At 39.1% G+C, this 144179-nt stretch overlaps 1 protein-coding gene across 2 annotated transcripts; it reads left to right on the top strand.

Annotated features, from left to right (window-relative positions):
• The first annotated feature begins 38971 nt into the window (after window positions 1-38971).
• On the top strand, window positions 38972-113329 carry TLE1 (TLE family member 1, transcriptional corepressor). Of its 2 annotated transcripts, none has more exons than XM_032097577.1 (20): window positions 38972-39093; window positions 39680-39780; window positions 41376-41439; window positions 41534-41578; window positions 60596-60658; window positions 61553-61657; window positions 80624-80828; window positions 81571-81587; window positions 89595-89711; window positions 92805-92858; window positions 94433-94585; window positions 95421-95565; window positions 96271-96461; window positions 97897-97973; window positions 105628-105877; window positions 107041-107288; window positions 108991-109138; window positions 109514-109664; window positions 110081-110157; window positions 110322-113329. In XM_032097577.1, exons 1-20 carry the CDS (start codon window positions 39070-39072, stop codon window positions 110427-110429), a joined length of 2343 nt encoding a protein of 780 aa, XP_031953468.1. In that variant the 5' UTR covers window positions 38972-39069; the 3' UTR covers window positions 110430-113329. The 2 variants fall into 2 exon arrangements, with proteins under 2 accessions (XP_031953468.1, XP_031953469.1); XM_032097578.1 differs by having other exon boundaries at window positions 61553-61627.
• Window positions 113330-144179: the final 30850 nt, after the last annotated feature.

Below are 144179 nucleotides of genomic sequence, written 5' to 3' on the forward strand. Positions count from 1 at the left end.
ATTAGGCAGGTAGCAACAGCACACAGACCGGCATGGTATTTTAACTTCCCATTGCAGGTGGCTAACAGTGAATGGATGAGCAGATGGGATGCCTTGATGCTGACAGGAGAATCAAGGTTACTTTTTTGAAATTCAAGAGCAGTAGCGTCTCCAAAATGGATCCTGTGTGAGATTTGTTTAGCCCTTACACCTTTTCATGTCACAGTCCTCCAGACAAATAGAGTTTTACTTCTACTTTCCATGTGCCAAAAGGACAATCACATAGCCATTAACATTTGGGCTAACTCTAAACAGAAGAACCTGAGTTGGAAGAGACCGACAAGGATCGTTGAGTCCAGCTCTGGGCCCTGCACAGCACTATCCCCAGGAGTCACACCACATGCCTGAGAGCATTGTCCAAAAGCCTCTTGAACTCTGTCAGGCTGGTGCTGTGACCACTGCCCTCAGGAGCCTGTTCCAGTGCCCAACCACCCTCTGGGTGAAGAACCTCAACCTCCCATGACACAATTTCAGGCCATTCACTCAGATCATGTCACTGGTCACCACAGAGACGAGATCAGTGCCTGCCCCTTTTCTTTGCCTCACGAATAAGTTGTAACTGAGATGAGATCTCCTCTCAGTCTCCTCTTCTCCTGGCTGAGCAGACTAAGGGGAGTCTTCCCCTCAAGGCTCTTCATCTTTGTTGCCCTCCTTTGGACACTCTCTAATAGTTTAATGTCTTTCTTACATTGTGGTACCCAAAACTGCCCCCAGTGCTCGAGGTGAGGCTGCCCCAGTGCAGAGCAGAGTGGGACAATCCCCTCCCTTGCCCAGCTGGCGATGCTGTGCCTGATGCACCCCAGGACAGGGTTGGCCCTCCTGGCTGCCAGGGCACTGCTGACTCAGGTTCAGCTTGCCAGGACCCCCAGGTCCTTTTCCATGGCACTGCTTGCCAGCATCTTGTTCCCCAGTCTGTCCATAAATCCAGGGTTGCCCTGTCCCAGGTGCAGAATCTGGCACTTTCCCTTGTTGAACTTCACATGGTTGGTGATTGCCCAGCCCTGTGGTTTGTTGTGGTCTCTCTGCCCTCCAAGGTGTCAACAGCTCCTCCCAGTTTTGTATCATCTGTGAACTGGCTCAGAATCCCTTCCAGTCCTGTTGTGCTGGCTGTGACTGATGACTGTGTTGTCTTTCAGCATATCCAATATTTCCAAGAATAATCTTCTCCATAACTTCAACAGGCACTGAAGTGAGACTAACAGGCCTGTAGTTTCTGGGGTCTTCCTTCTTGCCCTTCTTGAAAACTGGGACAACATTCCCCAGCTTCTAGTCAGCTGGGACCTCTCCAGATTCCCAGGACTGCTCAAAAATTATTGAGAGAGGTTTTGTGATGACACCAGCTACCTTTTTGAGGATGCTTGGATGAATCCCATCATGCCCCATAGATCTGTAGGGATTCAGCTCAAACAGTGAAAAAGATCATTAGTCAGACATGGGAACCATGCCTTTTAGACCCGTGAAGAAGTCCTTAAAAAATCTGGCAGTTTTGCTGTACAGCCAGCTCATGTGGCCAATGCCTTTGGTATTCCACTGGGCAAGCTTAACATTTATCCAACGCCTCAAAATTAAGTTCACTAAGTCCTTTTACACAGTTGCGAAGACTCCTACACAGTAAACAAAAGGTATTAACAATGCAAACGTACAGATCAAATTAGATTCACCTGAAATATATGTAAACCTATATGTAAACCTGATTTCAACAGTTTTGTTTGTTTTAAGGACACATGGAAGGTGTTTCACAATTAGTTTTTCTGCCAACATATTTATCAAAATATATCAAAACCTGGGTTTGTAATAAAGGTGCTAAATAGTACCAATTTTAAATGTAGCTATTAATTTCATGATTTCTTTTGAATGCAGTTATCTACTGTCAGAAAGTTCCTTGCTGGATTTCTTAACACTTCAGGTTACTCTACAGTATGGCTATAAATGAGAATGGATGTCTAACCAAAGTATCTCATATTGCTTAGATCTTAGATCAATTAGAAATTCTAAAATTATTGAAACTGCAGCTCATTTTCAGCTAACATATTTGAAATTCAATTTTAAAATTCAAATATAGTTATGATCTTCAAATACAATTCAATTATTCTCTTACTTTATAAAGTATCTTACTTATAAAGACTACTCAAAGTATCTCCATAAAGGATTTAAGGTTAATTGCAAATTCTTCTATCTGTAGTTCAATCTAGAAGCATTAAGGAATGTTTGAAGGCTGCATATGTCTAGCTGAGTTCATCTGAATCTTTCAAATTATAGCAATAAATGGAAAAATCTCCTGTATCTCTTTGATACATATGGAATTGCTTGCCTCCTATGAACAATTCTTTTTGTCTGGTTAATATCATGGGGCTACCGTTTAAGGGGCATTTAACTTCTCTTTCTTGGTCAGTAGTAATCACCAGCCACTAGAGACTTCTTTACTCTGTATTCACTCAACTTTCATATTAAGCAGTGATGATGGCAAAGTTATGGACAACTTTGGTGAGAGTTATGATGTGTGGATCATTTGAAAACCAATCACAGTAATTCAAAAATATTGTGGGCTAATCGTGGATGATTTCTGGAAAAAAGTCCAAGGAAGAAATGCCCAGCATACCTTCTTAAATTAATTTAGATGGAAATATTTTCCTAGCAATGAAACAATATATAAAATTGATATACTACGCAGGTGCTCCAATAGGGGGACTAATTTCATTGCTATTGTGCTTGGAGTTCACTGGGATTTAATGTTGATTTATACCATTTACTCCTAAAAATTTTCCAGAAATGCTGTTTCATTTGGCAACTGGATTTTTCAAAATTCAGCAATTAACAGGGCTGACTTGTGTACGTGACCATATGAGAACCACTTTTCACCATCCCTCTTCATCCAAATAACCACAAAAAGGCCACTAAATTTGGGAAATAATTCTGGAAAATATTGTTGTATGACTGACAGTTTGAGGCTTTCATGACACTGGCTTAACATTTTCCAACAAAACAGTTTTTTCAGAACACTTTTGATTGAGGCTTTATTGTGTCACAGGAAGCACTAAAGTTAATTTTAATGAACTTCTAATGTAATAGTCAGCATTTCTTCTCTTGCCATCACAACTTTTGTGGTTCTTTAAAGCCTAAACCCCAACAAGTTTGGGTAGCATACCTGTTGTACCATTTTCCCCTAAGGTGCTGGATTGTGGTTCTATAGACAGCTCAATTTGTGAACCTTGTAGTATTGTGAAACCAGAGCCTGGAAACCTGAGAAAGGCCAGCAGCTCAATAGGAATCTTGGAGACCTCAAGAATGAAACCTTGAATTGTTGTTCACATTACTTCCATGCTTCCTTACAGAACTGAACTGCAAACCTCTTTTGTGTTTACATTTTCTATATAAAATATTTTGACTAATTCAGAAATAGTATAACTTTATGGATTATTTTCCCATCCATGTTTTGGGTTTTGGTTTTTTATTTTTTAAAAAATTAGCCCATCTATTTTACATTTCAGAAATTGAACTCTGTGTGGTCGTTTTCAGGGTTAGCTTTTATTTCTCAAAAATTCTGGGGATTTTTAACACTATGTTTGTAGCAGTTTGATGCAGCATGACTGCATGGTTATGTCACTTTTATGTTTTTCAGAATCATAGTAATCAGATCTTTTTTGATATTCCCATGAAGGACAATAATGGGAATGGATGCTTGCCTGTAGCTGGTTTCCCTCTTAGCTTACTGCAGATGGGATGAAGGAAGATCCAGAATTTTGCCTTAGTGTGAGAGCCAAATATTACTTGGAGCATTACACTCCAAAATTATACCAAGGTTAAAAATATCTGTCTATGGGTAAATCTGCGTACTTAGCTGCACAAGCTGACATAAAGATAACAAACACACTCTACTCATAAAGCTGATTTTTCAGAGAATGTGGAGAAAGGATAAATGTTTAGACCTTTATCATGTTCATTTCACGGTCTCTCTGTATCTAAGAGAAACATGCCACAATAAAGACCATGACTGACAGCCAGTGTTCTGAAACAAAACAACTTTAAACCCTATTAGTCATTACAGAAATCTGCTTTGTATAAAGTAGTGTAAGAGTAGGAAAGGAAACTAAAGGTCTTCACAATTTTTACCATTTCCTGTTCCTGCTTCCAAGACCAGGTGTTTTGATTGCACTTTCATATGGGTACATTAAAAATAAATAGAACCCTAACAAAACCAAAGAATGCATTTTTCATATAGGATGAAGGCTAAGAGAAAACCACAGATAGTAGATATCAGTCGTAGTTGTTTAAGGACCAGCTGAAGGCAATATCTAAGGATGAAAAAGGTATGAGAAATAAGTGCAGAAGTGTTAGGTATTTATCCAACTGTACTGACTTTATCCAGAAGGTTTCTGTCCTTCACCTATGGCTGCACACCAGTTTTTTGCAATGGATAGGACAAATCATGAACTGCAGGTATGAAGCAGTGACATGCAGCAATATTACAGCTGGAACTGAATTGATGCAGTGCCGTCATTCCTTACAGCACAGCCTGTCAATAAGCAGGTTATCTTGTGAGACACCATATTGTGCTGTGTTGGCACAACGCACCTTTGATGGCATGGGTTGTCGTTGCATAGCTTACTATCTCTCCATATGAAAGTAATAGGGTATAAAACCCAGTAATATTTCATGTTCTATATCAATAAAAATACATTTTTTATAACGTAAATTATCATGAAATCAGACTTTCTTCAAAACAGAACACCAGGCTTCTTGGTCAATTGTTTTAGTTTTAAAAATATAACACTGGAACTGTAAGATACCTCCTCCTTTCAAGGTCACCACATAGGTACTTTCAAAGAACATACATGGTAATTATGCAATGAGTAACTAAAACCTAAATTCAAAGAAGCAACTCTGCTCGTATCAGAAATGATAGTGAATTGTACTTAGGACTTAGCTCTGAGTATTTGAGAAAACCATGAACTATGCCACTATTTTTCAAATCTTTTTCTCCAGGCCAGGCTAGGACACTCTGAGTACTATGTTATGTTAGTTTATATTTTCATTTTTTATTAACTGTATTCCACTACTGACATCAATGAGCTCCAATATTCTCAACTGGGGCATTAACCTGTTAGTAAGTCCCAGCTTCTTTAGTCTTCAAAAGGACAAAAGTCACAGTACTTGGGTGTTAGTCTAATGCCTGTTTAGTTGTCTAAGCAAACTCCTTGGGAGTTGGAGGCCAGATCTTTTAAAAGGTGTCTAGATGCCTAAAAATATGGTAGAAATAATATCCTACAGGGATCCTGTAGTGATGGATTTACTCTGTCCAACATGTCTACAGATAGGTTAGTTTCCTGTGCTTTCCATATAGACAGCACAGAAAGGCAACTCTAGGTTGTCATTCCTTTCACTCTAAGGCATTTTTTTGGCAATAATTCAGATGACTCCTATTTTAAAAGTTCCAACTTCACTCCATTGTCCCTCAGAGGTTCCCAGATAAGACTCAGACACTTGCACAGTAAGCCACCTAGGGTGAACTGCGTCTTGATCTTGATGCTTGCTTGCATCACTTTGTGTAAAAGAAAATCTACAAATCATCCCACTGTGTTTACACACTCCCAAATTCCAAGTCTTCACACACCAGGCAAAAATTGTTGCTACTCTGCAGTGTCCCCAGTTAGAGTACTCTCAAAGTTCAAAACTTATTACAACAACAAGTAAACACATTCTTGACATCAAATACTGCAAAAAAGCCTTCGTTCCTTGCAGGCTGCTGCTATTCATATGTAAAAGGGCATACTGTGTTAATAAAAAAAATGCTTCCCAAATGAAAGCCACAAATTGGAAAAGAAGACTTTAAAATAAAAGTGCACACATTTTGTTTGTTTTTGAAATATTGCCAGACAAAGTCATTAAGTGTGGATCTTGTTGCACAAAGTCTGCAGAATTCAACCACGAAGCCACCACACCAAGGCTGTTGTGCCAAACAAAACACAGCAAACTAGTTATGGTCAATAAAATCTCTAAATCAAATAAATGTTCTTCGTGCTTAGAACAGTTCCTGATGTCAGGGAAAATACATATGAGTTTTCTTAGCTAGGGTGAAATGTTCTGGTGTCAATTTATTAGTTAAAAAAACCAACCAAACAAACAAACAAAAAAAGGTCACAATTCAAGATTGAAAAACAGAAAGGCCAGGTAATCCTCTATCCAGCCTCATGGATTTTTAGTGGATAAGTTTGCATCAATCGAGGTACTCACAGGATTAAGGGTTTTTGTTGTAGGCCCGGAATCTTCTTCTTTTCTGATGAAACTACGAGGCAGGGATGTAAGAATTATGAGCAGCGTGACTAAATAGTTTGTTTGAAGATACGTTCATTTGTTTGTGTGAGTGAGGTTTGGGAAGAAGGCACATAGGCTCAAACTTGAGAAAGGAATCAGGTAGTCTTCATGTGCTATGACTCGTATCAGAAGTATGTCGCATGTTTTCAAAAGACAAGCATTTGCTATTTCTCCAATAAAAACACAAGCCACTGAGAGTGCAAGAAAATGATTTTGCAGGTATAACTCTGTGTTGGTCTGTCCCTGGCAGGCAGCAAAGCACCCACATGTGCTCACTGGTCCTTGCCCAGCAGGCCAAGGGAGACAGCACAAAGACCAAAATCAAGAAAACTCATGGGTTGAGGAAAAAACAGTTTAATAAATGAAGGAAAGATTAAAAAAAAGTGATGCAAAGGTGATCACCACCTCCCACAAGCAGACTGATGCACAGCCACTCTCTGAGCAGCAGTTATCCCAGAAAACATAAAACCCCCCAACAGCACATCTGCTACACCCGCTTTATTGCTGAGCATGACAATACATGGTATGTGTCATAGGTTAGCAAGCATAGTCCCGGAAGGGACGTCCTTGCTAAGGGGTGCTTACAGTTTCCTCTGGGAACTGATTGAACCTATCAGCTGGCCAGTTTGAATATGGACAAGTCTCTAAGCCACTTAAAGTTGTGATCACCTCTGTGATCCACATTTAAGAATAGGCAAACTCCCCCTCCAAGCTCTCTCTCGTTTCCGGCACTGGGACAGGTGGCTGCGGGCCCCGAGTGGGGGCCAGCGGGCCTGGCCAGGCCCTGCTTGGGCCAGGCCGGGCCGGGCCACGACCATCCTGAAGCCATGGACCTGTTCCAGCCGTGGAACCCCCCCCACTGCCTTGCCGTGGGCAGCCGGAGCGGCTCGGCTCTCCCCCCTCTCCACTGCGATAAGAAAAATTCAACATTCCAGCTGCAAAGCTGCAAGGCCGAGGTGAGAGTAACCCTTTTATTGCTGTGAAGAGCTGAAAACCTGAGGGAAGAGAGAGAGGAGATGCTTAAAGCTGAAATTCTGTTGTGAAGCTATGATATATCAGAGTATCCTGTTGTAATTTCATGAAGATATGGGGGGTGGAGTGTTCAACTCGTAAGCAAAAGCACCTGCACTGAGATAGGCAGATGCTGACGCAGCTGTAATTTCATGAGAAGTTTGGACAGGGAGAGATGAACCAGATGAGGACTTTTGCTCCAAACGGGAAAGGAGAAAACCTCAGTCCGTAGAGATGAACCAGATGAGGACTTTTGCTCCAAACAGGAAAGGAGAAAACCTCAGTTCCTAGAGATGCTCCCAGAGATAGTCCTAAAGATGAAGATGATGAAGACCCTTTGCTCCCAGGGAAGGAGAAGGGCCTCTGTTTTTGTTTCTGAACGGCTCAACCTTAAAATTGTACCCCAAAAAACTTCAAGAGTGGACCCTCGAAAGCAGTTGCGGGAAAAGCTGCAAGTCGGGGGGAAAGGACTCACACGCAGGCAGAGAGACTCCTCTTCCTAAATGGACTGAACAATATTTGGAAGTGGGCGGCTGTCTCGTTGTGATAATGTTTTCATAGCATGAGCAAGAAGAGACTTCTCTTTCTAAATGGACTGAACAAGGTTATTATGGAAGTGGTAAACAGACTGAACATCTTAAGGGTTGTCTTTTCACATTGTCAGTGGGAGAAGGGAGGAAGGTGGGGGGAGGAGGAGAGTTCTGAAGGTGGTATAATTTTTTTTTCCTTTCTTTTAGGTCTGTTAATAAACTTCTTCATATTCTTTCAAGTTTGGTGCCTGTTTTGCATTTCTCCTAATTCTTATCTCACAGCAGATAAACAGTAATGAGTATTTTGGACCAAACCACTACAGTATGGAATACCCCTTTGGCCAGTTTGGGTCAGATGGTCTGACTGTGACCATTTCTAATTTCTTGCTTGACCTCAGCCTACTCACTGTGGAGTAAGAGAAAGAAAAAAAAGAGAAAGCCTTTACGTTGTGCAAGGACTATGTTGTAATAGACAAAAGATTGCTGTGTCATCAAGAGTGTTTTAATCATAAACCCAAAATACAGCACCATAATGCTTGCTAACAAGAAAGTTAACTCCATCCCAGACCTATACAAATTGAAGCAGTTACATGGCATACTGTGCAATGCATTCAAATAATTTCTCTCTATAATAACTGTATCCAGTTGCATTGCTTTTATCAGCAATTGTAACTATATGTCATACAATACGTCACTCAAAAGGGCTCTGGTTTTCTTCAGTGCAGTGATACTAGAAAAAACTTCTTCAACATACTGCTTTGCAATACATAAGCCTTTATCAGTCTGGTTAAAGGATTGCTGCCAGTTACCCAAACTGTAATGATTAAAAGACTATATCACATTAAATACTGTATCTGTCTTTCCATGGTCAGCTTCAGGAGCACATTAAGACAATAACATTGTCCTAATTTGGAAAGGAAACAGATCTCAATTCACCTCTTTGTAAAATTCCTATTCCTGGCAGTCAGAAAGCTGACCTTCCTACCTAAGCAAGATATTAAAATGGTTAACAAATTTGTTGAAAGCGGCTGGTAACAGAAAGCCTACAATTAAGATGATCTTCTTCAGAAACCTATTTGCTATTCTAGCCACAGTAATCAAGGTTGTCATGTCAAATCAAGTTCTTGATTATCCTTGTATAATTTTATGCATCATCGCAGGTCCAAAACCAAATGGATGATAAAAGAGTTTTGTTAAGCAAAATTAATTTTATTGGATAATTCATGCCTCTAGCCCCACCTCCCTCCCCAACCCTGACACAGAGGTGCTGCCTTTTTCTATACTGACTTAACAGTTTAGAAATCACAGACTTCGTGGGTGATTATATTTTCATCTTAGGAAAGAAATAATCAAAGACTGACTGTACTTTTGAAATTATTGTACTTTATTCTATAACCAGCATTTTTAAACTTCTTCTCAAAGGAGCACTCTTACAGAAGCAAATAAGCTTTCACCGGCAGGAATTTGGAGGACCAGGCTTTACTAGATGAATAGTTTTCATATGCATGGTACAAAGATCAATTAGCATTTCTTAAAAATCTTCAAAGAGTTAGTGACCAAAACAGATTTTTACAAGCATTTATGAAATAAAGACTACTTTATTTTAGGATTTTAAGGATTTTTAAGGATGAAACTGCTGACAAGCAGGGAGATCGAGCTGTTTTACTCAAGCTAAATTTAATCATACAGCAGTGATCCTTTTATCGACCTCAGGTAGATTATTATGGAAAAAGGCTGGTATAGCATTCTTGAGTATGAAAACATGAAAAAATGTAATAGCCAATCTTAGAACATCTACTTTTTAAGAAAAGTGATGAAAATGCTTGTGAAAAATAGTATAATTTCTGCATGGTGCTGGGAAGATAATTCCCACAAGAATTTTAAAGTTTTCACTTCTTTTTGCCTTCATCTTGGAATGAAAAATAGAAATTATGTAAACATTTATGACCTAAAAATCTGAAGAAAAAAAAACATTAGTGTCTGGTCTGCAAAATATTCAAATTAGGCTCTGTTCCTCTGGTTATCCATCCATCTGTTATGTGTGGTGTCTTTACAATGGTTTCTACTGAATGGTCATTTCGACCTGAAAATAAGGATATTTCTGAGGAAATCTGTCATCAAATTTCGATGAAAAATCTTTAGATTCAAAATGAAAATGATACAGAGAGGAGGAAAAACCCTCTACTTTAATGCCAATCCAATTTTATCCATCAGAGATTTGCAATGGACATTACATTAATGGCATGATAAAGGCCACTATATTTCAACTGCACCTCCTTGCAAGAAATTACCTTGTGTGAGCATATATTATAAAAGTTCTTCAGAGGTTAGTAAAATTCATATAGTTTTAAGCATATCTTGTACCTGCAAACCCTAAAACCAAAACCTGTTCTTTTGTGACAGTTTCTGTATTCATAAACTTAGTCATACACATAGTTTGCAAAAGACACACAGAGCCTTTATACAAGCTAATGCAGCATATTTTAAAAATAATTTCAAATACATTTTGTTTTAAAATAGTTTGTGTAATAACTTCTGTTAACTGTACATATAATGTACAGTTAACTGATGAAGTAAATGAGAGAATTTTTCAAGGAAGACTCATTAGAAAAACTGAGGATCGTGAATCCCTTTTTCCAACACCTTACCAAACCACAATCTTCTGTAACTAGCTACTAATTCTATCTATTTTAGATCATCCATGTCAAATGCTGATGTGCTATAATCTGGAGAAAACATCACAGCTAGAGCTAAGGTTTTATCTTCCAATTACCCTTTCGAGAAAAAAAAATCAGAAAGCAATGAGTACTAATGTTTTTACTAAAAGCCTAAATAAATATTCTGTCATCTTAAGCTTGTCCTTACCTCTATTCAAATTGTACCAGAGGAAAAAAAAATGTGGTTTGGAAAAGTTATTTCATTTGCTGCTTTGCAAAAATCAGGAAAGGTGAAGAAGTATTAGTAATTAACTTTTCCTGCAGTATGTTCATGCATTTAGTGGGTCATAAACTTCTAGACAACTAGAACTGCAGTGGAATCTCCTGGATCTGTTGTAATCTCCCTTTTGTATGTGGAGGGGAAATAATTCAAATTACTTTCAGTAGGATGAATTGCTTGGACATTTTTCTGCAAACTTCCATCACTCTGTCTGAGGTGGTATTGTGATCAAATTCATCATCTGGTCATAACTTCAGCATCTCTTGGCACCATATTCTAAACTTTAAGTGACTCCAATATTTTTTTTGATTCCTGAGTGAAGGGAATTATGTGTAAATCAGCCCTCTAAGGAATCCATAGCTATTACAGAAGTTTTTTCTCCCATTATTCCAATGCAATAACTTCCCTGCTGTTACTTTAAACATTGTAAATAATTTTAGTTCTTTTACAGTAATTGGAAACTTATGCAATTTTGTGGCTTAATATTGCATATGTAAATATAGGCTAATTGAAAGTGCCAACTAATAAATGTTCCTAATATAATATTCATAAACCCAGGATATTTCATACAAATATTTGGCTGCATATGAGATATCTGAATTAAATTTTGCTTTGAATTAAAAAAAAATCCTTCATTTTATTGAATTAAGCTTAAAATGTCATACTAGACATTGGAAAAATGAATGAATTCACACAGAAAGATTAAGATAACTATAATATCAGAAGACGCATAATCATATTGCTCTTTCTCAGTCTTATTAACAACTTATACTATAAAAATTTACCTCTGTGTAAGAAACTGCAATGATTGGTGGTGGCAATCATATTTTTCATGCCAAAGTTTCTAATTCTGTCTCTGTTTCATGGCTATCTCTTGCATCCTCAGCTTGCCCATGGTATATTGCTGCACACAGCTTCTGAAAGGCAGCAGGTATGGCATGGGACCAGTAAATTCGCTAGTCAAAATAAGAATTATTTGAAAGTAGGAACATAACCTCATGAAAACGCAAGTCCACTGCACTCTTTTGTGTACTGTATGCTTAGGAAGAAATGCTGTTTCATGGCAACTATCAGGCAGCTTTATCGATAAGCAGAAAAAGCCACTAACACACTAACAAGTGTGCCATATGGCTTAAGACAGCCTTTCCACCACTGCCCACAGGTGACTGCAGGTGTCTTCTCCACACTGACTGCCCCAGGTGACAGAGATCAGGCAGACTTTCTGCAGAAGTACTAGCTGAAATACCTGGGTGAATAAGACATTAACCAGCCAGCTGAAATGGTGAACGGGATGGTGGAGGAACTAAAATGAGTGTAAAGTGGAGTCATATTTGTGTCAATACTGTTAACTCTTAAGCAAAATGACAACTGTGACATAGCTTTATACATTGTTTCCCTGTTGTTTCTCATGTCAAAGTAGCCTGCTGATGTGTTGAAGGGTGATACAGATCCTACAGTATTAACGTAATTATGAAAAAATTAAAGAGACCTGCTAGTGATCTGGAAAGCACACCTGTGAACCAAGAACATATGGTTTTATAGAAACTCTCCGTACTCTCTAAATGGGTTACAGTATTTGGTGGGTAGGTACTTCTAGTGAACCAGTTGTTGACATCTCACTGGGAGGTGCAACATGCCTGGCTGTGAGTTTGCAATGGCACAATGCTTCTGGTCATACACCCACTGGTGTTTCTTCCCCATAGCCATCAAAAAAGTGGTGAAGAATGATTTCTCTTTTCTCTGAGACAGTTTCTATGACTGAATTCTGTCAATTGGATCAGTTGCTGGCTCTCAGGCCACAGAAAAAATTAGACTTACATCTGTACAGACATGAGGGTTGTGTCTGTGTACAAACCTTTTTCACATCCTTCTTCCCAAATAGCCTGACTTTTTTCTCCTTAATGCATATGGCTTTGAGATGCCAGCTATCTGCGAAAAGCTGAAGACTTGCACAAGCCGACTTTGGCTAGCAAATTAGTCAGCATGTGTTTCTACTATGTATGCTATTGGCTTAATTAGGTTTAATTAACAAGTGCTTATGTCTGTTGTAGGGGGCAATGGCTATCTAGCAAAGGCTTATTTATTGGCAACATATGGTATTTTGGTGAATGATTCTCAGAACAACTATAATGAAACAACTTGTTCAGTTCAGACTTGGAACACTGAAAATGCACAGTTCTTATTTCTTTGAAAATGGGCCTGGTGCTTCTTTCAGCATGTTATGACCTAAGGAGATGGGAGGTGGGAGGAAACTGTCATAATATTACATGATTTAAGCAAAAAACTTACATGTAAAACAGCAGAGGTACCTGAAAGCATAATGGTTTTATTTTAAAATAGCATCATTTTAAAAACGTACTAAAATTCCTTCTTTGTATCCTAACGCAGTAATTATGTCCTAGACTATACAGTGATAACCAAATAAGTAGGATCTACATTAGACACAGAAATTTAGCATCAACTTTAAGTAACTTGTAAAGCAGGATACAAATAGAAATGTGTACTCATGGACTCTATACAAGCACAGATATTGACACTAGTTAAAAAGATTTGCCACAAAAAAAAAAAATAGGCAAATCCCATGTAATAAAAGATGCTGGTCTAAGCAAACAAGGACTTTGTAATATAATGCTTTTTAATAGGATTGGCCAGTAAAAGCACAAATTCAGAACAATAGTTTGCCATTAAAGTTAATCTTCTGATCCAAGGTCAATGCTGACAGTATTTCTGCCTGGATTTTAGCTAGGAGCTCATTGGCAGTTTAACTGCCTCTGAATAAAAATCTTTATTCTTTCATGGAATTATCTTGAATTTTGCTGGAAACAAAGCTCTTTTCTTTTATTACATCTTTGAATTCCTGCTTTCAGGCCTGTACTTGCAAACCAACAATGGAAAAAAGAGCCACGCCAGTTCTGGCATCCCTTTGGCATAAAGAGGCATGCAAACGAAATTTACAGGCTTCTGAGGAGGTTGCCTTTATAAATGGAAATTTCCAGGAGCAAATTTTCATTCTGAATTAGTGTTCTCACCATCAGTCCCACCTCTAACATTACTGAAGGGACTCTACACCATACCCTTCATCACCCCTCAGATAAAGAATGATAGATCTCTTGTTGGTAGGCAGCTTTCATAGCTCCTCTCTCCCTGGAGGAGTCAGGACTGGGAGGTTATTCTATACTACCCCGTGTTATTGCCAAGGATGGGGGGAAGGGAATCTTTTCCAGGGAGAAGTGTCCCTCTGGTTGAGTAAGTGTGGCAAAGGGAGCATTGGGGGACCCCGGTTCCAAGCAATTACATGTGAATTTTTTGCCTATCCTGTAGATTTCATGACTGATTGTGTTGCCGTTACTGCTCCCTGTCTTATCTCATTGCTGTTTCCAGTAAATTGCTCTTATCTCAACCCGTGATCTTTGCCTTTCGTGTCTCCAGTTCTCCTCTTCAGCATGCCACAGGGGGAAGGGGGAAAATAGAGGGGGAGAGAGATCAGCAACACATGATTTCAGTGGGAATGCCATTCCTAAACCATTACAGAGACAAATAAGATCTATGAATTGTAAGGGACTGCATGGTTCATGGTTACAATAGGACAAATACTCAGCCAGTCTAAAGTTGAAGTGTGGAAAAATACAAGCCATGGGATCAGAAATCCTGTGTGATTACTTCTGTGGAAGAATTTTATCAGTATATAATTAATAAAGAAATGTCAAAAGGCCTCTAAATCATTAATATTTTACCAGGACTGGTGGAACCAGATGGCATTTCAGCTTCTTGTTCAAAGAAAATATTATTAAATAATTAGAGTGTGTAAAATCTCACAAAATTAAGTTTTATAATGCTGGCAATATGCTTTCAAGAGGAAAAAGGAGGAACTATTTTTGACTAATTGAAATTATATTACTTAAATGTAGTTTGTAGGAAAAAGCTGATTTAAAACAATCCACAGTCCTTCGGTGCCTTAATGATTTACATGAAGTTTGCATAGTCAGGGCAAATGCAGCCCCAGTACAACCCCATAGGAATCAGTGATATTATACCTCTTACACTAGATTTGATTTCAGTATGTACTTCCTTGTTTTAACAAGCAGACCTACTGCTTGGTTCATACTGCAGTCATGAAAAATATAAACAAGCACATTTAGAAAGTTGAACAATGTTTTTTGGAAGAGAGTATTTCCATCATTACCTTTGTAACTGGACCTCCATAGTTACTGTTGGTGAAATCCTGGAAGATCTGAAGCACTAGTTTCTAGCCAGAAGATGTGGATATTAGACAGGATTTCTCATCAAAGTTTTATGAGTAGGCTTATAACAAAACACAGTCTCTAAAAGTGTGCTAATAATACCGTAGATATGAACAGCTCACCAGCTCTGATACAACAGTTTGTTTGTTGGCCAGAACCTATGTGAACAGTCTGGTGAAATATATTCTTATTTGTGGAAGGGTAAGACGCGTCTTCTGAGAAATGCTGCTGTGGTTATGAAATAGTATTTCATCAGAAAATGCAGAAATACTTATAGAAGTTGAAATGTAGCTAGGATCTTTTTTAATCCACTCCAACAATGGCAAGGTAGACTGAAATATGTATAAGAACTATACTTGAAAGCAACATTACAGCAACATTAGAGTGGAAATTCTGTTTGTCCAAAGAAGTAAAGAAGATCCAAGTCAAGCTTCTCACTGAAAGCATGACGGTGTCCCTCATTACTTCTGAAGCACATGACTGTTTTAATTATTTATAATTGCCCGATATACACACTGAGTGGCGTCTCATAACTTGATGATTGAAAAGGAAAAAAGTTGTTCCTTCCCTACAACCTGTGAACATTGTAGCACACAGCCTTTTTACATATGCTGGAGCAAAGGAAAAAATAAAGTATACTTACATGAGAATAGATTTGAAATTCTGATGACTGGTGCTCAACTGAAACAGTGCTCTGCTGGAAAAACAGGGAATGAAATTCTGCTCTTTCTGTCTGCCCTCTATTCCTCCAATGCACTTAAGAGACTCTGGCTTTCCCAGCTGCCTAAGGAAAAGGCTAGTGTCCTGAGCTATGGATGTAGATGCTCCTTGTGAGAAATACATCCCCTCAATCCCAAACCTAAGCAGAAGACTGAGATAGAAACTAAGATATCAACTGTCCTGAAATTTCCCTATGTCCAGGATCAGGCAGCTCTGTTTTCTCTCTAGGGTTCTCCATGGGCCTTACTCTTCACTTTCGTTGTACCACTAGCTGGAATGCTAACACCAAACTGCATATTCACCAAGTGCTTAAGCCCAAGTGTTGCCAAAAGTCCCAAATCCCCACATGAACCATGGCCTCAGTTCAGGGCCTGGCCATATCCCTACACAATTCAACAAGGGATCGCAGTGCAGTATGAGTAAGGCTTCAACTTCACTTGAAATGGTGGAAGGTGTAACTGAAAACTCTTGGAACAATTTTTAAACTCAGAAGGCCCTTTAAATTATCCTCTTTCCTACATTCTTCAAAATCCCTGTAACTGTGGCCTTCATCTTAGCACCATGCACTACATTGCACAGAGCCAAGATTAGCCTTGTCATAGTGAAAAATAACCATCTGGCAGTCCTGGTACAGTGTAACAGTGTTCTACTCAGAAAAGAAGCAGTGCATTTTAACTATGGACGGCTAGGGTCATATCTAATACTGTTACTGTGTTTAAAAGTAACTTTAATTATTGTCACTTTCCCTAGGAGGATCAACAACATTTTCCATGAGAAAGTGGGTGGTGACAAAATTGAAGAGGTGTGTGCAATGACATTTAAATTTTGTCCCTCTATTCAAAAGTCTCCTTGCCTGCAAAAAATTATAAAAAATATCTATATTTTTTATAGCATCTGCCAGAAATTCATTCCCAGGTGTCATCTTTCTGATTCAGAGCAGTATTTCTATTTGCCACTCCTCTTCTGAACATGTCATACAGTAAGAAAAGCACTGTTGCTGACATGACCCTGATAGGCTGACATACAAGCAGAAATGAAAATTATGATGTTCAGTCTCCCGCTCATTGCCAGAATGCCCTTACAATGACACCACTCAGACTGTTTACTACGGAAAGGAAACAAAGGAGTTTGCTCTGTATGCCTTCCATGAGACATTTTCTCTAACATAAAGTGACTTTCAGAAGTTTTTTTAAACGGGATGAAAATTAGGAAACTACTTTCCTTCTATGCACTGAGACAAATCAAAACTACACAAGAAAAAAATCTCTTTAACATTCTTAAGCTAGTTCTTGTAGGCCAAACAATGAAAAACATTCGTGTGCATATAAAAAGGAATTATGGAAAGAGACATTTATTATATTATTCATCAGACAGTATACTATTCAAAAGATGTTTGACTCCATAGGCCTTTAATTTCCAACACAGCACCTACTGCAGGAAAAGCTGGTGTTAAAAAGCAATGACTTTTAGTTGGGCAGAGCTTTAGGCTCCATGCAGTAGATGACCAACTAATGAAAAATCATCAAAAGGCAAAGTCAGAATAGACATAAGAATAACTCAGAATTTCTTTTCCTCTCCTACTTCTTTCCCATTTTAAAATAATTGCACTACTGCTAAAATCTTTTAAAGATAACATCCTAATTACATAGTAGCTATACACTTTATGTTTTGCCACTGGATTTCATAATAATGGTTGATCTAGATGTCAACAGTGTTGTCAATTCAAGTAGAGTTTACCCAGTATTTCTTCATTATGTGCATTGCTGAATTGTCCATGACAGCACGATACGGAATTTTGCCATGCATTTGGTTTGTGCAGTTCATGGAAAAACTCTTAGGACAATAGTACCTTTCCCTTTTCTTTCCCTACCTTGCATCTTTCACACTGATCAGATTTTATTTATTTGTTAGAAGAGAAAAGAAGAGAAATATTCTAGATGAATATAAGTCTAATTTCAGATCATGAATCTCTGAGGCAGAAAGTGTCTTGGTTTTTCTTTGTGGTGTTGTGTTTATCATAAAGGAATGGATCCCAAGCCTCACCTCAGTTCAGTACAAAAAGGAAACATTAATGACTTTCTGTGAAAGGCGCATAGAAGCACAATTATATGAGCACAGATTTTGCAGCATAAAATGTCAATTATCCACGTAAGAATCTATTATTTTTACAGCATTAAACAATTGCTATTTTTAGAGAACAACAAGAGAAGCCAATGGTAAGGAAAGTTGTAATGCCTGCATAATTTTCACAACCTCATGAATTAAAATGTGAAAGTATAAATTAATATAGGCAATCTCAAATCCATGAAAAATGGGTTCCATGCAATTGAAATAAGCAAACAAGATTCTTTTAGTAATTATTTCCAAATGGAATCCAAAACTGAGTCGCAATATTTAAAAGTATTTTTAAAAGTATGATTAGGAAAAATATCTAAGGTAAATACAAGGTTCATAAGAAATCTTTAATTTATTAAATTTTTATTATAAATTGAAGGATCTTCCACTCTCAAAGACTTCCTTTTTCTTTAAGTAAATTGAACTAACTTTAAGTATCAATCAAAACTCTACTGTAATATACCATAATGAAGTCCCATGCTGTAACAGTGATACTCAGAACTTAAAGTTGTACATGGGCAGTTTGTTTAACTATTAAGTACAGAATTCTCAAGACAGACAATTTAATCTTATTATTCATGTAAGGTACTTCTAGTGTGTGGTATAAATGGAAGCAGGGGACTCGTTGATCCAGGCAGTCCCTTTCTACCATCTTTTCTCATTTCCCTGAGCACCACCAAAGTTTCTTATTCCTGCTCCTCTCCCTCTCCCTCTCCCTCTCCCTCTCCTCCCCTCCCCTCCCCTCCCCTCCCCTCCCCTCCCCTCCCCTCCCCTCCCCTCCTGTCTTCTCCTCTCTCCTCACCATCTCACAACAAATATAAACAGATATTATTGCTAATAAAAAGCTTTGAGCAGCAAGTAAGTTAATTCTTTTTGTATAAAGGCTGCGTTTTTTAAAAACTGTGTTTACTCATAGAAGCTGATTGCTGGAAATGAGAGACAGGTAATTGTTTCTCTCAGTGGTAAACATGAATTACTACTTTGTTTCCAAAGGAGTTTCACACACCCTCTAAAAGCTGAATGGCATGTAAGGTGAAATGCAAGATTGAAAAGATAGAACAGCTCTTTGTTGATTTTAAGCTTAGTTGGGAAGACAAAGAGAAAACAGAACCATGGGTTGGCATCAGACATGCATGATTCAGGAACATTAGTCATGTAAACAAGGCAACTTGAAAGGATTAATAAGATAAATTATACCCTAGTAATCACCATCCGAAAATCTGAAAGAAAATATTCTATTTAAACATCAAATCACATGTTCCACAAACAAGGGATAAAAGTTGACAATCTAGACAATAAAACAGATTCTTATAGACATGCTACTGGTTTAAAAGGAATTGAATCCATGCTCCAGGTTTTGCAGTAGCAAACAACTGCCTGTTTGCCTACTTGCGGACTTTTCTCTTTTAATTGAGAAATAATTATTTTCCTTGCACTAACCAACAGTTTAGGCCAGAAATGTCGGCACAAAACCTCCAAATAAGTGATTTTGCATAGTCATAAGACTTGTGCTCCAGACCCTTCATCAGCTCTATTGCCCTTTTGTGGACACTCTCTAGTTCCTCAATGTCTCTTGTCATGAGGGGCCCAGAACTGAACACAGGATTCAAGGTGTGGCCTCGCCAGTGCAGAGTGCAGGGGGGTGAACCCTTACCTAGTCCTGGTGGCCACACTATGTCAGATGCAAGCTAGGAACCTCATATAATTGGCCTCAGCCCATGGGTCTATTCTATCCTAGAGCCTTCCTGCCTCCAGCAAATCAACATTTCTGCCTGACTTGGTGTCATCCACAAACTGAATGAGAGGCCACTTAATCACCTTGGTCAGTAGTTCCAATCTGACAGATCTACCACAAGAAACGAAGGCTGTTTTTTTGCCAGCCACGTGCCTGAGTATGTACTGCTCTTAAATATCCCCCAGCACTATGAGAAATTCATCAATTACTTTTTATTTTGATGATAGACATGAAATTTTCCTGTTGTATTTCCACTTTTTGAGGCCTGCCTACACAATCTCCAATTTGTCTTTTGGTCTTGCCTGCCCTCTCTGCACAAACTCTTCTAAGTCTTCTTAAGAGATGTTTCCACCTAACAGGCAAGGCCTAAAGGCACATGCCTCACCTTGCCCATTCAGCCACCAACTGTCTATGGATTTTGGGAATGCTTCTTATTTTTCATAGACTTCTTTCTTGGCAGCCACTGCTTTGAAATTTTCACAGAGATCTGCCCCCTAGGGGACTGGGAAGCACGCTTGTGACCAAGGAGAAGAACCGGGCACTATGCTTTGTTGAGCCTCATACCACTGGCCTTGGCTGTTCAGATCCTCTGCAGAGCCTTCTGACCCTCTGGCAGATCAACACTCTCTTCCCGTTTGGTGCGATCTGCAAATTGACTGAGGGTGCCCTTGATCCCCTTGTTCAGGTCATCAATAATGATATTAAACAGAACTGGCTTCAACAGTGAGCCCTGGGGAGCCCCACTAGTGACCAGCTGTCAGATGGATGTAACTCCATTCACTAACACTCTGGGCCCAGCCATCCATCCAGTTCTTATCCAGCAAAGGGTGCACTCATCCAAGACATGGGCTGCCTGTTCTCCAGGAGAATACTGTGGAACACAGGACCGAAGGCTTGACTGAAGTCCAGGTAGACTACATCCAGAGCTTTTCCCTCATTTACTAGGCAGGAATACAGCATGCTACAAAAGAAATGTGGTGTGCTTTCTCAGAAATACCTTACTTTACTCTTTTGTTGCTTTTTAATGCTTCCTTCCTCTCATAATAAGAACAAAGAAAAAAAGAGAGACCTTTTCTTTCAAGTTTAAAGCAATCTTTTCAACTGGATCTTTTCAACAGGAAACCTTGAACAATGGCAAAGAAGTCTTCAAGAATATATGGAAGCTATAGAAGACCATTTGTTGACCAATCTACTATTTCCAGTTGACACTACTATAAAAAGTCTCAGTCCTTAGGAAACATCATATGTGATTGACAGAGGGGGTTTTTCTGCGCACTAAAAAGAATCAGACTTTCTTAGGGACAGACTAGGTCTTCGCTTTTTCTCAGTACACTGCATTTCAGGTGTTAGAATCTAGATGAAGAAGGAAACCTGGTAGATGCTCAAAAGAACATCTGGTAAATAGAGTATTGTAGAAGTGAAAGATAACTTAGTCTGACTTCTACCAGCAACTTACAGCCACTGGGTTTTGTTCTTTGTAGGTGATGCCCAGCCCCTGCCCTGGAGGGATGTCTGCTGAGATAAGGAGATTGCTCAGTCTCCCAGCAGGACTCCCTGGGAAGGCAGCTAACTTTTCACTTATGGCGAGAAAAGACAGACCCAGAATCCTCTGGGAGACCCTCTGCAGATCCTTTGTAACCCATTGGCCTTTACCCTCTGGCACCCACCCCCTGTATCCCTATAAAAGTTAGCCCTCTGCCCCTGCGAGACAGAGAGCCTTCGTCCCTGGCTTTCCCCTTCGACGGAGTACGGACCAACAATAAAGCTACCTTCTGTGCGGAACCAGCCGCACGAGCCTCTCGTCTCTCCCTGGTCTGGCCTGGAGGCTGCCCTGCAGAGCTGAACTGAAATCACGAGCTGATAATCATTAAAGAGCTGACAGCTTTTGCATGGGCCCTCCTAGCCAGCAGCTGAGGGAAGACACCGGACCTCGGGAAGGCAATTCCTTTCAGGACCATCTCCCCGGACTGGTCACCTCTTCCTCGGTCAGAGCTACTGACCCATCACCAGCTGCAATAGTTCTTATTTAAGAAAAGCTTATTAATTCTCACTAAGATACATCACAGGTCTGAGAAACCTGAGTCAATATTTATAAAATGGATAATATTAAAAAAAAAAAAAAAATCCAGAAGTTGCTTTTATAAATAATGTAGGACCTGAACTACAGCATGAAGAGAATCACATTAAATGAGTTTTATTATTTCAAACATACATATAAACATGTAGAAATGCCTGGGACTTGCTGCTTATGAGAAAGCTCAACATATATTTGATTTTAAATGTAGATTGATTGACTTTTTCATACTTTCCATAGTTTTTATCACTTAAGTATAGATAAAACAGAGCTTTAGTATACATAAACCAAACCATGCATGCTGTAGAGAAATGTCTGCTTATATTCCCCAAACTGCTATCACTTCCAGCAGAAGATTGTTTTAAAGTTGTTTTTGGCTAAAGATTAGGAGAAACTCCACCAGAAAAAAGACAGGGCTTATGACCACACATTATCAATGTAGCCTGTGGTGGCTAGCATAAAATCTGTTTGTCTGTGGATGCGGCTCCTTCCTTTGGAGTTACTGCAGCTCTATTAGATCTAGATGTATAAGAGCACAAAGCTGTGATTCATGTTGCTTGGAGTTCTTTCTTCTCATATTAGCTTAGTTGCTAAATCTCTGGGTACACCAAATGCCTCTTACTATTTTTTCAGTTGCACCTCTTTTCTGTCATGAATTTCTGACTAAAATCTTAATATTTGACAAAACCAAATAAATAAAAGGTATCTTCATGGTCACATCTGACTACACACCCCAAATTTTTCATGAAGTAGAGGAAATTGGGGCAGTGCAGGGGAGCCTACACAGAACTGTTCCACGTCAAAAGCACCGTTATGCAGTTACCAGGTGAAAGTATCTGATAATAGCACCCCCCTTGACACAAGGAGAATGGAACCACTGGCAGTGTTTCTTTAAGAGGAATGTCGACACCACTCTCTTCTGAAAAAGCAGGCTTCTCCTCTTGATGTACCCATTGGCTATCCCTATATTTTGTGGAGAGCTAAGATAGTGTTCCCAATGGCTGCTGTTGGTCCTCTCTCATAATATGCCAATATGTTGGCATATTATCCTGCTGTGCTAGTGCCATTTTAGCAGTTTGCATTGATCAATAAAGTATGGTTGCTATTCCTGTATTTCAGCAGTTGCAAACGACAAATTAAAAATTCAACTAAATGAAAAATTCAATGTTTTGAAAAGGCATCATTTTGACAGTTGCTTTTTTCCAGTGGAGGTCTGAGTGTGCTCTTTGAAAATTATTTTAATATAACATTAGCGCCCAATCATATTTCTTCAGTTCTTCAAGGTTGTTTTGTGGTTATTACAGCAACTTCCCCATTGCAATGGGTTGAACTACTTCACCCTTACTCCAGAAGGGAAGTCAGTGTACTGAAAAATTACAAGCAATTACAGAATATTTCTTCCTTGTAGAAGCACTTCAAGTACCAGTTTCCACCAAAATACCCAGCACATGGTTGATAACAAGCTCTAAAAGAGATAGCATGGACACTGAAAGTGACCTAGCTGGACCACTAATTGCAAAGCAGGTCAGTGCCCCTTTACTGTATTTTGGCATGCTTCCAATTCTATCTTAAAATTTTTCCACAACTGATATGAGCATAGACCCAAATATTTTGAAAAAGAATCTTAAATAGGGTTTGTGGAGAACAGTTTGGTCACATGAATCTTTGTTTCTGCCCCTTAAAAGCACATCTTTGATGACATGAAAGAAAAATATAAATATCTTCCTACAAATATTGCACAATAATCAAGTAATTGAAGCTAAAACCTAGGCATTTTGCAAAATACTCCAAAGCAGTTATTTAAAAAGTACTTTAAAAGAAGTACTCAGGGTTTTTTAGCCAACGTTTTTATTGTATTCTAGTTGAAACCGATAAAGCCCTAAAATGAAATTCTATGAAGTTTCTTTAAGCAGAAAAAGAAAAACCAAAAGGTATAAACTCCAACCTTGTTATTGTGACTGCTTCCCTCTAATAACCTTCAACACCTATGGAACCGTGATACTTAACTTACATATTACAGATTTCTTCCTTTTGAACCAAAAGGAGAGGTCTTTCAGCAGTGAGCTGTAGCTGGATCTTTAAGCTCTTACTGAACTGGAAAGAATCACTAGACACATAACCAGCCCCATCCTCAGTGACAGAACTCCCTTAATCCTTCAGATACCCATGGATAAAAGCTTGGGTTTACAAATATCAGAGAAATGAGTGGGCCCAACCTACTTGCAACAAAATAATAACTCCACTTTACTAAATTCTTTTTCTTAAAATATCCCTGACACATGAATATTCAGCAGATTTATGAAAATATTAGTTTTAAGTGATAACACAACAACAGACACTTTGATCTAGACTGACTAAAACAAGATTTTGAATTAGAATATTTTTAATATAATGGAAAAAGTTATTTGACTAATTTATTCTCTGCTTCACAGAAACATTCTGACTTCCCTTTAAAGTAAATGGGATAGACACCAAGCCAAACTTTTTTTTCCAATCTGGAATTACAAGACTGGATGAAACAGGGTTTCATATTTGTGGCTGTTTTTATCCTGAAACCTGAGGGTGTTACTTGGTATGTTAAAAAAAAAAAAAAAGCCAACCAGTGATTATTTTGTGGGACCAAACCAACACCACTATACACATGAAGTGGTGTAGGAATATCTGAATTGATTGGCTCCAGTGCTCTTTCATAAAACCTGAGGACTACATCACAGCGGAAGCTTTTGGATTCCCCTAGTGAACCACTGACTCTTTCATTTTGTTGTGCAGCAGCTGAAGAGCAAGATGTAACTTCTGACTATGTCCTGCCATGATTTTCTGCAGCCTTGAAAGACACATATTTTCCCCCTCTCACCAGTAAGTAGGCAGTGGGGGTAATTCAAATGGGAAAAGAGAGAATGGTGTGTGGAAAAGAGTATAATGTATTCTAAAAACAGTGTTGGAGAGTTTTGAATTAAAATAGAAAATACAGACATATCACCATCCTATATGAGCTCCAATACATCATTCTTCACTATACAAAAATCTCAGTCTGGTACTGAGTACAGCTTTGCTCTGGGTGACCAGATCCAGACTGAACCACACGTAAGGTATCTACATGGTCTCACAGTTTACCCTTTGTACATAGACAAAGGGTATGTCTATTCTCATGCTCTCCTTTAACCAGACTCAAGGATGAAGATAAATTCACAGCTTGTTTGCTTCCTATCTATAAATGTAAAACATCATGTCAGCCTCCCATCCAATAAGCTAAGGGACCAAGTACACCTATCAACTAGAAAACCCTTTTCACCAACACACAACCAAAATACTTTTATAATTTCTTCTATTCTGCATAAATTGATCACAAATCCCAGCAGCTTTGCATCTCCATAGTCATGAAGCATCATTTTACTTGTGATGTATTTTTTTGTGTGAATGTATGTGAGTGTGCAGACTTGTGTATACAGAGGAAGAGAAGCTTGGGACAACAGAGTCTCATATTTAAAAACATGGGTGTTAGAACCCATCTGAATGAGTCATACAGCCCCAGAAATGGACAGAGTGACTTTTAAGCAAAAAATCCACAAAATGTCTAAAGCACAACTTTGAATCAGTTAATATGGTGTTACTTTTACATCTTAGTTTGCATTTAATAAAATCAGACTGTTTAATAAAAGGAGGAATTACATTTTGCCTTGCATTTGTGTAAAACTTTGGAAAAACAAAAATAACAGGAACTCAATCTGCAAGAAGAATGTTCCACCATTTTCTTATCATATGATAAAAGGCCAAGGTGTTTTGGACTCTTGATTACAGAATTATCTTCAGAAGCTTTTTTCCTCCTAAGATATCAGCAGATATTTATGATTTAATTTAAATTATTCTCCATGTATTTATTTTGTGGTAAAATCTATATTAATATGCCTGTTTTCACAGATATACACATTTGCAAACAGATGATCTAATTGAAGGTGATATTCCTTTGGGCAGGCTGTTTGCATTTTTCAATGTCACGCCAATACTTTCAGTGCATTTTAACACTATTTTTCAGGTGCCAGTAGCAGTTTGCCATTTATATTGAAGAACAGAAGATCTAAAATGCTGACAGCAAAGACAGCAGCATTCCCTGGCATTTGATGCTCTTAAGAGGGACACTTTTAACCAGACCGTATGCATTTTGCATAATCATTTCGAATGGGAAAAGGGGAAAAAAAAAAAGTAAGGATACTTTGGTTTGACTTCAATGAATCATGGCATAAACTGAAAGTTTAACACTTCTGGATCAGGTTCTCTTCACAACCCTTCATGTTCGCTGAATGCCTTGCCTGGGAATTAAACTGATCAGTTCTTACCTCATGGTGTTGTATATGTACATGTCTACATTTACATGAATGTAATCACATGTATGTGTGTGTATATATATATATATATATATATATACACATGCATAAACAACTTTCTGATTTACCAAGGAACAGTAAATTGTTTTTTGAAAACAATCAAGAAACAAAATTATACCCTGTATCATACAATATTTTGTGTCTTATCCATAATTTTGTATATATCACACTTAGTGATCTAAACAGTACCTGTGAGTTTCCCTTTTTGCTCATCCGATGCAAGAGAAATCTGGGAATAACATTTATACATTTTACTATTATTTCATATGTTCAGGATACTTATAAAATATACTTTTCCAGAAAATTTGGGAAAGCATTAATATTCGCTTTTTCATTCAAGTAACACATTGATATATCTCATTCATAAATGGGCAACTAATAGTCACATACTAGATAGAAGATGGAGTTCAATCAGAGGCTTAAGGCAGTACAATCTGCCTTCTATAGAGGAAAAATCTTCCTGAGTCGGGCCAGATGCTAGTAGTCCAATTTTCTGTAATAATCTCCCACTCATTAAGAAAATATCTAACTAGGCCCAAGACATCATGTAATGATTCCTCAAATATTTTCAATGAAAAAAAAAATCTAACAAAGCAAATGTCTAAAGCCGCACTTAAAGACAAATTAAACTCTATTTTCCACTCTCTCATGCTTTTCAAATACTTATTATGCCAATAAATGTTTTCTTCATTTTTACTGGAGATTTAGTATAGATGACTTGCAATGATATAAAAAAAGTTGAGGGCACTATCAATATAATCAGCTGATGGATATGAAGATGTCTGTTTTTAAAGTTCTCCTACATTCCCACTAGAAGTTAAAAACTCTGTGGAATAAAAAAATCCAAACCACTGAATAAGAAACCAAATGAAACCAAACCAAACCAAAACCCCCAAAAAACCCCAAATAAAAGTAAGTGACAGAAGGATAACTTGAGAAATAATTTTTTTTTTCTGAACTCAACAGCTGCTTATAAATATTTTCTAGTTGTCTTGGTTGAAAGACAGGTGTCTGCTAAGGAAGGCAGGAGCCTCCCTCTGAACAGAAAATGTAATCCCCCTTCCCTCTGAATTATTATACTTTTGAAATTAAGGGGCTTTCAGGGAAAGATATGAGAAATAGGAATAAAAGCTCTTTACTAATATATATATATATGCATGTATGTATGTATAGCAAGTCAAACAAAACAACAACAACTATGGCAGTAACAGCAATCACAAACCCAGTGCCAGCCTTCTCGGCTGTCGGGCCCTTTCCCCTCGGGTGCAGTTCCGCTCGCAGCCGGCAGGGGCGCTGGCGGCTCCCGGTGAGCAGGGCAGGTGCGATGGTTCCCCCGCGGCTGCAGGGGGCGCTCCGGAGCGAGCTCGGGGAGCACGCGGCACCGGTGCCCTGGGATCCCGGGAGGGATGGGACAAAGGCTTCGCAAAGCCCTGGGCAGCCGATCTCAGTGCCCCAGCAAGACCTCTGGGAACAGCAAACTGGAACGGCAGGAATGAGCACAAAAAATCCTGGGTGGCAGGCGAGATGCACCAAACTCCGGAGCTGCAGCGGAACCCCCCGGGACATCTGGCCAGGCAGGGCATGCGGAGCTGAGTGTAGCGAAGGCTCGGACCAGCAGCAAAAGAACGGCAGGGGCATGGCAGCGGCGGCCTGGCCTCTGGCAGAGCAGGGAAAGGCGGCCTTGGCATCCCGGGGTCCCCTGAGGCACCTGAGCAGATGGTGAAAAGGTCCCTCTTTTAGTGAGGTAGGGTGTTAAATAGGATCCCAGTGCAACAGCCGCTCCAGTGAGCAAGCTCCAGTCACAGTAGAAGGAAGGCAGCAAAGGGCAGAACCCCGCAGTGGTGATGAATTCTCCCCACAGCGACTGAAGCCTCTCCTGCCTCCAAACGCAGAGAGAACAAGAGCCCTAGGCGCACCACCCAGCCCCTTTTTCCCAGTCCAAAACTCTCGGCATCCCGGCCCTACACAAGAAAACCCCAGGTAAGAGTGGCCAGCTAGACCCCTCTGTAGCTGTAGCCCGATCTTTTGTCTCTCTTAAGTATCCAGTTGTTGTTGTCTCCTAGCAACATGTATGGGGAAAATTCTTTAAGAGAAAAAAAAAACAAAAGGAGAACTCCTAAAACCCCAACACTAGTACTGTATTCCAGATAAAGTCTATTCTAGCACTTCTTTGTGCAAGTAAACCAGTCCCACGTTCTTCATAGGCAAAAGAAGATATTAATGCAGAGCAGCAAAATTATGAAAGACCTTAAAATAAAAAGAGTGGGCAAAGAGGGACAAATCTTCCCTATAGTGAAATTCTACACCCAGAAATATTTCCACAATTGCCCAGGTTTCTTGAAAAGAAAGCTTTGCTTGACAATTAGGGTAACATAGGTGATTCTGGATGGTTGATTTTCTCCCTGAGAAAAAGGAAAACTCTCAATGTATCTTAGGGCATTCAGTATAGTTTACTAAACTATATGAAATCCTGCCTCATCTGAAGTGAATGGGACCTCTTGAATGCATAGAACCCTATAGTTAGCTCTGTACCTCATTCTTTGAGGTCTCTCATGCTTTTATGACTGAGGGGATGGGGGCACACATCAGCTTGACTTATCCTATTAAACAAGGTAGGATAATGTGTGAGGCAGAGAAAAAGAGATGAGGTTTATGTCCCACATTCAAGGGAAACCATTAGAAGATGACCATCCCTGTGCAATACTCCGTAAATGACCTGTTGCACTTCATGGACTTTCTGTGAGGTGTCCAACAACTTGGGATAGAAGTAAATTGGTATAGAAGTAAACATGCTTCTCTTTCCTATTGTTTTCAAACACAGGGGCAAAATATGCCAGGCTTTGTTGAGCAATTTGCTCGTGGGGAGTTTTGCTCAATTGTGAGTTCAGAAGTTGTCTTGTGGTTTGGCTGGCTAGTTCAGAGAGAAACAACAAATACTCAAAACTTATTTAAAGACATGTGGGACCTTGTCTGCACCATCTGACCAGTTCAGCAGGAGCCCTATGTGAACCACTTAAAGAAAAATCCTTTAGAACACAGTCTTTTCTCTTCCCATAGTATCTCAGACTAAGACAGACCTAAAGGTCAACAATCATCTGTGATTTTTTCTCTCCCTACATTTATTTGCTCTATTTTTCCTGCCAATGAAACTGATAGTTTAATAAAAGAAAGTGTACAACCCTCATGTTCAAACTAGGTGTGATTTCAAAATAAAAAATCTACTTTCTTAAATGGAGACTTGAGATAGGCATCCAGGTGTCTATATACATTCAGACACATCAGAATTTTTAAGAAACAGAGGCAAAATTAAGCTCCTAATAAAATCATGTAAATAAAACCAAAAGGGACAAAGCTTTGCCACATTAATTAAATGAATTAAGTACCTCTGCTCTTTTAAAGGAGTTGCATTGAAGTAACTGCTCTTCACTGCAGTTAGTACATTTCTCTTGAAAATTAAATGCCACGTTCTGAATTGATCTGCAACACTGTACAAAATGCATGTAGGAAATATCCCTAGATGTCCATCCACATCGTTCTTTTGTTAGAGAAATGTTTCTCAGCTTCGTTGAGCTAAAGAAAAACATAGAGGAAAGAAAAGAAAGGAGGAGAGGAGAGGAGAGGAGAGGAGAGGAGAGGAGAGGAGAGGAGAGGAGAGGAGAGGAGAGGAGAGGAGAGGAGAGGAGAGGAGAGGAGAGGAGAGGAGAGGAGAGGAGAGGAGAGGAGAGGAGAGGAGAGGAGAGGAGAGGAGAGGAGAGGAGAGGAGAGGAGAGGAGAGGAGAGGAGAGGAGAGGAGAGGAGAGGAGAGGAGAGGAGAGGAGAGGAGAGGAGAGGAGAGGAGAGGAGAGGAGAGGAGGTACTTCACTTGCAGATGTGAAAAGAACTGATAACAGTGGTCTTGTATTGTCCCACCTTCAGAAGACTAATCATGTATCTCTTTCATTTAAGTGAAACACCTTAATCAAAAACTAAATATGGGCAATATAAGAATATTTACTTCAATGTATAATAATGCTAAATGATGCATGTGCACCTCTTTTCCTGTATGTCTTGTGTTGCTTACTCTCTGCTTTTTGGGGTTTACATGGGTGAGATTTGCAAACTATTTTTTTGCAAAATTAATGAAGATATAATGGTTTCACTTATGAGATTCAGTCTGTTCCCAAAGTATAATCTATTGCCAGTTTTAGGGCATAGACATTCTCCTAAGCTATGCTCTAGGGTCATGCTGCATTGAGATTTTCTTCTGCACGGATGCTACTTAACTCAGACAGCTGAGCACCTGAGGATGCATAAGCACATTAACAGTAAAACTACAGCAGAAAATGTGAGAGGCTTGGTAGAAAATGTCTTGCTACCAACTGTTGAATTTATAATAGTAAATTATGAATATGTGCATAGTTTTCATTTGCTTTTGAGCTCAGGTGGATAGATGGAAAATCATTCTTGTGCAAAAGACACATCCAAACTCAACCAAACAGCAACAAAAAACCGAGACCTGAAACAACGTAACATAACCCCTCCTTGCCCCCACCATCCCCTCCACACCAAAGCAGTGTTCAACATCCCAACTATACTGTACTTATTAGCTCTCTTGTTTTCACAAAAGATATCCTTTCAGTGACTTTGGCTGCTCTCTTCTCAACAAGCACTATTATTATTAACTCTTCATCATGCTTTCTTACTGCTAAATATTCAGATATTTGGACTACTAACCACAGTTACTCTACTGTCTATGTAATCATGATGTGATTTTCTGCAGTAGAAAGCATATTGGTATTTTAGAGGCAGTAATATATAAATGGAATTAAAGAGGATGGATCTATTTTTCCTTTCCTTACCAGTTTTCTACTGGGTGATGCCAATGATTATGAGCATATTCTGAGTGTATCAAAATAGATGGACATAGATGGACATACAATAGATGGACAGGCAAGACATGCCTTTTGATTGGATGCTTCATGTGGACATTCACTTGAGGACTGAGTAGATGATACATATTAGTGACAATTCTATGTGTATGTCAAATGGTGGAATTTATTATTTCATATTTTGGAAAATGGATGTACTCTATTAGTAATCACAGTTGTCATTACATGTTAGCCCCTCAGGATATAAACTGAGAGACCTGCATTGAATGTAGTAGAAGGGTTGTGTAAGTAGAAAAACAGAGAGGTGGACAGTGCTAGATGACTCAGATAGTTAATTATTTTCTTTTTATCCTGTGAGTAACTGTTACTGTTTACAATCTTGCCTGAAGTTCAATGGTGTTTTACTAAGGAAATTTCCACATTTGTTAAGAATTGCATCATGCTGGTACTGAAATGTTTGGTCCCTGTTTAATTCCTCTCCCCATTTCTCCTCCTCATCACTACCCTTGTGCAGCAACTTCTTTCACATAATTCCTCGACTTCTCATTGGGTCCTAAAAGACATATTTGTTAATTCCATTCCCGCAAGAATATGGGAGACCAGAGTTTTTAGGGATGGGGAAATCTGGAAGCAGACTTAATGCCTTTTTGCCACCAGTGCTGGAAGAGCAACTCCACATATGTTGCAGCTGCAGCATGCCAGCACATTACAGCATCTGCATTACAAAGAGACAGCAGGACAGGACAATCTGCTTTCATCTAGACTTTACCAGACTGAAATCTGAGGTCTGGAGTAGAAGGCTGGTATAAGAGCAGCTCATATGATGTTTAAAACCTCAGTAGGCAAGAACCTCTTCTGAAGGACTGAGAGGCAGAAATATTACAGGCAACAGCTGCCAAACTCTACCCAACTTTCAGTTTAATCTGCTTCCTATTGGCTGACAGAGAGCCATGGCTCCACACACAATATTTCTGTATCACATCTGTACTTTAAAGATTCCTAAAGGCTGCTGCTTTCATACATGGAGAACAGATACTAGGATAAAAGATAGGGCTTCATGTACCTTAGCAGCAGCAAGCAAGTTGCTGTTCCTAATCCTGAAATGCTAGTGCACTTGGAGCCATCTCTCCCTTTCAGATAATCCCTTTCTTTGCACAATGAAACTTCCTTCAGCCATTTCAACAAATGTTTTGAAAGCATCATTTCCACAAGACCATTTGTCTCAATGCTATTTCCCCAGTGGTTTTAAGTCTAAGGGTCTTTGGTGATCTGCAGACTCTTTCTAATGTTATTGACAGCTTAAGGGAAAAAAAAAACTTCTATTAATCTTGTCAAAAGACTATATATATATGGAACTAAAATGGGATGGAAAAGTTTCAGTATTTTGCCAGGCAAGGAAAAACAGTATCCCACAACTAGTCCACTGCAGTGACTAGTAATTAATGTACCTTTGAGGAAACCTTCCTTTTTAGGTAGTTCCTGAAGAGGGGGATAAAACTTCTACACTTCCATGGCGTCATTGATAAAAACACATGTGTTTTGCATAGGTATGTCACACACAACCTATTCTGTATACTATTTTGTATGCACAGCCCTGATCTGGTGAAGTCTGACACAAAGGTACCTTTTTTCAAGTAAGTATTGTCATGGACTTCAAAGGGACTATTTCCAGGAGTAAAACTTAGTCATGTGTGTGATGACAGGATCAGGGAGTTGGTATGATCATGCGCTCTCATTTACTGTACAAAATATACACACATTGCTCCTTTAGCTGTCACTTCCTGCGATGGGGGCCTCATTCTGCTACAGGCTGAAGTGTGATACACTGGCAAGTGGTCTTTATTAGAAACGTCATTGACACTGTCAAGCATCCTTTAGAAGGTGACATTGCACCTAGAAGGTTATCAGGCCAGAGCCATGAAGTCTACAACAATTTCTGTGTCAATATTGTAAACAGGTAATACATCTGACCTCTTTTTGGACTTAACAAAACACAGATGATTAAAGTTCTTCTGCGCCTCTTTCACCCCTCTGTCATCCATGTATACACTTTCCCCAAGCTTTGTCTTGAAGTACCCTGCAGAAGTAGTGAAGTTGAGAAAGAGCTACTTTAATTATAAGTACTACAGTAATGAATTCAAGTACACTCATTTATCATAAAGGGCTTCCCCATCTGTCTCTAAAGTATGCTCAAAAATGCTGTGTATTTGATAACATGAATGTTGAGAATTTAACACATTTTAGTTTTAAGCACTCCATTTTGGCTAGCTTTTTGTAAGATTGTACAACTGAATTTTGACTAAAGGAGCAGATTGGGGGTGGGGGGAGTGTGTGTGTGGGGAGTGTGCGTGTGTGCACGCACGCACGTGCGCGTGTGTGGTCTCTTCCTAATTTATTTGCACTTCAACCCACTGGGATCAAGCTGCAATCCCTGTAGGCAAAAGAAGATTAGGGAAAGCGACTGACTGTTTTTTCCCAGACACAGAAGGGAAAGCAACTTCTCAAGTACCGCAAGTTTTTCTGGCCACTGTACAAATTGTTCCTTAGTATGGAGAGTTTCCAAAAGACCTAATTAGCAACTCGCTACAAACATTTCTTTGCATTAGCTAATGATCCGGCTACACTTGTAAGCAAACAGTACCAACATATCTAATCAATGCAGAAAACCAACAGAATGCCTATTAAACATCTGGATGTAATTTTCTAGTTAGACTTAGAACAAAATGAAAACATATGCAGGTTTCTTTGATCTATGCCTCAACAAAGAAATGGTCGATAAAAAAACACACTGGCCAGTCAATGTGTCATTTTCATAAAGCCCAGTCATTTCTTTTCAAATGTTCCCAGTTTAATTTTTTTGGTTTCCTGCAATCTCTAATTTTACCATATTGTGTGAAACCCAAAAGGGATTCTTTGGATCTGATTCTATTTGAGGTTTTACTGCTACACGATCTGCTACTGACTTGTTTTTTTCAAATTCAACTCAGGGATTTTTTAAGGGTGAAGGAATGGGGGAAGTGAATACAGTCATGATGGTAAAATGACATAGTGCAACTTTTTGAACATTCTTGCCTACAAGGAAAGCTACTAATTAAAAAGAAATCAAATTATAAAGAGGGTATGCAATGGATATTAGCCAAAAGATAGCAAATAATTAAAAATGTAATTGCTTTACCCTATTCACACCATTTGCACTTCATAAATAAATGAATATTTAAAAAGTGATATTGTTTTGCATATACAATAATTATTATTCTTTCAACTGTATTGACAGTCACTACTGTACCACATGTACTGTATGATTCAGGTACTTTTTTTTTCTCTTTCATCTGCACCACACTGGCATTAAAAAAACCAAACCAAACCCTAAAACAAGCAAAACCAAATAGAACAACCCCCCTGCCCATGAGCATGTTTCTCTTTCAGTTGAAAATCCAGTGATCCATCTAAAACTTTGAAAGCATAAACTCTATTGAATTTTAGAATTGCTTCCTCCATAGACTTGCTCTCACTATATAGAAAGTAGAAGAGTGGGACAAATCACACATTTGCTAAATTGTTTACCGCCCACCTGCAGCTAACTCCTAGTGATTAACATTATCAACATTTTTGTTTTATGTGCCAGTTTGTGCAAAGTTAAAAAATATTGCCTGTAAACAGTACTGTGAACAGTGAAAGAAAAAAAATAATAAACAGTGCATTAAACAGAACATCATACAATACATTTTTTCCCTAAGAAATGGATACTACATCTGAAACCCTCTCAGTATGTTTAACCTACATTTTGGACCCAATAGTGGTTTTTTTTTCACTCAAAGCTTCAACTGCTTCCAGTGTGAGTTTTCAGTACATAGCCAGTTTAGGATTAGGCCCTTTGCTGTATGAGGTAGGAAGACTACACTAAAACTCTTACAGTAAAAAACAACTGATTTCAAACAACAGAGTCAAATGGATGACTAGGCAGCATGGTTGGGGGGGTTAATACTGAAGGAAATATTTTAATTTTACTTTTAAAACTTGAGACAGAGATTTAAAAACAATTATTTTTAATCCCGTTGGAGAATTTTGTAGAGTATGTACAACATTGTGTAATGATGGAATAATGATCTGGTATAAAATGCTACCTACTGGAATACAGCATGCTTAGCCATACTTTGCTGCCTTTCTGTGGTGTAAATAGTGAATATTGCCACGGAATGAGAATGTTCAGTTTCCTGGAATTAATCCAGATTTATACCCATCCAACAAAAAGATTTTTTTTTAATGTTCTAATGAGCCAATGATGATGCATTATAAATTAGTTAAATATCAGACTGTGTTGGTTATTACTCCTGCTATGTAATGTCAGTGGCTCTCATTTGAAAAAAAGCCATCACATTTGATTCTGCTCCTGCTTGTACAGCTCTTCTATTTCAAATATAATGGATAAGATTCAAAATGCCCTTAAGTGTCTGATTACAGAAGCTAAGTAGGTTAAAAGCACTTGCTAATAAAAACCAAGAAAACAGAGCTTTTCTCTTTCTGTTAAAACATGCCTTGGACGTTTTAATGTTGACAAATACAGGTAACAAGACATTTCAACTTTCATGTAGGTGAGCAATTTAAAAAAACCAAATCCTTTTTGTTTATGTTCCAAAACACAGTGTTGTTTTAATATCATATCTGTCAATATCTCATTAACAACTTGTGCCAGCAGGTTAAGCAAAGTACAACAAAAGTTAGGTAAGTTACATTATTATAGACTCCATAGCTACTAGGTACACACACAAAGTGCATAATCATAGTTTGCATTTTTATGGCACCTTTCATCTGAAGATCTAAGTACTTTAATAAGCATTAAGTAATTAAGCTTTCCATTGCTATGAACAGAGTAGAGAGTTGGCTTGTCCAAGAGAACAAGAGAAGAGCTGGGAACAGAATGCAAGATTTTTAGCTTTGCTTATGCAGGTGGAACACCAGAGAAGTTTACACTCCCGTCCTGGAAACCACAGTCTATCAAAGCTCACTATCAAGGGTATTTTGCCTCATGTCTTAAAAACCATTAAAAGCCCACGTATTTATTCATGTGTTCCCCAGGATGCACATATGCACCCTATACATAAACAGAAACACACATATATTTGTACACCTGTAGGTACAGACACCATTACATGTACATATATACATGTACACAGACAAGCACGAAGACACAGATGTATCAGTGCTCACTGACAAAACTCCGCAGTCCTGGAACGAAGTCCAAACTTTTCACTGCGGAAGACTGAGACAGTTTCATTTCCTTTTGTGTTGGTTATGTTTAAGTAAAAGTGGGAACACAGAATATTCTGGGAATAATAATGGGAAGTTATCACTCTCGAATGAGTAGAGCTTTACCTTGATATTGCAAAACATCAAATTTCCTATCCTATTTTAAACACATACTGCTTTCTTTAGGATACAAGATGAACCACAACCCAGTTCTAAGGAAGTAATCTGTATCTAGTAAACATTAGTGAGGAATTGTAAGAAAATGCAGAGTATAACATCACCCTTACCGTGTTTAAATGATTCGATTCAACATGCTAAGACCTCTTGTTAGGTAGCACACAGGTATATACTAACAGCACAAGTGTGTCTTAAGGCACCCTTTTAAGTCCAAAGGTATTTCACACTTCATTGTGGAATTCTGCTATGAATAAGGTGCTTGCTAATAGAGGATATGTTTTGAAGTTTACTCCCCACTGCAAGCTATGTCACCATTTGTCATCTCCTCAGCAAGCACACACAGTCTGTGGAATTTGTTTGACCCTAATCTATCTCAAGTGGGCCTATAAACTAAAATTCTTGACAGCTTTCCTCTATCAGGCCCCTCTTAAAAATAAGCCGGTTTTCCCCAAACTACAACTTCCGTCTGATCAGAGGGCCATTCCAACCCACACAGCAGTTGGCGTGCCCTGAGCCGCGCAAGCACGCGGGAGGGTTTATCCTTGCTTTTGGCGTTCTCCGTGGCGCACTGTCAGCAGGTGCCACGGCCCCGCCGCTGCCGCTTGGCGAACGAGGCGGGGCCGCGCGCCCGACCCGCCCGTCGCAGTGTCAGCGCGGGTCGCCGTGCGGGGCCCGCTGTGCCGGGGCCCGCTGTGCCGGGGCCGCTGTGCCGGGGCCGCTGTCCGGGCCCGCTGTGCCGGGGCCCGCTGTGCCGGGGCCCGCTGTGCCGGGGCCCGCTGTGCCGGGGCCGCTGTGCCGGGGCCCGCTGTGCCGGGGCCGCTGTGCCGAGGCCCGCTGTGCCGAGGCCCGCTGTGCCGAGGCCGCTGTCCGGGGCCCGCTGTGCCGGGGCCGCTGTCCGGCCCCGCTATGCCGGGGCGGGCTCTGCCGGGCCCCGCTATGCCGGGCCTTCTGTCCGGGGCCGGCCCCGCACCCGCGGCTCCGGCAGAGGAGGAGCGCGCGCAGGCGCCGCGCGCACGCCGCTGCAGCCCCGCCCGCGCGGGAGCCCCACGTTACTTTGATGGACAGCTCGGCCTCCCCGCTCTCCTTCCCGCCGACCTTCCCCGCCCCCCCGCGGCGCCGCGCGCCCCGCGCCCGCCCATTGGCCAGCTCGGAGCGCTCCCGCCGCTCCGCCGCAAAACGCTTCCCAGGGAAAGCCGAAAGGCGGCGCGACTCCGGCTCTCGCCATTGGCCCGTGGGCTGAGGCGCGTCACGGACCCACGTTGGCGGCTGGGCCGGCGATTGGGCGGCCGTCCCCCCGCGCGGCGGCGTGGGCGGGGCCGCGCGGCTGGTTAGCCGGCGGAGTGTGAAACCGCGTGCTAATGTAAGCGGCGCGGGCGAACTCAGCGTGTCCAGCTCGGCCACGGCCTCGCTCCGGTCCCGCCGAGCGCCGCCCGCCAGGCTGCCGCCTCGGCTTCCCCTTGCTGTTGGCCGGCGCGGAGGGAACGGGGAAAAGGAAGCCAGTGGTGTTCCCGTACGCTCGAGTTCGGATTTTTCAATAGGGGAGAACTTTATCCCGGGTTGACGAGGAGCGGCGGGCGACCGCGGAGAAGAGCGAGGATGAGGATGATGCTGCTGCTGATGTCGCCGCGATGTATCGCGCTCGGGGGGCTCTGGTGAGACGCACAGCTCCCAGATACGCGCCCGCCTGGAAAAGGCTGTAGTGGTGCCGTTGCTCGAAGGAGCCTCCCGTCTGATTTAAACCTCAAACGGACGCTTGCCTTTTTTTTTTTTTTTTTTTTTTTTTCTTCCCCGAATCTTCCCCAACGGGGCTGGTTGCTTGGACGCTAAGGCCAGCGAGCATCTTGAGGGGTTTGCTTTCCTTTTGTCCTAGGGACTTCTTTGCAACTAACGGAAGAGTCTCTGCTGCGTGTGTGGTACCCTTTCCTCTGTCCTCCAGTGTTTCGTGCATGTGCTATTGGAGCTGCTCCGATCGGGGACGGCTGTGCAAGAGCTCCCGCCCGCCTCCTTCCTCCTCCTCCTGCCTTTCTCCCTTGTTCATCGCTCTGTGTCTTGCTGGTGGTTTGACCCCTCCGCCGACGCCTGGGAGCAGCGCGTCCCTCCCTGGACACTTTCTTTCGGCCCCTCGGCTTGCGACCGTCCTGTCGCTGACACTACGTCCCGCTTTCTCAGGCTGGATTTTCCCCTTTTGACAAGGGGCAGAAGTGGAGAGAGGAGTCGCCTCCGCTCGGGGTTTCCGGCCTTACAATCGCATCGACGACTTGCGAGTCCGTGAAGGGGATTATTCACTCCCGCTGAGGGGCGGCTGTTGCCTGCCCTCCTGCGCCCCGTCGGGTCCCGTCCCGCCGCGCCCGGGCGTTGCGGGCGCCGCCCGCCGGTCGACGCGCCGCCGAAGGAGCGCGGAGCGGTGGTGACCGTCCCAAGCGCGGCCCGTCCGCCTTTCCCGGCCACCTTCAGCCCACCTCGGAACGACAGCAACAAAAGACGCCGCGCTTGGGGGATGTCCCCGCGGCGGGGGCACTGAGCCGCGCCTCGCCCCGCTCCTGCCCGCGGCGGCGGAGGGAAGGCGGTCGGCGGGTGCCGCCGCTCCTGTCCCCTTGGCGCACCCAGTGTGAAGCCGGGGCAGGGCGGGGAGTCTCGCCGCGAGAACCGCGCTGCCAGGGAGACCCGCCGCGGCCGGAGCCATGTTCCCCCAGAGCCGGCACCCTGTAAGTACGACTGGGGCCGCCGTTCCGCGGGTGAGGGGCGCGGGGCGAGGGCCGGGCGGTCCGGAGCGTACCTTTGGCTCGCTTACTCGGCTAGAGCTGGGGGGAGGGAGAGGAAGGCGCCCTCACAAGTTCGTTCCCTCCGCAGTGTAGCGGCTCCATCCTGCCTGCCGGAGCGGCCCTCTCTACTTTTTATTGCGTGGGCAACTTATTTGCCTTGGGAATGATGGCGGGGGGTCGCCGCCGGGCCGGGCAACATCCGGCGAACAGAGCGCTCGGAATGGGCCTGGCTGTGCCTCCGCGGCGGGGGTCGGCGGGGAGGAGCCGGCACGCCCCGCTTTCGTGTAGACGGCGGCGGCAGGAGCGGGTGGGTCGGAGCCGGAGTGCGGGTAACCTCGGCCCCACCGCAGATGAGGGACGGGAAGGTGGGTAACAAGTGCGCAGCGCCCCGGGGCGGGGGCGGACCGCGCCGGACGCTCTCTCCATCCCTCCGGCCCGGCCGCGATGGGCAGCGCCGCCTCCTCTTCCCCGCTGGGCGGCCGCGCTATGTCTGAACGTGCATCTCTCTCCCGTGCCGCCACCGCGCCAGACCCCGCACCAGGCTGCGGGTCAGCCTTTCAAATTCACCATCCCGGAGTCGCTGGACCGCATCAAAGAAGAGTTCCAGTTCCTTCAGGCGCAGTACCACAGGTGAGCGCCGGCGGGCCGCCCCGGAACAGAGACTACCGCCCGGTCCTCGGCCGGACGCGGGGGGCTGCAGCGAACGGCCGCGTCCAGGCGGTGGCGTGCGGCGGCGCGGCAGAGCCCCGCCGAGAGACCCCGACGGGCCGATGAGGGGAGCGTGGACAGCCCCGGTCCGCGGTGGGGGCGGGGGCTGCCGGGTGGACGGGGCACGAACGGGGACACAGCCCTGCCCTGGGCGGGCCCGTGCTCCCCGGGCAGCTGCGAAACGGTGGTGGCGTCGAAGCTGGACAGTTCGGCACCTCTGTGCACTCGAAAAATATATATAGTATGTCTTGGGAACCTGTATGTGGAGGGGTCATTTCAGTATATCAAGGGAAGACCTCCTCAAATTCTGTGGCACAGCGCGTTAAAGAGGATACTTCTCTTGTTTGCTTATTTGTGTGTGGTGTTAATGCAAAAATTAGTAAAACGCCAGCGTCCTGTGGTTAAGAGCCAGGGAGGACGGTTAAAGCACACAAGTACTTGGAGTAGTAACAAAAAGTTTGCCAGAATCCATGGAAGCCGTGGGATGCGCTCGTCGTTGCTGTGCTGCTCTTCACCTTTGTGGTGTGTGTGTGCTTGCTGCTGACGTCCTTTCAGAGATTTAGTGTACAGGTCCTTTTGACCCTGGGCAACTGGTGTTAAGGAGCATTAATCTTCCTTAATTTTATACTTACGTGCACCTGGAATAATTGGAGAGAAGTAAAAGCTTTATGGGTTTCCCACTTGAGAATTGCTTGCTTTTAGTTACGATTCCTCTTCCTTTACCTATGATAGTGTGGTCTTATCAAAAATCATTAACTTGTTTAAGCTATTTATTCCTTAAGAAATACAGTGTAAACTCTAAACATCCAGTATTGTAATTTAAAGTGAAAAATACTGCTTGCACACTAACTGTTCCATAGGATGCTCACAAGTATCATTTAAAAAAAAAATCAGTTTGGTAGAAAACAAAGGGAATGTTGAGGCTCTCAGTGAAAGTAGTCAGAATTATACCACTGTTTGTCATGAGATGTGCAAGTGCCAAATGCAACTTACTTTTGTTTATGAAAACAAAAATGGAAAGGAAACTTGCCAGTAAATGATAGTCAGAGTTACCAGTTTTCAAGCACTGGGCAAGGTAGCATTTGCTAGAGTGTATTTAAGTTAAGAATTATACTCAAGCTGTAACTGTAAATGGGAGTGATGTTTCTTCGCAGTAATTTACTAAATACTGTGTAGAAAGAAATGCCTCTATTTTATCTATTTTACTCCTGAGAAGTACTTCAGAGAAATTAATATCCTATTCTAACTTGTAAGTTGTAGCACTTAATAGCAGCTCTTTGTCAAATTATGAAGGTGGATATGTTTAGATTCTGGAGATAGTTCAGGCCTCATAGAGCACCCATGAAAAGTTCTTTACGTTTCCTCTTCAGACTTTTTATTTGAAGTATGAATTAAGTCTTTCTACATTGTAAGTTAGTTTGAGGTTTTTTTAATTAGCAGCTTCTGTCAAAATACAAATAGAGTGGGTAGATGTCAAAAAAATGACATGTTACATTAAAGCATGATCTATTTTGTAGCCTTAAATTGGAATGTGAGAAGCTGGCAAGCGAAAAGACGGAAATGCAGAGGCATTATGTGATGGTAAGTATATTTGGCTCTATCTTTATTTCAGTAAATATCTCCTAATGCAACGTTCATCAGCATAAGAAAATAATGTATGCTCATTTATTTGCAGTACTATGAAATGTCGTATGGATTAAACATTGAAATGCACAAACAGGTAAGACATTTTGTTTTTTTAAGCCACAAAATCTGCAGTCTGTCTGGTGTATTTAAATGTAGCTCTGCTGTTTATGCTCAGATGACTGTATCGTGTCTGAATCAATAGCCTGATTTGTAGCCTGATTAGTAGACCTTTGCCTACCTCCTGTCAGATGAGGTGTAGATTAGGTTAAATGCCTTTTTGGTATTGGTCCTGAGAAACTTTGGCATAAATAGGGAAGGTCTGTGGTTTTAAAAATGCAGTTCGGTACTTTACAAGTTTGGGTTTTTTTGGGTTGGGTTTTTTTGTTTGTTTTGTTAGCGGTAGAGGCTGTGATGTGTAGAACTGATCTTATGTCTGTGTAGCATATGTAGTCATAGTTACGCAAATCCTTGCCTTATAAAGGTATGAAGAGATTAGTGACTTGGAAAGCTCTAGTTATGACTATGAGTTTGCAAGTTCCCATAAAATTCACACTTATGGCAACTATAATGGCGAATAAAAAGAGTATTGAACTGGAACAAGACACTAAGGACCTCATAAGAGAAGAAAAGCTAAATGATTGCACAGCTCAGAGGACCCTCAATTGAGTAGTCATTGTCTGCCAAATAAAGCATTAATGGCAGGGTGTAAGTATTCCGTAGATATGCTGACATTCACTTTTTCATCAAGATGCTAGTACAATAAGTCTTTCAGAAATCGATGGCCTCTTAAAAAAATTATCATTAGATGAAGTTGCACAGTTGGACACATTTCAAAGTGCAACAATACAATTCTTTCTTGATGTGTATGTGCTATTTCATCTAAAACTCTTGTTTCATTAAATTAAAGAGCATGGCTGACCGGCTAGGGCACAGCGAAGAAATTGATTAGTTCAGGCTTCAGATCTTCAGTATATTCAAAGACATTCATTAAGCAAGTGAATTACGGAGTTGAATTTTGCTTTTATAACTCTGAACTCTTTGATTTTTTTTTTGTTATTTGCTTTGTTTTTCCCTAAGAATATTATATTTGGTAAGGTGGCATTGTAATTCCATGATAGTTTTCTATCTGCAAATCTGGGTAGGTGTTCTTTTGGGTTTTGGCGATATGCTTGTTTCAATTCAAAATGTCATTAAAAGAAGTAGTATCATGACAACCTCTTTTTTTTTTTTTTTTTTTTTTTTTAATAGTGTACCACATAACCAGATGGAACAGTAAGCTTAGTGTTTGACTTGGTTATGTAGTGTAGCTTAACTAATTTTCTTGTGGCTTGTGTTTTAGAATAATGTCAGTTTTCCTTTGAGGTGACTTTTCATAGCTTTGTGTTTCTGAGATTTTTTTTTCTTACATTTTTTCTCTTCAACAACTTCTTGGCATACTGTAACCTGTGAGGAAGCCAGTATCTGTATAGGAAGCTCATTTGCTGCAAAATGGATGTTATTTTCAGGAGATCTTTGAAGAGAATATGTGATTTCAGTTTGTGTACTAGGAATTAACTTCAGATAAAATCATTTAAACCATTTAAACCCACAGAATTAAGTTGTGTGAGAGCTAAGGTTTCCACTTTGACCTTAACATATGTGTAAAGGTTTAATGTTCTGTATGTATGGCAATTAGAATTATGTACCCTGTAGGCAGTGATACTTTGCAAGTGTTTAAGATTTATGACCGAGCATTATATATCTGTGTTAGTTGCAGCTGGGGAGAATAGTGCACACTTGCTTTGTGTGTGCTGTTAAGAATAGGTTTTTGAAGGCATAAACACATTTCTCTGGATGTGAGTCTCAGATACTATGCTTTTACATGTTAAGTAATTCTAATTTCTAGTAAAAGTAGCACCTTCATGTTAAAGGCTATTGATTTAGATGCCTGCAGTGAGGATGCCAAATGGTGTTGCAGTACAGTATGTAGGTGGCCTTAGATTACAGGAAGCAAAAAAAAAAAAAAAAGCCAAACAATGACATTCTTCTGAATTTCCACTGCTAACGATAAGTTCTGAGGAGGCTTTTGACAGATAGTAATCATAATTCTTATTAACTGGTGACGTCCACCCCCATGGGTGTAGCCAGGCTCAAATTGATGCTTTTTGCTGGCTGATCACCAGCATGGCCTAAGTGCTCATTATGTTGTAGAAAGGGCCTTTGGAGCTCTCATTACGTTTGACAGGAATTCTCTCTAGGGGGAAACTGGGCATTAGCTAGACTCCTGACAGGCTGAAATTATTCCTGCTTTATGGCTTATAACCAAATGCTAGCAAGGCATCATCAGGGGACACAAAAAATTGTCATTTCTGACAACATCTTTGTTACTGGAAAATGCAGTGATGGGGAAACTTTCCAGTGAACAAACGTTAACATTTTTAAGGTCTTCCTCCTGTTTGGATGCTGTACTTGCTCTGTGTGAAACTCTTCAGACTGCTTGGGCTGCTGTTTGAAAAATAAAATTACGCTGCAGCAGAGCTTATTTATGGAGTCTGGTGTGTACATCACCGTTAAGGTACAGTCACTTAGATAAAATGAAGTACTTGCAGTTAGCCTGCATGTAAATGAATTTGAGTTCTTGTACTGATGGATTTGTGTCAGCAGTTCTGTCTTCATTTAATTCAGTAATCTATTATAATTTAACTAAAATAAAGTTAGTCAAGACTTGAATGTTGTTATAAACGGACTTAACTGAGGTGAACTTTGCATGCACAAACAGCTCTACTGGCAGAGCCTTCCAGTTGAATATGTTGCATTTAAATCCAGAAATGGCCATGGTAAGGCTTCCCTCACAAATCTACCTTTGGCACTTCGCGGTGTTTAACTGCATGATGTGTGCTTAAATCAAGGTGCTGCTGCATTTCAATCTGCTGGCTGAACAGTGGTCAGGAAATAATCTCTTTGACACATTTGTGCCTGGTTTAGATTTGGGTTTGTTTTGTTTCCTTCTTTTTCTGTGTAGGTTTTTAAACTTCTTTAGTTAAAGAATTTAAAAGATTTTTCTTAAGAGCATGTTTTATGTAGACACTTACGCGGTGTTCTTAGAAATTATTTTAAGGTGAATAGTTACTGACCAAGTTTGGCATTCCTGAAACAGAAACAACCACCTGAGGATTTGTTTAGGTAGATGTAGGTTGATTTAGGTGTTGGTTTTATATGTGTCAAGACAGAATGAATAAGAACATTGTGTGGTCTTAAGTTTCTTTTCTGTATTATATTGTCCAAGTGAGATTTTCCCCAATGTGACATCTGTGGCTGGCAAAGCAGATGAACCAACTGCTAGGGCCCAGATGAAGAGCCGGTTGGGTGTTAAAAATCCTGCTGTACTTAGAGTTGCTGCCCTGGGCTCCTAGGGCAGTGTGTCTTTATTTTCCCCAGCTCTGCTTGTCATCTTCTGTCATAAGTCAGAAGATAAGGTTTCCTGTGCATTTAATGTCTAGATTGGTTAGGTGCAAGATTATCTTTTGTTCATTGGCAGGCAGCCAAAGGAAAAAAAATTCATCAGTGCTGAACCAGGTGCTAGACTTATAAACTACTACAGTGTCTGGGTTTCTGCTATCCCAACAGTTATGGCAAGGTTTCCTTCTCTTTGGGTGGGTCTTTTTGATCTCTGTGACCTGCCTGGAGGCAGACCTGTCATTCAGTAGCTTGCCTGTTGTAGAAAAGTACACAAACTCCAAACCTGCATTGCATTAACCAGTTGTACAAGAGTCACACATCCGTTTTATCCTGGACTGTTCCATGGAATCATTTCTAAGGCTTTACAGCAAAGGACAAAGTCGTCTAATGATATCTCATTAGAGCATCAGTCTTCAGGAGTGGGTTAAACAGAAGGGAATTAAGGAGCTTAGTTAGCTCTCTACAGCTCCTGAGAAGGATGGCTTTGCTGTTGAAAGGGATTTAAAGATAAATTAATTTTTTTCTTTTTTCCTACATTTTAATTACTGGATTGAAAAACTCCTTAAGGTTTTGGTGGTGTGCAGTGAATGTTTCAAGAGCATTTTACAGTTGGCACAGCCAAAAAAGACATGCAAAAATTGTTGTTATTTAAAAGAGAAAATGGTAGGATTGTGACAGTATTTTTCTCTCTAAAAATTGTACTTATTCTACAAATATTTGGTTTCTAAATGAACACAGTTGTGTCAGCAGCCTAGCCATTTCAACCACAAATAGAGTTGCTAGTTTGAAAGAAGAAACTGGAATAATTACTTCAACTTACATGACTTTTGAACCATGTTTCAAGCTCGAGGCCAGCATTATTGTGAAGGAATTATCTGACAGATTCAGGGCACTGTGAAGTACATCTCCATGTGGCTTTCACATAACCATGTTGTCAGATACCATCTATTATGTCAGTTCCATATAGAACTGAATTCAAAAGTGTGTCACAGTGTAAACACTGTACATATGTTACATAGTGCCTGATCGTCTCTCATTTTAGACTTAGTCTACCAGATTTCAGGTTCCTCACAGAGCTGGAGAGAGGAACACTATTTCTACCAGCTACATTGTTAGACTTCCCTTGCGTTGCTGGAGCTTGCATTGCCACATGTCTGTTGATGTACTTTGTGTATCTGCTCAGTTGGAGGAAAGGGAAAAAAAGTCCTGGTAACTTTCGGGGTAAGGTGAAGAGTGAGAGGGAGATGCTTTGTGAATGTGCAATATCCTTTTGTCACAAGAGATTCCGTGGGGAAAGCTTAATGGTTTTTCTCTGTCTGCTGGTTGTTATACCAAATCAAGCTGAGCATTTGAATTGCCTTTCTTCTCTCTCTACTTAAATGTTTGTAGCAAAGTGCTAAAATTGCAGTGTCTCCTGTGCAGAATGGAAAATTAGGATCCTTTAGGCTTGATAGATCACCACTGGCATACAGTAAAAGCCTTTAGAGCAAATTTTGGGTCTACTGGCACTTATCAGAAAACTGCACCTACTTTCAAAATGATAACAGCTTTGAATGGAACAAATGAAATTACTTTTCCACTTGGGGTAAGATTTAGGGATATCTAATGGCAATTATGTCAAACACTACTATTGTCACCTTCTTCATCACACTTCTTAATTGGACTCTTTCGTGTAGGTATTTGAACAATAGTTGCTCACATAGTTCCTCTCAGGGGAAAAACAAAGGCGGGGAGAATTCATAATTTTGTCAGCATTTAATTGTCAAACCATCTAGTTTAACAGATTAGTCCTTGTGATTACATATAGGCTATGGCTTTTAAAGTTCTTGCAAGTTGGTCCCATAGTCAAGCTGAATTTGCAACCCGTGTTCTTCTAAGTATCAAATTTCTACTTGAAATAGCTTTCTGGAGGTAATATTGCGTGACATGTCAGGACAACGCTTACTAGTGTTTGACCTGCCCTTATGCTGAAGAATTTTATCCTTGCCAACTGGGAGTTTGCCTTTCCGCACTGGTAATCACTGTGTGCCTTTTGTTCTTCTATTGTGCACGTCTAAGAAGGAGCTGACATAGTCCTCTCTATAATCACTTCTTTGTCAGTAATGAGGTCTTGTTACTCTGCTTCATCTTGAAGCTGATCAAATCTATTTTCTCCTTGGTATGATGTATGCTCTGATTGCCTGATCACCTTATTGGTGACACTTAGAGACTTACTCCAGTTTAGCAACATCTTCCTTCTTGCCAGACAGGGGGAACAGAAAGGGGAATTGTTTCAACCAGCCAGTTGATTACAGTCATTATACTGTGTCCTCATATGAGGTGTGGCCTTCATCAGCACATGAGTGTGGGCCTGATGCATATTCAGCTTGTTCTCCAGAGCCCTCCTCTGCAAAACTGCTTTCTAGTGTGTTTCCACCATTGCTGTGCTGTGTTGTGGAGAAGGTTGTTCCTGCTTTAGGACAACTCCCAACCTTTGTTTGCTTTGAACCTGGTTTCCACTGTCTTTATTTGATGGCTGCTGCTTTTCAGGACAGAAGCTGTTGATGCCTAGCTGCAGTTGCAATGGAGTCAATATGTTAACACCTCTTGCAGCCCATCTGTGTTGACTCCTTTTCAGGCTGGGAAGTCCCAGCTTAAACAGTTGTGTAGCTTTCTTTGATCACTTTCCTTGCTTTTCACTCAACCTTTCTAATTTTTAACTTAGGCTTTTGAAATAAGGAAACTAGAACTCTATGCAGTTCTCAGGATGCTGGTGAACCAGAGATTTGTATTACCACCTTCTTCTGTTTCCTGGATGCTTTTTGTTTGTTTTCTTAATTTTTATTTCTTCTTTGGTTAAGTTTCCAAGTTTTTGCTTCTGACTGCCATGAAATGCTGAACTGCTGGAGATTCCTTTCACATTTGAGTTCTTGCTCATGAATGGTAATTGTAATCTCAGGAACCATCATTTTACATGGCTAGGGATGTCTACTCCTAGTGTGTGTAAATTTTGTTTATGTACAATTGTTTCCATTGCCCATTTACTCTAGTAAGGTCTCTTTGCAATTCTTTAGCCATTGCTTTTACTTTCCCATGGAATAAAATAATGTATTTCTACTTCCTTGAAGCCTTTGTATTTACTTTCTTTCTAATTCTTTTATGGAGCAAGTTTTCTTCCCCACCGCTTTCTGTCTTTTCCAGGCTCTGCTGCTGATCATATTAGTAAAACAGATTGCAGCAAAAGCCCCTGTGAAACTCTACCAGTGAACTGTTTCTGGCATTGTGCTGGAGGTGATTGAAAAGTAGATTAGAGCTTGCTGAAATTGAGTTTAATCTTAACCGAACTCTAGTTAAATCAGGTTAGACTTAAAAATCAGTTATTTCCTGAGGTTGTCTCTTTTAAAAAAGAAGCCCTAGTGCTGCACAAACAAACAAAAAACTGCAACAAAACAAAACCTTAAAATACTACAACCCCGTGAAATAATGCTATAAGCTTTTTTCCATTCTAATTTCACCTGAAAGTATTATGATTATATTTCCAAGTTAGAGATTTCAGTATTGTTTCCATAGCTTTACATGAACCTTGAAAGCATCAGGGTGGGCTGTTTGGGTTTTTTTGGTTTTGAGTGTTGAGTATTATTTCAGTTGTTAGCAAGCCTAGTTATAAAATACACTTTCTAGTACGGGGAAATCAGTTCAGGAAATTAATGTGTTTGGTGAGTGTCCCTGAACATTTTTATGATGTTAATATTCTGTGTCTAATGAGAAATTGCAGAGTGTTTAAGAAGACTCTAGTCACTAATTGGTGATTGGCTAAGTTGCTCCCACCTTTTCTTTATGTTCTTCAGAACATTTGTTCTTTGTGAACAAATTAGCCCTGATGATTAAATTACAGATTAAAGTTCTTTGAGGGGTAGGTAAGCTTTGTGTCAGGGCTGCCTATCTGAAAGTATTTTGTACTTCTTACATGATCTGAAGAGCTAACTAGCCTTTTTGGCTATGTGATAACAAAACAGAAAACTGACGTTAATTTGTGTTTTGGTTTAAGACTTCTTAGTTGGTTTGGGTTTTTGGATTTATTTTTTTTTTTGTCCCTCTCCCTCAGCAGCATGCATGTTCTTTTTTTTTGTTTGGTCTTTTTTTCTTCCTCTTGAAGCTTTTTGATGTTTGTGTAAATAGTTGGTCAAAGCAACTTACTTGTAAGGTGACCAGTCAGTGTATTGACAAGAACAGACACAATAGAAAACTGCATTAGGAGGCAAGCCGGTGGGATTTGCAGTAAATATATTACAGAACACAAGTGCATTGCCGATACTGCTTGTTTAGCAGTTTGCAAGGGCAATGGTAGTATGGATTTTTGAATTAGAAGGGAAGGACTGATCTTTCTGTGTGCTGGAACATCTAGTTGATGGCTGAGGAAAAAATTGATTTAGAGAACAAAATGCTGCCATCTCTATTTGTGCCATTTTAAAGGCTTCTATGGATTAGCAAGGAAAAACAAAGGATACCTTTCATTTTGGAGAAGGGGAGCAAGAATGGGTGTGCTTGTTCAGCTGCATTTTGATTAGGTATTAAGTCTATGAGAACCTGCTTTTGTTAGCTCAAGAAAAAGAAAGGACATCTGAAACAGGGGGGGTTTTATGATATGTGAAAATCTGCCTATTTATGAATTTGTTTAAGTGTTCTAAAACCCTTGAAATGCCATGCCTTCTGCTTCAAGACATGATGATCGCAGCTTTAAGTACAGAGGTTTGAATTAAGCTGGGAAGAAGGAATGAAAACCCTAAACTTTCTTGGGAAAAATGACTTACAGAAAGATCTTTCTTTTGTACTTTTGCCCCAACAGTTTATATTTACAACAAAGTTTTTTGTTTTGTTAAAAAAAAGTAAAACATTTATCTTTAAGATGCAAGGACATAAGGTAATTCTGAGTTTCAATTGTTGTGACTGGTTATAAGATTTCCAGCCATTACTTTTCAGACAGTAAACTAGACTAGCTGTCTGTGGCCTCAAATGCTGACTATAAATTGTCAGTTAAACAAATGCAAAATTTTCAACAAAACCTATGGAAAGCTTTTAGGTTGTTTCTTCAAACTGAAATATGAACTGTAGAATCAGATCACTAGCAGGGACCTAATGCCTCCCTGTGTCGTCCTAGGAGGATCAGCTATACCAGTGTCATTGCTGATAGGGTGCTTGTTCTATCTGTTAGCAAAGACATCAACAGTAGTGGCAATGCTCACGCTCTTCAGGTAACAGATAGCTTTTATGTCCTTGCTGTTGAAGTGCTTCTTCAGTTACAGTTTCAGTCTTCTCTGTTGCAGCTTCAGCTCTTTACTGTGCATTTTCTTCACCCTGAAGAAGGAGAGCAAATCATTCCCCTGCCATCCAGAGCCATGCTGCATAGCTCTAAAGTCGAGTGTTCATTCTCTGAATGGTGTTGCCCCGTTGAAGTACAGTGCCGTACTGCGGGGGAGGAAATGCCGTGCTGAGTAGCACAGAAGGTTTACTTAGTATACAGCTTACTGGGGTGGCGGCCTTTTTTGCAACAGCATGCCATTGACTTATGTTCAACTTCTGATCCTCTGTGACCGGGAGATTCATTCCTAAGGCCCATTATTTCCTTTCCTTTATGTTCCTGTCTAGGCATGCTATGCGCCTTTATCCCTGTCCTTCTTTTTACTTTTCAGTCCATTTTTCCATTCACTGTAAAGTGAGTTCTGAAGCTATTCTCCAGCATATTCTGTCTTTCTCAGCTTGAAACTCACTGCAAATTGAGGATTAGGGTAAATGAAGAGATCTTTATGCTTGTTAGTAGGAAATACTAAAAAATACTGGGCTGATCATGAATGCAGAACTCCTTAGTTTCAAAAAAAAAAAAAATTATCCATACATGGTTTAATAATCAAGCAGTTTTGTTCCCATGAAGTTTTCGCTGTGCTGCTAGTGTTGCTCCTAATAACGTTATGACTGTCAGATTCTTAGCAAAGATGTTAACATCATCTGCCTCTCTTATCTGTAATTATTCTTCCTTTTTGGACTTTGTGTAATTCTTATGTTTTCTGCTGAAAAATATTCCTGAACTGTGGTTTAAATCTGTTTCACTTAAATTTTTATGCATAAGAGGCTTTTTAATGCCTAAATTTGAGTAATGAGCTAGAGTGTCTTTGCTCTTTCATTTACTGTGTTTTGTTAGGCACTGTCCTTTCATAGTTTCCTATCCATTTGACTTTTGAGGTTCTGCAAGGTGTCCACTAGCTGCTCAGTATTCACTAATGTGCTTTTGGTATTTTATCAGACCTAGTCAATATGAAGATATTTTACTTGGAGTCCTCTCATGTTTCTTTGCTGTTTAAGCTGCAGTGTTGACCGTACATAACTAGTAATTTATAATAAATGATTTGTAATGATTCTGATATAGTTAAGATACATGCAAAAAGTATGGACTTTCTGGCCTTCTTGCTGTCCTTGACCATATCTTTCTTTTTCTAAATGAGGGGATCAAACCTTACTATTCCAATCTGAAAGCAGAAGCTTTACTTTAGCTGTTTCTTACTACTGGCATATATGCTTTTGTGCTGTATATGTTTACACTGCCTTGCTGGATTTAGTTTCCACTTCATGTATGCTTTCCTGTTTGTGTGAAGTCAGTGAAGAATCTGGGATTTAGTCTCTTGGCACGATTCCATCCTTTCTGTTTTTCTTCTCTCCCTTCTGCCTCCATGTGTGCCACCCTATGTCCTAATGTTGTTTCAAAAAGAAAATGTCCTCTCTCCTTAATGCTGTTTTATCTCCCTCATCAGTAGCAGGTCCTATAAAGCTGACCTTACCAGTTGGCATATGCTTTTCTGAACTTTTACTTGGTTTTCATTTCCTTCCTTTCCCAATCATTATAAATCCTGCAGTGATTGCAGGCTTAATAGAATTTGTTTCTGTTTGGGCAGTTTCAGTCAGCTCTTGTCTATTAGAATGCAATCTAGATGGTCTCTTTACTATTGTTTCTATTCTGTAAGCAACAGAATACATATAAAAAATAATAAAATGGGTGAGGAATTTAGTGTCATGTTCCCAAAGTTTTGCTGAAAGATTTGCGAACCTTTTCCCCCACGCAGTGAAAATATCCGTTATTTTCACCTTCCTTGCAAATTCTATGTGGTGGGTAGTTCCTTCCTTGCAAATCCTATGTGGTGGGTAGTTCTGCTCGTTAATATCAAAGGAGTTGTCAATCCTCTTAACTTGTTATTCATTAGTGAGTCACCTGATGGCACCTGAAGCATTGATATGAATAAGTGTTTAAATTGTTTTTCTGACTTGATAGATTTTTAAAACTGAGCTGTGAATATACTAAGTATTTTAAAATGATGAAACTATATTTAAGGTAGAATAGTACATGTGACTTATTTGGTAAGCTTAATTTGGTAGTTCTTTCTAAAGTCTGGTTGTAGCATAATAATTATTTCCCCCCCACCCCCCCATAATTCAGACCCTTGTCTTAAAGTGTCTCTTTTGTTGGATGGCATGCTTATCATTCTAGTAAGGTCTAGGTTCTACTGCTGTTACAGTCTTACTTGAATGTTGATAAGGACAGAATCCTGACTGGGAGTTTTGTTATTGACTTGAATACTGTAAACATATGTGCTTGGTTTGAGGAACTTTATGCTCTAAATTTTAGAAACTCTGTTATTCCAGTTACTTCTCCAGCTGCGTAAGAATTCTGACTTTCTACTGCCATCCCAATCAAGTGGCTCAATGTGACAAGTACTGAAAAGATATTTGCAGAAATTCCAATGTGGTTTATGGCAGTGAGAGCAAAATAGGAAGTAGTTTTGAAATAACATCCTAAACTAAATGAGTCACTGGGGCTCTTTCTTGGTAGGAGTGTAGCAGTTACAGAAAGATAAAAGTGCATAAAAACCATAAAAAATTTTTCTGTTCTCTTTGTCTCCTTCTTGTTACTGTGTAATGCAGTGTTGCTCAGTTGTCCAGAGTAAATCAAGTTCTTAATGACCTTAAAGGTAATACTGCAAAGCGTTCTGGATAATTTTGGAGACCATGCTGCTTCTAGAGCACCATAACAGCTCATTAGAGTGTAGTCAGATGAGAAGAGGGGAATTCGTTGATAGCTTACGTTTCTCACAAAAATCTCTGCTCCCATCTTGGTTCTCCTGATACTTTGGGCTGTTCTCCAACCGGATGGATGCCTCCTGTGAGTTTATTTAGCTCCCTGACATAGTGGTCTACCAAGCTGGCCCCTTCCCATTTTGTATTATAGTAATGTTTTCTGCCTGACTAGTTGTTGAGGTGTTTGGCAGGTCGCTAGATGTCTCCAGTATGGTTCAAAGAAATTGTGTCCCTGGAGGCAAAGGTGACAAAGACCTCTTCTGGATTGGAGTCAGCCTTTGATTTGCTCAGCATCTCTTGGAATCTAAATTAAAGTGGGAACTCTGTGTCCTGGAAAACAGCTTGAAAGTAAAACAAAGCTGTGTGCTCACTTCAGAGATTTAAATACTTCTGTGTGTATTTAAGGTTAGCTTAGGCTTGGAAACTAAACAATGGAACTAAAATTTAGATAAACACACCTTTTGTAGTTGTAAGTGCTTAAGCAAGATGGGCTGAAGTTAGATTAAAGGAGAAATGTGGTAACTGCCCTCTAGCCAAGTTTAAGAAGAGTCTTGACATAGTGAAGATATGTGAAAGGAGCACTTCGACATCCTGAGAAAAGATTCTTTGTTGCCAGTTGGCTTTGTTTCAACAGGATTTACAGCTGTAAATGGGGTGGGCAGTTGTGTACAGTGGTTCATTGAGAGTTGCACGCAGCCTCTCTCTATTATTATAAAACATCGAAATTAGACATCTGAAATATATCCAGTCACTTTATACTTGAATGGGATCCAAATCTGTAGTAGATATTTGGCAAGTGTAGCTGTTGTCTTGTGTATCATATGTAGTTTATGTTTAAATTAATGTGACCTTTCTGTAATTTTAATGAACATCTAAGAGAAATCAGGTAAAAGTAGTTTAGGTACTGAATTAAAGCCCTCTAATTTCACTTTGGAAACTATTTACCATTCTGTGGCTTTATAATTTTAAGTTTTTATTCTGTTAACATTTCTGCTACTTCCTTTCCCCACTCCCACTTACGATATGGTAGTGTTTTGGTTTTTTTCATTGCTAAAGATTTTTCATCCCAGTCTTCTGGGATTTTAATATCATCATCTTGTGGGTGACTGATCTCACAATTAAAATGAGTAGTACCTATGTGGGGCAGAGGGAAAACTGTATTTATTAGTGATGTGTCATACGAAACTGAAGTTTATGCCCAAAATACAGTTTATTCCTGTTGTTGAAATGAATGCTACCCATTGCTGCTTGACAGTTTGAATATCAAGTATCTGTTGAGAATAAACCTTCCCATTCCTTCCTATTGGTGAGAGTATTAGTGATGACAGTGTTTATAATTTAAAATACAGTTGGAAGGCCGACTTCCACAGTTTGTCACAGGTTGGTTAATATAGCAGTAAAGGGGAGATGGATGTGGCTACTTGTGCAAGTCTATTACTCAGGAGGCCTGTAAATTTGATTGGCTGCTGCAGTTCTTCCAGAATCATTGGATTTGAGAGCAATAGAAAGATAAGATATCCAATTACCCAAATGATTTGCAGGGTTAGCCAACGTTGTCATGGAAACGCAAGTCGGAACAAATTAAATTTTAAGCAGTAAAATAATCTTAAAGCACGTCTGGGAACAAGAAAATTTGGCAGTGGCACTTACCTGAATTGAATCTTTGCTTGACACGCTGTTGTTTGACATTGATATACTATGGGGGTCTAAACTTTTAAATGGCATGTTGCCTTTATTTTTGTTTTTTTTATTTTTATTTTGCAGCCATTGCCAAAATGGAATGTAGTGTATTAATTTTAAATAAAAGGGCATTCATAATATATGCATATCTCTGTGCTCAACCTGGATTCAATAACTCATGAACAGCAAAGTTCACAGAATGCTAGCCTTAATCATTTGAAGCTTTTGAGTGTTTAAGTTTTGAAATTTAATTATATCTCCAACATCCCCTGATCCCCTGAATTCTTAGCAACAAATTTTTGGAGGTGCTAGAGTCTTGCTAGCAAGTACTAACAAAGCATGCAGAAAGCTAAGCACAGTGAAATACTTCTTTTTCTGCAATTGCTCTGTGAATGTGTGTGCTTTCTATTGTTTTTGATGATCTTGATCACAAAAAGAATAAAAGCTTTGTCATTTTAGTGCACTGCTTGTTTGAATGATTCCGTTGGAAAAATTAAAATATTAAATGGATACTAAACTTCAGCACAAGACTAAAAGATAGTTTCTTACTGCATTTCACAAGTCTTTGGGTATTTGAATGAGGTCTGGCTTGCAGCAGGGATTAAAAAAAATGGTAAAGCATGTCCCATAAAGAGGGCTTTTATTCACATGCCTTATAGACAGATGGAGATGAAAATTGGGCTGAGGTCAAGCCATTTGCAGCATTCTCATAGGCTTCGATTTTCTTCTCATCCCCACCACAGATAATCTCAAATGATTCAGTAATGACCGAAAGTGCAACATTGACCTTTATTTCCCAGTGGATTACTGTGTTACATGCTGTAAACGCATGCTGTAAATGGCAGGAAGTCCATTTTGTCCTTACAGGAGGAGTTCAGTGTTGTACTTGGCTTTCTAAGTCTTCAAAGTGTAAGTGGAGGCAGAGTGCTTAAGAGTGCTCACCTGGTAAAGCTTTTATGAATGTGTTTTAACAGCATATTCCTTTCTGTGCATTAAAGGCTGATTCTCTGATTCTTTTGCTTGAAGGGAATGAATTAGGACATGCTTCTTTGGTATTATCAGAACTTTTGGGTTTTTTTGCTTTACTTTTAATCACGTTGTTCCTAAGATGTATTTTTCTGAATTTAATTACAAATTTGATTTTCAAAATTGGATCAAAATAATGGCATAAATGTAATAAATAAGGATACATAAGCCCATCCTTCAGAACTGGTGATAGAGTGCTTTCGGATCTGATCTAACTTTGTGTTACTGGAAGTTCAGTGCAAGAAAGAATAACAAGCTTCCGACAAAAAATGGACGTTTTTAGCTAAGCACGCCTTTGAAAAAGTCTGGACAGCTTTGCGGAGTCTCAGCAATAATAATAGAGCAGCTGTTGCAGCACAAGTGGTTGTTAAAACTAATGTGTTTTAAGATTTAATTTTTGCCTTAAATCACCATGGATTCTATAGCTAAAATTACTGCTGGGGTATTGGTAGACACTGGTTGGAGCAAACCCAAAATTATTCCTGTTGAAACCTCTGAAGCTGAAAGGAGATTAACTAATTCTCCTCAGAGGAAGTCTGTGTTCTTCATTCAGAAGTTAAAATGCTGGTTCCCATAAGCTAGGGCTTCTTACATTAGAACTAAAATACACTTGGGTGTTTGTTATGCTGTGAAATAGAATTTGGATACTTGTATTATAATTCCTTTCCATTTCATTGCAAAAATCCGTTGTTTTCAAGAAATCATGGTGATTTAAGTATGATACCTTACGTGGAACTTTGGAAAGTACATTCTATCAAAATGCAAAATTACGTGGAATAGCCTATTGTAAAGGAAACAGGTCAATACTTTTTTTAACAATGCAGAAGGAAAAATAAGTTCAATTATACAAACAAGCTTAAGTCCTTAGTAAAATGCATTGTTTAAATGAGTATTATATTTAGTAACTAGTCTGGCTGCTTTGTTCTTTGTCATTATGTTAAGAATTCACTTTTAACAAGTGAGCAAGACAAACTTAAGTACAAACACTTGAGTTTGTCAATGGTTAGGTCAAAACATTTAGGTCCTTACCTAAATGGAACAGAGGCAAAAAAATTACAGAAGTGAAAGGAAAAAAAATCCATCAGCTCAACTTAATTTTACAAAATGCGGCTGAATTCCTTCATGTTAATTTTTAATGATACTTCAGAAAGGAGGGTAGCACTTCAGTCAGGGGTCTGACAAGCTAGTCATTTGCAAATAAATCAAAAGACAATCATTACAGCAGCAAGAACCAGTGAATGATGTAGTTTTGTTATTCTTTGATGGGCCTCACACTCAAGTTCTCTATTAAAAATGAATGTATTCAAGAGGCTCTGCATTAAGAACACAAACAGTTAAGGGCACTTCAGATGCTTTGCTAAGAGCTGTCATAGAGCTCAGAGGACTTTCATGAGAGATGCAGGCTTCTGTAGTCTGCTTTACCAAGGAGCCACAGAACATGGGCAATTAGTCGTGTTTGTCTATGTTTGAGCAGCTTTCTGCAAAGTTTCCATTGTTTATTCATCCTTAGGACCTCTCTATATATCTCAAGATCAGCAGTTAGGTAATAGTTATGTTATATTCGAAGGCCTCTATAAAGAGGAGATAAGTACTTTTATTTTAAGACTTTCAAATTCACGAGCCCCAGGTCTGGGGGTGTACTCTAATGACACCAGTTACTGATACCTAGTCTTGGTTAACAGAACTGTCCTTGACTCCTTCAGAAAGGGGTTTTGCTTTCCAGAGTGAATGTGTATACACTCACAGGCACTCGGGTATGTACTCAAGGGTGTTTCACCTTAACAAGCAAACGTACACTGTCTATTGAGCAGTTGCATTTATATTTAAAGTAACAAATGTCCCTTTTTCTCAACTCTGAAAACAACCCCTTGCAACTCTTGATCAGCAAAATTGCATGAATTGTGCATTAAAACCTAACTTTCACTACTTCCTAGACAACAAAAATATTTTTTAATGTGTTTGTGAATAAAAATATTTTTTACTTAATATTTGAGGGCAGTGAACAGGAGGTGTGTGAAATAGCATAGTAGATACATAATTTTAAGTACTTTAAATGGTGTGAAATAACTCTATTAGGCAAACTGCCTTTTAAATGCAAGCAGACTTTTTATGATTAATAGAATAGGCATTTTAGTTTTCCGTGTAGATATCTCTTATCTGGCATTTGTAACAACAGCAAGAAATCTCAAAATAAACTTATTTCATAGCACGTACATTTAAGTTTACCTAGCACTGTTGCTGAATTAAGGTTGCTGTTCATATATGGTCATCAATGATGCCAGCTTTGGTAAAGACAAACTAAGAGGAATACACTTTTTTTTTTCTGTTCCGATATTAAGTCAGGTGTGATAGTACTGAGACAATAATTTTAATGGAAGATTACTGTGGAAAGCAGGAAAGTTGGTTATGCCCTCTTTTTTAGAAAATAAATTAAAGAAAACATCTAACTGACCTTCATTGGAAGGTAATTATAACGTGATGCTCATGATGTTGCATTCTTTTATCTTACCATATGATGTCGTGTATGCTGTGTTATTACAGCGTAGCTCAGATATTTGGGACTTGGGGTAGAAAAATCCAATAATATGGACAATTTCCATGTTTTACAGACCTTACTGAAAATAGGTGTGTGTTTTGTTTCCTTATAGCAACAGTAAGGACACTTACCTCAGAATAGGGAGACTTTTGTATAGGCCGTACAGGCCAAAGAACTTTTCAGTAGACACCAAGTGAGTTTCTTACTTTACTCTTTCTCTATCCCCTCTTGTCACCTGCTATGATTCATACTGGTTTCTGTCCTGAAAAACAAAGTTAATCTCATTGGTCTAGAGCAATTAACTCCTTGAATTCTAAACATCTTAGCTAAACATCAGCCAAACAGATTGCTGTGTAACAGACTACCTTTCCACAGCTGATGTACCCTGCTTTCTGGAGAGATGTACTAGGTATGTGGAAAAGTGCCCTTTAGTACACATGTTTGGTTTTTTTTCTTTTAACAGAGAAATACAAACAGATTTGGTAATAGTTAAGTCTGATAACCAGTAATAGTTAAGTCTGATAACCAGTAACAGTTAAGCTGGTAACTTCCAAATATTAACTTTGCTATTACGTATATAGTACTAGTACTAAAGGCTAAACATGGAATTATGGATATTTTATGGTTGTGGCCCAAACAGAATTGAAAAGACCACTGTGGTACTCTGTGAAATTATAACTGTTTCAGTTGAGAATAGAGATATGTTCACCTTGTTACAGGGGGTACAAATTTCCTGTAAAGCAACTGTGACTTCATTGCCCTTAGTTAAGGGAAACCTTCTTATCCTTAGGAAGAAACCATCCCAGAATTCTTTGGAAGCTTCTGCAAAACTTTATAGAGTGGATGTATCAAATATCAAGATTTGGTCAGGTGGAGTGCATCATGTCAGAGAGATGAGGTATTTTACAAGCCAAGATGCTATCATGTATTTTGTCTGTGTCTGTCAGAGATTGGGAAAGAGGTGTTAAAGCTTGCTAATTATATTTAGATTCCAAATCACCTGTCTGCTAAGATAAAACTACAGGGTGGATTTTGTATCCTAATTATTGTGTGACTGATGTATAAGGATCAACATATCACAATGTCTACTTAAAAAAACCTCAGAATTATGGGAAGGTAGAGGAAAAGACTTGGTTTAACAGTTAACAGTTTTAGTCTGATTTAAGTGAGTTTATCTTTGCTCAGTTTTAATACGTTGCATAGAAGGCCTAATGGTTCACAGTAGTGACCTCTTGTTTCTTCTGTCTTAAAATATAAAAAAGCCCCCCAGCTAACCAAGAAAAAAATCTTTATGGGTTAATTGTATGACAGAGATTGACCGGAGCTGTCATAGGCTGTGTTCTTGACTGGATGCTGATTTTGGTTTTGTGCAACTGTGCTACAGTGACTGAAATAGCTATTTTTAAGGAAAGCTGAGGAAGCTGTATAGGTACCCTGAGGGTTAATTATAATAGTGGTTCTGAATTATGGGCAGATGTATAGGTCTGAAAATCTGTGAACACAGGTAATACTGAATTATGAGAGAAAAAGATCCCTTTACCCCACCAGGAATCCAGTGTTTAAGCTGACATGCCAAAATGGGAGATACGATGTACAAGATACATAAAGCTGCTGAAAAGTGGGACTCAAGCTCTCTGTCCTGCTGTAATCTCTGTTGATTTCACTGAAGGATTGTTCTGTTCTTTACTGGTTCCTAACTTTGTTCTCTTGCTGGTCATGGTTTCACAAATTTGCTGTTATAGACCGTTACATTTTCTGATCTTTCTTTTCCTTGTGTGCATTATTTTAATTCTCTTTCATTATAGATTTTAAAAGTCTGTGCTCTTTGTATCCATTCTTCCTCACTTCTGTTTTAGTATTTCTTTTGTATTCCCGATGGTATATTCCTGACAGTAAAACTAGTTTTACCTTCTAATAGGCAGATAAAATTGATCATGAAAAAAGCATTTTTCTTCTACGCCTGTTGCCTTCATGTTATGCTGCTTGATAATTTCAGTAATAATAAACCTACCTTTTAAAAGGCTTTATCATGGACTTAATGGATTTCAAAAACGCTCTGCTTGTTAATGAACTATATACAAGGACCAGACTTGTGCCTAAATGTGTATACAGATTAGGTGCTTTAGACATGGCAGATGTCCTAGACTAGCTAACGAAATCTCTTTCCTTGTGTGGGCTTACATATTTAGTATTTATGTTTGCAGTAGTATGAAAAACGGGTAATTTTTTTGCTACTTTCTTCATTGTCTGAACTTAATACAATCCTGTATATAGTTAATATGTCAAACCCCCTAAAATGCAGTTTTTAATCAAAATACTTTTCCTCTGTAGACAGAAATCGCCAAGAGATTGAATACAATTTGTGCACAAGTCATCCCATTTTTGTCTCAGGAAGTAAGTAAAACTGTTCAGCTGTTAAAGTGCAATTATGTTGTTTTTCTGTTTGCAAATTAGCTAGTTTTAAGATGTTAATTTTATCACAATACACAAGTGTAAGGAACATCTGTTATAGCTGAAGTGTGCAGACCCCCTGCTAATTTGGTCTAACAAATCTGAGTTCAAACTAGTGACAATGGCTCAGCCTCAGTCATTGCCTGAGGAGAGTGGGAGTCTGTAAAATAGTAGCAATACACGAAAGTGCTTTCATTCCTAATCATGGTGATTGCTTATTAGATATTCAGTTGTCAAATGTAGATCTAGTGAAATAAGCATGCTTATGTTCTCTACATAATTTGTTTCAAAGGTGAGTATTTAGCTCATATGGAAAACACTGTTTAAGGTTGTAAACCTACATTTGGTCTGAATGACTGTGATTTTAACATGTTGTAGGCAGCTGCTGTTACATTTTGAAGCTTGTTATTTTCAAACTATTTTTTTACCAAGAGTATTTGTAATTCTTGATTTCAGTGAATCAGTTTTCCCTATTTGAAATTTCAGTCGGTTTTGCTATGTGGGCACAGAGTCTATAAACGTTAAAATTGACACTAATGTAAAGTTGACATTATTGTCCTGTCAACTCAATTAAAAATTATTATTCATCTGCCAGAAAACTAATAATGAAGTGGTGTGGGGTGAGAGATAAGCTGGCTGCCTTGAGGTTTCTTCTTTCCTTTTGAACAGCTGAAAAATAGGGCATTGTTACCTTTTACCTGCATGCGATGTCTTGCAATGGGTAGTGTGGGCTTCTGCAGACAAACTGGTTATTCAAGTATTTGTGATCCTGGTTTGATATGGTGTGGTTAATACTTTAACCCAAATTCCTCCCTATACCCCTTCTTCTTTCAACAGCATCAGCAACAAGTGGCCCAAGCTGTAGAACGTGCCAAACAAGTGACCATGGCTGAATTGAATGCCATCATCGGGGTACGTGGCCTTCCAGGTCTACCTCCTACAGTGTGTATAACTTGCTTTCATATCTTACTGCTTTGCTGTTTTTAAAATAAACTTAATGTTTTGATAGCTAACACTGTTTTGATGCCCAGTGTTGCTGAAGTGTTCTTGCTTAATACAGATTTTAGCAGAGCTAAAGGTAATAGTTTACTTTGTCAGAACATAATTTTGTCCAGCAGTGCTGCATATAACAAAATGTTTTCTGCAAGAAATATAATTTTATAATTTTAGGAGAGCTGCTTGTTTATTTATGGAGATTGTATGTCAGTTGAGCTAGATACTTTTTCCTCATGCTTTTTGTGACACTTGAGTTCTTGGAGCTTATACAACTATTCATTCTTCTTTCTTTCCCTTTCTTGTGAATCTTTCATGAATTTTAAATTAGCAAGCTACTGAATAGAAACTTCACTTGCTTTTGAAGTAGTATTAATTGTCTGACACAGTGTTCTAATAGCCTTTCACCAAGAATGTGCTTTTAAATATGCTAAAAAAGTTAATACTACTTGCTTGTGACTGGTTGTCAATCACAAGTCATTTGCTTTGTATTAATGAACTTTTTGAACCATACATTCCTTCCACTGTATGAGTTCATTTCCCCCGCCACTAAGTCTGGAATATTTCTCATGTTTTCTGCCCTTCCGACTAAGTGAAAGAAGTAGCCGAAACAAGAACCTGTCCTTTCTGATTTTATTCATATGTGAGTGCCTTGAGCGGATTCAAATTACTCATTTATCAATTTATGTTAATTGCTTGTGAGAAGATGCCCTGCTGGTCTTTATAGTTCCCTGAGACACTTTGTAATGATAATTAGACATGCTGCTGTACGGATTAACAGTGCCATAGTCCAATGACGTCTACAGACAATGGAACCAGTTAATCCATCTGTGCTTAAAATTACATCCCAACTGGAGATGGAAAAAAAAAAAAATAGGAGTGAGGGAGGATTAAAAGAATGAGCCTCAGCTTGAAAATGCTCCTTTCATCAGTTTCTCAATTGCAGATCTGCAGTCGGTTTGCCTGTGGTAAGCTATTGGCAGTCAATTAGGTGAAATAAACTGGGAGGGTGACCTTCATTTCCTTTTAATAGCTTTTCCTCCCTGAAATGGGGAACTTCAGTGGATTTTCAGCTTAAATTTTATTCAAGCTGCTTTATTACACTTGACAGATTAGCTTTGCATAAACATACCCCCCCTTCAAATCTGTGCTGTTTTTCCTTCGTATCAAATTTTGACTGTTACTTAGTTGATTTGCTAATCACATCTTAGAAACCCACACAATTACATCTGTATTTGTCAGAATCTCCTCTATGCTTTGCTTGTGTAATGAGTTCGTTTATGAATACCTGACTTGATCTTTGAAATACACAACATGTACATTTGTGGTATTCGATTAGCAAAGATTAGAGAACTGTACTTTCTTGCATTTTTTTAAAACAAATTACTTCTTAAGGATGAAAATGGAATGGAAAATCCTTCATTAAGAACAAATTTTAAAGAAGAGTTTAAGCAGTAAAAGGAAACATATTAAAATATATTTTTAAAGATTCTTTCTCGCCTTAAAATAGTGCTACTTAGACAAACCAAATTTTGCTATCTCAAGCATGTAATTTAATTCTTTTTAAAGTCTGCACAATACAGTCTTTTAAAAGCCATAGGATCTAGAAGTACCACATGCCATTAAGAACTTCTGGATTTTTTTTTTGGTGGGGGGGTGGGGAAGGGAAGCTCTTCGGAAGCAGGAATAGCAGCCTCTACCATTTTTGCTTTCTAATTATCCTAAAGTCACCTGAAGAAATACTTTCCTATGTCTTATGAAAGACTTCTGAATGATGCCATACAAATCCAAAGCTGTGAGTGAGGAAATTAACATGCTGGGCACAAAATTTATTTGATCATGTAGATGCATGCACTTACATAATGCCAAAATTAGATGTATGTCCCAGTGATCTTTTACAGTCTTATTAATCAATAGTTACCTTGTGCCACACAATGAGTTTCATGCTCTGACATATGCTTGGTTTTGTTTGAAAGGGACGGTGTATGTCCTGGAAAATCTGAATAGCATAAAATCAGGCTGACAATTCAGTGGACCTTTGCTCCCCCTCACTGAGCACTCAGGGTGTCAAGCCCTTTCCCCAGAGGGGAGGACACATCAGAAGCCTGTCTGTTGCTACAAGCAGCAGCTGCACTGAGGGTGAGCACGGCACAGTTTGATAGCAGCTGTCAGTATTGTTCAGGGACCCGACTTAGTGTAAAGAACAATGGAAGGGCCATGCTGCTAAAGTGCAGTGTCTTTCAAGATAAGAAAAGATATAGTAATTTAACAGTTTAGACACCTATTATGAGCATGAAAGATCATCAAACTTCTTTTCAGAGTGCAAATCTGCTGGACCAGTCTGTAACAGTAGAAGATGCAATCGAGTGGCCTCTGGTGTCACACTACCTAAAATACATGTATAAATCTTGAGGATAGGAGGGAAATTTCATTTTCCTAGCTGGTATTAACTTGCCTGGTTTCTCTTGACTGCATAAAATTCTGCATTTTTGCCAGGATTTGCCTTTTTTCCTCCCCTTCCTTTCTGTCCTTAAGGGTCATTATTTCCTGGCACCAGATGATTTAAGAGTTTCCCAATTGGCTTCCTTCAGCTAGAGCAATTCCTGTTACTCCTGCACGATGTGTGAATTCTGGAAGGGTACAAAGACTTTTTTAATTACTGGGAATAATGTTTTGAAATACAAAATGATTTTCAACTATATTTATTTTATACTTTTTATTTCCAGTTGAAAAGAAGGAAGCCTATTAGAGAACGGACTATGAGGATAGAGACTTACAGTCTCAAAGGACTGGGATTTTTCAGAGAATTTGCCTACAAAATCAAAAGCCAGGCTTTGGAATAGGTGTATAGCACATACAAAACAGAATGAATAAATTGACACTTTTTTAAAAAAAAAAGTAATGTAGTTGGCCTCAGTGAGCTTGCAAGCAGTGCTAATCCCCTGTGTTGATTAAAAATTCTTACTTCAGGAAAAAACCCTGGATGATGTTTGGTTATTAATAGTCGTACTTCTGGCCTTACACTTATCCTACATGTTCTTGAAGGCTTTAACTTTCAGCCATGGGGTAGAAGTGTGGCTAAACAATCTCTCTTCAATTTTTTTAAAAATAGCACCATTTAATATTTATTATATTAGAGTGGAATGAAGTAGCAATTTTGCTAGATAAATGATGAACGAAGGAGAAACCTTTAACTAAAAGATAAGTGCCCCCATTAACTCCTTGGCATTTCTGCAGCTGCAGGCTGTGTCCATTTCTGGGGTTAAGGAATAATCTAGATCATGGTATGAAAGAATTAGGTAGAATATTATGGTTTAACTTGAAGGGTTGTTTTGACTTCTTTGTGGGTGGTTTGAGGGTTTTTTTGTGTTTTGTTTCATTGTTTGCTTGTTTTTTTGTGGGGTTGTTTTCTTGAGATATGTCTAGAAAATAACAGGTTCATGCTAGGAAGTATGAGTGACAGTTAAATTGGTATGTCTAGGTGTGAACAATACAAGATTAGATTTATTTTCTAATCAATAAACTAGTTTTATGTGTAGAATATGCAAATGTCTGAATGAGAAACACAAGCAGCAAACTGGAAACTTTCTTCAGCACTGTATTTTTGATGCATGATTTTAGCATACAACTGAGAAGCCAGGTATGTCTTATTTTGCCTTTTGAGGTGTGTTGCTAATGATTCTGTGAGATATGTATCTTTTGGACTGACAGTGCTCCTGAGACAGATTGAGTTGTTGGCCTCTGAGAGGCCTCTCCACTGTTGCATGAGTTGATTGGCTAAAGGATTAGCAAAATGTGGGATTATTTTTTCTCTCTTGGCTGTGGTTGCCAGCTATCTCTGGGATTGTAGTGTGTGAAGCTTAAGAGGATGAGGTTAACCTCTTGAGGGTTTATTCTTATGAGTGTGTAGTTAATCCTTAGAAAGCCTATAAATAACTAGGCTGTATGTTTCATTATAAAATAGAAATACAGACTAGAGCAGAAATGAATGCAGAATTTAGTGCAAGGGAAGAGCTAAGCAGCTGTAGCATTACTTTAGATCCTTCTCAGCCATGATCTGCATTATGTGCTGAGGGAGGGGAAATTGCCTAGTTCTTTTAAATTAAATAAAATGAGATCTAGTGAACACAAGACACTCTCCTCACTTTTAACATGAACTCCCTAACCACAAGTCCAAATTACTGAACTGTGGCAGTAGGAGCTCTATTGTGCAGCACATCCTGGGTGTATTTTAGAATACATAGAAACCTTAGTTTTATCCTAGGATTCTGTCATGGTGACTGCTTTTAGAATACAAAGGCTTCTGACTTAGTTTACAAGTTTAAAATAGAAAGCAAGGGGGGAAGTTATTTGTCAGCATGGTAATCAGTATTCTCGAAATACCAGCCCCCAAGCAATGGTCAGATTTCTACTGTTAGTGCTACTAAGCTTGGAGGAAAAGTAACAAAGTGGTATTGATGTGTATTGGTAACTTGACCTACTCAAAAGAGAAAATCTGGGAGAAAGTGTAAAATATGAAAGAATGGTGTTAACCAAACTTGGTTTCCTCTTGACACCCTACTCCCACACCCACACTCTCTGTAGGACTGATGGGGAAATGAAGAATCTTGGAGCAGCAATACAGAGGAAGGTAGTATCTAAACAAGACAATTTTCTGCAGAAGAAGGTATTAAGTCATTCTGGAGAGGGCAAATTTGCATCCAAAAGTCAAATGGAATTGAATTGCAGGCCAGACCTCCTTTGTTGTGCGAGGCTTCACGTGGGGTGGATGGAAAAATCTTCACCTTGGATCTTGCCCAAAAACAAAACCAAAAGAACTTCAGGTGGCTCTCATCTAGATCTAATATCTAAACTACAAGTCAAAGGTGAGGCCAAGCATACAGTTGCAAATTTGTGAAGCCTAAGAGCTTTCAGGAAGGAGTGTAAGGATGACAGTTGAACAGAAATATTGTTAACTACTGCTAGAAGCTGATGGATATGCAGCTGCAACTGTGAATGCAGAGAGAAGGTAGATTCTTACGAGATAACGTGTGAGGTACCAAATGTGAATTGGTACCACTTGCTAGATTCCTTTTTACTGAGTGGATGTTGGGGATATGGCATGTATATATTGAATGGTGTAGGGCTCAAAACTGGTTTGTTTTGCAGCAGGGGTGAATGGTAAGTTTGGAAAAATGTGTGGTAATAATGAACGAAAGAGTCTCAGTGGAACATGTGGCTTCAGGAAGGCTTAGATAGAAGGATTTGATATTGAAGTGTTGATTAATTAATTTTGTGAACTTGTCTCCAAATGATTCTGTTAGACTGGCTTGGAAAGAATGGTTTTGGTGCAATGTAAGGGACTGAAGTTGGATAAAAATGCTGAAATACCACAATTGAAAGCAAGAATTTGCAGAATGTGGTTGGAGCAGTATGTGTTTGTATTCATATATGTAATTGGCACAGAGGGTAAGTTATTTAATCCTAGAGGAAAGGATTACTTCCTCTAGAAAGTGATTCAATTCACCTCTCTTGATTCAAGTATATAGGCAGAATAGCTTACCATGTTTGAAGATAGTGATGAAGTGGATAATATTCATAGAAACAAAGTTATTAAGTAAAAGGAGACAAAATGAAGAGATGGACATAATTTTCCTCTTACAAATGTCTGCTTTCTGTTTATATTTAGTGAGATATGTGAGGGAATTGGAGTAGATAAAGAGCCAGTAGGCTGTGATAAAATACGATGTAACCTTCAGTACTTGTCTGGAAAGTAGTTGGAAATACGGAAGGTTTGGAGGAGGAAGGAGTTGGGTGGGAGAGGTGAATTTGTTGGTCCAAACAAAAGAAAAATTCAGCTTGGTCTGCATATGAGGAGAAATTAAATGCAAAGAAGTTAGTGGAGTAGGGGTGAAGGATGGTTATGTTCACGGAGTTGGCCCATCCCAGCGTGGGTAGGAGTAGAGAAAGTTGTTGGGAGTTAGCATGTTGAATGATGTAGAGCTCTAAGTTGGCCCGCTTTGCAGTAAAAGCGGTGCAGAGAATGAGCCATATGGATTTTGAGAAGGAAACACTGATAAACTGAGGAGAAATAGTAGCCACTGCATGGATGGGAGTGATGTGGACTGCAGAGGCAAAATACACCTTGAACTAGGTGCCAATGTCAACGATGGAGTCACTGAGAGTAGGACCCTGCAGAGGAAGATGCAGGTGGAAGAAGGTACAGGGGGACACAAGTGCTGTAAATATTAAATATTGGAAATGTGCAAGAAAACAGCAGCCTGCTTGCTGTGTTTATCATGGGTGAAGAGCATGACAGACTGTTGAGATAGGGAGTGTGTGGGAGAACAAGACAAGAAGCTTGCTTTCCTTTTTCTTGCATAGAGAGAGGCTAGCAGAGGCAGTTAGGGTAACTTTAGGAAATAGTAAAGGCAGAACAAAGACACAGTTTTCACAGCATTTTGCTGTAACTCTTCAAGATGCATAAGAGTTTGTTTCAATTGCAGAATTTCTGTTATCTATCTACTGCATTCTTTTTGAACTTATTAGAGTACTTGCTGAACTACCAAGATTGCTATCTTGTATAATAGTTAATTGCCTGGAAGTAATGCAGAGCTACCTGAAACAGTATCTAGTACTGTTTATAATGTTGCTGGCTAACTGGCTCTGCAAATCGAATACTTACAAGCAGCAGTAGTGAGGAAGTAAAAGCACGAATTAGCAAAAGTGCTTAAGTGCATGTTCAGAAATGATTGTTGTTTGGTGTGTCAAAGTCGTTACGGAATGTAGACAAAACATACAAGAGTCTGGTCTTGGCTTGGAACAGTAAATAAAGATTGGTGTAATGCTTTTCTTATAACTGTCATATTTTTCTTTTTTTGATGTCTCTGAAATGTTTTTATAGTTAGTAGTTGATGGGACAAAAGGGTGTTGAGTATAATTTTAATCCTCTATTTAACTTCTGCATTTTAATTTACCAAAAAGCTTTGCTACTTAATCATTTCTGCCATGTTCGGCAAGAGTTAAATTTCTGGAGATTAAGAGAGCCTGGAAGGAAAAGAAATACTTTTTTAGATAATCATACATCAGTAATAAAACCCTCTAGAGTAATATCTGTAAGTCATTTCCAAATTGGTGCATGCTTGAACTAGTTGTTTTTGGCAGCTGTGCAGCAGGAGCATGCTTTTGAAGTGTTGTTGGATGGTGGTGGTATGCTAACAGTAGCTAAAAAGGCAAATACACAGATTTGAGGTTAGAAGGTGAGTAATAGCAGGAATTTATGGTTGCCGCAGAAATGAAATGTGCTGGCAGTTTCTGCAGACCAGAAGCAGTGTGCACTGACAGCTTCATTCTAGAGACTTCAGGCTTGCATCTGAGTCTTCAGGGAAGGCAATATGTACTTGTCTAAAATTAAAGAAAAGCTTTGTTCTTCAACTGACTTAGACTGACAGTGATAGAGGAATGCAAATGGTTTCAGAAAGCCAGCCTTTGTCTTGCCTGGACCAGGAGATAAGGTCATCTTCTGTGACTTTTAGACTGTGGTTCTGAATTTGTTACTTTCATTTAGAGTCTGGGAAGTCCTTTGGTGGAGACATGTTTTCCCGAGCAAGGATCATTTTTTCTGTGGCAACTGCCTCTACGCCTCCTGTCCTGTGGCATCTGTTTGTTACAAAGGCTTGTCTGGCTCCTCCATTGGTGCAGTCTTCTTCTCCTGTTTGCCTTCAGCTTTGCTGTTTATCCCTTATTTCTTCAGAATTTAGCCTAAGAAAAGAAAAAACCAATGTAATTTTATCTAAGTTAAATAGCAAGGCAAATAACATAATTATTATAAGGGCCCTTAAAAGCATGGTCTTCTGATTAATTTCTATTTAATTTTGGGTTTTTCGCTATGAAGTATTTGAGACAGGAACTGTTCTTAAGCCAGTCCTGGAATATTCATTTTTAGAAGAATAACTGTATATACAAACACACCAAAGATCTATATTTTTACATAGAAGTATAAACAGTCAATATATATGTAACATATACAGAACAGTATGTAAAATATATAGTATATGTCATGTGTAACAACGTATTAGTGATATGTTAAGATGTAAAATATTGTGTATGTATCATATAAAATGTGGTGTGTTTGTACATACATAAAAGGTTATACTAGCAAAAGGGCTTCTTTAGTTTGTGGGCTGCTTGTTGTGTTGCCATTATAGCTGCTGATACAAGCTCTGCTCATGCTTCAGTGGGTCTGCACGTGGTACAACTATGGAGTTTTAGGTTGACTTGCAGTGCGTAAAAGCACAGAGGAAGGAAGAAAACCCTTTTCTATCGGCAAAAGCCTTTGTGTGAGTGCAGCTATACCAGCGGAGTGTTAATGCATCTTGGGGAGAAGATGTCACTGAACTGGAAGAATTCCATCTGCTGGTGATGCCCCACATCCTCGCTGCAGGGCTCTGTCTGCATGGGGTAGGATGATCCACAGCATAGAGAGGTTGCTAGTGCAGACCTACTCCAGTGAAAACACGAGTCGTGCTGGCAGTGCCATATAATTATTCCCTCTATGTTAATAGGGTGTTAGAAATCCTGCCATTTAAGAATTATCGCTAAAAGTTTGTTAAATAGTTAATTGCTGATCACTTTAGTGGAAAAACAGCTGATGGGCTTATTCACTGGGTGCGGTGGCAAATCATTTGGGTGGGGTCACCCACATTTCTCATTTACTGTTTACAAAAGTGATCTGAAGTGCATTATCTCTTATCTTTCTAATTCTGGTGCCTGGGCTTGCCCTCGAAGATGCCAAAAGGAAAGGCAGTGAAACCTAGCTGTTTATGGAAAGACAGGGAGGTGCAGCAAAGATAAGAGTTGCTGCTCAGATTCATGCTAAGGGAAAGATAAGAGTCCTTTCTCCCTCGCAATGTATAGTGGTAATGTAGAAACTAATTAATGGTTGGTTAATAACCTACCCTTGAATATTAATTTTTAAATGCTTTTTGAATCATATTGGGAAGCATTAAGGACCTGTTTCTCAGTTCTGTAGGTGTAAAGGTAACTACAGTATTAAAATTTTAAAATGTGATCTTGTGATTCAGCAAAAGTACTGGTATTGGCCATGTAATTAACAGCAGCCCAAGCCTTTCTGTGTTGGAAGACCTTTTTGTTCTCTTCTCATTGAAAAAACTTAAAATTTCTCATAAAAATATAAAGTATTTTAGAATACAAGCCAAAAAATACATGTATCAGAATCAAAGAATGGATAAGGTTGGAAGGGACCGCTGGGGACATCTGGTCCAACCTCCCTGCTCAACCCAGGTCATCCCAGAGTACATGGCACAGGATTGTGTCCAGATGGTTCTTGAATATCTCCCTTGAGGGAGATTCCAAAATCTTTCTGGATGACCCATGCCAATGCTTGATCACCCACACAGTAAAGAAGTTCTTCCTCATGTTCAGGTGGAACTTCCTGTACATCAGTTTCTGCCCATTGCCTCTTGTCCTATTGCTCGGCACCACCGAGCAGAGCCCGGGTTCATCCTCTTGACACCCACCCTTCAAATACTCACAGACATTGATCAGGTCCCCTCTGTAATCTCTTCTTGAGACTGAACAGGCCCAGCTCTCTCAGTCTTTCCTCATACCACAGGTGCTCCATTTCCAAAATCACCTTAATAATTTCACTAGGTGAAGGCTTCACTAGGGCTGAGTAGAGGGACAGGATCACCTCCCCTGACCTGCTGTCAATGCTTTTCCTAATGCACCCCAGTACCCCATTGGCCTTCTTGGCCCCCAGTACACACTGCTGGCTCATGGACAGCTTGTTGTGCACCAGGACCCCCAGGTCCTTCTCCACAGAGCTGCTTCCCAGCAGATCAGACCCCAGCCTGTGCTGGTGCCTGGGGTTATTTCTCCACAGTGCAGGACCCTGCATTTGCCTTTGTTGGATTTCAGACAGGACTCTGCCCATCTCTCCACCCTGTCAAGGCCTTTCTGAATGGCTACACTCTGGGGTGCTGGCCACTGCTCCCAGCTTTGTGCCATCAGCAACCTGCTGAGGAGGCACCTGTCCCTTTGTCCGAGTCACTGACGAAAATGTTAAACAATACTTATTTTGAACCTTTGAGTACACCGTTAGTGACAGGCTTCCAACTAGGCTTCGTGTTGTTTTGAAGTAGCATCATGGATTACTTTGAGCATGTTGCTGGGTCTCCTGTATCTGATTTATTTTCTTTTCATAGTTAAAGTGACACAAGGGTGTAGTGTACTTAAAATCACTGTATCAGCGGAGCACTGAAATAAAACTTCTCTGCCTTATTTCAGTTACCTTAGAGCTGAAATTAATTTGTGAAAAAAGGACTGTTTGGGGAATGTGTGTGGCAAGCTGCCTTTATCCCAGTATAGCATCAGTTTTCTGTTTTATGAGAGGCAACTTATGCAACCCTTTACTGCTTAAAAGAAGTTATTATGCAATTGATACTTGTTAGTGTGGTTTGTGTTGTCTGAACAAGCAAGAATAGGAAATGGGAAAAAACTTTGAAGAGCTTTTTGTTCAGAAATATAACAAAATTTATTTAACTTATATCTTCTTTCTGACTTGGATATTTGCTTTCTGACTTAAATTCCCTTCCCCGTAAAATTGTGGGATTTTGTTTGCTTTTTTTGTGGGAGTGGAAAATCAGTGTGAAGACCCCAGGACGCTACCCTATACATCTTAGTTAATAAAGCATGAGAAAGGAACAGGAGTTTACCCATGAGACAGTTGGGCCTTTAAATAATCATGCCACTGCCACACAACTTCTGTATGTGTGAAATATACAGCTTTGAATAGCTTTTGCCAATGTTGTCCTTTTATGGACTTAAATTTCTGTAGGACAATGACATTTCATGTGGTTTATAGATGGAAGAGACTTGCTGAAGACACTTTGTTTCTGAAGGGACATTCTCTTCCCTCGTTAGGCACTGTGGCTTGTGCACATAAGGATAGTTTTCAAACAACTTCTACAAACCCACATGCTTGGTTCATTAGCTAGACATGCTGTGGTGGGCACTTCAAAGTTTGTTTACTGTGGTATAGTGTGGCTTTCTTTCTGACAGGATTTAGAAGATGAGGAAGCAAGGAAACCAAACTGACCAAAGTAAACAGATATTTCAAAGGAATTAAGAAATTATATAGTACCAGACTCATTTTTCCAAAACTTGTTTAAATATGGAGACAACAGTATGCAGTAAGAATTGGCACAGAGTCTATTGGCGGGCCTGTCACTAGCCTACAAAGATGATTAAGGAACTGCAGCATCTCGCTTATGAGGAAAGGCTTACAGACTTGGGCCTGTTCAGCCTCGAGAAGAGATGACTGAGAGGGGTCCTCATCAATGTTTATCAGTATCTGATGGGAGGGTGTCAAGAGGATGGATCCAGGCTCTGTTCAGTGGTGCCGAGCAATAGGACAAGAGGCAATGGGCACAAACGGATGCACAGGAGGTTCCATTTTAATATGAAGAAGAACTTCTTCACTATTGTGAGTGACTCAGCACTGGAACACATTGTCCAGAGAGGTTGTGGAGTCTCCCTCACTGGCGATATTCAAGAAATGTCTGGACACAATCCTGTGCCATGTGCTCTGGGATGACCTGGCTTGAGCAGGGAGGTTGGACCAGATGTGCCCCTGTAGTTCCTTGAAGCCTCAGGCATTCTGTGATTCTGCAGTCCAAGAATCATGGAAGTGGTAAGGTTGAAAGGGACCACTGGAGCTCATCTGATCTACTTGTCCCTGCTCAAACAAACTACCTAGATCCAGTTATGCAGGACTGTGTCCATACGGCTTTTGTGTTCAAGGGTGGAAACTCCAAAGCTCCCTAGGCTTTGCCTGTGCAAGGGGCTCGGTCAAAAATGAATCTCTCCTAATGTTCAGGATGAAACTCCTATGTTTCAGTGTGTACCCATTGCCTCTTGTGCAGTGATGGGTTGCAAAGATAAGGGACTGGGCTATGTCGTATGAGGAGGAGCTGAGAGACCTGGGACTATTTAGCCATCTCTAGGCATATTGTTGGATGCTCTCCATTTTGTCCATGTCTCTTGAAAGGTGAAATCCAGAACAGGACATAGCAATCCAGCTGTAGTTTCAACAGTGATAAGCAGAGAAGGATCCCCTCTCTAGACCTGCTGGTAATACTTTGTCTAATGCAGCCCAGGATGCATTCACCTGCTTTTCCACAAGGGAACATTGCTGCTGGCTCATGCACAACTTGATACAGAAGGACCTTTTCTGCAAAGCTGTTTTCTAGCTATATGGACCCCAACATTTATCAGTCTATGGGATTGTTTCTCCTGGTGTAAGATATTGCACTTGCCCTTGTTGAACTTCATGAGATTCCTGTGAGTCCATTTTTCCAGCCTGTTGAGCTCTCTTTGAATGTTAACACAGCTGTCTGGTGTATCAGCCACTCTTCTCAGTTGTGTAGTGTCAGTGAAAGAAGGCAAACTTGGACCTTAGTTTTGTAAATTGCTGCAGTGGTACTGAAGATTAGGGTTGAAATAGGTCAAAAGGAAGTGTCTTGTGGGGACTATCAATACATTTTGTGTGGTGATATTATCAAGGAAGAAGAAACATCTAGAAGCACTGAGAAGGAAACATGACAGCTGCTGCCAATGCGAAATTGGGAAATGAAGCAGTAAGCAGTGCATATTTGGTATTTCATAAATAAATCTGTTCACCTCTGATAGAAAGGTTTGTCTTGGAAGAAACCTTCAAAGATCAAGCCTAAACCCTCTGCCATGGGTAGGGACACCTTCCACTAGACCAGGCTGCTCAAAATCCTGTCCAGCCTAACTTGGAACACTTCCAGGGATGGGGCATCCAGTGTCTCACCCCCCCCAACCATAAAAAGTTTTGTCATTATGTCCAATCTAAACTCCATCTTTCAGTGTAAAACCACAACCTCTTGTTCTGTAGCTACAAGCCCTGGTAAAAAGTCTCTTTCCAGTTTTTTACAGACCCACATTGTATATAAAGATCACAGTAAGGTGTCCCTGGAGCCTTCAGGGTGAGCAACCCCATCTTTGTCTTTTTTTCTTAGGCAAGGTGTTCCAGCCCTCTGAGATCATTTTTGTGGGCCTTCTCTGAACCTGCTCTAGCAGGTTAATGTCCTTCTTGTACTGTGAACCCCAGAGCAGGGCATGGTACCCCAGTAGGCATCTCATGATGTAGAGGGAAGAAGAGGGACAGAATCAATTCCTTTGACCTGCTGGCCAAATTCTTTTGATGCAGCCCAGGACACAGTTGGCGTTCTGGGCTGCAGATGCAATGATCCAATGATTTATCTTCTAGCACCTCCCAGTCCTGAATTTTTAGCGGGGCCATTCCCAAACCCTTTGTCCCCCAGTCTAGGAATTGCCACAGCTCAGGTGCCAGACATTGCATTTGGCCTTGTTGAACCTCATGTGTTTCACATGGGCCCACTTCTCAGGCTGTCAAAGTCCATCTCGATGTGACCAATTCCCTTAAACGAATCAGTTGCACTGCAAAGCTTGGTGTCATCTGCAGACTTGCAGAGGTTGCAGTCAGTCCCATTACCTGTGTCATTGATGAAGATGTTGAGTAGTGTTAGTCGCATTTTGGACTCCTGAGGGGCACCACTAGTTATTGGTTTCCACAGAAGTATGAAGCCATTGATTCTTTGGGTTGAGTTTCATTGACTCTTCAGATGCAGTCATCCAGCAAGTTCCTCATCCATGTAATAATCCATCCCTCAATGCCCTATTTCTTTGAGTGGCAAGAATTTTGTGGGGGACCATATCAAAGACATTCCAGAAGTCTTAAATAGATAGTATCTGTTACTCTTCCCATGTCCATGGATACAGTCACTTTTTCAGAAGAATGTGAATATAATCTTCTGAGAGATTGATTGTTGTCCTGCAATATGTCCTCCCATATAGCTGAAATACTCTTTGGAAAGTACTTACAGAAATTTAAATGCAAGTATTAATTAATGGCTTAGACCGTCTAATGAGTTTCCTCCTGCCAGATTTGACTGCTGGTACTGTAGGTTGTGCATGCAGGGTTTTTTTAGGATGAGGGGAAAAACTGGATGTGACAAGAGTATAGTCTTGAGTTACTTCCTTTTTTGAAAGGTTATATTTGCAATATTGGTTTTAAGAGTATTTCTAAACAGTGAGGGAAAAGGTTATTCCTTGATCAACTACCTGTATGTGCTCAGACAGTGGCTCTCTTGTGTTTGTTGGCCACAGACATTTGATGCAGGTTCTCACTTCCTTGTGAAATTCAAGGAAGCACATGAAAAACCGGAAGATGTCCCTTTGGAAAGGAAGTGAATATGATAATGAAACTGAACTCAGTAATACATGTTTTTCTCTCACGTCTTTCTGCCTGCTTGAGTTGAATAAAATCACATTTCTTCTGTTTTACAAAAGTTGATATGACATAGTGTCTTTTTAGGTCTCTAAATGACTTATGTATTTTCCAGATATTTTTCAGAACACCTCTATGGAACTTGGGGGTATCTGTTGATAGTATTACTGATGCTAGTGCTGATAAGATTTTCGAATTTTTTTTCTGTGTTTATTTTTCAAGTGTTTATTTAGAAGAGCACAAGAGAAGACAGTTATTGCAGTTTGGGACTAGGCATAACCTTTTTTCTACTGTTCATTTACAATCACATCTGAATTTTTAATTCAGTGCTTTTCAAGAGATACAGAAGAGTACATCAGACATCTGTTCTGTTTAAGAACAGAAGAATGCTCTGTTTAATGATAGGAATTTAAAAACAGATATTTAAGTTTAAAAAGTGTTTAATTAAAATATGGTGTTTGAGACTTCAACAGAGCTGCTTAAAGGTGAGGAGTGGGATTGTAGGAGCTTGTGTTCTATCTTTATGAGCAAGAAGCCTAAAGGAGACCTGTCACGTTTTAATTATAGGAACTCTATTTCACAAAGACATACTAACTGTCTCTGGAAGTCTTTGTCAGAGATTAAAAATATAATTCCACATTTTAAGTCCTGATTAAAGATCTCTTTATAGCTGGACTTTACCTAAAATGTGGGAGGTAAAAAGCTGTACTACCTTTAAAATTGTTAGGGAGTGCTCACTCAGAGACACAAATGCTGTTTTTTGTATGCTGAGTTTTGGGACTTTATGGTTTGGTTATGGAGGTGCTGGGAAATAAAAATCTGAGGCAATAAAACCTACATCTAAACAGTACAGTAATATGGGTTTGTAATTCCTTTTCTCCCATTGCAAATAGGAAGAACTTCTGGGTTTGCAACAAAATGGTGGGTGAACTACCAATGTTTTTAAAATCACTGCTGCAGCTAATTATCTTGGTGCAGTCACTTAAGTATGCATCATTGCACTCTTCTCTACCTTCCCACTTTCCTCTGAAAGTGGACACAGCCTTTGCTCTGCAAGTAAAGATAATAATTGGTACTAAAACGGACCTGTTACTCATCCTTTTTTGAGCACATTTCTTGTGGCAGATGTCTAGTTTTTAATTAACTGCTAATGAACATGCCTAGTAGACCATGATACTGCTGCCAACCTACTCCATTTTATATCTCACTGCTGCTAAGCTCTTAAAAGGTTACAGAGCAGGCATTAGTATCTTTGAAGTGATGGGAAAGTGATTATATGCATAACATAATTGTTTGTAGGATCTACTATGGCAAATGTTTAGTTAATAAATGCATCTGGTAAACATTGCTGTTATCCCTCTCCCTGGTCTTTCATTTCTTACTTTGTGTGCAGCACATATTCTTTTTATCCCTTCTACAAAGATAATACAATGTGCTTTTAAAAATCAAAGTTTTTTAAATAGAAAGAATATGAACTTCTGGAAAGGATCATCTTTGTGGGTGATTCCTCATCTCTTAGGGAGAACTTTAAACCTATTATGAATAAATCTTATATAAGCAATAAATAAGTATGCTGAAGTCCTAAACAGCAGTGAACTTCAGATAATAAACATGAAATCATGGTATGACTTGGGTGGCTTAAAAGATCGTGATCAGTATTTCAGTCTTAAGTCAGTTTCATATAGTGCCATTGTCCCGGTTTGAGACAAATTTATGGATCTTTGTGTACCATGCCCCTTAGTAGCCATTTGCAAATCTACAGAGAGGTGCAGAGCAGCTTTGCAATGCACTTTCAGCTCTCATAGCACACCTTGCCCATTTCTCCCCACTATCCGTGTGCAATACCACCAGAGAACACAGGACACAACCCTCCCACTCTCAGCTTCAGAACCTTTTATAGAGCATTAATCTGTTCCTCCTTTCTCAGACTTTCAAAATGAATGGTGTGTAGGCTACAACCAGAGCCAGGGAAATGGTAGGTAACGTGCTCTTAACATTTCTTAAAACGTTAACCTATGCTTCCTGAAATCAAGTAGATTAACTTGTTTGCTAATTAAACCAAGCAGAAGAGAGATGAATAAGGGTTACCTTCATACACTTGCTGAAGAGTAGAGACAAGAATGGGAACAGTTTAACTCCTGTTCCTTGTTTTGACCTTCCCATGGTCACACTGCAAAAGAAGCTAATTTGAGCTTACTGTTGGAGAAGGGAGGAGGCTTTTCTCTGTGAAACTGCTTTGGAAGGAGTAAATCACTTTTTTTCCAAACTGGTTTGGAAGGAGTAAATGCACTTAGGCAGTTGCACACCAAAACTAGGTAATGCTGGGTGATAGTGCAGCTGGGGACAAGTAAGACCAATGCCAACAATGCTGCACAGCACTGCTGATTCATGCTGTCTCAGAGCTAGGGTGCAGATGACTGACCTGGCTGAAGCGGTCAATGAGGAAGGAGGTGGCTAAATTACCATCTCTGAGAGAGGCTGCCAAAATATCAGGTTATCTCCTGTTTTGAGGAAATGTGCTAGAAACTACTAAGTATTGTTAAAGTCTGGGAGAAGAGGGATGTCTTCTTGTTCTTTAGAGACTGGATCCAAAAAAACAAACCAAACCCCTGCAATCCTGTCAGAATTTACAGTGCTTCTTACTGATAGTTCTTCAGTTAAGTGAAGCTTCACTAGCAATAACTGATTGATATTTTAGAAAGTGGTCTATTGTGTTAACTACTTAAAATAAAAATGATTCTTAATGCTTCCTTCAAAGTGTTACCTTTTGTGTTGTTGTAAACACATTGAATGAGAAGACTAAGAAGTACCTCACTTCTACCTTGCTTTCTAAACATACTAAAGAGGGTGGTGATCAGATGTATGTATTGAAGTTTAGACTAGCAAGGCTGTTTATGCGGCATTTGAAAATAAATTCCTGATACATGGTGTGAGAGATTTGGTAAATGTGTGGCTTTAAAAAATTGACTAAATGGATTGTGGTAAATTTAAAGATTTTCCTGTATATCAAAGTAAGTAAATGCTGCATGGGAGTTGGGACAGCAGGAAAGTGAAAAATTATCAAGTCCAGTCTAGAGTTCTTAAATGTCAGCCCCTGTGTCTGCATAATTTTATAAACAGCTCAAGGCATGTCTTGGGATGGGGTTAGGAGAAGTAAAAGTGTAGGAGTGCAGTAGTTATATATATAAATAGTAATAAATAAATTCATTTATATGCCAGTAGATGTTATACAGGTATTGCTGACAGTTTGTCTTGAAAAGTCTTCACACCTGTGGAAACACATAAAATATTTCTGCATTATTTTGAGTTGAGGATTTTTTTGGAATAATGGGTGAAATATTGTAAGCTGCAGTCTAGGTATTATTTCAGTAGCTGCCAGCAGTACTGTAACAATTTTACTTGCTCTTACAGGACTACTAACATTCACCTGGTCAAACTTGAGTTCATCCTGTTCAGACGTGTTTATCTGTCTCCTTTTCGATCCCATGAATTGGATCGTACTGTAGCTGTATCTGCCTTGAGCAGAGGGATAGTGGAGAGTGGCCAAGGTGGAGAGGATTGTTCTGTCTTCTATTCATATGCCCAGACACAAGGAAGCAGGAGAGAGCAGAAGAAAATCTGTTAAACTTAAGCAGATTATGGGAGCTATGACTAAGCTAAAGATGGTTTTGAAGCTTCATTTTCTAAAAAAAAAAAACCTGTGCTGAGCATTTTGAACAAATTAAATGGATAGCTGAACTTGGTAAACATTAATAAAACCATGAAAGTTTTAACTAGAAAATATCTTAAAATTTAAACTATGGGGAAGACATTCTATTGTAAAAACTCTGTTTCTAAAATTGTTTACAGGTTATTTTAGCACATTGGTTACAGGGTTGTATGTCTGTGATTTTGATCTTGCAAGCTCCTTTTAAAACAGGGGAAGGTATTCATTAATAGAGAATTCCATGCTATCTGGAATACCTGGATTTTAAGCTCAAAGCTGGTTCCTAAACAGGGTGTTACATCATTAATAATTCCCCCTCTTTCCCCTAAAAACCTTAGCTAGAATAAAATGCAAATTAAACTTTACTAAATATGAAATTCAGCATATCTTTTACATTTTTTAATATTCAGAATAGAAATGTACTTGTTTCCAAACTGGGGGAAGAGAGGGATGTGAGTTTAAATCAATCTTGCCACTGAAACTTTTTTTTCCCAGAGCAGTGATAAGCTTTTCTATAGAAAGAAAAAGGTGTTTGAGTCTTCTGCTGCTGTTCTTTGTTGCCAGAGATGCTGTGGTAGGCAGTAACTGCCCAAAACAACCTATACTTGTTGAACTTATTAGTCAGGCTGCAAAATAAGTATCCAGCTAGCCTTTTTTGGGTAATGGGACGTGAGCAGAGTTGTCCACAGACAGCATGATATAACGCAGTGTATATAGCGTGGTGGGTTAAAGGGGAGAGGCTAGATGAAGAGGAAACAAATAAATATCAAAATCCACTATTGATTCTCAATAATTAACCAAACTTCTACCTTATCCTTCCCAAACTGTGTGCTATACGTTTTTCTTCTGGGGATGATGATACCGCTGGGAGCAGCAGCAGCAGTTGCAGGCTCAGCATCTCTCCCATGGCCATGGACCTCCAGTGCCTCTAACGCCGCATCCGTCAGGACTTCAGCCTCCAGGAATCCCTCCACTTGGAAGCAGTGCTGGCCTTCTTGCCCTCTCTAGTGCTTTGGGTGGGCAGTCTCACTTGGCAATAAAAGATGACAAGAAACATCATGATGCAGACCACCACAGAGGTGAGAGGCATGGCAGGCCTGATTAGGACATTCTCAAATTTGTGCATTGCTGCAAATTGTGTGCATCTCTAAAGAATTCAAATTATATAGAATGAGAAAAAACTGTTGGCAAACTAAAATGTCTGCATATATACCACTGAAGCAAAATTCAGCTTGGAATTTTTTTATATTTTAAAGGGGATCACTAGGTGTCACCTGCTCTGTACTTTGCAGGGCCTTTTGACATCCTGGTAAATGCTTAGTTGTAATAGCAGTAGCCTGCACCATATTGTGGAAAATTGTTAAACTGCATAATGGTGATTTATTTCAAAGAAAGTAATGTTGTTGAATGGGTTGGGGGGAAGGTAGGAGAAATAAGAAGTTAAATTTTGAAGTGAATGCGTTCAAAAAAAGATTTAGATAATTGCATCTGTTACTTTAGTTTCATAAGCTTAAATTCTAGTACTCAGTTAAATATTGGGCAAAATTGCGCTTGACTAATTTTTGAAAAGAGAATAATTTATTCTGTCATGAAATAAAACTAGGCTTTGTGTATGGTTAAACTGTAAATCATGTTTACAAAATACTGTAATTTTCAGGAAATCACTGTATTAGGAATGTGCAATGAGTTATATAAATAAAAGCCATTTTAAAACTGTTTGTGGCTTGTGTTCTAATTTTTTTTCCCCCCTTTTTTATTTCTGTTCTTGCCTCTGTGTCCGAACGGGCATGTCTGTCCATTTCTTGGTTACTGCGGGAGCAGACAGAGAGCCAGGCACAGTAAGTACCAACATTCCTGCTAACGTTTCCATTTCCAATAATGCAATAATCATATGTTGTGCTGTTTGTTTGTTTTGTCTTCTTTTTAGTCATTTTTATGATAAAAGGTGTATGTGTTTTCTGTTAATGTATGTCTTGGTTTATGCAGAACACCAGATCATTTGTTTGATGGACTGTGTGAAAGAGTTTTGTTTCTGAGCAGAATGCTTTTAGGCAAACTTGAGCTTGAGTTTGCTTATTGGTGGCAGAAAGAGGGCATGAAGCTGCAAATCAAAAAGATCACTGGAAATACGTAATTTTTAGTCCAGAGTAAAGTGTTTAGTCTCTAGGATTTTGAAGACTTAGAGTTGGAGAACAGGTGAGAAATTTAAATATGATAATTTTAAATGTGTCATGATGGTGTTTGGCCCTAGGAGGTTTTTTTAACTGCATCTGTTTAAGCGATACTAATGTCATTACTGCTTAATTTGTGCTTCAGGTGTAACTTCTACAGCGATACTTTTTTCCCTGTAGACATAAGATGTAATAGAATTGGTCTTATCTGAAAAGCCCTCTAAAGAACTACTTTGTTACAGCTTTTCATACTGTTTTGTTTTGAGTGATATTGCTGTATTAATCTGTTAGAGATGGTCATGTGCAATTTAATGTCAATTCAAGTAACAAAGCTAATTCTCTTTGTTTATGTCATAGGCGAATTTGGGCTCTATTTTACTCCTTTTCTCAATTAGAAAAGACAAGAACTAGGAAAAGTTATTTGACAGCTTTACAGCACTAAACTTCTGATTTTTATTGCTGCTTATTTAAGATATACATATACAAGACTTGCTTGACATTTATTTACTGGAAACTATCTGCATATCTTTTGCAGCAGTCTTTTAGTGTTAGATTGCTAAGCAAAAAGCATTCATTTCAGCTTGCTTAATGTTATTAATGACAGTATAACTGCAGAAATAATTTTAAGCTGGGTTTTTATGAAGTCTCTGACTTACCAAGGACTTTTTCCTCTGTGTGGGACATACTTCTTTGAGTGCTGCTAGTTGACTGCAGGAATCTCAATAACTTTCCTTAAGGGCTAAGGAAGGAAGTCTGCAGAGTGTGTCTGTGTGCACACATACATGCACATGTGGTAGTGATGGCTCTGTGTTTTGATTTGGTTATGTTTCCTGTCCTTGCCCTGGTCCCAGCTTCCCCTGCCCATCATGCAATTTGGTCAAGGGCTGGGTTTAAAATCAGATGCTTAGCATTGTGAAATTTGGACTCTGAATTCATCTTGTAGCTGAGAATAGTCCTTGCCTATGGAAGGAGAACTGTCAAAAATTAAGCCTGTCTTTTGTGTTGTGGGAGAGTTGCTGATCAGTTGCTTAGTTTACTGTAGATGTAAATTTTACTTAAACTATAAAGTTGTTGCTGTAGATGCTTCTGTCTCCATATGTCTAACCCGATGATTGCTTGGTTATTACCTGAAGCAGACTGGTTTATGCTGGGTTTGTCACTAATTAGCTCTTAAATAATCTGAGGCTTTATATCATAAAGGAATTTTGCCATGTGGATATATTGAGTTCTGGATACTACACTATGGTCATTCTAGTTTCTTTTTGGTCTCAGTGTAGGATAATACTTCATAGCTGACTTTAATAGCTGAATACAGGTGAACTTGAACTTAAAATTGTTTAAATACAGTGTTACATCAAAATCTTGACTTAACAGTAAATTATATCTTCAAACAAAGAATCATAATTTAAGAGATAGTTAAGTTCAACTCTGTGGCTAAAATGATCAGCTGGGAATTATGGGCTGTTCAAACTTCTCTAATTCTCTTGTATTTTTTATGGAATTTTTAAAATATAAAATATATTTTTAAGGATAATATGAAATGGATCTCAAGTACACAAGGCATAGCAGCAGGTCTGTTTGGTTATTATGTGTGGTTGAAATCATTTTATGACATCTGGGTCATCAAGGTAAAATCAATTTGATTTTCAGAGTAGCATTTTAAAAGTAATGGTGCTGCCAAAAAAATACTGTGCAGTTCTACAGTATGATTTCCATCAAATATGTCTAGCATGACCTTCGAGCACTATCAGTAGAAGCTAACAGCTTAAAATGTGGAAGTTTGAAAAATTAAAATTTATTGCTTGTCTATGGGGTTTTAAATTGAGTTTCTGGGACATAACTTTGGGTTAAAGCATATTGTGACAGACTGGAGCGTATTCATTTTTAAATTAGATTTGGTTTATTTTTTTAAAGTCTCCTTAGATAAATAAGCAGTCACAAGCTTTTATGTATTGTATGTTTTGAAATACAACAAAAGTAGTGAAATTCTTGTATTTACAAGTTAATATAAAGACATGGTTTCATTATTTTTTTATTTTGACCAGTTTAACTACTTTTGTTATAACTAAATAGCAAGGGCTGCATTTTTCTTTTATATACTAGCTTAAGTTCCAGAAGGCAAAATGAAAAAATGTTTTTTGGTAAATGCGTGTTTGTGTAATATATAACATTTAAGTTATTAATAATAGTATACTTCCTACATGAATGCTAAAATTATTTTGTCAAATTTAAATTGTGTGACTACATGAATAATGGCTGGTGGGTTTTGGCTGATGTATCTCTAACTGTCCCAAACTGGGTCATGTTATTGTGCAAATGCAGGTATCCCTTCTAATGTGGCAAATTCTGTCTGCAGGTAGCGAAGCCAGGCAAAGGAAGCAAGTTTTGCAACTGAAACTGAAAGCTTTGAGAGACAGCAATACAAAAGAACTTTGATGTCCACACTTTTTTCTTTGGGAAACATCCGGGCAACCTTTTTTAAACTCGTTATAGGTGTTCATTTATCACTTGTTTTCCCACTATTCTAGTATCCTGTTTGGACAGCACAGAAATGCAAATGTTTTGATGCACTCTGTTGTAACAGTAGTAATTTGTAGACAGTGAAATCTTACTTCACTGTGTTCTTAGGATTTACATTAGCTGATGTTTATCTTTTGTCCTCATGAAAAACACTGAGCTTATTTTCTAAGACCTAGAAAGCATTCATAAATTTTCCCAGACATTTTTTTGCCTTCATTGTTAAGCCTAAATGTTGCTATTGTTTTGTAAAGAAAATGCTCTTTTCCTACAGTAGAAAAATATTCTGTGCCCTGAGCTCTCTATCCTATTCTTCGCCTCCCAGTCTTGGAGAAATGGGGCGTGAACAATTGAGTGCTACTTTTTGAGTGATATTATGTGCAAGCTGTTTTTGTGTTGTGTTTTAAGTCTTTTAAAGGGGGGAGAAAAATCATAAAAGTTGTTATATGGAAGTATAGTGTACTGATAAGCATAGCACAAGTATGTTTCTTGGACTTTGTGAAGAAAGAATGGCTTCAGACTACAAATTATCTTCAGCAGAGGTTGCTCATGTAAGAGCTGTGTGTTGCTGTGTTGCAGTTTAGTTTGTAGGTGACAGAAGGCAGCATGACAGTAGAAGATAGAAGGTTGATAACAAAGGACAAGGGGATTGAGGTGGTCTGGTATAAATTTTTAGGGATACCTTGATTTTGACAAACATTAGCTAGAAAATACTGAAATCAACAGAAGTCCTAGTCCTTGTTAATGTCTTCTGATTGTAAAATCAATATAACTTGAAATGGTGGGTGAAAAGAAGGTGAAGTCAAGTAGCTTTCCATCACAAGTAATTTGACATGAAACCTACTGACTTTTTAAGTCAGCTTTTGGGTTGTAGACATGCGTGTTTGCAATAAGCGTATTGAACAAATTGAAGTTAATGATTCTGAAGCAGAATAGGTTTGAGCCCAGTCTTCTTTTGCCTTTCTGGGGGATTTTGAAGTACATCTTCCATTTCCTGTATTCCTGTCAGTGACTCCTGATAATGAGTAACTGATGATTTTGGTGTAGTTGTTAGACTTGATGCTGTTTTGCCTACTCAGCAAGGAATTGCACCTGTTTCTATCTGTAGGTAGCACTTGTCTGTGGTGCAGTGGCAGGGCAGAGGTCCCATGCGTGGTGAAGAAAAATAAACACAGAGGCTCTACTGAGCACTGCAGGCAAGGCCAAGTTGTTAGCTGTGGTAACTGGCTGTGATGGCTGGTGGCTGTCCTTGGCACGGATGTATGGAGAGTCAGGGAATCACCAAGCACAGAGCAAGCCTATGTGTGTACACATCTTTGGGGGAGAGGGGAGTGAGAGACCTTAGGAGCCCAGCACTAGAGAAGATCTTAATTGGGACCAGGTGTAGTTGAACCATGTGCACAGATGTAATGTAAATACTGTTATTTAATTGCTGTAATGATCAGCATAAAGTCAATTGTCAGTTCTGTATGTACTATTCTATATGAATTGTCTGTGCTGTATTACAAGTGGGATAATGGGGTAAATGAGATATTGGGTGCTCTCAGCCTGTACTGCTGGTGCACATACTTGAGGTTTGGAAGTGGTTCCTGTGTGGAACAGTATGGCAGTCAAAGAGGTGCATTTGAATAATGTGCATTATATTCCTAGTAGGGAACCTGCCTTCTTTCTGTGCATCACGACTGGGTTTTTGCTTCACATTTGCCTTCTGGTGGTTTCAGTATTTAACTTTTTCTGGAAGCAGAGTTGCTTTAGGATCACAAGTTGCCTGTTATATAGCATTTATGCCGTTTGGTAATTCTGACAGGAAGTAGTGCTACATTAACGTTTTTATTTTCTTTTGGGACTTATTTGAAGAAAAGGGCTTCATGTGTATAAAACAAATGATCAAAAGAAAAGGAAAACACAAAAAACTGATTTTGACAACTTGCTCTGATCTGAGCTTCATGATTTGCAAACGTTGCGTTGGTTAATCCTTAACAGACTGAACTCTAAGTATGAAAGCGAGGAATATCCTCAGTTATGTATCTAATCTGTTGAAATTAAGACAAAATAAAAATTGATGCCATGAAGTTTCTCTTTAGGGATATCAACTATGCATCTATATATCTTTTTGCCCTTTTTGTATAAGTGGGTTATTATTGAAGATCAATCCCAACTGAAAATTTCTGTAGAGTTATTAAAAAAATATTATAGCCAAAATAAAAATTCTTGTCCTACTTCTGAAAATAAGTCAGTTGTTAGTAGACTTTGTTAGAAGAACTAAACAGATTACTCTTCTAAAGAGAAGATAAGGAGACTCTGATATTGTGAAACTGTTGCTGCTGTCTTCTGGCTGATCCTGTTTGATAGCGGACATGTAGCAAATATAAACTCCACCAGACCTGAAATGAGGAAAGGTGGCTTTTGGTATGCTGCCCTCACTCTTCCCTGAACCTTAACATTACAGGGGTGAGAGATATCAATAGCCCAATGATCATCTCTTTACCAGTTCTTGTTTGTATTTTCATTTACTTAATTTGTTCTTCAGTATTCTGGATTTACCATTTGCACTACTTTAAAAGATTCATAATTTCACATTGTTGAATGAATTCTTACATTTTTGGTAGTTTGAATTATGGTACTAGCTTACAGCAAGGTATTCTTTCTTTACCTGATTTTAGTCACAGTTGTTAGAACTTTCTTGAACTTCTGTGGGAAACAAAACAGGAACTTTTTAATTTTCGAGTTTACTGATAGATTTTGCCATAAAAAGAGCACAATCTTATTTGCAATTTCTCGTGTAGCTATTGGGAAATGAGCTGCTCTACAACAACTTCTAGTGTGGATACTCTGATCACAAAGAACAGTGGTTTAAATTAATGTGGTAAGTTATAGAAAGGTGGTGTAAATAGGACCAGAGGTGATATGTTTTGCAGAATAGGCTTGTGATATAATTACATGTTTGTGTGAGAAACCATCAGTCTTTTGAAGAAAAAAACAAATCTAATAATCTTTGTTTGGCATTTAGGACACAGTGGGAGCTGGGATTTCCTGCATATGTTTCACAGTTTTGAAATTCTACAAGACAAGCAGTATAAAATATTGTCAACATTGTCTAGGTAGACTAAATTTAAAAAGAAAAAAAAATCAGATATTGTAGTTACACCTACGGGTTGCCAAAAATTTGCAAGCTGTAACTCCAAATAGTAGGTTTGCTAAATTTTTTCCAGTTGTTGCCCCTTTGCCACCTTTCTGCTATTCACACTTTTTTTTTAGAAAATTAAACAAAGGAACTGACTTTATTCTCTTTCCTGCATTTGCTTTATGGTTTTATTCTAAATTCTTCAGTAGTAAAAGAGATATTTTTAATTGTTTTTATTAAGGAAAGTATCTCTTAACTAAATGGCTTTCCTCCAGAAGAGGAAAACATCTCTGGTCAAGTTTGAATTGCCACCTTGCTTCTTAGTGTTTCTACTGCTTCTTAAGATGTTTCTACTGCCACAAACATGATGGATTCAGTATTAAAATGTTTAAAATTAGTTTTAAGGGTTTTCAGACTAGTGAATGCCTGAATTTGTGTGCATCTGGGAGGAGATAAGGGGTTAAATTCCGACTGTATTTGTCAAGGCAATTAGTTCAATGATCCAACAAGCCCACCTTTTAGTACAAAACATTTCGGTAAAGACATTATTTTGAGCTTCTTTATACTGAATTTCAATAGACCCTCCTATATGCTTTATGTAAGCCCTTTGGCATTTGTTTAGCTTGAATAGTCATGAATAAAAGAGCTTAGAGTTGGCTTTAAAGTGCAGCTTCTGAATTAGGAAAAAGAGGATTCAGATTGCCTTATGTACCCTGTTTCCTTGTCCTCCTCCTTGGGGCTAAACATTTGTGTCTGAGCAAAACTATCTTGATGTGTTCAGGTTTTAAAGGGGAAGCTATTCAGTGCACAGTTCACTGGTTATTAGTATATGTTTATGATATATTACAAGTAAATATCTCTGTCTCTTGAGTAGATCTAAATATGTTCTTTGAGGGCTTACACTGAAGTACATGTTGGTATTAGACTTTTCTCTTGAGAGAGATATATGTTTGGATGCAAACGCATGTTTACTTATATATTTATGTGAGCCTGTATTTATTTATCTAAGCATGTACTTGGCTTTTAGGATCTAGGCTTACCAGGTCTTTGTGAAAGGAGATTTTTTTCTCAACTCATTCAGTATTGTTCACAGCATTAACACATCAGTGAACAAATTGCCCTCTTGCATATGCTAATCCTGCACTTAAAAGAACTCATTGTAACACATTTTAATGCTTTAGCTGGAACTGAGATGGAGATGGGAATCAGGAATCACAGGCATGTCAAATCGTCATGTGACTGAAAAATGTCTAAAATGCTCTTTGGGTCAACAGTTTGTACTTAGCATATCTTTGCTTGAATGAAAGCAGTCCATGTAGTTTGAGGAAAAGATTAGTCTCTGCTTTTGTCTTTTGTGTGTGTGTGTTGGCCTCAGTTTTTCAGATCAAGTCTGATTAAACAAGACTTTAGCCTTAATTTCACACTAGTAGTGAATGTTATGCTGGAAGTAAAAATATTTGATCTTTGTTTGCAATACATTTGTTGAAGGAATCCAATTGGAGTTTACTCCAGCTAACAATTGATTACTGCATAACTGTATTCAGCAAATACTTGTTATTTTAAGCATTAAAGGCAAGCTGTTATTTATTGTCCATACCTACAGGTGTAGACATACCAAAGCTTCATCTATTTCTGATATTCTAGAAGTGACTTATCAATCAGATTATATGTAGTAAATCTCTTTTATTAGATGGGATCTGAGTATTTAAAAAAATAATAAAATCGTTGTTACTTGCTCATGAATAAACAGCAAGCCTGTCTCTCCTAAACAATAAATTCACTTGAATTAATTAGTTAAATAGATGGTGACTGACAAGTGAACTAAACTTTTGATAAGTTGAACAATGAAAAGCCAAGCTCCTTAGAATGCATGAAGCTGTACATGTTTGCCTGGAGGACTTTGTTTTGAATTAAATTGAAGACTAAGCAGGTATCACATTTCTAAAGCATCTATCACATCAGTTTGAGTTTGTAAGAATATATGAGTAATCCTAAAATGGATTTTTGATTGACCTTGTTTTTTGTCTTTACAGAGTAATTCTCTGTTGGTCCCGGACAGTCTACGAAGCACAGATAAACGCAGGAATGGCCCTGAATATGCCAATGACATCAAAAAGAGAAAGGTGGATGATAAGGATTCCAGCCACTATGTAAGCAAATCTGTGTCAAAGAAATGATTAATTTATTTGCACATGCTGTGCTTGTATGAGGAGTAAAAGAGCTGTGAAGAACAAGGCAACTTTCTTATGGCTGAAGTAGTACATGAATATATGTGCCAGAGGGACACAAGATTTAAGTTGTGGGAAGAGTAGTGACTCAGTAGTTTGGGATGTTGTTAAGTTATAGGCCTCAACAGACATAATGTTTGGGATTCACATATGCCCTGGAGCGTTTCTCAGAGTTTGTGACATTCTTTCTGGACTGCTCTAAACTCAGGTTTGTTTGAAATGGAAGATTTTGTTATTGAGAGGGGTTTGGTAAATTTTATTGATAACTAGCTCTTACCATGCTGAGTTATAATTGCAAATTGCACATGTTATCAGGCTGTACCAACTAACTGAAGTTTGCTTTTGGCTGAAACAGCAATTTCAGCAGAAAGCAAATTGAAATATTGAAAGTTCACAGTTTTGTGTTCTGCATTTTTGACTTGCTTGCTTGTTGCTTGGTTTCAAAGAGACACTTCAGTACAACAATGTACGTGAACCTCAGAAGGTTCACACAGGCTTTCAACTTCAAGTCTAAATGCTCAGACAAATCACAGGATGGTACTTGAACAGGCCTAAGGGACTAGGACTGGTGTGAGAGAGTACTGAAAAGCAAAATTTAAATCTAGGAGAACATACTGTACTTTGACATAGCAATAATGTGGCAAATTGTCTGGTTTATGTGATTTAGATCACTAATTAATTCTTGGTTACTGAAACACAAGAGAAAATTAGGTGCCATTTTATTTTCTGAATATTTAGTAGGGTAATTTTAATTTCTCTCCACTTGGATAATGTCTTTGAGAAGCTATTGGATGTGTTAGTGCTGTTAATGGTTTTACAAGTTGTATTTCCACCACTTTCTAATAACAATATTTTGATTACAGAAGGGTTTGGCAAACTTCCCCATGTCACTCCTTCAAATTTAAGGGTGTGATATTTTAGTGGCATTTTTAATTTTAAATATTTGAAGATTAAGCATTCTCAAGCTACGCTTGATATAAAAAGGAAGAAGAAGCTTAATTTGCTTGTTTTTCCTGTGTTTCTACTGTAAAGAAATGTAAAAGATGTTATTGCACAGTAGAAGCACTTTGTTTTAATCCACATTTTAAATATGTTTCTGCCCACTGTTTGTTTGAAATGGACTTTACAGCTAAAGGCAGCATCAAAATAAAAAATTGAGTAAAGCAAGGGTATTTGAAAGTTCCAGATTTATTCTAGTTTTGAATACGTTTTTTTTTTTTTTTTTTTTTTTTTTTTTTTTTTTTTGAAGGTCCACCAATTATGCAAACACAGAGCTGCTGGTTTTGAGCTCATTTTAGATGAGGCCCTTGTAGGGACAAAGAAATACTGCTTTTGTCAAAAGGGGCATAAATGAGTTATAGGACCTGTAGCTTTCGGAAAAAGAATGCAAAATGAATTTTTTCCCCCTTTTTAACTTTGGACTAATTTTCATATTAGTACCTATGTAGTTTCAGTGTGTGGCTTTATTAGTGAGGAGAATCTTCTGGTATTAGTAGAAGTTACAGGAGATGCCTTTGATAATCCCAGTAAATTTCTATTTATTAAAATGACAAAGTCAGCGGAGTTCACTTAAGCATTGCTTTGCAGCTAATTTTGCCTCCTCCAGAGTGGTGTCTCTGGCAAACAAGTGTCCCATCTACTGTTCTCCCACATTCTCTTACCTGTTCGAGCACTCAGGGTGCTTCATGCTTCTCAAGAGGTGGCAGATAACAGGAGCTAAAGCTTTCATGTCCTTCTTTTGCACCTGTTGGGTGGATAGCGTCCTGAGTAGCAAATAGAGTGACCACTCTTTGTCCAGTGGCACTCTTGGATCCCTAATATCTTTGTGTATTTCTTGGAGCAAGATTCAGCTGTTAACAGAAGGGAAGGGTTGGAACTACCTGTTGGTTTGGGGTGGTTTTTTTCAGTTGGATTTTTTGGGGTGGTTGGTTGGTTGATTTGTTGGTTGGTTGGTTTGGGGTTTTTTGTTTGGTTGGTTTTGGGTGGTTTGGTTTTGCTTTGTTTTTTTAAAGCATTATGACCTTAAGTGAGAGAAAGGATCTGGTGTTACATGTGAAAGCTCAGACACTTTGAAAGGAAGAGATGGGAGACAGCTGAGTAATCTTGTATGTCTGGTTTGTTTGCATAGAAACTTTTTAACCAAAAGTACTTTTATTGGAAATATCAGACTTGTTCCCCCAGAAATTTAAAGTTTTTAAATTAATTTAATTTCTTTGTTTGGTTTTGAGTCAAGACTCACCTTCTGATTTAACCACTGTGAAAATCACTAGACCTCTGCATATCAGAATGTATCTACTGGAGAATCCTGGCCTCTCTTAGAGACAGGGACCAGGAGGCACTACAGTAACAGCAATAGTTAGTAAAACAGCTCAGCTGCACATAGATATAAGGGAAACAGTTGAACTACAGCTTGACAAGCTGAAGTAGAACATTTCTGTTCAGGAATGCCCAAGTATTTTGGTTTTCTTGGGCAGAAATGTTGAAATGTCTTGGCATTTTTGAAGTTTTTTCTTCCCCAGAACTTTTTATTTCAAAACTTGCCTTTCTGGAAGAGGGGAAAAATGGTACTATCAATTTGAGGAAGACAATTCACCAAATATGTCAAAAAGCTCCATTTTCCTGAGACCTGTTTTTTGGTGTTTTTCCAGGTATGCACAAGCACTACTTTCTCCAAATTAACACAAGATTAGTGTATGAACAGAGTACCTTTCTCTTTTAGGAGTAGTGATTACACTGTTTATGTGGTGGTAATAAGGAGGGGTTTTGGACCATCTTGCACTGATGGTGAGATTGCCATCTTTCAACTAGTTCTACCATACTTGGGTTTTACTATTGTAGCAGAAATAAGGTGTTGTGTTTGTTTTAATTGTTCTCCCTATTGCTAATAACTTAATGAAAGGCTGTTTGTTTTTTGTTTAGGAAAAACAACAAATGTCTGAGTAGATGCGTAGTCTTTCTCTCTGGGCTCTTATTGCACTAATTGAAATGAACACTATATTTATTTATTTTTAATAGGACAGTGATGGGGACAAGAGTGACGATAACTTGGTTGTAGATGTATCCAATGAGGTAACTTTTTTCATTTTTGTAGTCTTGACGTTTGCCCAAAGGTTAAAGCTAGAAGAAAAATAATCCTCTGTGTGGATATGTTAAAATATTCACAACTTCTCCTTTTTATTAGTACTGCAGTTACTGTGTCTTCCTCTGAGCTTTATCTGGTTACCTTCTCGGTTTTTCCTTCTGCTGCTTTGTCCAGGTCTGTTTCCTCTGCAGTTAACATTCTGACACTTCACAGCTGCTCTATAGGGTAGAGGGTTGTGCTGAAGAGCATGTGGAAGGCTGAGGTTTTCAAACTACTGTCTTTGAATGGAAAGGGAAGACATTATCTAATGTTGTATTTAGTAGTAGGGTTGTTATTAAAAACGTTGCCTTAAAAATTGCTTGTATTTTAATGTCCTTGGTTAAAGACATTTTCCAGAAATGCTGTTTTTTTAGAATGAAGTTAGTTCAGAAGATTTTTTCAGAGATTGTAGACAGTTTTTTTCTCCAGGGCTGAGATTTGGCAATGGCATCAAGGTGAAGGGATGGGTGTTCCCTTTTCTTCATCTTTTATTTCATACAACACACAGATTTAGGAAGCCTGAATATGGTAGTGAGGTTCTTCAGCTCTCTGCAAAACACAGGGAGAGAAGCTGATAGAGAAGTGTCCTCAGTAGCTCCAGGGGCCCAAACAATGTCAGCCAAATAGAAAAATGGGTGTCCAACTAGTGATTTTAATAATCCTTTCAGAAGGTTGGCTTACAATGAAACTGCTTAATAATCAGTCAGACTTATTGCCCTTTTGTGAGGTGTGATTTCTCCCTGGTGCTATTCTTATGAGCCAAAGGAGCATGGAGAACCTGCAGAGCTCTGATAGCATTGTAACTCATGGGGCTGGCTATTTCAAGTTAAAGTAAATGCAGAAAATGCCTCTGGAACAGAGAAAAATAATCACCTGAGAGGCGGTTTCAGTTTTCCTGTAGATTTAAGTGGCAAGGCAATTACAGATGGTGTTGAGCAAAAATGTGACAGCTATTATGGCATATAAAGATCCCTGTCTGGGCCATTCACCTAAGAGTTGGACTCGATGATCCTTGTGGGGCTCTTCCAACTCAAAATACTCTGTGAAATCTGTGAAGGCATGCGTCTGTCTCTTCTTCTGAAGTAGAGATGAGCAAGGTGTTTATCAACTAAAAGAGGTTATTGAAATGTTTATTGCGACTAGCGGGAACATGGAGAGTGTACATGATAATAAGAGTGTCAAGTTACTGCAGTTTCTGTTGGTCTTCCTTACTCTTACCACGTTTTAAGCACTTGCTTTAGTTTGTACTTAGGTATGCTTTGCAAGCTCTGTGCTTGGAAACGATTTATGATTACATGTAGTGTAAAATAAAAACAGATTGCTAACTATGTGACTTTACTTCTCTAGACTGATGAAAGGATTTCCGCTTTTTTTCTATAAAGATGACAAAATGTCTCATCATTTGCACTTACTGCTTAAATTCCTCTAGTTTGTTTTTTTTTCTCCCATAGACTCCTTAGTGGTGTTTGTGTACCAGTTTATGACATGGCTCTGCGCTGTTCTTCCCTTCCCATTGTTTTAGGATCCTTCTTCCCCAAGGGCAAGTCCCACTCATTCACCACGTGAAAACGGTATAGATAAAACCCGCCTACTGAAGAAGGATGCTTCCAGCAGTCCAGCATCTACAGCCTCTTCAGGAAGTTCCACTTCCCTCAAATCAAAAGAAATGGGTCTGGTAGGTAGCATTCTGTGGTCCAGATAGTATTTTTTCTTGTAAAATCTAACTCTCCATTTTTCAGGAACTACTTGTGGCACAAATTACCTGGCACTAAACATTTGAAGCTGAAATTGGCTACTGTTTTTCCAGATCTTTAAAGTATTATTGAGCTTTCCTCCTCAGCAATATTTTCTGGTTTGTTTTTATTTTTTTTATTTCCTACATTTCTGTCAAATGAGTTGCAAATTTGCTGCAAAGAACAAGAGTTGCTTAAGCATTGGTTTGGGTTTTTTTAGGAACAATAACTTATAGTTTAACATGGCCTGTGAAGAAGTTCTTGAGGCTTTTGTTAAACTCTTCTAAATAAGCTGTTACTCCTTGAAGACTTTTTCTTGCAGAATCACTAATAATTTGATCTGATTCTCCGTAACTTTTGTGTCGTGGTTTTTTGATACTATCAACTATGGTGGTCTTTTCTTTTTGTAGTGAGATTTAATTAATAATTGAAATATTAATGAAATAATAATTGAAATATTAATGATTTCAAGCTAAAATAGTTTGGTAATGCATACTGTATTTTCCTGAAGAAAAAAATTAGCTCAGGCATTCCTTTTTTTTGTGTCAGTAGAAAAGGGAAAATAACTTTCTATGTTTCTTATTTTAATTTTGGCAGTAATCAGAAAGGTCAGCATTTCTCTCTCACAAGTTAATGTTGTCAGCATTGTGTGACTTTATGAAAATTGGCTGAGGGACTAGGTAGTAGGTGCCCAGCAGCCCAGCTGCTTTTGTGATAAATTGTATAATATGGCCTGGATTAAAAATAATACTCATTTAATTTGTTTAATGATACCAGCATGAAAAAGCCAGCACGCCTGTTCTGAAATCCAGCACACCAACTCCTCGAGGTGACGTGCCAACCCCAGGCACTAGTGCAACTCCAGGACTCCGTCCAGGCCTTGGCAAACCTCCAACAATGGACCCTCTGGTTAACCAAGCTGGTGAATGCATTACCTCATGTGTTTTTATGGTTCCAAAATGAATCTTTTTTTACACATGTAGTTCTTTGTGACTGTTAAGTAAATATATTGCTTTGTTCTTGATATCAAGAGAAGGCTTGATGAGAAGCAGATGTTCAGATTATCAAGAGTTTGAATATCTTTCTCTCTTAGTCTTCTTTGTTTACTTCTGTCTTTATCTTTTTTTGCAAATAATCCAGAGACTGAATGCAATACAAAAAGATTTCTCAGAAGTTTCTGGTACTTATTCTTCATGCAATCCCTTCTTTGTGTGAGTCTACTAATATTTGCTGCAGTGCACAGCTTGACAAATGTTGGGGGAAGTTTACTTTTGCTATTCAGGCTGGTACACACAGTTGCTTCAGACATGAGCTGTGTAAACCATGTCTGTCAGCTTTACTGCTTAATTTGGCAAAGAAGAGATTAATGTAAACAGGGGAATATTACAGAAATGGAAATAGGTAATGCTAGAAGAGATTGCTAGAAGTAATCAGCAAATTCAGACTTCAGTAGATCTTATTTACACTGAAAAGAGCTGGTGGTACTGACAGATCATGGTAGTGTCTTTTGACATTGTGTATATGTGAGAGGGAAAGGTGAGATGTTTTGAGGGGGGGGAAAAAGGCTGCTTTCTTTCCTATATGCAGGAATACATAAATAAACCCACTTAATTTCATTATGCTGTAGCTGCAGGTTTGCGGACACCATTGGCAGTACCAGGACCGTACCCTGCTCCATTTGGAATGGTACCTCACGCTGGCATGAACGGAGAGTTAACCAGTCCAGGGGCAGCCTATGCCAGTCTGCACAATATGTCACCCCAGATGAGTGCTGCTGCTGCTGCAGCTGCCGTGGTTGCCTATGGAAGATCTCCTATGGTAGGCCATACGTTGCATGCAATCTCAGTCCTGTGAGTTGTGGTTCACTGAGAAAAGCTACATGCTTCATTTAGCACTGCGGAATTCCCAACTCATAACAGTGCCAGAGGCTTGACAGCTTCACTGTGTGCTTCACTGCGTGCTTCACTTTGCTGTGTGGCTGAAGAAACAAATTTGCACCTTGAAAACAAAGAATCTCAGTGTATTAATGTATGTTTTCTTTTTGTTCTTCACCTCCATCGGTGCTTTAACTGATGAATAAATGCCAGAAAATTATTTCATGCTGTAAATGAAAAAGTAGTTTTGGTAGACACAAGGTATTTCACTGTAGCTGTGGACATCTGCTTTTTTGTTGCTGAACCACATTTGTGTTCCATATAGACATAACAAATTAATCTTGAAGCATGTAAAAGTCTTTTCATCTGGGCCTCTGTCCCTGTTTTTTGTTGGGTTTTTTTTGTGGAAATCAACCTGAGAAGCTGGTCATTTTGGAGCTCTGAGATCAGGTGTCTTAAGAATAGTTGCTGTTGTGGGTGTAGTAAGTAAATGGAGCCTGGTAGTTATAGTGGCTGTCACACAAAATAACCTAGGGGCCTGGTTCTGCAAACATGAGCTTGATGGCAGCTTTCTGCATAGACAAACTTACCTACTTGTAAATTTGGAAAATTGGATTTATGCTTGTCAACTTCTCATTATTGCTTGTATGACCACTTTTTTTCAAACTGGTAAACAGGGCTTTTACATGAAAATGTGCAAATTCTAAATAGCATACACCCTGCTTTTAAAGCAATAACAATATTTAATATAATGTTCAGAAGAAAAACTAAGTCTTTTTGGTCCAGAATTTCTGCTTGGATTATTTGATGTACATACTTATTCAGGGTATAAAAATTCAGTGGAATTGCAGTATGTAAAGAGAATGTCGTTTTTTAAGCTGTGGACAAATTTGTTTGCACCCCACAGTGTGGCTCTCTGAGAGATCTCTCAGCTGCTGTGCCCAAACAGAACACTGTGGAGGCAGTGAGATCCTAGCTGGGGCCCAAGGCTGCTTTCCAGCACCACACTGTGCCAGCCTGACTATGTGCTAGCTCTCTCAGGAGTAAAGAGCACTGGCATGGCTTGGTGCTGACATGGACTGTAATTCCATGGCCAACACGGGACTCTCCCTGCTAACCGGGACTGCTGTGTTATGCTCAGTGGTGTGAATGCATGATAAATTATTTTCTGTTCTCATATGAGTGCTTCTATCAGAAGTATGCTCAGAGAAAACATCTGGGTTTTGCACCCCCAATGGAGGGTCACACAATTATCTGATACTGTGGGTAAAAGCCACCTTTTGTTTAAGTGCATAATATCTTGGGATTGGAGAAAAGAAGCTTGCTGAGAAATTGATGAGAAATTCCAAGTTTGAGATTAATTCACTTTTTGTTGTCAGGTTGGGTTTGATCCTCCTCCTCACATGAGAGTACCTGGAATCCCTCCAAATCTAGCAGGGATTCCTGGGGGAAAACCGTAAGTAACTTTTAACATTTTGGTAATATCTGCAGTATCTAGAGGGAATGAAGTTATATTGTGTCAGTGAACAGGGATTTGAAAGGGGATGGTGTCTGGTTGTTTTTAAGAGGATGCTTTAGGCTTCTCCAGGTAAAACCTGCAGCATAAAAATTCTGAAATGGTGGTTGTCATATCCCAAACCAGGTGTGTATATACCTATTTCCAAGGAAAAGTTGTTGAAGGTATACTTTAAGGTTTTTTTATTTCATCCTTTCTGGGGGAAGTTAAGGGGACTACAGACTAAATGGTAAATAGTGGTAAAATGTGTTAGATAAAAATCTATTGAAACTAGAATTTGCAATACACTGAGGATAAATGTGCAGTGCAAACTTGCAGACTCCTTGTCTGGCACTTGTTTTATCAGGCATGGGAGTCTGCAACTGATGACAGTGGGTATCTGGAATGGTTACTTCAGCAGTAGATAACACACCTTGCATAATGGAGCAAGCTATTTAGACCTTTTGTGTGAGTGCAGCTGGAGAGCAAAAGGATGATGGAGCAGTTGTGGAGCAGGTAGTGCATAGATGTAGAAGAATTTTCACAATAAGTTCTTTTTATTTAAATGTTCTAGTTATTGATGAAGCAGTTGTTAAATAAAATACTTCAGTGATGCTGTGACTTCTTGGTGTTGCAATAAAATAAATTCAGCAGCATATATGAAATGTTTCAGTCATCTGGCTTTGTTAGACTATTGACCCTAAGCTTTACCAGTGCATGAGCATGGCTCATGCATGCATGACCTCTGAAAATATGCAATTAATGTTTAGGACAAGTATTCTAAGCGGGTACTAACAGAGCAAATGTAACTCAGCTGTTCTTCTGGACAGAATGAGGCAGAGAGAATTGTAACAGTTTTTTCAACACTCTGTTAGAACCTGTTCTTTGTTCATACTTGGCAGTCAGTCCTGACTTCTCTTTCAACTGGAACTTGCAATTAGAGTAGTTTTTCTCTACCTAGGTACTTACATAATTTTGAAACTTTCTTAACACTTTGCACTTTCTGTGCAGGATGTTCATGTTACATAATGCCTACTTACCAATCTAAATCTAATTTTTCCTTTTGCAGTTTCACAAAACATTTAGAAACTTATTTTTAGGATGCTGTCTAAGTTATCAGGCTGTGGTGAAAGTCGTATACTCACATATTTCTGTTTGCTTTAATTTTGGACTCCTATTAGTAACTAGTGATACCTTGTAATGTCAGTCTTGCAATGCAAACATCCTTGAAAGGATACCAGATTAGAGGCAAAAAAGTGTATCTTTTCTTCTGATCTTTTCCTATAACAATAAGAAAGCAGCAGACTAAGTCTGGAAAGCCATCCTGAACGTGTTTTTGTGGTTATCCACCGTACTTCTGAGAACAGGGTTAGCTATCTGTTGGCAGTGTGAGAAACCTGTTAAATCATGGTTTTACTTAAAGTTGGTGGTATGTTGACAAGATTACTGAAGTGAGGGCTCAATGAGTTGGTGTTGCGTATCAAATGTTGGTGTATTTAAATTTAGTGCAGTAAGGATCAGGCTTTGTACTCAAAACTCAGACACTTTCTTGCTGACTTTCATGGAATTTGGCATACTTAAATAAAATGCTTGTGGAAATCGCATAATCAAGTGGCTGTAAGTTTTTACTTCTGGACAAGTATATTCATAAGCTTTCAATGATGTATTTCATTATTATGATGAAGCAGTTGTGGAGCAGGTAGTGCATAGATGTAGAAGAGTTTTCACAGTAAGTTCTTTTTATTTAAATGTTTTAGTTATTGATGAAGCAGTTGTTAAATAAAATACTTCAGTGATGCTGTGACTCATTGATGTTGCAATAAAATTCAGCAGCATATATGAAATGTTTCAGTCATTATTATTATTGCTTTGCAATATTTTATATTGTAAGCTATTGAAGCCTATTTTTGTTCAATCAGAAATTTTCTGTGGCTGAGTTCTAGTTGTTACACTGTTTAAGACAAAAGGACAGCATATGTATGCAGCCCTATTTTGTATCCTGGTAATTTAGCTAAATTACTTGTCTGGGGCAGGAAGCTGTGTGGAGGCTGTTTAGGTTTTTTTCATGTTTTTACCACTTTATTCTCACTGCTTCATATACTGCCTACTTTGATACATACTCCCTAGTTTCCACTTCATTTAATGTGTTCTGCAATGTTTGAGGTTTTTTGTGGTCATGTTACTTGTACCTTTCTACTAAAATTACTTCTTTGCTTATTGTAGTGAAGCAAGCCTAAAATTCCATAAACTCATCTGTTATCTTTCCATTGACAGCTATAAGATAATCTCCTGTTTTAGTCTAGATTGGCTAGATGCTGTCTGCTGACTGCAGCATCTCTGAGTATCTCACCTACTTTAGGTTTTTCTCCTGTATTTTCTGTACAGAGCAGATATAATTGTGCAAACTGGTGGAGTACACCTTGTTTATTTTAAAAGTAGGCCTTTTTCTTGAGTGCAAATATGGTGTCACATTGAATTCTTTTTATTAGATGTGAAGTTTTAGTGAGTCTTGTTGCAAGTGGTACAGAGAATTTTCAAATTGAACTATTGAATCCCCACTCCTGTATGCTTAAGGCTGCACATTTTTTATCAACGGTTATGCTTATACTGCTTTTTCACCCAAAAGAAAATTATATTCCCTTGTTTCAGAAGGACAGACACTTCTGATAGCACCCAGGTTTTTTTAACCCTTGTACATTCTGAGATCTGTTAAAGACCTGCTTGTTAGAAAAATTAGTAGCCCGTTAAAAACCCATTTGGACATGAACATGTGGTGTCTGAGTCCTGAACTCTTTTGTTTTAACGCATTTAATTATACCCTGGACTATAAGTTTTTGGTGTGTTGATCTAATAATTTTTTTTTTGCTTTGCATGGTCTTTCTGGCAAGTACCTACTTAGCTTTTAGTTTTCTATAGCTGCTAAATTAACATTCTTATGGATTTCTGGTTTGTGTGAACCATGCCTTCTAATAGCTGGATTGTGGACTAAAGACAGATTTTCAAGATTAGTGTTAAGATTTATGTCCACAGTATTGCTTCACTGGTGTCTAAAATTCTGAATTAATGGTAGTATTGAGGACAAATATATATTCTCAGCATGTTTTCCCAGACAGTAAAAAAACCTGAAAATACATGTTTCTCATTTTAGTAGGAAAGGGAAACTTTACGTGGTAAATGTTCAATCTTTCTCCATCTAGTTTTAAGATGACTTTTCATTGTATTTTTGGAGAGGTGTACTATACTCTATTGGAATTGCTAGATTTCACTTCTGCTGAACTGAACTCTGGTCTTCAGATCTTCATACTTGCACAGTGAACGTACAGTGAGAGATATTGTAAAAGAAGGCTAATTTTACTGTATTATAGGAGATTTATGGGTGTGTACATCCCTGGCATGTGTCTCTGGCTAGAATTATTTGGTGACATGTATGAAGATGAAGATTCAGTTATTTCTGTACAAAAACCTCTATCCTTATTTCTTGGCATTTTGTTCTATATGATGAAACAACACTCTCAGATATTCAGTTTTCTGTGATAACTACAATTAAAAATGAGCTGGAGTGCAAAGAAAAGCTGAAAGCAAAATGCACTCATGAGTGGAAGGAACTTTTTGCTTTTGCGTTTTGCTGTCGGGTATTGTGCTAGTCAAAGAAGTCTGCTTGAATTGAAGGGATGAAGTGGAAGTTTTGAGGGATTTTTTTTTTAAGGCATGGTACTTTAGTAGGCAGGAATTGTGAGCATCTGTATATCAATCTGAATACTTAGTGTAGCTGGCAGGTAGTTTAGTTAATTTGCTATATTCTTGGGTAGTGAATTAATTATCCTGATTTCTCCTCATCATGTCAGATGATACTTGTTATATACTTACTTGGAAATTGGAGATTTAAGCTGAGAAACTGGTTTGTATTAGTATCACTTAACTATGTTGCTGTACGTAGGAACTCTGCAGATTCTCAGCACTGCTTTCACACACATGAGGAGAATTCTCTGGATGAAGTAATTCAGAAGAATATTTCCATTATTCTGAAATAATATAAGTGACAGTATATTATTTCTTAGAACTCTTCTAAGTAAAAGGCATGGAAGTTTGTCTTGTAATTGTTCTTTTCAAAATATTCAGTTAATTAAAAGTGTACATTTACATATCAGTTGATATGTACTTAGCTTGTTTTATGTTAAATTTTAATTGCATTTGTATAAGATAATTTTCTTTGTTTGTTGTTAGCCCAACACAAGGAAGGACTCTCCTTTGACCAAAGAGGGATGATCATGGAATCCATGATTGGATAGCTGTCTTTTATACAGGCAGACTGCTCTGAGACAGAAATCTGTGCTAGTCATGAGACTAAACAGCAGTTTCTGGCATACATGGTCAGTTCTAAAAGAAAAATGGAAGGTCAAGTGGTGGCTGTTAAGAAATCCTGAGCTTTAGGGAACTCAAGAATTTGTCAGATTTTGCTAGCTGTTGACTCTTCTGAGGTTAGACAATGGAAATTCTTGTCACTTTTGAGCATTGAGGCCTGTGAATATGTCGAGTGCATTAAAAATTGAGTCTTCTGTAGGTGTAGGAAGTCCAGTCCTTCCCAGAAGTAGCAGGCCCTCTGTGATGGTGACCTGATGAAAAGGAAGCCAAGGGCAGCAGTGACTGAGCTGCAAATAGTCATTTGCACTGCTGTCTCCAGTCCTGTGTTCTTCTGGAGACAGACACTTTCCTTGTCTAGGGAGTGTCAGCCTGGCAAATGATGCAAGTTTTTTCAAGGTTAAAAGGTATTGTGTAACAAAGTTATACCATAATATCTAGCAGATACAAGCACTAATCTATCATACCGTAAGTATGCTGGCAGTGGTGATATTAGCATTACATGCCACATGTCTTCAAGCAAACAGGAACATTTACTGTTTTGCTTGCTTGTCTTGGCAGAGGGATTTGGCAAAGTGTAGCTGTTTCTTTCTACGGTGGATTGCAGATAACTTGCATTGTAGAAAAAGCTGTCTTGGCTTAGTAGGAAACTATCGTTGGTCTGTTTGTTAGGCCATCAAACACATCCTGATCAACTAGTCTTAGAAGCAAATGCTAAAAAAAGAGTGACTCCTTCTATGATCAGTTTAGCCCCACTTTAAACACAGACATACTCATGAAATTCTGCATGATTAAAAATACACTGGTTTAGGCCTCTGATGTTTCAAAGCATAAGAGTCATTACAATTCTACAGTAAACAGGAAGTACTTGAAAAATATTTCTATTGTCTTCCTCATGCCCCATCTCAGCAAGAACTGAGAAGCTCTATGTATGCACCTAAGCACTTCAAACCACTAATTATTTAGGTATTTTGACTTGAAGAGAACATTTAAGCTGTAACCTTCAAATAAAAAAAAGTCATGGACAAGTAGATTATTCTCTTGAACGTGCTGGAAAAAATTGCCTAATACTTGCTTAATTGTTTTGCTTCAGTCCATGATAAAAGCAAGGGCGGGCTGAAACTTCAAAGTTGTACAGTTCTGTGTACTCTTACTGCTAACAAATATTCTGCAACTGACTTTGATCTGGAGCCCAGGATGGGGCCAAGCTTTTCAGTGTCTTAAATGTTGTGACTCTTCAGTTGGATTGTGTAGATGAACCTGAGCAGTTGTTCAGCCTCAAGCAGACTTGTTGCCACTCCTGTTCTGCTTTCTCTCCCATCCTGTGACTGATCTGTTTAGTGAATAGCTACTTTGGGACAGTCTTGTCTCTATTCTTCTTCACAGGAAGGAATGGATTTCTAGTTAAACCTTTATCATTACTATAATTCTTCATACAAAAACCCAGAAAGGGTCCCATGGGACAAAATACATTTGATATACTGTGTGCCTCGTATAAATGTACGAGAGTGAACTTTGCACTTCCTTTCTTATCTTACATTTCCCATTCCTGACATTTCTATGACAGAAAGATCTGCCATCTTTTGCACTTGCTCATCCTCTATTTTTGGGTATTCTCTGAGCAAGCTTTCTGCTCTTACATCCAACCATGAAACAAGACTGAGTACAGGAATTGCATATATATGCACTATTAATTTCTTCTTTTTAGGAGCAGTTACTGTTAACCAGTTTTTACCTTTCACTTAAGAAAAAACTGTGATATTGCATGGATTGACTGTTACCACTGTTACTTTCTGTATGAAAGAGCTGTAGTGTTCTTTCATCTCTCCTCACTCTTTTTCAAAGGAATACTTATGCCCAGGAGCAGAGCAAATTCAGTTGCTTTGTGATGTCTGTTCCAGAACCAGGCATCTTCCTTGTTCTTTCATTTCAAACTGTGTGATACTTGGGGACAGGTAATAAAATACTGTTGAAAATACTAATTTATTATTAAGAACAGGAGATTAAATAGGAATGTCTATTGTTGGGTTCTTGGAAGATGGATGTGATAGTAATAGTTGAGCTACAGCGATTGAAGATTTCTGAGGAAGAAAGTAGATTTGGAAAAGAAAGGGAAATCCTGAACAAAAGAATATATTAGAAAAATAAATGTTTTAGTAGGGAGATGGCAGCTCATTAGTGAAAAAAAAGTATACTCATCTCTCACAATTTTTTATCCACTTTGGCCTCTTGAAGGATGCTGTTAATGTAACAACATTAAAACCATGAACTATGGGTGCACTTACAACAGAAGTAACAGAAAAGGAGCTCACTAGTATAGCAAAAATCAGCCTTTTACAGCAGTATTTTCATTATTTAAAATAAGCAAACAACCCCCCCTGCTCCTGAAACCTTTATTAGTTGGTGTTTGTGCCCTTGTCCTTGAGTAGAGCTGACTTTAAACTTTTTAGTGACCATGAAAATATAATTTCATGTACTTTCCCCAAGGAAGAGTGCTTTTCTTCAGTGCTGGAATGTCACTTCCTCAAGCCTCAGTTTCCGTAAACTTGAATCATGCAATGAATACAAATAAAAGGTATTTCAGAAGTGCCAAAAGTACCTTGAAAATTGAGCCTTCCGGGTTTTCCAATGTACTTATTCAAGAAAACATATTTATGAGAAGATTATATCAGCTTTCTGATGAAATGTGTGTGCAACCACTCTATGTGTTTCTGTTTTCTGTTTAAAGCACTACTTACCGGCTAGAAAGAGAGGTATATGAGCACAGCGAGTGATGATGTTAAAGATGAGGTGCAGGAATCAAGCAAAACTTTGGCTTGTGGTCCTGCAAGGCAAAAGGTACAAGCCTCATGGAAGGATGAGAGTAGTGCCTGGTTAGGGACTGCTGCTATAGGACTTGTGGTGTTGAGACTTGGAACTGCTAGCTAGAAACCAGGGGCTGAAAGATCTTTTGATTATCTAAGTGGCTGAGGGATAGCAGCTGTGACCTTCATCTGTAGAGTTAAGGGTGGAATTTAACCTGCTTTGCCATTACACAAATACGTCAGCTGAGGCAAGCTGAAAATTTCTATTGTGAATCCTTGTCTCCTTCTGAGGTTTCATCTGCCTATATTACTTGGCACTGTAGCTCTGATTTTTGTGAGATGATTGGCAAAGAATAAAAATATAAAATACTGTGTTTTTCTTGCATTGTAGTTCTGCAACGGCTGCTTTTTAAAATTGTTTTGTCTTCTCTCTTGTTTCCCTTCCCCAAAAGAGCCTACTCCTTTCATGTTACTGCAGATGGTCAGATGCAGCCAGTTCCTTTCCCTCCTGATGCCCTCATCGGTCCAGGAATCCCTCGCCACGCCCGTCAGATCAACACTCTGAACCACGGGGAAGTTGTGTGTGCAGTTACCATCAGCAATCCCACGAGACACGTGTACACGGGTGGGAAGGGGTGTGTCAAGGTCTGGGACATCAGTCAGCCTGGCAACAAGAGCCCTGTGTCTCAGCTGGACTGCCTGGTAGGTGAACAGGAATTTATGCAGAAGGGTAGCTTCTCCTTAGAGACTCAAAAAAAAAAAAGCTATCCTTGTTTGGATTTTGTTCATATTAAAAGGAAGCAGCATAGAGGTTTGTGCAGTGTTAACTGAGAAGACTTATTGTTGTCAAGCACAGCAATATGTACTGTAAATGAAAATTCTAGCTTCAGTGTTGATCCAATTAAATGTGGTGGGGGTTTGGGGGTTTTTCACCCTTTATCCTTTCTTTACTGCTATCATTTTGTAATTGCCTAGTAGTAACAGTGCAGTTGAATGGGTATTCTGTTCTGTGGCAGGTATCTGTCTGGATGCAGAGCCTTCATTTTAGTTATGGAGCAGTAATGACTGATTAAGCCAGCATTTCCACTGCCCTACTTACTTCTCCTTTGCTGCAAATTAAAAAAAAAAAAAAATCATAGTAGGAATGCTGTTAACTAATTCTTGCAGTGTTTTTTCCTGTGTCTTGAGTTACAGATCTTAACCATCAATTTTGTAAAAAACTGCTGCCAGTCAAGGAAGGCTGTAATAAGGAAAGGTAGAAATGTCTTCTGTCACTAACTTCCCCACACAGTACCTCTCAAATCAACAACAGTATCACAAATGAGAGATCAATAAGTACAATAAGAATCATGTTGAACAACAAAGGACCAACATAAATACAGGAACAATACAGGAATCCTTAATCTTTTAACTTTAATACTGTGAATACAAAATTGTATTTGAAAGAAAAATTCAAAAATCTGAAGGGCATGAGACTTGAATGACATTTCCATATAGGGTTGTTAAATGCCAAATAAAAGGTCATTTGCTTTAGTATTTCTATTGTTGGTGACCTTCACTGATGGAGTACCTTTGCAGAAAAGCAAGCTTACTTTGGCTCTGTTTTTATGTAATGAGATAGAAACCTTGCCATTCATCAGGTTTGAAACAGAGTAGACTGTGGCAACAGGAGTCTGCAGTTTTAATTTCTGCACCTGTAGTTTCTAATTAGTGACAAGAAGTAGGTGTTTCAAACCTTATAGGATCTCCTGGTTCCTCTTCAGTAATGGAAAAAGTAACAAACTGTTTAAAGCTTTGATGCAGTCAGAATTATATTAGTGGTCATTACTGGCAGGCACGTAACTGAGATGATTTGTGTTGTACAGAACAGAGATAACTACATCCGCTCCTGTAAATTGCTTCCCGATGGATGCACCCTGATTGTTGGTGGGGAAGCCAGCACATTATCCATTTGGGACCTGGCAGCTCCAACTCCTCGCATCAAAGCAGAACTGACATCCTCAGCGCCTGCCTGCTATGCTCTGGCTATCAGCCCTGATTCCAAGGTGTGCTTTTCCTGCTGCAGTGATGGGAACATTGCAGTGTGGGATCTGCACAATCAGACACTGGTCAGGTGAGTCGTTGTTTACAGAAAATTTTAATAGGAGTTACTCTTTGGACAGTTACATAAATATTTATCTCCCTGAATAGGGTTCATGACAGGAAAGTAAATAGTGCCTGTTATTCAAAGGAGTGGTTTACACCCCAGTTAGGCAGAAACTAGTTTTGGTAGCTTCAGCCTAGTCTTGGAAGATGTGTTTTCAGGGCCTAATGGGTTGTCTGTCACCTACTGTAGTCAATGTAAAAACTCCTGTGGGTTTCTGTTATTTGGGATTGGTCTGCAGGTTTCTACAAGCAGCATTCTTGCTGATTTGTTATTGGGATAGACTGAACATGCCTTTTAAGGAACACTTTGAGGTTTGTTCTTTTCCTTTGTCTTAAGCCTTGTTATGTAAAGAAGAGTATTTTCAATTCTTACTTAGTGATGGTAAGTAGTAAAATTAATCTTACAAACATATTTGAAAGGGTGGATCCTCTCAGTTCTTTAGGAAAGCACAGGGGCTTACAATAAGCTAAAATTTAGCTTATGCTTACCAAAGTAGTGGTGGCTTACAATATTTTGAGAAGAGAGAGTCTAATTAGGGAAAGGCCATGTTACCTGAAAAGTTCTGAACACAAAAATTACAGAATACACTTAGTCTGCTGTGTTTCAATTAAACTTCCTGTATATCCATAATTAGCTGAAAATTACATGCAGAGAGTCATGTTAATGTGCATGCAAATTTTACTTTCTGTTGAACTTTTAGGTCAATAAATACAATTTTAGTTTTATAAAGTTTTCAGAATGCACATGACAAAGTTAGTCCCTGTAAAGGTGCACTCTGTGGCATCTATACACATCTATGAATGTCTTGCTTTTTAAATGTTTGCTGTATGTGTTCCCACCACTTGCTGGCTGATCTTGCTGATTGATAACACATGGAATTTTGAGACCAGAGCTACTAAACAAAATGTGCAGTGTGACCTTTCTGTGGCAGGCTCTTGGTGATTCATACCCTTCATTCCCAAGCTAGTTGTCTTTTCCCCACCCGCCCTTCACCTTTCACATTGAGGCATAGGACTTGCTAAAGCTAATTGCTGATGAAAAATGCAGGAGCCTCAGAATGCTTTTGCCAAAGGATTAAGAAAAACTTGAGATGACCTTCTCGTTGCTGAAAGCTGAGAGTTGCTAATGAGAAGGTTATAAAACCCACTACACCATTTAGATTTTTGTAATCTCCTGCCACAGAGACTGCAACTTCGTGGCTCAGCAATGCTTGTGTTTAACTATCTGGATCTCTATCTGGATCCCTTTCTATTAGTATATCTGCTTGTTATTTATCTTCTTGACTTGCAGCCAAAGAAAAATACAGAAGCTGGTTTCTGAAATCGGAAGTTTTATTCCCTGACTGCTTTGATTTAATCCAAGTTAGCCTTAGTGATTTTAATATTCTCACAAGTGGGTTTGGTTGTCTTTTTTTTTTTTTTTTTCAAAACCTGATAGGAAATATTTGACTTTATTCAGCTAGCCATGATGCAATTCATTCCTCTAGCACCTGGAAAATGTTTTTGTAATACTGGTATTTAGTGCTCAGTGAGAGGGAGGGCCTGATTCTTGCTCATCAGCAGACACAGAAGAGATGACACACATGTACAGAGTCCAAAACTAACACCACAACAGTGTTTACCTTGAGCTCTGGCAGGAAATCATTATTCAATCTGGTTTGTTTTATCAGGCAATTCCAGGGCCACACAGATGGAGCCAGCTGTATTGACATTTCTAATGATGGTACCAAGCTCTGGACAGGAGGTTTGGATAACACTGTCAGATCCTGGGACTTGAGAGAAGGGAGACAGCTACAACAGCATGACTTCACATCACAGGTAACTGGATTTTCCTACTGCTTGGGGCAGTGTGTGGGGTGGAAAGGAAACCCTTAGGATCAAAGGTAAGATCGAGCCCAGTAGAACTGGCAGGTTGTTCCCTCTCTTTCTTTTGGCTGCTCACAACACAGCTTTCTTATGTGCTTAGATTATAGAAGAAAATGATAGCCTGACACTATTCTTTTCCTATTTTTGTAAGTTAAAAGGTAAAAACAGGGGTTATTTAGTTACTTGAATTTTGAACTACAATTTTGCTACTGAACTACGTGAATTTGCCCTTATCTCTCTGTCTCCCTCTCCCAAATAATTTTAACTGCAGAAAAAAATTATCTGTAGGAAAAAAATTAGAAGTTGTAAATGTGGTTTAATTTTCAGATATTTTCCCTTGGTTATTGTCCTACTGGTGAATGGCTAGCTGTGGGAATGGAGAGCAGCAATGTCGAAGTGCTACATGTAAATAAACCAGACAAATATCAACTGCACCTTCATGAGAGTTGCGTATTGTCACTCAAGTTTGCTTACTGTGGTAAGTTGCCCTGAACATAGAACTGGAGCTCTTAATTCATATATTGCTGATTAGTTATTTCATAGTCATTAGTTATTACATCTCAGTTCCTTAAGTAATGCATAAATATTTCCGCTTTATCAATTCAAATGCACTTATCTACAACCAACCATCTGTTTATCTAGCGGCTGTTGTGAGGATTGATTCATGTGTAAAAAGCTATTTCTGTTTGAAGAGTTAAGAGATTTCCTAGTATGTAGCACACTGTAAACGCACAGAGTGTCCACATTGATTGTAAGCAAAAGTACTGTGTTGATTAGTGGTAAGAACTTCTATAGGGGTAATTAGTTAACAGATTTCATTGATGTGAATTGAAGACCCAAAATTTGTCAGAAACGTCTTTCATGTTTTTTTAATCCTTCTGGTTTATATTCTAGGTAAATGGTTTGTGAGTACTGGGAAAGATAACCTTCTTAATGCGTGGAGAACTCCTTATGGAGCCAGTATCTTCCAGGTGAGGATGATATTGCTTTTAATGAAAAAAAAAAAAAAAACCATGCAGAGTCCCAAGAGTGGATTTGGATATCTTCATATATGTGATCTACCCAAAATGGGATACTGAAATGAGGGCAACAGACTTCTTTTTAATGATGAAAAATATTTCTATTTTTCTTCTAGTCCAAAGAATCTTCATCAGTGCTTAGCTGTGACATCTCTGTGGATGATAAGTACATAGTCACTGGCTCTGGAGACAAAAAGGCTACAGTCTATGAAGTTATCTACTGAAAAATATGACGGGGATATTCTTTTAGAAGTTGAACTGGGCCAAAATTGTTCTTAATTGTAGACGTAGAAAGGTTTTGAATTTTTGAAAGGAACACAAGTGTTGAGGTTCCAGACCTTGCCATGAAACTACTCCAATTTTTCAAAATAGAAGGCAACATCCAGCAACTAAATATTGGCTACGTGGACCAGATGGAACACAGAGGCAAGATGGACAGATGTAGCCCAGGTTTTTGACATAATTATTAAAAGCCAAGTCTACTGAAGAATGTTGGAGCCTTTTATTTTTTTTTTTCTTTGTGACCTCATGCAAATTGTTCTCATTGCCTGAATATGGGGGATAAATACCTTTCTGTTCCTTGCAGTTCAAGTTGCATTCTATCCTGTGTAGAGCAGCAGTGTCTCAGATGAACTTGTTTCCTGGTTTTGCATCTTGTGATATGTTTTTGTATTTTTGTTGAAGGTCAAACATTTGTACAAATTGTAAATATATTTAGTTTACTACAGTAAAGGCTTTAGTACGAACAACCAGTCTTTCCCCTTGTCCCCTCCCTGCTTGCCCTGCTTATTTAAAATTAAAAATCTTTTGGGGATATAAGTACCTTTTTAGAAGCAAAAGCAAACACTATGTATAGTTTGAAAATGGTGTCTTATTCTTTATAACTATTCTTAGATTCCTTTATCATACTTCAAAGTAGTTGATTTGACATACTAGGGTATCAAGTCCAGTAGATACTGTCTTGTTCTACAGAAAACTTAAAAAGGCAGTTTTGTACTAATTATAGTGTAAATATAAAAATTGAACATTTCATAAAGCTGTTCAGTTTAAGTTCATTCTGATGTCCCATGTATATGTTCTTTGGCAGATACAGTAATATGTGCCTGATCATAACTCATTTGGTCATTTCTCTACAAGAGGAGGTGACTTCCCTGTCCTTTTTCCCCCAGCTGAACAGAATTCATGTGAGACTGCATTTCAACTAAGTACATCAGAGCCTTTATTCGTTAACTGAGGGTGTCTGTGATTAGATAAGCTAGATAAGTTGCACCCTTCATGTTTTACAGAGAAGTGGTAGTTAATGACCATTTCCTTTTTAAAGTCTTGTCTATACTTAGATACTCAGGTAAATTTAACTAAATTACCAAAAGTGTGAGTTTTACAGGGGATTGCTTAAAGACGTTAAATACTTGCAGGGTTGCAAGTGAAGTGAATTAACCTAAACTAAGTTAAACTCGCCTCTTAATTTCTTGTGAGAATATTGACTAAGAAGGATTTTGATTTTCAACTAATTCACTCTACAAATTAATTAGAATTAATTTTCCTGAGTGTCCCATATTATGCAGGCCTGTAGGCTCTATGTATTCATGCTGAGCAACTTTTGAGTCCTTTCCACTGTCACATCAGTGTGTGACATCTGTGAAGAGCCATGCTAAGCAGTCAGTTACCAAAGCTATGCATCTTCAAGTTTTCTTGGTGTACTCAAGAGCAATGGATGAGGAGAGAATGTGTTCACTTTATTTAACTAATATTTTTTCAGTTTAACATGTTCTGCCACTGTGCGCTAGACAACAAACTTTGCTATTGCACTGGTGAGGGTCATGCATTTCCTACATTCTGTAATTTGGTTAGAATTTCTATTGCTAATGGAGAGTACAGATGAACAGAAGAATATCTTTGAACAACTAATTCAGATTACACAAACTGGCAGACAGAAGAGCTGCTTTCTCATTTTGCTAGCATTTGACAATGGCCTATGTCCCTGCTCTTTCAAAGACACATAGCTAGGAAGAAACAAGTTTGACTGACAGATGCATTGATTGGATAAAGAATTTTTCATCTGGGGGCAAATTTTATCTCAGTTAGTAGTCTGAAGAGACACTGGCTTTCTTTTCAATTTACATAACCATTCTACTGAAACCACTTTATAGCATGTAGATGTGTAATAGCCTTAATGGACTAACTAACATTCATTTGGAATGTAGAATGTTACCCATTCAGGATAATCTGGTCTCCTATACATTTAAAATTAGCCTCAATCCATATGTATCCATATATATCTTTGTTGATTACTTTTCTGTTAATTTGTATCTGTATGAAATGACAGACCAGTTTAGGTGCTGGTCATGTTGCTTTCAGACATAGTGGGGCAAAAAGCAGAATCATCAGGCTTTTCAAAGAATTAACTGTATTTGCTACACTGAAATACTGGGAAGTGCTATGCCATTTTTAAAAGGTAAAGTTTTAAAAAATCAAGTATTTACTAGATTATTGATTTTTACACTTTTCATATTGAAGTTTCTCTGAACATCTGGCTCTGCCAGTGATCATTGACTTTAGCAGCATCCACAAATTTGCTTTAGTTAGGATGTTTTTGATTTTTGCCAAACTGCTATCACCTTGGCTTTTACTTTATAGGTATCCTTTTGCTGTTCTCTGAAGTTGATATCAGAGGAACCAAGAATGCAAGTATTCTAACATATCCATATGAATTGAAAAAAAACCACAAGTGTAATCACATTCTTGGCAATCAGGAGGTTCAAAATCATACTGTTAGGAAAATCATAAAATACCTTATTTTCTTGGCTTCTAGAATGCACAGTGTGTCAGAGCAGTTATGGAATCAGAAATGTATGCATGTGAATGAATTTAATCATATTTGTACCATATATTTCTTGATTGTAATTAAGAAATTAATTCTTCCCCTCCTCCCCCCCCCCGCCCATCATATCTACTTTAAGCCTTGGGTCTGAAAACTAGTGGATGCATCTGAAAACTTGTGGATGCATCATCCATACTTGTGGATGAGTAGTTCTCTCCATTTGTTGTTTCAGATTTCACTTAATGTTTATGAAACATCATGGGTTTTTTCATTTGTCAGACAGTAAAGCATATTCTACTTGCAGATGTAAGTTTTAATGAAAAGATAGATTCCCTGAACTCCTGGCATGTCTGTGTATGCAATTACCTACAAGATTTGAAACTTGTGGTGCTTGAAACTTCTGTAAGTTCTTGTAGCTCTGTGTAAAGTAGTGGGTGGAAATAATTGCTTGTTGAATGAAGAAACAGATCAACCGAGATCAGCAGCAGCAGAAAAGGCACTAGAAAAACGATATGGGAAAAAGAAGTACGCCAGTAACTATTGCGTAGGTAATTAATTTTTTTTTGGGGGGGGGGAGGGGGAGGTCAGTTTAATTACAGTCCTAAAAGATACCTTTGGTTAGCCCTTTTTTGGGACAGTCTTTGTGTGCTGGGTGGCCCTCAGTATTCAGAGATGTCTGAATGCCGCTCTGGCAAATGCTAGTGCTGGATAGAAGCAGGGAGTCCTTACAAAAGACATTTTGGATGTCAGTGCATACAATAACTGATGAAGAGGGGATTTGTGGTAATACCAATTCAACTGAACAAAATTCTTTGCCAGCTTTAATATGTATATTTTGTATATGTGCACTGGCATAACCCTTTGTAAATCAATTGTGCAGAAAATCATGGTATCATTCCACACAACGTATTTGTCAGTGTGTCAGACTTTCTTTTTGATTATAATTCCAAGTAATGATAATTTCCCATGTTAGTCTACAAGCCACTGGTACCTGAGAGAGAATTTTCATCTACATTAGTTCTTTTTAACTCATTTGGCATTTCAAAGGCTTTTCTTCCTTTAAAGGAAAGAGGGAGCACTAAATGAATATGATTTTCATAGACCATTACAACACGTGTTATTTTTTAATATTAACATCAATGTAGAATCTGTCATCTAGTCTCATATATACTACTGTGTATGAATGATTGACATCATTTTTGGGTCACATTTTTGCATTGATGATACAAGTAGAATTTTCAAGTTTCTAAGTTACTGAAGTAGCTTTAACTCACAAACTGATTTTTGGTTTTGGTGTTTAATTCTTGGTAGGTTTTTTTTTGTTTGTATTTTTGTGGAACGACTAGCCCACTTATGAGCCTGTGGGATTATGTAGCCTAGTTAGAATAATCTTTCATATTTTCTACTATATTGGTGCAATTTTGAGTTGATGGGGAAGTTCCACCATTCCATTAATTAAGGAAGGTGGATTTTAAAGTTTTTGGGCTAAAGAGAAGTACTGACTTCTGATTTTGCATTACTGATAAGGTGTTTACCCCTTAAATCACTTCACTGGAGAATGTGGACTGGCTCCAACTCTGCTGTCTCCTTGAAGGATTTTATTTTTCTCTCCTACCACAAGTACACAGAAGGAATTTGAGAATGTAGGTCTATGTAAGACTTCAGTCATAGTGTCCTGCCAGACAGACATACTTTATTACATAATGGGGAAGGTGAAACAACTCAGAGTTGAACCTAACAAACCAGAATGCAAGAGTTCATGGCAGGAAATAACACAGACAGAATCACATAATCACTTAGGTTAGAAAAGCCTTCCAAGATCTAGTCCAACCTTTGACTGAACATCACATGTCAACTAAACCATAGCATTATGTGCTGCATCTGGTTATTTCTTGAACACCTCTGGGAATGGTGACTCTACCACCTCCCTGGGCAGCCTGCTCCAATGCTTGACAACTTCTTCCATGAGAAAATTCTTCCTGAGGTCCAACCTGAACCTCCCCTGACTCAGCTTGAAACTATGTCCTCTTGTCCTGTGCCTGAGAGGAGAGGCTAACTGACATCCAACTCGTTACAACCTCATTTCAGGGAGTTGTAGAGGGATGAGGTGTCCCCTGAGCCTTTTCTCCCAGGCTAAGCAATCCCAGCTCCCTCATCCACTCCTTAAAAGACTTATGCTCCAGACCCTTCACCAGCTCCATTGCCCTTCTCTGGACACACCTCAATGTCCTTGTCACGAGTGGCCTGAACTGAACACAGGATTTGAGGTGCAGCCATTCCAGTGACAAAGACAGGGAAAATCCATTCCCTAGTCCTGCTGGCCACACTATTGCTGACACAAGCCAGGATGCCATTGGCCTCCTTGGCCACCTGGTCACACTGCACACACATGGAAAATGAGAACATAGAAACACGTATATTTTAGGTGTAATCTAACATGCAATCCACGCAATTCACCTAGAATGAGATTTCAGTGTGCAATTTCGCTGACTTATGTTTCTCTGTAAAGTTGTTAAAATGTTTCTGTGTAGTTATTCAAAGACACTTGAGCTGTGTGTTTGAAATGGAAGTGGACATTTCTTTGACATCCATAAACATCTAACCACCTCATCCTAAGAGGAAAGGGAGTTAAATCACAGACAGTTCCCAGCATTTACCATTACCTTTTATTTCTGTAGCTCAAGATCTGCTTCTAAGCAATTGATAATCCCATTTTCAGCAACATGCTCCCAAATGTCCCATTGCATCTTAAGTGCTTAGTGCAGTATGGTAGATTTTGCTAGGGAAACCAGACATGTAAAAACTGGGTGCTTGAAAAATCTATCTTACTGACATTTCTGTGAAATTTACCCAGAGTTTCTGCTCAGCTATATAGGAGATCTCACACACTGAAACATTTTCTAAATCAGCAAAAAGTAGGTTTTGAACACAATTTAAGCACATGGGTGGGCTTGGGTTCTTTTTGTTTTGGTTTGTGTTTTTTTACTATTTTGTGTTGATTTATTTCTTTTTTTCTTCTGACATAAATTTAAAAGTATAAATTGAATACAACAAGAAAACATGCAGGGAAATCAGAAGAATGAATAATAGCCTTCAGAGGGCAGAATGTTGTTGAAGATGCTGTATCTCAAAGCAAAGAACCTACTGCTTCTGTGATACATTAATTCTTGAGAGAGCTGGATTTCTATTTCCTGGAAGCTGCAGTGCTGGTCAGAAAACTGAATACCAAAAAATTTCTGTTGTGGGGACAAATGTTATTTTCAAATCTGAGCAGTGTTTTTTCTGGGGTTTGGGGTTTTTTCCCATATTTCTTACATCTGGGTCTCACAGCTCACTCCTAGAAGCTGAACAACAGTCTGTGTCCTTTCTGGCTCTATGCTCTACTATGCATTAGTAAGAATTTAGTTGCCTATTGATGATACGTAGAATACAGGAAAATCTGATTGAATATTTTAGTGGATAGCTGCATTGATTATATTGGGCAGTGTCTGCTGTAATGATTTCCCTTACTAAAACAAGCACTCAGAGATAAGATAGCTGCATTATTCTATATTATTTGTATTTTTATTGTTTATAGAATTGCTGGTTTGGCATAGTTCACTCTTCCCAGAAAAATTCTGTGGTGGCTTCTGAAGTAAAACTTAAAATTATGAGATCTTTCCTCTCCTATAATTTCACATGTGATTTTGCCCATATTTTTGTAAGGTTATGTTGATTCATAGAAGAGATGCTGCAAGGAACACTAGACAGTTCTATTGTGTACAGCTTGGCAAGGATTGCCTTTGCTATGTTCACAGTACAAAGGTATAGTATCTCTCAAACCCTGTTTCTATCTGTTTTCTGCCAAAAATGAGTTTGAGGTGAAGATAACACATAGTCTGGAGACTAAGTAATCAAACATACTGTTATCATTATCCCTTTTGTATACTCTGTCATTAACACAGAAAATTGAGATGATAGCTTGTAACTGCAAACAATAAATCTGTTTTTCCTTCGAGCACTGATTTTAATGGCAGTTTAAAGAAGTTAACAAGCAGAATGAAGGGGTCATAAATGAAAGTTAACCCATAGCAGTGGAAGCTTAGAAATCCTTGTTACTTTCCTGGTAGTGAGCCTAATTTGTTTAAAATAAAATCCATCTGCTCATTTCACAGTCTTTGTCACATTTTCTTCAGTGATCCACAGTGGATTACCCCTTTACTTTAAAAATTGGCTGCAATTATGATAAGCTAGTAACTTATTTTGTGGTTTGCTGTAGCATGATATTTTGCAGAGCAAAATTTATTCTTTTTATTCTTAAAAAAATTAGTCACATATTGGGTTTTTTTGCAGTTGGACCCAATTTTTTAAAATTAGATTTCAAGTAAATATATAATCTGATGGCTTTGCAAATTCAAAATATTTTCTAATTGCTGATGACTCAGCCAAACACTACTGTTAAGTATGTAAATGTCCTTACTGTCAGCCTGGTATTTGCTTAGCATGCCATGCATGCAACAAAACTTTGGAGTGATTCAACTTTTGTGGCCGCATTAAATTTATTTACTGGAATAAGTTTCCTTTTTCATACAGAAATCAGTTTACTACTGTGCTCCTTTGTGTTTCCTCCTGAATATACATTAGATCTCTAGAGGTGTTTTAATGAGTTATACATATATAATGCTTCTAACTTTTCTCTGTCTTTCTGATTGTTAATTATGTGAGATGTGTATTTCTAACTGCAGTTGAGTGAATATTCACAAATATATGGTATAATTGAATTTTTGAATGTGTACTTCAAGAAGTTTATAGACTTGTATGGATAAATCATTGATTTTCATTTGTCAAATTCAAGATTTCCAAGTCCTGATACTCATGTATTTTTATCAGTGAATCTGTTTAAGGAAATACTTCTGGATTTTGAATGGTTTTCATAGCTTTTTTTATTTGTTTATGTAGATAATCTTCTTCGTTGAGCACAAGTTATTGACCTGATATTCTATTTATAATTCTTCCTGGTTCTTCAGTATTTTATCTAGCTGTAACTTATTAAAAACCACAAATATGAAATGGGGATATTAATGACAAGTGGTTTAAATGTGAGAGTTTTAAAATGCATGTTAGAATATTTCAACACTTTGTTCACTGTAATTTTACATTTTTTCATTACTTAAGTAATTAAAAAAAAATCCTTAGGGTTGAATTATAGTAAAATTTTATACATCTCAGTACTAATTTTGTCTCCCAGTGGACAGCAATAATTTAGATGGGATTGTTTTTACTCTACCTAATTTATTCTTGGGATGGGGGAAGGGGAAAAATATTAACCTTGCAAATTTTGCTAATTATAATAATTTCATTACTATTGTTAATTTTTTTAATAACCTCCATGCCTTCAGAAATTTGTTCTTCTATATTTTGAAGAAAACATACAGATATACAGGGTTCTGTAATAGAATGTGTTTACAGTATTTATCCCTTGGGTAAGCTATAACAGTAAGGGGAAGTACATTGACAGATACCACTTGCAATAGTTGCTAGTGCTATGTGCCTTTGAATAATTTTCTTTAGTTATTAATGTTTTTTGTAATCTTAGGTGGGGTTAGCAGGTTTAAATCAGTTTCATTTCTGTCAAAGTGGATATGATAATACATTCTTAGAGCTTTACTAGTCTTACTAATTTTAGATGTGCAAGGTAAATCGTTGCATGGATGGTTTTGAACTGATTTGACTGTTCAGGTTAACTTCTTAGGCTTCAAAATCTACTAGAGTTAGAGGGAGAATTTACCAGTTATATTTGGGGGTTCTTTATTGCTTTCATTTTGTACTATATATGATCAGTGGGACTTTCTTACCACAATAGGTGTGCTCACACTTTTAATGTTCCCATAGTTTCCCCTGTCTATTTCATTTGAATTTAGCTTACAAATTAATCCCTTTCCATAGGTGTCTGCTTTGCCTTAACAAGTATGAAAATAATCAAAATATTGCTGTTTGACAGAGACACTGTATATTTCTCTGTTTCTGATGTGGATAGCGTTTAGCAGGGCTTGTCTAGTTAAAAGGCAGTTAAAATAGTAATCACACATGATCTGTGTCTAACTGTCGTTCATAGAAAAAGTGCAACAAAGTGATACGTGGTGATAACAATTCAGAAGGAAAAGAATATGAAATTCAGATAGCAGCTTGAACGATTTGCTGTTAGCATGGGGCCCAATAACACTACAAAGCTATAAACTCTGTCTTTCTAGATTGCCCAGTTAGGTGGCAAAGATGCAATTTGTCTTTTCTGAAGCCGCCTGCTGCTTGCTAGCTCCATCTCCTGTCACAGCCTATTAGCTCCCCAAGAAAATTGGTGGGAAATTGCCTGCAGATTGTAGGAAATTGCATCTCCAGGCCCTGGAAGAAATGTAGGATAGCACAACACTGATCCTCCCAGAGCAGCTATTAATACAGCAAAAGCTGACCTTTGGCATGGTGTGAAACGACTTTGCTGAATAAAGACTGTATTATGTGTGGTTGAAGGAGGGAAGGAGTTATTATCTTAGCTATGCTTGTAGTCAGCCTGTTCCAGGAAGCTTAAGCATTAGCGGTAGGTTTTGCTGCCCCCCCAGCTCATTCCCATTGGAAGGTGGGAGAGGAGATGTTAGAGCCTTATACAGAAATTTCATTGTACAGATGGGCAAAAAACCATAACATATTTAAATTATGTTGGTACATATGAAATTCAGAGGTTTAGTGACAAAACTGAAAGGTAATTTATGAAGCTAATTGCAAAAATATTAATAGGTGCCTCTGTTCGGTTGATACTTGGTCAGACTAGGAACAACTTTTTGACTATTTCATTCTATTTGTATATACGTATCATGCATTTGATTTTGGAGCAGTTACAGTGAAATGGAACTGTTTTGTAAAAACTCATGGGATACACAAGACTTATCGTAGATTTTAGCATTAAATTCCTTGCTGCTAGGAAGCTCACTTCTGTCATGTTTAAACCAATTCCCCTCTATTCTTTATGGTGTGATATCTAATGAGTTTCATCCTCTGCCATTTCTACTAGAGCTACCTTTCTAATTTTGTACTTTACCTCAGTTTTATAGGGCCTTTCAATAAAAGACCCAACTTTTCTGTGAATCCTGAGAGAGGGCGTATGTAGAGTTAGTTTGCAACATAAAAATAAATGCCAGCATTTTCTTTGAGCTTGCAATTGTACTTAGTTGATTCAAAGCCTCCTGAGGAAGATATGGTTGTGAATTAGAATGGTGTATTGATTAGAAGTGAGTATGAGGAGAGCGGCAGCAGCAGGGAAAAAGTCATTTTGCAATCAAGAGCATTGCTGTTTTCAAACTCAGCTGAGATCTCTTGGTAACTGGCAGCTGCCCAGGGATCTAAGTGAAACCAATAGGTTCATTTCCTGTTGTATTAGTGTCCACTGTTGTAAATGAGCTAAGAGGGCTTATGAACACTTACACAGCTGATTAGAGAAAATTAGTGGCCTGCCTTATGGAGCTGAGACAGAAGCTGAGTATGGGGCAGCATGGCAAAAAAGGTATTGTGCAGAGTTCAAAGCACAGCTGAAGGGGATCAAGAGAACTTCATATGCTCTCTAGACCACTGTTTTGAATTCTTGTGATCATGAATGCACACATATGTCAGTCTGAAATGCTAATTCGTGGAGGCACTGTTTCTAAATTAGTTATAGCACCTTTTATGGAAGTTATGCTGTGTGTCTTTTCTTGTAAAACACAAATACAGGCACAGAAGAGCTATGGTGCTTGAGCCTTTATTCTGTATTTACAATAGCTGTTCATCTTCCAAGGTATTACATACTAATTGCATTCTCAAAATAAACCTTGCCATTTAGTAACAAACTGGGTTTTTTGTATAGTTCAATACATATATTGGATGAACAAAGAATATTTAGAGGACACAGAGAATCTTCCCTATTTAAAGGATACAGAAAATCTGCCCTGGCTAATCACTGAATTTGCCTTCTCTTGTAACTAACAGACAAACTAAACTGGGTGATACAGTATTCAGAATTTCATTTCTTCTGGCTGATGGCACGAGCACTGTTACCTGCATGCATACTCCAACTTTAATGAGGCCAAGCCTATTATTCTACACAGATCAAGGAGATAACAAATCATTCTGTATGAAAAGCAGAAGCTTTCTTTTCATAAATTCAAAGCTGCAAGCTCTTGCTTTCTTGTGGAAAGAACCAAAATTCAGACTGGGCTGTGAGGAATTTGGAGTGCACCAAAAGCTGCTCTGGACAGTTGGATGGTTTAAAAGAGGATTGGCGGGGGGGGAGGGGGGTGGAAACAACTCTTGACAAACCAGTTATCGGCCAAGACTTAATGACTGGAAAAGTTGTGCAAACCATAAATAGCACCCTTTATCCTGTAGCAGTTGATGAGCTCCAGCAAAAGACAGCACACTAAACTGTGCTTGCATCCTTTTTCTGCAGATAGTTCAAAGAGAGTTTGTTGTCAATCTAAGCTCTGGTCAGTCCAACTTTGGTCAGACCATATTTTTCATAATGCATAATTACAGACAATAACACGTCAGAAAAACAAAATTCAAGTTGTTTAATCAGCCTGATTTTATTTTTTAATTATGCTTTCCTGGGTAATGTTTCTCACTTGCCACATTAGAAAAATGCAGCTTTTTTTATCCATCTCTGTTCAAATTTCCAATATTCCAACTGCAGAACCATAAGGTGGTTCTAATTTTGCAGTATACTGGTGACCATCAAATTTTTTGCTAGTGTCATTTCTTCTAGTCCCAGCAAAAATTTTTACCTATGATTATTTTTTAAACTATTCATTGTACCCAAAATCATATTCATGTCATTCATTGAAAAAATTCACAACTTTTTTCAAGTTCTCCATCAATGGCTTCTACTGGGTGTTTAATTTTTATGAAACAGTTGATCTGAGTATTCCTGGACTCTACCATAATATCCTTTCTCCTGCACCATACCTTTCTGATACTCTAGCTGAGAGTAAACCGAGTCCCCACCATATTTTCTTAAGAATCTAACACTGTGAAACAAAATCCAAAATTAGTTTTGTCCATTTAGCAAAAAAGGTTTTATTTCTATGAACTATCCCAAAATTTTTATTTTATAGTCTATTAAAGATTTGTCTTTCTGCTAAAAAAAGGCACTAAGAAGGCATATAGCATAGCTACAGCCCTTCTAAAGGCTTTTCATGCTGGGATGGTGTAGGGGTGGGTTGAAATAGGGTGGAGGGAAGGAAGATGAAAAGCAAAGCCTCCCTTTTGAATCAATTGGACCATGAGTTGGGAGAGACCAGTGGCCTCCAAGACAGGGCTAGTAAAGGTTTGGAGGAGCAGAGGTATCATGTTCTGGTGGACTCCTAGTAAAGTTGGGGGTGGGGAAATGTAAGCAACAGTGTGCACACAGAGCAGTAGCTGTAGTTTGGCCTCCATCTTGCCCAGGCAGCCCCAGTGCTGCTGGGGATAGAGCTGGGGCTGGAGTGCTGGGCAAGGAACTGAGGGATGGGGAGGTGCAGGAGAGGGACCAGTGTTTGAGGCCTGTTGGGAGAAGGGTTGCTGGGAGAAATTCAGAGGAGGAGAGTGTCAGCAGTGGGAAATTTGGATCAAAAGACTTTGCATAAATCTCTTGTGGATGAGGATAAGCCCCAACATTTCTAAATAAATAATTTACAGCCCCATCACCAAGTATTTTTGTCGGTCTGGGCCTCTCCAGGATGGTCCAGGGACAAGTGAAGAAAAAGACCCACAGTGAAGGGGTTTGTGGGGTGACACCAAGTCTTTGGCTGGTCACGGCTCCTTCCACTTGGGGGGTGTCCACTAACTTAACAGTGAACTTCTCATCTCCCTCACCTCCCTGCAGCAAACTGCTCTGCAGTGGATTTGAAGCACCCGAGGGAAAGGAATTGCACACCCTGACTCTGCTGCCTTTCTTCAGCCAGGGCGAAGGACTTTATCTGGGGCTTGCTTACTGGAAAGGAAGGTGACTATGGATTGGATTGGAAAAGAACATTGTTTTTCTGCCAGCAGGGAAGACTTTTCCATTTACAGAAGAAATGGAGATACATTAGAAATAGCACACTTGAGCTGCAATGAAGATGTAACACCTAAAAGGTAAGCCAAGACTCTTTACTCAATTGAAGATACTTGGGTGGAATATTACATTTGTGTTGAACCAAATACAGCAAGGCTGAACTCACTGTTGGTTGTTCTGAGTTTTTCTTAATACCCTCAGGAAAGAAGGCAGCGGAAGAGCAAATAACCAAGCAAATGTTTATCTGCATGTTTGGTAAGTTCCTGAGAAATGGTCTTATCTAACCAGGCAATGGCTACCAACTGGGTTAAAGTAAAATGTGCTTTTGGCAGAGACTTCAGCATTCTTATTTGAGACAGCTTGCTTGCAATTGTTCTAACGAAAATAGGCTGTATGTAAGTACCATCAGAGGTCCTTCTCTCTGTTCCCAGGAAAATATCTTACTTGTAAGGAATTTCACCTTCCTGTTCAGGAACGCAATATCCAGAAAAGACTTAAAATGCCCAGTGCAAGTCTGTTGATTATTAACTCTTGATAAGTCAAACTGGAGACTTCAGAACCTGGATATAGAGCAAGAAACAGATGACGTATTTGCCCAGAGGAAGGCTCTGCTGCCTTTTATAGCATGATGTAACTATAATATGACGTTACAAATTCCTGTTTTGAAACTAATACAGGCCCATGTCACAAAGTGCTGAATATTGTATGGCATTTACCTCCAAAAAAAACCACCATCCTTTGGTAATCTTACTGAAAATTCTTTGCTGTCTAATTTTTTGAAATAATACAGAAAATCGCAGGTATTGTTCAAAATCATTGTTGCTTTTCTAAGTCTGCTACCATAGAAATCCTTGAAAGTGGGTTTTATATTTATGTGAGTTGTTATTCTCATGTGTAGTGACAGAATAGTGTTCTGCCATGTTGCTTTGAAATGTTCCACAATATGTACTATAGCAGTGTCTTCACCACTACACTGCTTTTGTAAGTCAAAGACTTATAATAGCAATTTCCCATGCTTTCATCCAAAGCCTGAAAATATGCCTCGAGCAAGACATTCAATCAAAAGTAAAACATTGCCAGCTATTTGACTGTCTGTCCAGCTCCTTGGGAGGTAGCTTGCTGCTATGCCAATGTGAAGAAATTCATATTACAAAAGTAAAATGAAAGAAAACAGAAATTAAACAGTAAGAGCAGCTTCAGCTCTGAGCAATTGTCTGAGTATCCCACAGCAATCAAGTTCTCCCTTTCAGAAGAACAGCTTTAATTTGATCTTACTTTCACTGATTTATTTTCTGCTTCAGTTTTGAGCTTTTTAAAGGAAGTGTTTCCTTTTACCAGTATCTCTAATTGGAGATTTGGAAGACCTTCCTAACATCTGTAACTCTTCTACTCTTTTTTCTTCCTTGATGTTTGTCTTGGGGTTGCACACAAGCAAAATATCCATTTCTCTCTTACCCGGTCCTGAGGAATTAGTGTGGTGAGTGGGTTGAGCTGCTGGACTATTCTGCATGAACAGGTAAATTAGGACTAACCTCTTTAGATGAAACTAGTTAAAAATGGGTTTAAATCTCAATCTTCTGGCTGTTGGCAGCTTAGGAGGCCACAGTGGTTAGTATCTAGTTGTACTGGCAGAAGAAACTTTTTTGTTATTTCTGCTAGCTTTGCAATGAATGTAATTTTGTGCAATCAATATGTGCTTGATTTCCCACTGTGGGTGGAGGGAGGTCGTCTCATAACTACCAATTCAAGCATCCAGCAGGAAATTTATTGGGAAAAGAACCACAACAAAACCACCACAACCAAACCAAACAAATGACTGGAAAAAAGCCTTTCTCTTTAGACCTACTGGCTCCACCAAGGGGAGAATGACACATTCACAGCCACTGTAGGTCTCTCTATTATACTTCTATGTCAGTCTTTGCTAAAATCTAGTTAATTTTCAGCCCATTCTCTTGTATTTTTCCCATAAAACTACATCATTTATTTAGTGTAGGCCTCTACCTTTATATAGTGTTCTTGCTGCCTAATCTCTATTCATTACTTTAATAAAACCAAGGAGGAAACATAATCCATGTGCTGATGTTTATCTTAAAGGCTTCTCACCTTCTGCCAGCTCCTTTTCAAAGTTGAGTTGCTTAAGACCTGTCCAGTTGGATTTTGTTTAACACTGAGAATAGAGATACCGTATGTTTTCTGGATGACATGTTTCAGTGCCTAGCTATTCACATTATGGCTTCTCTGTTTTTTCGGGAGGCTGTTTTGCTTGTTTTGGGGTTTTTGTTGTTGTTTGTTTTGTTTTTTGTAATGCTGTTGGAATAAGGACTGCTGCCTCTTTTCCATTTGCTGTGAAGACCAGAGAGCTGTGCCTTGCCCTGTCCAGCAGAAATAGTTTGTTGGGACAAAATGATTTGTGGACTGTTATTTCTCCCTGGTAGGGGAAAAAAAATGGTAATTTTAACTCCTCCATGATTATGACTCAGCTTGAGTAGGCTGTAAATTCATGTCATATTTTTTTCCCCCTTTCGTTATATGAGGAAGGAATTTTTATCTTAAAAGTGCCATTGTGGTTTCCATCCTTGAGAACTGTTAAAACTCTTCCGTATATAAATCATTCCCTCCCATGCAGCAGCTGAGATGACTTTACCTTAACTCCAAACACAGCACTTGCATGCAGCACTGACTTTATGGAGAAGGACTTATTCTTCGGTGAACGGCAAAATCACTAGAAAGCTCTTATTGTGCTCAACTTGTCCTAAAAGGTCTTTGTCACAGAACATTGAAATGAACTTGGAACACTGGAAAGAACTTGGCTAGTGATAATAATACAAAGTGTGGATTCAAAAGGATAGCAACCTTTTCATGGTCATATTCCTCTGGGCATGCTTGCTGGAGAAGACCTGGAAGTACTCAGCTCTGCTGTTGGTGCTGTCAGATATGCATGTGTCCAAGATGCAGTGTGATGGACCAGAAGAGATCCTAAAAGACCTTATTTTCTGCTCCTTATGCAGCTATTTGCAGCTTCAGCTATTATAAAATCCATTGTGTTCCTGTCCAATTAGACACCATGTACTCTACAACAGCATTGAGATGCATAGATTGTTTGCTACTTGTCAAGTGTAAGTTGAAGTTCCTGTGATGCAGAAACACTGTTTTTCCAGTGTAATAAGCATAGAACAAAAACTATGTGACGATATTGGTGGTAATGTAAAATGTGGCCTACCTGATAAAACACAGTGCTTAATGTAGCTTGCAGACACAGGTGAACAAATTGCTCCAGGAGATTTGAGGTTCACTGCAGTGCAAACAGAAAGCAGGGGTGACCTGTTCTGTGTTCTCCAGACATAATAAATACGTTCTTCTTGCTACTCCTTACCTTTTGCTGGGTCAAGTATTTTAACGCACTATGGGATTCCCTCTTTGGGAAAAACTCTGAGTCTCAACTTCCTGTCTTTCAAACAGGATTTCTTTTTGTTATCCTTGAAGAGTTTAATTTAAATGTGTTTGAAACTTCAACATTTGTTTAAGGAAATGGTTGTAAAATTCTTGGGTTTAGCAGCTGACAAATTCATCTCCAAGTTCAAGGGCAGAAAATGTAAAAGTTTTTAGAGAGGTAAGACTGACCTGCGTACCAGCTGTATATAATTTTGTTGTGCCTTGTGAAGAGCAAGTACACAGTGCTGAATGGAGAACTGGGCTACTTCAATAGCTGGTGAACACTTTCTTCTAGCTCAGGATTTCTTATGTGCTGTCTGTGTACTTTTATTTGTTGGTTTCTGTGTTGTTGTTTGCTAATCCTGATATAACAAGTATAGCTTGTCTGTTCCTCCTTTCTGGTGAGTAGGGATAAAAGGTGGAACATCCATTCTCCTTGAGGAGAGTGGAGAAAGTGTGATAAATTCAAAGTAGTTATTCTGAACTAGGCATATTTTGCACTCCTAGGAGCTCATTAATAACATAGAGCTTATGGGCAGGTACTGATTTTGTCTTTGTGTGTATGTGTGTATGTCTAAAATACTCATTGTAGACACTAATGGTATGATATACTGATTTGGCTGTCTGTAGATGCTACTTGCTGAGTATATGTTACGACATCATGAAAAGAAAGAGCAATAGTAGCGGCTGTCTTAAGAAAAGGAAGCTACTAAATGAGGCTTTCCTTGTTTGTCATTTTTCATGACAATTACCATTCAATTACGTAATTTTGGAGCAGGTACTAGCAGGCTTTCAAAAGAGCCATGGAGCCTATCACAGATTACTGCTGTGCCAAATATGATGTTGCTAGTCATATACGTGGGACTGGAGGAAGAAAAATACTCAGCAATCTGCCGTAACTTAATCCAGATGGTCAAGTTTATGTTTTCTTTAAAATGCAAACTGTCTCCAGTGAATTCATTAGAACCATATTGTAGCTTTCTTTTCTAGTATAATTTTAGCAGCTAGGTTAAAAAGCCTGGGTCTGCCAAACTAATCTCAAGTGCCTGATTATTTTATTTTTGAAGGATTTAAACTACTCAACTAATCTTTTTCTTTCCCCCCCCCCACTCTTTTTCTCCTCTAGTTTTCCTTTCCCTTTCTATTTTTTTTAAGAACACCACTGTACAACACTGAATTGGTTTAGGGTATCTAGAGATAGCTAATACATGTTGTTTTGTCTGGGATTAATCTAGATGTTTGAATAACATCGAGTTGTAAGTGTAATGTATTCAGCCAATGTCGCTGCCTTGTCCCTACTATGGCTGGATCAGTTATTGACTAAGAAATATTGGTTCTAAATAAGATAGATGTCTTTACCCATGCTTCCAGACTGTTTCTTCCTATACCTTCTTTTTATTTTGGATTTCTTTCTTATTTCAAAGATTTGCCAAAAGTATCCAAAATTTGGGAAAGAAGTTCTTATTTAATTGATTAACCAAAGTAGGCTAAAGCTGAAGCAATTCTGAGAACTAAATAAAATTTTGTTATGTGAATTGATCCTGGTAGAATTAAGTCTTTAAAGGAACTCTAATACCTACTGCTAGTGGAGGAAAAAAATTCCATCTGAATAAAAAACCCCAAGAAAATACCAAGCTACTAGCACCGATGCATGAGTATGCCTGGGATTTTTATCATATGTATTAGGCGATTATTAAACAAAACCTTTTCTGTTTTCTAAGATGCTTCCATCCCTGCAGTGAACTTGAACTTTAATATTCAGAGACTAGTGTTTGCACATGAGTCAGTGAGATGCAATCAACCATAGTAATGTTTGGACAGTGTTTGCTGTACCTGGTACAATGGGCTTACTTATTTTGCTGACACGCTGCTTTCAGTATTGAAGTAGTGTCCAGTAGGAATCAGCATTTCAGTAGGCTCCACTTCTTGAAACAAGCAAACCAAAAAGGCATCCTGTGCTAAAGGCTACAGGATCTGCTTTAGAATAATTAAACTAACTGGCAGAAAGGTGGTGGTAGACCAGATTAAGAACTGTAAGTTGATTTTTTTTAACTGGAAAACAAAGAAAACCCCAAAAAACCTGAAGGGGTAGCTTTTTTATAAGACAATAGAAACAGGCACTGATGCTGGCAAGTGTTTGCTCTTATTTGTGAAGTAGCAAAACACTCAAGGGAATGTACCAGTATTGGCCCAAAAAGAGTATTGCATGACAAGGGATTGTATAATGATATTCATATCCAGCCTGACGAATTTTGCCCCATGTGAGAATGCAGCAAGCATTAGAGGTTAGAATCAAGATGCTTAAAAAGTTGTCACCTGTTCCAAAATGTTTACAAATGCCTTTCAGGTATCATGGGATAGAAGGCTCTGAGATGCTGCCAGGGGACCTAGGACCACAAGAGAGACAACCTGGTACAGGTTGCTGGAATCATTACAGTAAGACACATTCCCAGAAGCATGTGGGATTCAAACTTCAGACACACAGTGGAAAGATGGAGGGCTTCTCGGTAAGCTTTTGAAAACATACATACATTCAAACTTGCAGATATGTTGTCATTGACTGCAGTGAATCTGGAATTTTATCACATTTTTCTATGCAATGTTTCAACAAAACAGATGTATCTATTTATTTTCAATATTTCTTCAGGAGTCTATTGAAGACCTGCCGGAAATATTCAGAATTGCATCTCAGAGTTGTGTAAGAACATATGAGAAACTTTCTTCTTTTGTTGGGTTTCTTTTTGTTTGTTTGTTTGTCAGAAAAGGTAGTGCTTTGTGATGATGAATTTGTGATGAGGTGGGTTAAGCCTGTTGGAGCTCTTGTCAGCTCACCCACCTAAACTTTCAGTAGCCCTCTTTTCTGGGGATGCCAGTATTTCCCAAGTCTCCTGGGAAACCTGAGTCCTAAAACAAGCTCATTTCCCTCTAGGCACTACTTCTAATCTCAACAAATCATGATTTAAACACGGTTTTTGGACACAATTTCCAAAAACCAGTATGTCTTTTGGTGAAGGATTTTTATGACAAAACCCAAGGAGTCTTCCTCTAGGAACTCTGCTGCTTTTAGAGTGACTGTCACCAAAAAGAAGCTGAGTAAATACTGTGTTATTTCATGCTAGGGGATGGCCCTAGGCAGCATGAGTGCTTTTCCCCACTTAATGACCTTCAGTTTTCCGCAATTCTGTTGCGAAACAACAGTATAACAAAGACCATGACAGCACAGCTAGCACTTTTAACTTACAACTGTATGCCATACAACTTCATCCTTCTGCTTTTTTTCTCTTCTGCCAAGAAAAAACCTTGAATAGCCAGAATTAGTGCTCCTTTAGTACCAGTTCACTTGCCTAGCAATTTTATTCAAAAACCAGATGATTCAGTATGTGAAAGAGGGCTGGTAGGGACCTCTGTGTGAGGTCCTTGGAAGGGTAATCTCATTCCAAAAATCTAGGTGGCTGGAATTCCCTCCCCCTCCCCTTTAATACAAATCCTTAACTGTTAAGTCAGGCAGAAAATGAGTCTAGTCCACATTTATTTTACTGAATGGCAGTCAACTCCCGCCTAATCTTTCAACATATATTTGTTCAATGGATCAACAGATTGTGTAAGCAGCATGACGGATGGGTTTAGAAATGTGTCTGCTTATGTTTGGTTTGTACTGAACCACTGACCATTTTGTGTGTGAATTCATAAATTACATCTCCAGGTTACTCAGTACGAGTGAGGAGGGGAAATCCTTGTTCTCACTGTGTTGAAAGGCATCTTACACAGCTGTCAGCCTCCAGAATGGAAGCTGAATCACATCAGTACAACTTTAGCTCTGTTTTTCCAAAGCGGAATGGGTATGGCTCTGCTTTCACAAGTTTTTGCTAATTGCAACTCTACTGCTCTTTGAAGATAACGTAAGGCAAAAGGCAAGAACTGTTATTGGGAATTAAATATGTGATAATTCGGGATCAAGGATATGATAGGGATTGTGTATGTTATTTTGGGTGCATTTGACAAAACCAAGGTTAAGTAACGCCAGAAATACATAACAATTTTAAAATAATGAAAACACATATTAAAATTTCATTGTTACAACTAATGTAGAAATGACCGGATGGGTTGTACTTAGTAATATATGGAAGCAAGCTAGGAGGGTGCCACTCCAAGCCTCAATAAGAATGTGGATTGTGTAAACACTTCGATTAACTCTTCCTAATCTGAAAATTGTTTTTAATATATTCATTATGTGACTACTGCTACATTGGGAGATGAAGGAAGAGGAGAAGTTCCAGGATCTAGAAACTGCTCTTCTGCAAATCAGAGGAGCTTGCCTAAAAATGGCCAAGGAGCAGGGGACATGGGAATGACCAGAATCCTGCCAAACACCCCTTCCCAGAGGCCAAAAAGCCAACATCTTCCACTTCTGGTGACTGTGTTTGCTTTGAGCCACTGCCTACGCAGAGAGCATAGGCATGTGCCACAAAGCTTCCTCACCCACATACATCCCTTCACAGGGTTGGGTAAGGGCTTAAAAAGGGGGAAAATATGAACAAAGGGTCACCTCTATTGTTGCCACCCATCCTCATTTCCATCTAAAAGTTATGGCTTTGAAAATAATTTTGAACATGAAAGATGCTCACCTTATCCTATCTACATTTCTGGAGGCAGTGAGCTTCAGAGGTGACTCCCTGCAGCCCACCTCAAGCTTTGTTTAAACACGTTTGAGCTAGAACTGAATGGCTCTGGAAAAGACAAACAATGGGAAGAGAGCCAGAGAAGACTAGAGGCAGAGGACTAGGTTTCTTTATGCAGGCAGTGGGGAGAAACTGAAGGAGAGAGATGTTGGCTACTTTGCTCTTTTAGATTGTTATGTTCTCATGAAGGCAAGTTTTTGATTCATGTGGGTTTTTTGTGGGATTTGTGTTATCCTGTTTTTTTAGTCTCTTGTGCATTGAGACTTTTTAGGATTGGAAGGAACTGATTGCATTTTTTGTTGTTTGAAAGGCTACACACTTCAATGGAAAGCATGCACTGAATCTTTTTTTTAAAGAAAGCACAGGAAAAAAGCTATTTTTGGCAAAGTGCACATAATTATGTTTTAATTATGTTTTAACTTAATCTTTTTTTTTTTTTCCTTTGTGGAGGAAAGTAAATTTGTTATTTCTCTATGGAATAATGTTTCCAACTTTCAGTTCAACAGAAAAATAATTTCTTTCTAATCATCTCTAATAAGATTTGAAGAAACTGGTAAGTAAAAGAATAAGAAGGAGGAAGCAGCCTTGACATTATGAAGAAGAAACTAGGAATGAAAAATTGAGCATATCTGTAGAACAGGATATACGGCATACAAACGAAAGTGAAGCTTGTAACTGAGAGAGTAGCATGAATGTTATCCTGTGAGCCTGAAACCACTCTTTCTTAACCATCATCCTCTAAGAAAAAAAAATCTAACATCTATTCAGTACAGTAACCCCTGGAGTATCATTTTAGTAATTTTACTTACTGTATTTCTTTTATATAGGTCATAATACTGACTGATACTTTCCCTACTCTCTTCTGTCTTGCTAAGATGTAGGGGGCTTTAGAATTTGCTTTGAGAATACACTATTTTCCAAATACTGGCCCAGGGAATAAGATGGCTGTGAATGCCAGTGTTTGCTGAAATAAATAATCCTACACTGTCCTTGTGGCTACTTTTGGGGTTTTTTTCCATTCCCCTTTTTTAAAAAAAAATAAAATTGAGTGGGGTGGTATGAGTACCCCCTTATGTACCATTAAAGGTTTCGAATATCACATTCTTGCTTTAATCTTTTGTTTATTTTCAGCTCTTCCTCTAGACAACACAGAGATCCTTTCTTAGCCAAAAACTATGGTATTATTGCCAGTTTCTTCATTTTGAAAAAAAATAAATTACGGTATTAAATCAAAACAAAAAGCCCTTCACCCAGGAACAAATGCATAAAGTTACCAATGCATGGATAGAAATATCAATAGGTATCTTTACTACTTTTTTACAGCTACTGCTTAATACAACACACTGAATATCCGGTCTACGAATATAAGCGTGATTTAGTGAATGATTTCACTTCTTCCATGCCCTTGTGTGTACATACACTAAATATCAAGGTTGTGACAGAATTGCTCGGACATTAAAATTCATAATTTTCTCTCAGTACGCATTATTTGTCAGGCCAGCAAATTGAAAATTGTAGTTATATATATAGAAATATATTAATTGGCTCATTTGTAAAGTAATTCCTTTAGAAGTGTGTATTACTTCTATATCACTATCTAACTAGATAATTTGTTATTTGTTGTTGTAATGATTAATTACAGAAATTCAGTTAGAATATCTGCTGGTCCTCTACCAATAAAAAGGGGGTTGCTGTTTGTAACTAAGGCTAATTGAAAAACTAATTTCTTTTCAAGAACGGTGTTATCTTTTTCACAGAAAATCTATTTTTGTTGTTGAAAATACAATTCCTTCTATTCTCAGATGCTGCAGTCTTCTGTGTCCCCAGGTTCCTCTTCTTCCTAATGCTCAAAATTCCTGACTGGGTTTCATTGTGGGGATACTGGAGGGAATACAACCACTCTGAATACAAGTAACGCATCATAAGAGAACATGAGCTAACTGGGCAGATTTACCTACAAGAATATGAACATGAAATCTTCAAACTAGAAGCCCCATGTAATATGATTATGAAACATATCTTTAAAACTTTATTTTTGTCCTTTGAAAGTTTATCTCTATCTTGCCCTTTTCTTCATAACACTTTGAGTAATTTTAAGCAGGAAACGTAAGTTTTCTTTGGAAGCCTGAAGTTGCCATGCAAGTCCAACAATTCAAAAGTAGCTCTGAAAGTGTTTTTCATTCTGAGCGCTGTACTCAAGGTATGCAAATTACAATTTATTCTCCTTCTAGTTACTTTTAAACCATATTATATGGCTGAAGCAGCATGAATCCACTCTTCAAAGCGTTGAAAAAGAGAGGATATACAACAGAAAACTTACGGTGTGTCATGTCAATCCCTTTGCCAACACTGGCAAATGTTTAGTTGCCGCTGAGACAGAAGATGTGGTGCTGAGGCACACAGGTGCAAACACTGTTAGTGCTGCAGTTCTCTCTGAGATGCCTTTTGAGTGGTCTTCAAACACGTCAGATATATAGAGATTCATAGATGCTTAAGCATGGTCCTCCATGCATGTTATGCATTTGCTTCCTACTGCAAGTAACCAAGAAGTTCAGGTTTGGATATCCAGCACTGCATCACAGATTTCTCTTTCTTGAAAGATGTAGTTGGAATTTTGTTTATTTAAGCCAGACTTCTCCCATGGATGTTTTAAAATAAATATTTTTTTTAAATTTTGGCTTTTAAAAACTAGGTGTTTGCTACTTTTGCCACCTGTTTTTTTAACTGGCATAGACTACCTTTGTTTTATTCTATCAACAGGATGTTTGAATGTGTTTTTTTCTTTTTTCTGTCTGCTGCTTAACCTGTTTTTTATCAATGTTAGAGACTGCGTGATTAGTTAAAAAAGCTTCAGTGTTCTTTAGTGAAGGAAGGTACAGTACAGCACAGCAGAGTAGAATGGCTGGCTAAGAGCCTGGTTCTTTTCAATCATCTGCTAAAGAAATACATCGCAGTTTTAGATGGTTGCTGACATTTTCATATGGAAGCATGTTTTGATTAGAGTCTTTCTTTGTTTTTCAAGTATAAATTGGGAAGATTTCAAGTGGTTTCAGCAGTGGAATCTAGTTTGAATAGTCTCAAAATATGGAACTGGAGTGTGCTAGAACAGAAGAAGCACTCCTGGTGAAAAAGCAACTGAGAAAGCATTTTAGGAGAAGGCCAACCTGTGGAAATGAAGTCTTGCAAGGTACCTTGTGCTTTGCCCTTACCCTTTTGCAGCATCAAGGGTTCAAGATCCATAGGATGGCATGGAAACTCTACTCTTTGGACCCATGTCTCCAAGTTGTTTCTGAAGTTTTGCTGGCAGGCAGGGAGAGACCGCTCTGGCTCAGGATGTTACTGATCCCTGTTTAAGTTGTCAGGAACTGCTTTCCTGAGAAGCCTCTTGCAGGCTTTTTAACCACACTGTCTGTCACTCTTATTTGTCTGCCTAATGACATGTTGCTTATCATCTTCTGTATTGTGCTTGAGATTCACATCTAAAATGCCATGTAAAATCTAGGTAGCACTAATCTGTAGTGGCAGCTTGTTAAAATGTTGTGGTTTTAGTGATGCATTTGTAACCACTCTAAGATAAATGTGACAAGTGCTAATTCCAAACACCCACAATACTGAAACTGAGAACAGCTTAGCTAAAGCTCTTTGAATTTCCTGAGGACATCTGAGGTCTATGGTTACATCTCCGTCTGCTTTTACCTGAGCATCTCAGGCTGCTTTTACCCGAAAAATGAAAATGTTACATTAAAGATTCGAGATTAAATGATGAATGCTTGTTTTAAAAGAGGTTAGGGGAAAAATGCTATGCATATGTTTGAGATCTGCAAACATTTCTTATTCTCCAGACAAAGTGAAGGAAATTGTAGGGTAAGAATAGGTTGATCTCCCTGTGGGAAAACAAATAAGCTAATACCCAAGAACCAAGACCTATGCATTAGCACAACTTCATTTGTGACCGTCCCTTGTCATGAGATGTTCCTGATGAGTCTGTGTCATGGACACAAGAGATCTTCATGCGAGGAGGAAGAGAAAACTGTTCTTCAGCTGACATGTTATCAGAATGAGGTGATGTCCTTTTTTGGTTTGAGTGGGAAGTTCTGCACACAATAGTGCTGAAAGGTGGCTCCATCAGTACCCAGTGAAAGCAATAACAATTGCAGGGATTTGGAAATTTTCATTTAAAAATGAGACAGAAAAGGACAAACTGCATCACCTTCAAATGACTTTTGCCTATGGGATTTCCACGTGAAAGATGTTAAAATAATGAAAAGCCTGATGTCAAATTAGAAGAAAGTGTAAGATGTCAGCCAAGGCCTGAGGAATCATTGAACAAACAAGTACCTTGCTAGTACTAGTGACTCCAAGAAGGTGAAAGGCACTTGTATGACCGACACTAAAAGGTGTGTGGGGTGGTGGTAATATTGTGCAACTGCAGAAGAAGCATGGGTCAGTGAGAAAAAAGCGAAAGACGAGGTGTGTGAGCAGTCTGCAAACCATAAGGCAGAGTCTCAGCTATACTGTGATGGGTTTGGAGGTTAAAACATGGGTTGTTCATAACTGCTGAAAAAGAGTACAATGAAACCTCTTCCACACAGGAAAAGAAGGAAGCTGATACCAGGGATGTGTAAGTTATACCATGTGGAGCTCGTTCAGAGCAGTGGAATGGTGACCCTTCCCATCATAGATCTCATACATTGATATTTTTCATCTCCCAGCTAGAGCAATGTAAGAAGCCTCACTAAAAGGACAGTGATTATGGTATCTTTTCCACTGTTCTTTCTAGGTTATTCTATTGTGTTTTTCCAGAAACTTGTTCTCTGTAGATATTTAGACATAGAAAAAGGTTTCTGGGTTCCAGATCACAAACAATTAAAAGTTGTCTATGTAGAGAATAACCACAAAGAAGCAGCGAGAGACATATTGAACCTTTATCCTATTTGCCAAAATTTCACTTAGCCTTGAAATAGATTATTTATCTCCCTCTCTTTTCTTTCTATCTTTTTTTTTTTTTCTCTAGCTTTCAAGCCCATAAAATATCTTAAAAATGGCAGGGTTTTTTAATGGAGAAAAGTATTTTTCCTTCGTTATTTTTTGTTCCTCTGGAGGATGTGATGCAGTAACTCTGCATACTTAGAGCAATTTTCACTGACACTCCAGCTACATCTTCCTTTGGTTTTTGTTCCTTTGTGTGATATATGCTTTCCTTATTGAAGTTATAATAAGCTCATCTTCATTAATCACTAGAGATCAGCCAGGCTAAACTCTATGCATTAAAGTTCACCCAACAGTGACACTATTCACTGTGACCCAATGTTTAAATGAAATATCTTCTTATTATACAAACCAAACACAATAATACGTATGTAAAAATGACAGACCTATCAGTATAATTTACTTATTTTTATCATAGAATCATAGAATATCTTAGGGTGGAAGGGACCTCAAAGATCATCTAGTTACAATCCCCCTGTTATGGACACAGACACCTTCCACCAGACCAGGTTGCTCAAAGCTCTATCCAGCCCGGCCTTAAACACTTCCAGGGATAAGACATCCACAGCTTCTTTGGGCAACCTGTTCCAGTGCCTCACCACCCTCACAGTAAAGAATTTGTTCCCAATATCTGATCTAAACCTACTCGCTTTTGCTATTCCTCCTTGTCTTGTTCACTATATGCTCTTGCAAAAAGCCCCTCTCCAGCTTCCTTGGCACTGGAAGGCCACAATTAGGTCACCCCGAAGTCTTCTTTTCTCCAGGCTGAACAATCCCAATTGTCTCAGCCTTTCCTCATAGGAGGCGCTCCATCCCTCTAATCATCTTGGTGGCCTCCTCTGGACTTGTTTCAATAGATCTATGTCCTTCCTTTGCTGGGGATCCCAGAGCTGCATACAGCACTCCAGGTGGGATCTCACCAGGGTAGAGTAGAGGGGTGGAAAGAATTTATAAATGGTGAGAAGATTATATTTTTCTCTCATGTACCTATGCAACAATTAAAAATGGTGCAAACTTTTAATAACATTTCAAAGTACTTGTTGCACTGAAACAAGGCAAAAGTTCAGCCCCTTAAAAATAAAAGGAAAATGACCTGGATTAAACAAATCTGAGAAAAACATCTCTATACAGAATAAGGCAGGAAAAGAGCATTGAAATTCTTCTGCTTACCTTATACTTACTTTGAAATTGTGTAGCTCGTGTAGCTCCTTCTCATTTCACACGGTTTCTAATTGTAAAGTGAATGGGAGGAAGAGAAGTGTTTTTCCTTGGATGTGGTGTAACAGCGGAAGTCTTGAAGTTACATCCTGTATATCTGGAAAAACAACCTTTTGGCTGAATTTTTATGCCTTTCTCTTTAGGAAATACCTTCTCCAGGGTTAAAATTCTGTTTGGAAACTAGATGTCTTAGTGCTTAAACTAGCTCTTTTGAGAGGGAAGTTATACAGTGAGTTGGCATCTTGTTCTGATCTGGATGTCTTATAGAACAGGTATTGTCAAGGGCAGGAGTGAGAGGTGGGGAAATTTGAAGCAATGATAATACACTTGCTTTTAAAGGCTAGAGGAGCATGAAGATTCCCCTAGGAGGCTATGTCCAGGGTGATCAAAATCTCTCAGTAAGATTTCCGATAGATACTTCTAAATAAATTTATTTATAGTTCTTTGACCACAGCTGTACTTTTGAAGTTTTTTCCTTTGTACTAGGATATTCTCTTTCTGCTTTAACATATACAATGTGGTACTTGTTTGTGTAATTCCCTGAGGTTTTATTGTGCAATCAATTAATCTGTATGTTGTTCTTAAGCTTAAAGATAAACTCGTCCTATAATGTCTCCCCTCTCTAATTCTATTATTTGCAAATCCGGAAATGGTAACTGCGTTTAGAAAGAAGCAGTGGAACCATCCATGGAAACTCTCTCATGTAGCATCAGAGTAATCAAGGAGAGAGATGATGGATGATTCTGTATTTTTTAAGTTGTGGGATTTTCAGTTTTATGACTTTGGCTATGGAATCTGCTGCTGACTGTGAGCAAGCAGCTTAGCCACTCTGTACCTCTATAAAATGGTTGTAATAATTCCTTGTTGCATTAATGTTATGATGAAAATGAAGCACTGTTTCTAAGTGGTGGGTAGTGTGGCTGTAAGGTCAGGCAGTGAAGGCTAATCTGATTGCATCCTGATTTGCTCACAAAAAGTTATTTAACAGTAGTCCTTGAATTTCTATGCATGATATGCCCATCTGTGTGCAGTGATACAGCTGTAAATCCATGGCCAATATGGTTTGTAAGTGAGGGAGATGGAGGGAAGCTCTGGGGCAGCTCCTCAGGCTGCAGGGAGAGAGGAGTACTAATGAGTCATGTCTAGGCAAGGATGAAATGTGTGCATCTCTCTCCACAAACTTAGATTTATTTTTACTGTTTGGGGCTTTGCAATAATCTTGTTCTCTCTCCTTTTGGCACAGTTTTTACCTCTGAGTAATGCCCATCACAGACATATGATCACAAACACCAAAACTGTCTTATGACTGAATCTAGTTAGCCCTGAATCTTCTCATCTCCCCACTGATGTCCACCACTGGATATAAATCAGCTTAGTTCCAGCTGGCAGCTGTCTTGTCCCCTCTTGGATGCACAATGGACAGCAACAGTGGAGCAGCAAAAAGATTTTCTTTTGCAGAAAATAAACTGGGACCAGAGTATGTAATTGGGAGTCTCTGCCTCACAGCAAAGTGACGCCATGCATGAGGTGACTGCTGCCAAAAAAGGTTAGCGTACTGATTGCATCAGCTTCTTCTGAGCGGCTATGGGAAGCCTTGAGGAAGCATGCCCTCTTTTTTCCAAAGGGGAATAGGTAGTACAGCCAGATAAGCTAGATGTTTCCTTCTTCTGAGAGCTGAGCTGTGCAAATCATCTGCAGGTCCCCCTGTGATGGTGCTGCTGGCAGAACCAGTGCTGGCTGCCTGAGCTGCAGCTGGTGCTGCTGCTGGCTTTGCTTGAGCCAACTTGCTTGGGCAAAACCTGCCTCTGCATTCACACTCAGGGTGACAGCTCAACAGGTCCTAGTTCCCTCTTGCATCAGGCACCTCCTCATGTCTTTGCTGCCTTCGCCATTCAGGCAGCCTTTAGAAGGAAGTAAAGAACATGGCAAGGGTGTGGTCTGACCACTACGTTAAAATTCTAAGGTTGAGAACATCAAATGGACCCGTAGGAGAACACAGAAAGGTGAATTGCACCGAAAATACTCTTCCATGGTGCTCCTTTCTTTATGATGATGATTTGTCTACTTCAGACATAAGATGGTAAATCTGGTCCAAAAGTCAAAATTCTAGCTTTCTGAAACAAGAAGTAGAAATTCCAAACTTTCCTACAGAAAGGAAAAGTAAATATCTTCGTGTTGGGCGTTAGGCATTTTCTTTTTTTTTTCTCTCAGGGACTTTTCTTCCCATTTGTTGCCCTGGAGATGGTGAACAGACAGTACTTAAGAGACAAAAAACATGGCTGGGTGTCTCCAAATTCCACTGGGATGGCCCTGGGGGAGGGGGGGGAAGGGGCGCAGTTGTGGCAGTGTCTTAGCTGGGGAGTGAGCTCTCTGGCTGGGAGGTTCTCTTGGGAAGTGCAGCGGTACTTCCAGAGGTTGGGGTCTAACTGGGACTTGGCTGGCGCTCAGGGGCTGGGCTCAGCCCCTTCTCTTCTCCGCAATGGCAGCCACGTATGATGTGGGAAGCAGAAGCCTGTCTTTCCCTTGAGGAGGATGCGTTGTTGTTTGCTCCCGGTGTCTCTTTATTTTTTTTCCCGTTTCTACCGGTTGCTGACATCAACCGCTGCTTTATTGGACCTGCCTGCCTTCACCATCGCTGCCAGTTGCCAGTGAGTGACGCCGGGGTGCATTCTGAGACCAGATCCGATCAGACCTGCGTGCCCCCGCTGTTTCCTGCCACTGCTATGTGGTCTTTTGCCACACTTTAGCCAGATGCCCCTCGCGTCTGGCCCCCGCGGTTTCCTGCCGCTGCTCTTGCAGCTGGACCGGGGTTATTGCTACACTTTGATTTGCTGTCCCCAGATCTGCTCACTTCTGCTGTTCCAGACCGCTGCTCCGAGGTTCCTGCTACAGTCCAGCTCGCCACCTGGAGTGGCACTGAGACCTGCTGCTCCCTGTGAGTTTTGCAAGGGCAACCACCTCCCCGTCCTCCCCTCACCCGAGCCGCCATTACCGTGTGGAGAGAGGCAGCTGAGCTCGCTCCGGAGCGCCCCCTGCAGCCGCGGGGGAACCATCGCACCTGCCCTGCTCACCGGGAGCCGCCAGCGCCCCTGCCGGCTGCGAGCGGAACTGCACCCGAGGGGAAAGGGCCCGACAGCCGAGAAGGCTGGGACTGGGTTTGTGGTTGTTTGCTGTTGCTGCCGTTGTTGTTGTTTGTTTCTCTTGTTATATATATTCTAGTAAAGAACTCTTATTCTTTTTACCATATCTTTCCCTGAAAGCCCTGTAATTTCAAAGTTACAATAATTTGGAGGGGAGGGGGTCATATTTTTCCTTTCCGGGAAGGTTCCTGCCTTCCTTGGCAGACACCTGTCTTTTAAACCACAATACTTAAAAATCAGGTGGTGACTTTACTTCAGAAAATTCTATATGAAATGGAATGAGAGCACCTAAACTCTAAATTATCCTCTTGGCCACAGTTTTTGCATGCCTTCAGTTCTGTGGAGTCATAAAGTGTCTGTGGTCCTGGCTGGACACTTTACACGGACCTCTTGATCTGTGGCAAGTGATAAGGGATGTTCTTGGCCATTGCAGGCTGTGCAGAGCAGCCATGCAGTCTGCAAACTGGCTCATTGGTAGTTTTGGTCAGTAGATTCACTGAGAATTCAGGGGGTCTTAAGGCTGGGAGCTCCATGCTCCAGTCCTTTGGGTGAATATTGAGAAGTGTTCAGAAATGGCCTTCAGTTTTAGCAAGTGGCAAGATAACTTTTAGGTATTTTGGTGGTTTATGGAGCAGACAATTAATCAGGGTATTTCTGAACTAGACCTACCACAAAGTCTTCATTCAGAAATGATCCCAAACAGTGCAAGTACTCCGGAAAAATAATGTGATGAATACTAGACATAAAGTGACCAACAGTTATATGGCATGGTACATTTTTTTAGAGAGGCTTTAGGCCTGTCCCTGATACACAAATTCTGAGCAGGATTAGAATTAGAATTAATTACACTTATTTTAAGTTGTGATAATGCCCCCTTGGGGACTGTTAGTGTCAGAGAATTAGACCTCACTTCTTATCTGAGCTTCATTTGCTATCCTTATTTATGCTTCTTCACTTCAGTTGAAGTACTAGGAAATAACTCCTGTGGTGAGGTGTAGACTTTGTGTTAGGTTGTAGCACAGGGTGATCAGCTTTTACAGGATGCCATGTAGAAATACCATGCCAATGGAGCGACTACAGATGGGGAAAGCTTGTAATGCTTTCTTTGCCTCAGTCTGTAATATTTAGGCTACCCAGCCCTCTGAGCTGGAAGACAGGGATGGGGAGCAAAATGAAGGCCCCATAATCCAGGAGGAAATGGACAGGGACCTGCTTGCCCACTTATATGCTCCCAAATCTATGGGGCCAGAATAGATCCACCTGAGGGGTAGTAAGGGAGCTGGTGAATGTGCTCACTGAGCCATGCTCCATCATTTATCAGCAGTCCCAGTTATACAGGGAGGTCCCAGTTTGACTGGAGGTTGGCCAGTCTTAGCCACATCTACAAGAAGGGCCAGAAGGAGGATCCAGGGAGCTGTTAGTCTGTCAGTGCTGGGGAAGGTGGTGAAATAGATCATCCTGAGTGTCATCATGCATCACATATAGGACAGCCAGAGGATCAGGTCCCACCAGCAGGGCTTTGTGAAAGGCAGGTCTGGCTTGACCAGCCTGATCTATGACCATGTGTCTTTCTCAGTAGAGGAGGGAAAGGCTGTGGATGTGTCTACATGGACTTCAGTAAAGCCTTCGATACAGTTTTCCACAGTATTATCCTGGAAAAACTGGTTGCTCATGGCTTAGACTGGTGAACTCTTCACTGAGTTAAAAACTGGCTGGATGACCTGGCCCACAGAAGGTTGGTGAATGGTACCACATTCTGTTGACAGCCAGTCCCCCGTGGGGTACCCCAGAGCTCAGTGTTGGGGCCATTTCTGTTTACTACCTTTATCAGCAACCTGGATGAGTGGTCCTTCAGTCAGTTTGCAGATGACATTAAGTTGGGTGGGAGTGTTGATCTGCTGTAGTGTAGGAAGCCCTGCAGAGGGATCTGGACTCAGGCCGAGAATGAAATTATGAGGTTCAACATGGCAACTGTGGGGTCCTGGACTTGAGTCACAACAGCCCCAGGCAGTGCCACAGGCTGGAGGCAGAGTGGCTGGGAAGTTGCACGAGGGAAAAGGACCTGGGAGTGCTTGTTGACAGCAACTGAACCTGATCCAGCGTGTGCTCAGGTGGCCAAGTGTGGGAGCTTTGGGGTTCAGTCTGGACCGGGCGTAGACGGAGACGGTGACGGAGAGAGATCTCTATAGGCAGATCTTGGAACATGCGGTTTATTGCAAAGGGCGTGGGTATAGGGGCACTGCTTAGAGCTGCCAGACTCAGCTCGGAGCAGGCCCAGGAGAGCAAGAGAGTAAGTGGGTAAGTAAAGAGAGAGAGAGAGAGAGGAATAAGAGAGTGTAGTAAGAGTGTGTAAGAGTAAGAGAGAGAGTGAGAGTGACTGAAGTTCTGGTTACAATACAATAAATCATCTTCTGTACTGAATATTCTAATTGTCACTAACCAGTCTAATACAAGATACAAATCCTATAGCATTTACATACAGCCTATAAGAGTTCTTATATTACCATAGAGTGTTACATCTTAACTTCTAAAAACTACTCTTTGGACCCCTTCTGCTGAGCTAGTAGGGTCTGCTCTGACCCTTGGACCCGCCTGCAAGCAGAGGGTATTGTTCAATCAAGAGGGGATTACCTTCAGTCGGCCATACCATTGTTTTCCAGTTGTTCAGTAACTAAGATTTGGTATTTCAAAAGTGGCTTTCATTTCGATGTCGCCTGTAGTTTTCATATTCCCAAAATCTTTTGTCAGGCAATCATATTTATAAGGCTTTCCTGTTTCATCTTTCCCAACAGCCAAGAAGGCCAGTGGCATCCTGGCTTGTATTACAAATTGTGTGGCTAGCAGAAATAGGGAAGGGATTGTCACTCTGTACTCAGCACTGGTGAGGCCACACCTTGAATCATGCGTCCAGTTTAGAGCCCCTCATGACAAGAAAGACATTGAGGTGCTGAAGTGTGTTCAGAGCAGAGCAACCGAGCTGGTGAACGGTCTGGAGCACAAGCCCGGTGAGGAGTGGCTGAGGGAGCTGGTGTTGTTTAGCCTGGAGAAAAGGAGGCTGATAGGAGACCTCACCACTCTCTAAAACTACCTGAAAGGAGGGTGTAGTGAGGTGGAGGCTGGTTTCTACTCCTAAGCAGGAAGCAACTAGGTGAGAGATAATGGCCCCAAGTTGCCCCAGAGAAGTTTTAAATTGGATATCAGGAAAAATCCCTTTCACAAAAAGGGTTGTTAAGGAATGGAATAGGCTGCCCAAGTGGGTGGCTGAGTCACCGGCCCTGGAGGTATTTAAAAGACATATAGACATGGTGCTTAGGGACATGGTTTAGTGGTGGACTTCGTAGTGCTGGCATAATAGTTGAATGTGACAATCTTAAAGGTTTTTTTCTAACCTGAATAATGTTGTATATATGTTGTATATATGTACAGGTGGATATTTCTGAGTGACACAAGAAGGGTTGGGGATTGGAGTATTGCTGAATCATCTGAAGCACCAAGAATGAATTATAGCATTGAAATTGTATTTACATGTTGCTTAGGGCATTCTGAGAAAAGACAATATTTATAAATAGTTGACCATCCAACCATGAAAACTAGAGATAGAAAAAGTGATAAGAATACACATAGTCCACATTCCTACTGCTATAGAATTATCTTTTTCT

This window comes from Corvus moneduloides, chromosome Z (genome assembly GCF_009650955.1).
Source record: "Corvus moneduloides isolate bCorMon1 chromosome Z, bCorMon1.pri, whole genome shotgun sequence".
Lineage (NCBI taxonomy): Eukaryota > Metazoa > Chordata > Aves > Passeriformes > Corvidae > Corvus > Corvus moneduloides.

What these genes read in the sequence shown, in the direction of transcription:
- TLE1 (XM_032097577.1), top strand. Translation starts at nt 39,070, where the DNA reads ATGTTCCCCCAGAGCCGGCACCCT. An exon ending in TGCAGAGGCATTATGTGATG is followed by an intron (nt 41,440 to 41,533) that starts GTAAGTATATTT and finishes ATTTATTTGCAG; the next exon opens with TACTATGAAATGTCGTATGG. An exon ending in GGGATTCCTGGGGGAAAACC is followed by an intron (nt 97,974 to 105,627) that starts GTAAGTAACTTT and finishes CTTCCCCAAAAG; the next exon opens with AGCCTACTCCTTTCATGTTA.